Consider the following 114894-nt stretch of genomic DNA (forward strand, 5'->3'; position numbering starts at 1 on the left):
CACGGATGAACAGTACAAGTAGTAGTCGTAACTCGGACCCCCGCATAATCCGTTACCCTCGAGCATGCAGCACAGCAGCTCCCCGTTGAGCAGGGCCACCACGGTCCACGTGAAGGCAGCCGCGATGAGCACAGAGGCGCCTCTCAGGTTGAACTCCTTCTCATCCACGCTAGAGCTGCGGCTGATCCTTCGGAGGAGCTTTCCGCTCCACAGGGAGAAGAGCAGCGGAGGCCCCGCGATGGAGATGCCGCTGAAGACGGCCGAGTAGTAGCAGGGACACTGAGTCGTGACCGTGAAGATAAACTGCAGGGACATTACGCCCACGACTGTGCCAGCCATCACTGCGGGCAGAGTGGCCCAGCTGTTCATCTTGCGTGTGAAGGAGGAGGTGTCCATGATGCTAGGACGGCGGTGGAGGTGATTGTGGATGATGTTGTGGTGGGGATGATGATGAACCGTTTCTGCCTGATGCTGGTGGTGTTGCTGGTGGTGGTGATGGTGGTGGTGATGGTGGTGTTGGTGTTGGTGGTGGTGATGGTGGTGTTGGTGGTGATGGTGGTGGTGGTGATTAACTGTTTCTGCTTGCTGCTAGAGGTGTTGATGCTGAGAATGATCGTGGTTTCGTTCTGCAAAAAAAACAAGTGACGATAGAAAGGATTAGGGATGCAAGGGTGTAGGTGGTGGTGGTGGTAATAGCAGAGCTGGTGGATGTGGTATGTATGGGTGTAGGTGGTGGTAAGAGCTGGTGGATGTGGTATGTATGGGTGTAGGTGGTGGTGGTGGTAAGAGCTGGTGGATGTGGTATGTATGGGTGTAGGTGGTGGTGGTAATAGCAGAGCTGGTGGATGTGGTATGTATGGGTGTAGGTGGTGGTAAGAGCTGGTGGGTGTGGTATGTATGGGTGTAGGTGGTGGTGGTGGTGGTAAGAGCTGGTGGATGTGGTATGTATGGGTGTAGGTGGTGGTGGTGGTAAGAGCTGGTGGGTGTGGTATGTATGGGTGTTGGTGGTGCTGGTGGTTGTCGTAGAGATGATGGATGTGATATGTATGGGTGTTGGTGGTGGTTGTAGTAGAGATGATGGATGTGATATGTATGGGTGTTGGTGGTGGTGGTGGTGGTTGTAGTAGAGATGATGGATGTGATATGTATGGGTGTTGGTGGTGGTTGTAGTAGAGATGATGGATGTGATATGTATGGGTGGTGGTGGTTGTAGTAGAGATGATGGATGTGATTTGTATGGGTGTTGGTGGTGGTGGTTGTGGTAGAGATAATGGATGTGATATGTATGGGTGTTGGTGGTTGTAGTAGAGATGATGGATGTGATATGTATGGGTGTTGGTGGTGGTTGTAGTAGAGATGATGGATGTGATATGTATGGGTGTTGGTGGTGGTAGTTGTAGTAGAGATGATGGATGTGATATGTATGGGTGTTGGTGGTGGTGGTTGTAGTAGAGATGATGGATGTGATATGTATGGGTGTTGGTGGTGCTGGTGGTTGTCGTAGAGATGATGGATGTGATATGTATGGGTGTTGGTGGTGGTTGTCGTAGAGATGATGGATGTGATATGTATGGGTGTTGGTGGTGGTGGTTGTAGTAGAGATGATGGATGTGATATGTATGGGTGTTGGTGGTGGTAGTTGTAGTAGAGATGATGGATGTGATATGTATGGGTGTTGGTGGTGCTGGTGGTTGTCGTAGAGATGATGGATGTGATATGTATGGTTGTTGGTGGTGGTGGTTGTAGTAGAGATGATGGATGTGATATGTATGGGTGTTGGTGGTGCTGGTGGTTGTCGTAGAGATGATGGATGTGATATGTATGGGTGTTGGTGGTGGTGGTTGTAATAGAGATGATGGATGTGATATATATGGGTGTTGGTGTTGGTGGTGGTTGTAGTAGTTATGATGGATGTGATATGTATGGGTGTTGGTGGTGGTAGTTGTAGTAGAGATGATGGAATCGCTATGAGTGGTGGAGGCTGCAGACCTGTCCCGTAGAGCACGGATCTCGCGTGGAGCTTCGCTCTTATATCATGATCCCATCTCGCACATTTCCTCGTCCCGAACCAACACCGGGGGGGAGTGGGGGGGGGGGCTGGTGACAGCAGCGAGGGGAGAGGAGGGAGGGAAGGGTCGATAGTCCCCGAGACGTTTGCACGAGGTGGTGACTTTTACGCCCCAATTTCACCCACGAGGGATCACAAAGTGTCCCCAACAACCTTTAAAATTGGTGAGTGAAAGGCGTTAAAACGTTTTACAGGTGGCGTGGGGGCGCACGAGATGGTTAGCACGTCTCGCGGGCACGTGATGATGGTGGTGACGGTGGCACGATAGTGGTGATGATGGCACGATAGTGATGATGATGGCACGATGGTGGTGATGATGGTGGTGATGATGGCACGATAGTGGTGATGATGGTGGTGATGATGGCACGATGGTGGTGATGATGTCACTATAGTGGAGATGATGGCACGATGGTGATGATGATGGCACGATGGTGATGATGATGGCACGATGGTGATGATGATGGCACGTTGGTGATGATGATGGCACGTTGGTGATGATGATGGCACGATAGTGGTGATGATGTCACGATAGTGGTGATGATGGTGGTGATGATGGCACGATAGTGGTGATGATGATGGCACGATAGTGGTGATGATGTCACGATAGTGGTGATGATGGTGGTGATGATGGCACGATAGTGGTGATGATGATGTCACGATAGTGATGATGATGTCACGATAGTGGTGATGATGTCACGATAGTGGTGATGATGGCACGATAGTGGTGATGATGTCACGATGGTGGTGGTGATGTCACGATAGTGGTGGTGATGGCACGATAGTGGTGATGATGGCACGATGGTGGTGATGATGGTGGTGATGATGGCACGATAGTGATGATGATGACACGATGGTGGTGGTGATGTCACGATAGTGGTGATGATGTCACGATGGTGGTGGTGATGTCACGATAGTGGTGGTGATGGCACGATGGTGATGATGATGGCACGATAGTGGTGATTATGTCACGATAGTGGTGATGATGTCACGATAGTGGTGATGATGTCACGTTGGTGGTGGTGATGTCACGATAGTGGTGATGATGTCACGTTGGTGGTGGTGATGGCACGATAGTGATGATGATGTCACGATGGTGGTGGTGATGTCACGATAGTGGTGGTGATGTCACGATAGTGGTGGTGATGTCACGATAGTGATGATGATGTTACGATGGTGGTGATGATGTCACGATAGTGGTGATGTCACGATGGTGGTGGTGATGTCACGATAGTGATGATGATGTCACGATGGTGGTGATGATGGCACGATAGTGGTGATGATGTCACGATGGTGGTGGTGATGTCACGATAGTGATGATGATGTCACGATGGTGGTGATGATGTCACGATGGTGGTGATGATGGCACCATAGTGGTGATGATGGCACGATGGTGATGATGATGGCACGATGGTGGTGATGATGTCACGATGATGGTGGTGAGGTGGAGGAATATGACAGTGATGATGATTGTTGGAGGGCCATGATGACGGCAGTGTATGAGTGCAGTATTATGGAAATTGTCTTTACGAATGTGATTATTATCGTAGCCACTTCCTGTAAGAAGCCGAAGACGGGCTCGGTTACAGCCCCGACTGCAACCTTGATGGCGCTGTGCCATTGACGGGAGAGCGGACTGGGGGCCGCTGGGCAGGTGACGAGTTAATTTCCGTTCGTCACAAATAATAACAAACCCCATCCGTTAATTCTAGATTTGAAGTTTTCGTGACTGCAATGATCCATACTCTTTGGTTCTCTCGGTAAAGTCACGTGGGTAAAAAAGAAAGTTGATCAAATCACGACGTTTCGGAGGCAACACAAGCTTCCATCATCAGGTGTAACTATTATTTTTTTACATGTTATATTTCGGCTTGGGTCTAATTGTCCACTGCCAACTGACGTTGGCTGTAAATCACCACGGGTCCCCTTACGTTGTGGCAAGCTTCGGGGCCACTTCCTGGAGACGTGGCGTTCTTCCATTGCTAGTACGGTATATTTAATTAAAGCGTGTTTTTTATTAAGTTTTTAAAAAATATTAATTATTGTTTTTGCTGCTGTCGCTATTGTAAACTTTAAATCACATTTGTTGGGAAAACTGTTACGTTGTTTATATAGCATAGTACGTTTTATAGGGGCTTAGTATAGATTTATACTTACAATTTCGATCTGTATTGCATGATTGTTATTAGGATCAAACATCGAAATTTCTTTTTTTGCACTTTTTGTACGCAGCATGGACGGGTGGTGCTTTTTCTGTAGTATTCTATTGTTTACGTATGTGATGTTTAGATTTGTGTACAATGAATTTTAGGTGTATCTTGTAATTTTGTATGTTTGTTGCGTTTGCACCCAAATCAAGAGCCGAATGGCTCACAGGGTAAATCCTAATAAATGAAACTGAAAAACTGAAACTGAAGACAACTGGCGAGACGGGGCCATCATCCGTGGAACAAACGAAAAATAAACTTAATTTATCGGACGCCACGTGCTCTGCCTGCTTACAGCAGACGGCATCCGGAGGATTTAGTGCTCGAGACAGCTCAGCTGTCCATCCGAAAGTCACAAAAAAACAAATTGAACTCAATGCCCAGCGATCTTGCAACAATAACATTTAATGCTTCAAGTGTTTAAACTCTTTAAGAAAAGGAAACGCGTTTGGAACCGATTCATGACATTTCAGCTCAAGAGAGGTTTCACCGTTTTAAACACTGCCACTGAGTTTCCAAATGCCACGGCGATCCAACAGACCCCTGAGTAACCCACCGCTCTCAACAACTCCCATCTCCTTGTGCTTCGTCAACCTGCCGTGTTTGTGCTCATAACGCGAACTCGTTACAGACAACACGCGCCACGGTGGCTAGATGTTTAACTCCATCGCCTGGTATGCAGGAGGTCCGTGGGTTCGATCCAGACCCGGATGCCTGTTGCTGTATATCTGTAGTTTGCGTGTCTCTCTCTCTCATCATCATCACGGTGGCTAGATGTTGACTACCTCGCCTGGTATACAGGAGGTCGTGGGTTCGTTCCAGACCCTGACGCCTGCTGCTGTATATGTGGAGTTTGCGGTGTGTCTCTCCACGTGGTCGCGTGGATTTTCCCTCCGGATCCCCCGAATTTTCCCTCCGCATGTTACAAACAACGGCGTTTAGAGTCTTTTCGCTCCTAGAGATGTCCACGTGATGATAAGCCACTTCATCCGAGCGATTATTCGTGGCCGGTTCGCTTCTGAAGAAGAGAGCTGCACGCAGCTCAGGGGGGGGGGCTAACCTGGTAAAATAAAATAAGTTTATTTTTAGTTTATAACTTAAAAAACCGCTCGGCGCGTTGGTCAATAACACGGCGGCCTTAAAATATACACTCTGGGCATTGGACCTTCCTTATTACATTTTTTTTACGAGGCACCAGTGACCGTGATATATTGGTCCTTTTAAGAGCGCATGGTCTCATGCACTCGGCCATGGCAGCATCGCCAAAGAAATTCGGTTTAATTTGCAACGAGGGTGAAAATTTGAAAACGAACAAAAAAAATTAAAGTGTGGAACGATCCGACTTGTCCATTATTCATGGGGGTCCGCTTGGCTCTGTCAAGGGTACAACTTGAACGTTGCGGTTTGAGACAGCGCTTTGAAGAGATGTTACGTCTATCTCGCCTGTCACGCAAGGGTTCCCCGTGGGTTCGAACCCGAACCCCCGACGATGTCTGTTGTATATTTGGAGTGTGCGTCTTCTTCCCCCTGTTCTGCAGAGTGCCAGCGAGAGAGTGTTGAGTGTTAATGTGTGTGTGAGTGTTAGTCTGTGTGAGTGAGACTGTTAGTCTGTGTGCGTGCATGTGTGCGATTGAGTTAGTGAGTGTTAGTCCACGTGAGAGTGTGAGTGCGTGTTCTCCTCCTGTTCTGCAGTCCAGAGTGTTTGTGTGTGTGAGAGTGTTAATCGGTGTAAGTGAGTGTTAGTCTCTGTGAGTGTTAGTCTGTGTGTGTGTGTGGAGCGGTAGTGTAGCGGTTAGCGCGCTGCGCTATGAACCCAACCACCCAGGTTCGATTCCCGCTCACGGCCAACACCAGCGACGATTATTTTAACCGGTCCTGGGCCTCCCCTAGGTCGACTCAGCCTCAAATGAATACCTGGTGCGGTGTGCAGTAAACATCGCCACTGGGGAGACAAAGGCGGTCGGGCGTGGTGCTGGCCACCCACCCCCTCGTGTGCCGTTCCGGCCTTCATAGGTGCTGCTCGCTAACAGCACTTGCCCCTACAGTCTGTTAAGGCTATACGGGGGATCTTTGTCTTTTTTGTGTGTGAGTGAGTGGAGCGTGCGTGTTCTCCCCGTGGTGGGCGAGTGGCTCGTTCTCCGGGTTCCTCCGGATTTTTCCCCTCCACATTTAGAAACGACACGCGTTCATTTTATTTGGCTGCTACTATGAATTCCCACGTGTGACGATGACGATGATGATATCAGCCACTCCGATGATGAGCTATCATTACTTGTGGCCAGGTCGCCTCTGAACAAGAGCCAATGCTAAAATACTAAATAGTTTAGTTTCTAAGTGGCTGCAGGGGCAACATGGTCTCATTGCAGACAGCGTATCTATGGGATTTGTTTTTGCCAGTACCAAAATGATGAAAAATAAGAATAGGCGTTACCCTTTCTGTCAATAAAACAGCTGTTAAGATGGAGGAAACATGCGTGGAGTCGTGTGTGTGTGTGTGGAGTCATGTGTGTGTGCATGGAGTCGTGTGTGTGTGTGTGCGTGGAGTCGTGTGTGTGTGGAGTCATATGTGTGTGTGTGCATGGAGTCGTGTGTGTGTGTGTGCGTGTGTGGAGTCGTGTGTGTGTGCGTGGAGTCGTGTGTGTGTGTGTGTGGAGTCGTGTGTGTGTGGAGTCGTGTGTGCGTGCGTGCGTGCGTGGAGTCATGTGTGTGTGTGTGTGCGTGGAGTCGTGTGTGTGTGTGTGGAGTCGTGTGTGCGTGCGTGCGTGGAGTCGCGTGTGTGCGCGTGGAGTCGTGTGTGTGTGTGTGCGTGGAGTCGTGTGTGTGTGTGTGTGCGTGGAGTCGTGTGTGTGTGTGTGTGTGGAGTCGTGTGTGTGTGTGTGCGTGGAGTCGTGTGTGCGTGCGTGGAGTCGCGTGTGTGTGTGTGTGCGTGGAGTCGTGTGTGTGTGTGCGTGCGTGGAGTCGTGTGAGTGTGCGTGGAGTCGTGTGTGTGTGTGTGTGCGTGTGTGGAGTGGACCCCCCTAATGGAACATCTTCGCCGGTTAGAAACATTTAGGCTGACCTGCCTACGATCCATCCTGGGTTTAACCAGACTGGATTGTGTGAGGAGCTCACAAATCCTTGAAAGATCTGGGCAGGGTCCCATCGGTGAGCTCCTCCGGCAGGCAAGGCTGCGATGGCTGGGTCATGTAGCCCGCATGCCCAGCCACCGCATGCCGAAACAGCTTTTGTTTGGCCGGATTGAGGGGGCTAAGCGGGCGCGGCACGGGCTAGAGAAGAGATGGAGTGATGTGGTACAGGAGGACGTGGAGCTGAGTGGACTTGCCGATGACTGGTACCAGCGGTGTCAAGATCGGCCTCTGTGGAGGAGGCTCGTGAAGGATGCTACTGGGCAGTTGGAGGCAGTCGCCCTCCAACAACAACGGAGGGCGGAGGAGCGACGCTCACAACAGCGAGCGGAGCGCCGGGTGGCTAAAGCACAGCAGGTTGGCACAGTAGGGGGCACAGGTGGTGCATCAGCCAGTCATCTCAGTCAGTCGACCCGTGGCACCTGGGTCTGCCCCGTGACCTCCTGCCAGCGGGCGTTCGACACTTCACGTGGCCTCAGGGTGCACATAGCCTGGCACAAGCGTCGTGGTGACGTCACCGCCACTTAGTGGCGAATGGCGGTTGTTGTTGTTGTTGTTGTGTGGAGTCGTGTGTGCGTGCGTGCGTGAAGTCATGTGTGTGTGCGTGGAGTCGTGTGTGTGTGCGTGGAGTCGTGTGTGTGTGTGGAGTCGTGTGTGTGTGTGCGTGGAGTTGTGTGTGTGTGCGTGAAGTCGTGTGAGTGTGTGTGTGCGTGGAGTCGTGTGTGTGTTTGTGTGCCTGTGTGGAGTCATGTGTGTGTGCGTGCGTGGAGTCGTGTGTGTGTGCGTGGAGTCGTGTGTGTGTGTGCGTGGAGTCGTGTGTGTGTGTGTGCGTGGAGTCGTGTGTGTGTGTGGAGTCGTGTGTGTGTGTGTGTGCGTGGAGTCGTGTGTGTGTGCGTGGAGTTGTGTGTGTGTGCGTGGAGTCGTGTGTGTGTGTGTGGAGTCGTGTGTGTGTGTGTGTGCGTGGAGTCGTGTGTGTGGAGTCGTGTGTGTGTGTGCGTGGAGTCGTGTGTGTGTGTGTGTGCGTGGAGTCGTGTGTGTGTGGAGTCGTGTGTGCATGGAGTCGTGTGTGTGTGGAGTCGTGTGTGTGTGTGCGTGTGTGCGTGCGTGCGCGATCCGTTGCTAACGGCGTGTGAGCACGCGTCCCACACCGAGGCTCACGGGTTGGCTCTGAAAACGAGCGAGCACAAGAGGCGGGTGTAGGCAGAGCAGACAAGTGAGGTAGACAGCGCAGGTGAGACGGCACCAAACGGCAACGAGGAACTGGAGACAGCAAGGTGCGGGTTCATTGCAGACGGTGCAACAGACGAGGCGGGGGAGTACAGGAAGGCTGCACACCACAGCACCACAAGAGAGACGGCCAGCCCCGACGAACTTAAATTACATTCTTACGCCCAATACAAACGGGGATGGCGCCCGCAATGGGCGGGATCGGGGTTCGGGTAACCGGTTCAGGCCGTCCCTGCCGGCGTGCGGGGAACGGCCACGGCTCCCTTGCTCCCCCCCCCCCCCCCCCCCGGGGGGGGGGTCAGCGGCTTCCCCGACGGAGAGAGAGAGCGCGGAGAGGCACGGGCCTCCAGGCACGTGGGCCTCGTGTCCCCGGCCGCCTCCTCCTCCTCCTCCGTTCAATCGCGGCGGTGGCCACCTCCAGCCCCCAGTGGCGGGGGAGCCAGGAGCCGTGGGGGAAGGGGGGGGGGGCGCCCCCCTCCCCCCACCGCCCTCAGCTCAAGGAGCACACAGTGCTGGGCCTCAGCTGGCGCTGAGACCTCTGCACCCGCCGGCGGTTGGCCTCCAGGTAAACGTCGCGGACGAACTTGCCGGCCGACAGGGGGATACTGCAGGAGAGAGGGGGGGGGGCAGGGGAGAGAGAGGGGGGGGGCAGGGGAGAGAGGGGGGGCAGGGGAGAGAGGGGGGGCAGAGGGGTTCGGGGGGGGGTGGGGGTGGTTGCTGGAGTCGGCACGGAGACGAGACCCAAAAGGCGCACACGCACACACACACACGCAAAGATCCCCCGTGTAGCCTTAACAGACTGTAGGGGCAAGTGCTGTTAGCGAGCACCTATGAAGGCCGGAACGGCACACGAGGGGTTGGGTGGCCAGCACCACGCCCGGCCGCCTTTGTCTCCCCAGTGGCGATGTTTACTACACACCACACCAGGTGTTCATTTGAGGCTGAGTCTACCTAGGGGAGGCCCAGGACCGGTTCGGATAATCGTCACCGGTGTTGGCCGTGAGCGGTAATCCAACTCGGGTCGCCGGGTTCGTAGCGCAGCGTAGCGCTAACCGCTGCACTCCCGCTCCCCACACACAAAGACAAAACACAAAAGACCCATCATACAAAGCCTTTGCCAGGCTGTTGGGGCAAGCGCTGTTAGCGAGCAGCACCTATGAAGGCCCGGCACGGCAAAACGAGGGGGGATGGGTGGCCAGCGCCACGCCCGGCCGCCTTTGTCTCCCCAGTGGCGATGTTTACTGCACACCGCACCGGGTACTCCGATGAGTACGGTTGCCTGCGTACGATGCGAAATAATTTCAACACGCGCAAACCAATACCAATACGCGCCACTCGTCACTGAGCGACGGTAGGACGTCACCGCGGTGTCTGTGCCAGGCCAGGCGCACATCAAGTGTCAAACGCGCACACAAACACACGCGCACAAACACACGCGCACACAAACACACGCGCACACAGACGAGCACGGACTCACTTGTCTCGGCCGGGCCTCAGCTTGACGCTGTAGAGTGCGAAGACGGGACGGTGGTCGGACGTGCGGATGGAGCGGCAGGAGGTGTAGAGTAGAGAGTTCACCTCGCCCGGCACGCGCGCCCGGCACAGCACGCGGTCCTGCACCGCCAAGCCCAGCCGCACGCACCGCACGGAGACCCCACGGACCAGCCGGACTCACCGTGACTCACTGCCTGAACCACCCAGAACCACGGTGACTCCCTGCCTAAACCACCCAGACTTACCATGACTCACTGCCTGAACCACCCAGACCCACCGTGACTCACAGCCTGAACCACCCAGACCCACCGTGACTCTGCCTGAACCACCCAGACCCACCGTGACTCTGCCTGAACCACCCAGACTCACCGTGACTCACAGCCTGAACCACCCAGACCCACTGTGACTCACAACCTGAACCACCCAGACTCACAGTGACTCACTGCCTGAACCACCCAGACCCACCGTGACGCATAGCCTGAACCACCCAGACTCACCGTGACTCACTGCCTGAACCACCCAGACCCACCGTAACTCACAACCTGAACCACCCAGACCCACGGTGACTCACAACCTGAACCACCCAGACCCACCGTGACTCATAGCCTGAACCACCCAGACCCACGGTGACTCACAGCCTGAACCACCCAGACCCACCGTAACTCACAACCTGAACCATCCAGACCCACGGTGACTCACAACCTGAACCACCCAGACTCACAGTGACTCACTGCCTGAACCACCCAGACCCACCGTGACTCACAACCTGAACCACCCAGACTAACTGTAACTCACAGCCTGAACCACCCAGACTCACCGTGACTCATTGCCTGAACCACCCAGACCCACCGTGACTCACAGCCTGAACCACCCAGACCCACCGTGACTCACAGCCTGAACCACCCAGACCCACCGTGACTCACAGCCTGAACCACCCAGACCCACGGTGACTCACAGCCTGAACCACCCAGACCCACCGTAACTCACAACCTGAACCACCCTGACCCACTATGACTCACAACCTGAACCACCCAGACCTACCGTGACTCACAACCTGAACCACCCAGACTCACAGTGAGTCACAACCTGAACTACCCAGACCCACCGTGACTCACCGCCTGAACCACCCAGACCCACCGTGACTCACAGCCTGAACCACCCAACACACAGTGACTCACAGCCTGAACCACCCAGACCCACCGTGACTCACAACCTGAACCACCCAGACCCACAGTGACTCACAGCCTGAACCACCCAGACCCACCGTGACTCACAGCCTGAACCACCCAACACACCGTGACTCACAGCCTGAACCACCCAGACCCACCGTGACTCACAGCCTGAACCACCCAGACCCACCGTGACTCACAGCCTGAACCACCCAGACCCACCGTGACTCACAGCCTGAACCACCCAGACCCAGCGTGACTCACAACCTGAACCACCCAGACCCACGGTGACTCACAGCCTGAACCACCCAGACCCACCGTGACTCACGGCCTGAACCACCCAGACCCACGGTGACTCACGGCCTGAACCACCCAGACCCACCGTGACTCATGGCCTGAACCACCCAGACCCACCGTGACTCACAACCTGAACCACCCAGACCCACCGTGACTCACAACCTGAACCACCCAGACCCACGGTGACTCACAACCTGAACCACCCAGACTCACAGTGACTCACAACCTGAACCACCCAGACCCACTGTGACTCACGGCCTGAACCACCCAGACCCACGGTGACTCACAACCTGAACCACCCAGACCCACGGTGACTCAGAACCTGAACCACCCAGACCCACAGTGACTCACAGCCTGAACCACCCAGACCCACCGTGACTGTGCCTGAACCACCCAGACCCACCGTGACTCATGGCCTGAACCACCCAGACCCACCGTGACTCACAACCTGAACCACCCAGACCCACCGTGACTCATAGCCTGAACCACCCAGACCCACGATGACTCACAACCTGAACCACCCAGACCCACGATGACTCACAACCTGAACCACCCAGACCCACCGTGACTCACAACCTGAACCACCCAGACCCACGGTGACTCATAGCCTGAACCACCCAGACCCACGATGACTCATAGCCTGAACCACCCAGACCCATGGTGACTCATAGCCTGAACCACCCAGACCCACGATGACTCATAGCCTGAACCACCCAGACCCACCGTGACTCACCGCCTGAACCACCCAAACCCACGGTGACTCACAGCCTGAACCACCCAGACCCACGGTGACTCATAGCCTGAACCACCCAGACCCACCGTGACTCACAACCTGAACCACCCAGACCCACAGTTTCTCACAACCTGAACCACCCAGACCCATGGTGACTCACAACCTGAACCACCCAGACCCACCGTGACTCACAACCTGAACCACCCAGACCCACGGTGACTCACAACCTGAACCACCCAGACCCACGGTGACTCACAACCTGAACCACCCAGACTCACAGTGACTCACAACCTGAACCACCCAGACCCACCGTGACTCACGGCCTGAACCACCCAGACCCACGGTGACTCACAACCTGAACCACCCAGACCCACGGTGACTCAGAACCTGAACCACCCAGACCCACAGTGACTCACAGCCTGAACCACCCAGACCCACCGTGACTGTGCCTGAACCACCCAGACCCACCGTGACTCATGGCCTGAACCACCCAGACCCACCGTGACTCACAACCTGAACCACCCAGACCCACGGTGACTTATAGCCTGAACCACCCAGACCCTTGATGACTCATAGCCTGAACCACCCAGACCCACCGTGACTCACCGCCTGAACCACCCAGACCCACGGTGACTCACAGCCTGAACCACCTAGACCCACGGTGACTCACAGCCTGAACCACCCAGACCCACCGTGACTCACAACCTGAACCACCCAGACCCACAGTGACTCACAACCTGAACCACCTAGACCCATGGTGACTCACAACCTGAACCACCCAGACCCACCGTGACTCATAGCCTGAACCACCCAGACCCACCGTGACTCACAACCTGAACCACCCAGACCCACCGTGACTCACGACCTGAACCACCCAGACCCACGGTGACTCACAACTTGAACCACCCAGACCCACAGTGACTCACGACCTGAACCACCCAGACCCACCGTGACTCACTTGCCTGAACCACCCAGACCCACGGTGACTCACAACCTGAACCACCCAGACCCACCGTGACTCACAGCCTGAACCACCCAGACCCACGGTGACTCACAACCTGAACCACCCAGACCCACCGTGACTCACCGCCTGAACCACCCAGACCCACGGTGACTCACCGCCTGAACCACCCAGACCCACGTGATTCGAGGTGGGCGTGGCACTGACCGTGTAGGAGGGCACGCGCTTCTTGGTGGAGCTGTCGAAGGTGTCGGCTCCCACGTCGTACTTGTAGGTGGGCGGGAACAGGATGAGCGCCTCGCTGAAGCCCCGGAACACGGAGCCTGGGGGGTGAAGGCCGCGGTCGTGGGGAGGGCGGGGGGGGAGGAGGGGGGAGAGAGAGAGGGCGGGGGGGGGAGAGAGAGGGGGGGGGAGGAAGGGGGAGAGAGGGGGGGGGCATGAGAGGAAGTCAGCTGGGACAGAGACCACTTGGCTCTCCCGGGGTGGCGGCGGTGGTGGTGGTGGTGGTGGTGACAGCGGTGGTGATGTGGTGGCGATGCTGGTGGTGGTGGTGCCAGTATGGGGGCGGTGATGGGGGTGGCGGTTGTGGCGGCTATAGCTGTGGTGGTGACGGTGGTGGGTGTTGACAGTGGTGGTGGTGTTAATCGCGATGGTGGTGGTATCTGTGGTGATGGTGGTGGCGGTGGTGGCAGTGGTGGCTGTGTCAGCGGTGGTGGCTGTGGTGGCGGTGGCGGCTGTGGTGGCGGCGGTGGAGGTGGCTGTGGTTGCTGTGGTGGTGGCTGTGGTTGCTGTGTCGGCTGTGGTTGCTGTATCGGCTGTGGTGGCGGTGGTGGCGGTGGTGGCTGTGGTTGCTGTGTCGGCGGTGGTGGCGGTGGTGGCGGCGGTGGCTGTGGTTGCTGTGGTGGTGGCTGTGGTTGCTGTCTCGGCTGTGTCGGCGGTGGTGGCGGTGGTGGCGGTGGTGGCCGTGGTGACGGTGGTGACGGTGTTGGCGGTTGTTGCTGTGGTTGCTGTGTCGGCGTGTGGCTCACGCACCGTCGCGCAGCTTGGGCGTCAGCTGGTCGTGTGCGAGCAGCCGGTCGAGGTCACCGTGGGAGCCGCTCTGCGCCAGCGCTTCGGCCTCGGCACGCTCCAGGTCCAGGCGGAAGTTGAGATCCCCGCACCAGAAGACGACGTCAAAGCGGCTCGTGACGTCCGCTGCAGCGAGCGACATCGTCGTCAAGACAAAGATCCCCCGCGTAGCCTCAACAGACTGTCGGGGCAAGTGCTGTTAGCGAGCAGCACCTGTGAAGGCCGCCGCGGCACACGAGGGGGTGGGTGGCCGGCACCACGCCCGCCCGCCTTTGTCTCCCCAGTGGCGATGTTTACTACACACCGCACCGGGTACTCATTTGAGGCCGAGTCGACCTAGGGGAGGCCCAGGACCGGTTCAGATAATCGTCACCGGTGTTGGCCGTGAGTGGGAATCGAACCCGGGTCGCTGGGTTTGCAGCACAGCGCGCTAACCGCTGCACCACCGCTCCCCCACGTAAACAGACACACACAGGCACTGCGGCCGTCTGGAACGCTCTTCCTTCCGATATTAGGAAGCCACTGGAGCTACGCAGATTTTTGTAATCTCGATTGAAAACTCATGTCTTTAGAACTGCTTTTTGTGTTTTAATCTGTTGTCCTTCCACCTGTAGCTGTGTGCTGTGTGCTGTAGCTGTGTGCTGTAGGGGTGTGCTGTAGGGGTGTGCTGTAGCTGTGTGCTGTAGCTGTGTGCTGTAGGGGTGTGCTGTAGCTGTGTGATATAGGGATGTGCTGTAGCTGTGTGCTGTAGCTGTGTGCTGTGTGCTGTAGCTGTGTGCTGTAGCTGTGTGCTGTAGGGGTGTGCTGTAGGGGTGTGCTGAAGGGGTGTGCTGTAGGGGTGTGCTGTAGCTGTGTGCTGTAGCTGTGTGCTGTAGGGGTGTGCTATAGGGGTGTGCTGTAGCTGTGCGCTGTAGCTGTGCACTTTAGCTGTGTGCTGTAGGGGTGTGCTGTAGGGGTGTGCTGTAGCTGTGTGCTGTAGCTGTGTGCTGTAGGGGTGTGCTGTAGCTGTGTGCTGTGTGCTGTAGCTGTGTGCTGTAGGGGTGTGCTGTAGCTGTGTGCTGTAGCTGTGTGCTGTAGGGGTGTGCTGTGTGCTGTAGCTGTGTGCTGTAGCTGTGTGGTGTAGGGGTGTGCTGTAGCTGTGTGCTGTATGGGTGTGCTGTGTGCTGTAGCTGTGCGCTGTAGCTGTGTGCTGTAGGGGTGTGCTGTAGGGGTGTGCTGTAGCTGTGTGCTGTAGCTGTGTGCTGTAGGGCTGTGCTGTAGGGGTGTGCTGTAGCTGTGTGCTGTAGCTGTGTGCTGTAGGGGTGTGCTGTAGCTGTGTGCTGTAGCTGTGTGCTGTAGGGGTGTGCTGTGTGCTGTAGGGGTGTGCTGTAGCTGTGTGCTGTAGCTGTGTGGTGTAGGGGTGCGGTGTAGCTGTGTGCTGTAGGGGTGTGCTGTAGGGGTGTGCTGTGTGCTGTAGCTGTGTGCTGTAGCTGTGTGCTGTAGCTGTGTGGTGTAGGGGTGCACTGTGGCTGTGTGCTGTAGGGGTGCGCTGTAGCTGTGTGGTGTAGGGGTGTGCTGTAAGGGTGTGCTGTAGGGGTGCGCTGTAGCTGTGTGCTGTAGCTGTGTGCTGTAGCTGTGTGCTGTAGCTGTGTGCTGTAGGGGTGTGCTGTAGCTGTGTGCTGTAGCTGTGTGCTGAAGCTGTGTGCTGTAGGGGTGTGCTGTGGCTGTGTGCTGTGTGCTGTAGCTGTGTGCTGTAGGGGTGTGCTGTAGCTGTGTGCTGTAGGGGTGTGCTGTAGCTGTGTGCTGTAGCTGTGTGCTGTAGGGGTGTGCTGTAGGGGTGCGCTGTAGCTGTGTGCTGAGCTGTGTGCTGTAGGGGTGTGCTGTAGCTGTGTGCTGTGTGCTGCAGCTGTGTGCTGTAGCTGTGTGCTGTAGGGGTGTACTGTAGCTGTGTGCTGTGTGCTGCAGCTGTGTGCTGTAGCTGTGTGCTGTAGGGGTGTGCTGTAGCTGTGTGCTGTAGCTGTGTGCTGTAGGGGTGTGCTGTAGCTGTGCGCTGTAGCTGTGCACTGTAGCTGTGCGCTATAGCTGTGTGCTGTAGGGGTGTACTGTAGCTGTGTGCTGTGTGCTGTAGCTGTGTGCTGTAGCTGTGTGCTGTAGGGGTGTGCTGTAGCTGTGTGCTGTAGCTGTGTGCTGTAGCTGTGTGGTGTAGGGGTGTGCTGTAGCTGTGCGCTGTAGCTGTGCGCTGTAGGGGTGTACTGTAGCTGTGTGCTGTAGCTGTGTGCTGTAGCTGTGTGCTGTAGGGGTGTGCTGTAGCTGTGTGCTGTGGCTGTGTGCTGTGGCTGTGCGCTGTAGCTGTGCTGTGCTGTAGCTGTGTGCTGTATGGGTGTGCTGCAGCTGTGTGCTGTAGCTGTGTGCTGTAGCTGTGTGCTGTAGCTGTGTGCTGTAGGGGTGTGCTGTAGGGGTGTGCCGTAGATGTGTGCTGTAGCTGTGCGCTGTAGCTGTGTGCTGTAGTTGTGTGCTTTAGGGGTGTGCTGTAGCTGTGCGCTGTAGGGGTGTGCTGTAGCTGTGCGCTGTAGCTGTGCGCTGTAGCTGTGTACTGTAGGGGTGTGCTGTAGGGATGTGCTGTAGCTGTGTGGTGTAGGGGTGTGCTGTAGCTGTGTGCTGTAGCAGTGTGCTGTAGCTGTGTGCTGTAGCTGTGTGCTGTAGGGGTGTGGTGTAGCTGTGTGCTGTAGCTGTCCGCTGTAGGGGTGTGCTGTAGCTGTGGGCTGTAGGGGTGTGCTGTAGGGGTGTGCTGTAGCTGTGTGCTGTAGCTGTGTGCTGTAGCTGTGTGGTGTAGCTGTGTGCTGTAGGGGTGTGCTGTAGGGGTGTGCTGTAGCTGTGTGGTGTAGCTGTGTACTGTAGGGGTGTGCTGTATGGGTGTGCTGTAGGGGTGTGCTGTAGCTGTGTGGTGTAGGGGTGTGCTGTAGCTGTGCGCTGTAGCAGTGTGCTGTAGCTGTGTGCTGTAGCTGTCCGCTGTAGGGGTGTGCTGTAGCTGTGTGGTGTAGCTGTGTGCTGTAGCTGTGTGCTGTAGCTGTGTGGTGTAGCTGTCCGCTGTAGGTGTGTGCTGTAGCTGTGTGGTGTAGCTGTGTGGTGTATCTGTACCGCTGTCCTGCTGGTAGGCGTTGGTGAGAGGGACGACGCGAGGGAGGGTAAGCGACTCGATGATCTTGTTGTAGTCGAGGATTCGCTCCATCACCTTGCTATCTCCAGCTGCCACCACCACCACAACCACCACCACAACCACCACCATCAACCACAATCAACACAACCACAATCTTGTTGTAGTCGAGGATTCGCTCCATCACCTTGCTATCTCCAGCTGCCACCACCACCACAACCACCACCACCACAACCACCACCATCAACCACAATCAACACAACCACAACCACAATCTTGTTGTAGTCGAGGATTCGCTCCATCACCTTGCTATCTCCAGCTGCCACCACCACCACAACCACCACCACCACAACCACCACCATCAACCACCATCAACACAACCACAATCTTGTTGTAGTCGAGGATTCGCTCCATCACCTTGCTATCTCCAGCTGCCACCACCACAACCACCACCACAACCACCACCATCAACCACAATCAACACAACCACAACCACAATCTTGTTGTAGTCGAGGATTCGCTCCATCACCTTGCTATCTCCAGCTGCCACCACCACCACAACCACCACCACAACCACCACCATCAACCACAATCAACACAACCACAATCTTGTTGTAGTCGAGGATTCGCTCCATCGCCTTGCTATCTCCAGCTGCCACCACCACCACAACCACCACCACCACAACCACCACCATCAACCACAATCAACACAACCACAATCTTGTTGTAGTCGAGGATTCGCTCCATCACCTTGCTATCTCCAGCTGCCACCACCACCACAACCACCACCACCACAACCACCACCATCAACCACCATCAACACAACCACAATCTTGTTGTAGTCGAGGATTCGCTCCATCACCTTGCTATCTCCAGCTGCCACCACCACAACCACCACCACAACCACCACCATCAACCACAATCAACACAACCACAACCACAATCTTGTTGTAGTCGAGGATTCGCTCCATCACCTTGCTATCTCCAGCTGCCACCACCACCACAACCACCACCACAACCACCACCATCAACCACAATCAACACAACCACAACCACAATCTTGTTGTAGTCGAGGATTCGCTCCATCACCTTGCTATCCTCCAGCTGCCACCACCACCACAACTACCACCACAACCACCACCATCAACCACAATCAACACAACCACAATCTTGTTGTAGTCGAGGATTCGCTCCATCACCTTGCTATCTCCAGCTGCCACCACCACCACAACCACCACCACAACCACCATCAACCACAATCAACACAACCACAACCACAATCTTGTTGTAGTCGAGGATTCGCTCCATCACCTTGCTATCTCCAGCTGCCACCACCACCACAACCACCACCACCACAACCACCATCAACCACAATCAACACAACCACAACCACAATCTTGTTGTAGTCGAGGATTCGCTCCATCACCTTGCTATCTCCAGCTGCCACCACCACCACAACCACCACCACCATCACCACAACCACCATCAACCACAATCAACACAACCACAACCACAATCTTGTTGTAGTCGAGGATTCGCTCCATCACCTTGCTATCTCCAGCTGCCACCACCACCACAACCACCACCACCACAACCACCATCAACCACAATCAACACAACCACAACCACAATCTTGTTGTAGTAGAGGATTCGCTCCATCACCTTGTTATCTCCAGCTGCCACCACCACCACAACCACCACCACCACAACCACCACCATCAACCACAATCAACACCACCACAAACACCACTATCAACCACAACCACCAGTGTCAACCACAATCAACACAACCAAAACCACAATCTTGTTGTAGTAGAGGATTCGCTCCATCACCTTGCTATCTCCAGCTGTCACCACCACCACAACCACCACCACCACCACCACCACAACCACCACCATCAACCACAATCAACACAACCACCACCACAACCACGACCATCAACCACAATCAACACCACCACAAACACCACTATCAACCACAACCACCACTGTCAACCACAATCAACACAACCACAACCTTGTTGTAGTCGAGGATTCGCTCCATCACCTTGCTATCTCCAGCTGCCACCACCACCATCAACCACAGTCAACACAACCACCACCACAACCACCACCATCAACCACAATCAACACCACCACAACCACCACCATCAACCACAATCAACACCACCACAAACACCACTATCAACCACAACCACCACTGTAAACCACAATCAACACCACCACCATCAACCACAACCAACACCATCAAGTACCACCACCATCAACTACCAACACGACCACCATCAACTACCACCACCATCAAATACCACCACAACCATCACAACGACCATCAATTACCACAACCAACATAACAACAACCACCACCACCACCACCACAATCACTACCATCAACAACCACCACTACCATCAACAACCACCACCACCACCATCAACCACCACTACCATCAACAATCAGCACAACCAATACAACCACCACAACAGGTGAGGGGGCAGCAGCAGCAGCAGCAGTGTCTCACAGGTGAGGGCAGCAGCAGCAGCAGTGTCTCACAGGTGAGGGCAGCAGTAGCAGCAGCAGTGTCTCACAGGTGAGGGGGCAGCAGCAGCAGTGTCTCACAGGTGAGGGCAGCAGTAGCAGCGGCAGCAGCAGTGTCTCACAGGTGAGGGCAGCAGTAGCAGCAGTGTCTCACAGGTGAGGGCAGCAGTAACAGCAGCAGTGTCTCACAGGTGAGGGCAGCAGTAGAAGCAGCAGTGTTTCACAGGTGAGGGCAGCAGCAGTAGCAGCAGTGTCTCACAGGTGAGGGCAGCAGTAGAAACAGTGTCTCACAGGTGAGGGCAGCAGTAGCAGCAGCAGTGTCTCACAGGTGAGGGCAGCAGCAGCAGCAGTGTCTCACAGGTGAGGGCAGCAGTAGCAGCAGCAGTGTCTCACAGGTGAGGGCAGCAGTAGAAGCAGCAGTGTCTCACAGGTGAGGGCAGCAGCAGTAGCAGCAGTGTCTCACAGGTGAGGGCAGCAGTAGAAGCAGTGTCTCACAGGTGAGGGCAGCAGCAGCAGTGTCTCACAGGTGAGGGCAGCAGCAGCAGCAGTGTCTCACAGGTGAGGGCAGCAGTAGCAGCAGTGGCAGTGTCTCACAGGTGAGGGCAGCAGTAGAAGCAGTGTCTCACAGGTGAGGGCAGCAGCAGCAGCAGTGTCTCACAGGTGAGGGCAGCAGTAGCAGCAGCAGTGTCTCACAGGTGAGGGGGCAGCAGTAGCAGTGTCTCACAGGTGAGGGCAGCAGTAGCAGTGTCTCACAGGTGAGGGCAGCAGTAGCAGTGTCTCACAGGTGAGGGCAGCAGTAGCAGCAGTGGCAGCAGTGTCTCACAGGTGAGGGCAGCAGCAGCAGCAGTGTCTCACAGGTGAGGGCAGCAGTAACAGCAGCAGCAGCAGTGTCTCACAGGTGAGGGCAGCAGCAGCAGCAGTGTCTCACAGGTGAGAGGGCAGTAGCAGCAGCAGCAGTGTCTCACAGGTGAGGGCAGCAGCAGCAGCAGTGTTTCACAGGTGAGGGCAGCAGCAGCAGCAGTGTCTCACAGGTGAGGGCAGCAGCAGCAGCAGCAGTGTCTCACAGGTGAGGGCAGCAGTAGCAGCAGTGTCTCACAGGTGAGGGCAGCAGCAACAGCAGTGTCTCACAGGTGAGGGCAGCAGCAACAGCGGCGGTGTCTCAGGTGAGGGGGCAGCAGCAGCGGCAGTGTCTCACAGGTGAGGGCAGCAGCAGCAGCAGCAGTGTCTCACAGGTGAGAGGGCAGCAGCATCAACAGCGGCGGTGTCTCACAGGTGAGGTGCGAGGTGACGAAGAGGAAGGAGGTGCCGAAGAACGTGAAGGCGACGGCGACGGCCCCCTTGGTCTTGATCTGAGAGACGGCTCGCGTCGTCACCGTGGCGTGCTCCACCTCTACAAAGGCAAAGGTCCCCCGTGTAGCCTCGACACGCCGCCGGGGCAAGTGCCGTCGGCGAGGGGCGGCGGGCGGCCTACGGAGGCCGGCAACGTGGCACGCGGCGATTTGTCTCCCCGCCGGGGGCTGGACGATTAATCGATTTCAAGTCGAAGTGGCGATTTGTCTCCCCGCCGGGGGCTGGACGATTAATCGATTTCAAGTCGAAGTCGCGATTTGTCTCCCCGCTAGGGGGCTGGACGATTAATCGATTTCAAGTCGAAGTCGCGATTTGTCTCCCCGCCGGGGGCTGAACGATTAATCGATTTCAAGTCGAAGTCGCGATTTGAAACAATGCGATGAGCGAATCGCAAACGCCGCAATTCTTTCGCGATTTGAAAAGCCCTATTACTTTTCGTATTGGAATTGTTTCATAAATTTTTATTATTTTTATTATAACTTCATTGAACTTAACAATTGTTCTCCGTTTGATTGTTCTGTTTCAATAAAAAAACCCATTTTTTATAAATGCACGTTGGAAGCAGTTAATATCTTTTAAGTTCTCATCCTTGCACTAGAACGTAAAGAGCAGTTCATATTGTGATGGTATCACGTGGTAATGCTCCATCACGTGTTTTTAAATCTATTACACAGTGAACATTGAACTGAAGCTTGACTTAAAAAAATTCATATTCTTGTTTCTTTCGGTAAAGTCACGTTTCACACCTGATGATGACTGCAACACAAGCAGTAATCATCAGGTGTGAAAACCAACGGCAAAAACATTTGAAAGAAGACTGCTTGTGTTGCAGTCGAAACGTCGTGAGAATGTTATTGTTTTATGTATGTTTTATTATTTTATTGTTTCCCTTCTACGTGGTGACTTTACCGAAAGAACCAAGAATATGAATCACTGCAGTCACGAAAGCCTTAAATCAAAATTTAAAAAATAATAATCGCAATATCTGTCAGAAAAATCGCTGGCGACGTTTTTTTGTTGTTGTTGTTGTTTACGCACGAGCACCGGGTACTCGTTTGAGGCCGAGTCGACCTAGGGGAGGCCCAGGTTCAGATAATCGTGAGCGGTGTCGGTAGGCCGTGAGCCGGGAATTCGAAGTGAGGTCGCCGGGTTCGTAGCGCTGCGCGCGGGTATAAGCAGGCACGCACCGCACACACGATACTATCAGCTAATTTAATGTCACCAGGTAAGGTCCACTTGGGCTGCGTAGTTCTGTTTCAGAAGCAACCTGCCCGCAAATGGTCGCTCAACGAAGGCGGCTCGTCACCACCACGTGGAAATTCCTAGCAGCAGCCAGAGCCTCTCAACGCGTGGCGATGTCGATTCCAAGTGTGGAGGAGAAAACCCGGAGGGATCGGAGGAAAATCCACGGGACCAAGGGGAGAGAGAGAGAGAGAGAGGGGGAGACACCGCAAACTCCACAACACACAGCAGCAGGCGTCAGGGTCGGGATCGAACCCACGCACTCCTGCGTACCAGGCGAGGGAGTTAACATCTCCTGGCCCGACACGCGCGCATGCGCGAACACGCAAACAAAACACACACAAGCGCACGCGCGCGTGAACACACACGCGCGCGTGAACACACACGCGCACGTGAACACACACGCGCACGTGAACACACACGCGCACGCGCGCGTGAACACACACGTGCGCGCGGCGGTCACCTGAGCAGAACCAGATGAGGTCTCGACGCAGCAGCACGGCGAGGTGCAGCACGCCGTGCACGGCCGAGTAGAGCAGCACGTGGGACGGGCCCAGCGTCTCCTGCAGGCGCACCTCCCACTCGCGCCTGCCGCCCGCACACACACAGGCACACACACAGGCACACACACAGGCGCACACACAGGCACACACACAGGCACACACACAGGCACACACACAGGCACACACACAGGCACACACACAGGCACACACAGGCACACACAGGCACGCGCGCACACACACACGCACACACACAGACACACACACAGTCACACACACAGACACACACACAGGCACACACGCACACACAGGAACACACACAGGCACACGCACAGGCACACGCACAGGCACACACACAGGCACACACGCACACACAGGCACACAAACAAGCACACACACAGGCACACGCGCACACACAGGCACACACACAGGCACACGCGCACACACAGACACACGCGCACACACAGGCACACACACACAGACACGTGCACACACACAGGCACACGCGCACACACAGACACACGCGCACACACAGGCACACACAGGCACACGCGCACACACAGGCACACACACAGGCACACGCGCACACACAGGCACACACACAGGCACACGCGCACACACCGGCACACGCGCACACAGACACACTCACAAGCACACGCACACACACAGGCACACGCGCACACAGACACACTCACAAGCACACGCACACACACAGGCACACGCGCACACAGACACACACACAAGCACACGCACACACACAGGCACACGCGCACACGCACACACACACAGGCACATGCGCACACACAGGCACACGCACACACAGGCACACGCACACACACAGGCACACGCGCACACACACACACACAACCACAGGCACACACACACACGCGCACACACAGACACACACAATGCGGGCAAAAGATAATAACGTTTTATCTATTTGTTTGTGTTTCTCCCTTGCGATGGGACTTTGTAGGATGAACGTTGAGAGTTGTAAGGGGCACCGGGTATGTAATAAGGTAGGGGCACTGATAAGGGGTTGACAGGTATGGGAACCCCAACGCTCCGTTGACTTGTAGACGACTCGGGGGATGGGAAAGGGTTGAGTAAGTTCATTCATCTTAGTCCTGGTTCTTTCGGTAAAGTCACGTAGAAGGAAAACAATAAAATAATAAAGATATTTTTATTCTTTTATAATAAAAATATTTATTATTATTTTATTTTATAATAAAAATATGTTCATTATTTTATTTTATAATAAAGATATTTTTATTATTTTATTTTATAATAAAAAATATATTTTTATTATTTTATTGTTTCCCTTCTACGTGGTAACTTTACCGAAAGAACCAAAAATATGAATCCCTGCAGTCACGAACGATTTACTTCATTCATCTTCTTTGGATCTCTCGGCAAAAGTCACGTAGATGGTTCAAAGATGACGACGATCGATTGTGTCGTGATCGAAACGTCATCGTTTTTTTGTTGTTATTTTTTTTCATGAACCGTCCACGTGACTTTACCGGCTTTACCGAAAGACCCAAAGGGAATATGAATTCCTGCAGTCACGAAAGCTTCAAGCCAGGATTTAAGCTGATTCACTTCACTTGCCCAAATCCCGGCCGTGACACTTACAGCCTGGTAAGGCAATGTACGGGGCGACAGCCCGAGCGTGGTTACTAACGGAGGCTCGCGATGAAAACGAGCGCGGGAGAGGTCCTTCGACGTGAAATTCCGGACGCGCTCCCCGGCGACAGGGGCGACACCCGCGCTTGCCAGCTCGTGGAAGTACCGTCTCCCGCGGTCCACGATCCCCGGAGCAAAGTTGTCATGCAGCTCGAGCGCTTGTGCCGGGCTAGGTGCGCTTTGACGGGCGGCGGCGGTGGGGGGTGTGGAGGTGTGGAAGGGAAGAGGAGGAGGGGGGGGTACGCACCGGTCCGGAGCGGCCTCCTGCACGCCCACCACGTACGCGTCCTGCAGGAACGGCGCCTCGGCGGGCAGCAGGAAGTCGTCGAGGCTTGCGGGCAGCGAGCGTCGGCCCTGCATGTTCCAGGTGCCCACGAAGACGCGCAGCCGCCGCTGCGGCACGTGGCGCTCCAGCTCGTCGGCGCCCAGCAGCGAGCCGCCCGCCAGCAGGGAGCCGTCCAGGAAGCTCCTGCGGGGGGACACGGACGCGCGCAGCCGACCGCCGTTACCGTCGGCACCGTCGGCACCGCCTGCCGCCGTTACCGTCGGCACCGCCGCCGTTACCATCAACCCCACCGCCGTTACCATCGGCACCGCCGTCGCCGTTACCGTCAACACCACAATTGCCATCAACCCCACCGCCATTACCATCAACCCCACAATTGCCATCAACCCCATCGCCATTACCATTAACACCACAATTGCCATCAACCCCACCGCCGTTACCATCAACCCCATCGCCGTTACCATCAACACCGCACTTGCCATCAACCCCACCGCCGTTACCATCAACCCCACCACAATTGCCATCAACCCCATCGCCGTTACCATCAACACCGTAATTGCCATAAACCCGACCGCCGTTACCATCAACACTACAATTACCATCAACACTACCACAATTACCATCAACCCCACCTTCAACATTATCTACACCACCACCACCACAGACAACCGACATTCACCACTAATCGGCGGTGACATCACCACGGCACTTGTGCCAGGCTACGTGCACTTTGAGGCCACGTGAAGTGTTGAAGTCTCGCTGTTAGATCACGTGGCAGACCCAAGTTCCATGGGTTGACTGACTGAGATGATTGGCAGATGCACCAGCCAACTCGCTGCGTTTTAGCCACCCGGTGCTCCGCTCAATGTTGTGAGCATCGCTCCTCTGCCCTCTGTTGTTGTTGGAGGGCGACTGCCTCCAACTGCCCAGTAGCGTCCTTCATGAGCCTCCTCCACAGAGGCCGATCTTGACACCGCTGGTACCAGTCAACGGCAAGTCCACTCAGCTCCACATCCTCCCGTCTCTTCTCTAGCCCGTGCAGCGCACGTTTAGCCCTCTCTATCTGGCCAAACAAAAGCTACTTGGGCATGCAATGGGTTGGCATGCTGGCTACATGACCCAGCTCCTCACACAATCCAGTCGGGTTAATCCCAGGACGGGTCATAGGCAGGGCAGCCTATACGTTGCAGATGTTCCATTAGAGGGCTCCATGTTTTGCAAGCATACAGAAGGGAGGGCAATTACTGTGGCCAAGAAGACCCGAAGATTCCTGTGGAGAAATTGGCCAGGTAGCTTCCACACAGCATTACGCAGCTGATTTTTTTTTTTAAAATGCCGTTTGATTCAGATCGAGACCTCTGCTGCCAAAGCGGAGCTGGTCATAATTCCTCATTCACTCTCTCCACAACTGCCCCATCCATCACTCATGGGGAGTTGAGGGAGGGGGGTGGAATATTTGACGACATAAATAATCTAGATTGAAAACTCAGGCACTTTGTTTTCTGCGGGGCTACCGGTAAGGCCCCATCTCTTAGTCGCACGCTCCAGCTTCAGCAGTGAAGTTTCCAACTCCTCCTCTGAGTGAGCAGCAATCACCAGATCATCAGCGTCCATAACACGGTTGACCAATAGGGAGACATCGCTTGACCACACCCGGGCATCGATCGGCCTCCCGTTGTATCTGTAGCAGATGGAAAGTCCTCCGGTACAGCCATGGAAAGCTTCTCGAGCCTGGGTTGCTGGGTTCGTAGCGCAGCGTGCAATCTGCTGCGCTACTGCTCACCAAAGTAAAAATGTAAAGACAAAGATCCCCCGTATATCCTTTAAAGGTCTGGTGGGGAAAGTGCCATTAGCGAAGAGCAGCACCTATGAAGGCCGGCACGGCTACACGAGAAGGTGGGTGGTCAGAAGCACGCCCGACCGCCTTTGTCTCCCTAGTAGTGATGTTTAGACACCGCACCACGTACTCATTTGAGGCTGAGTCGACCTACGGGAGGCCCAGGACTGGATCAGATAATCATCACTGGTGTTGGCTGTGAGCAGGAATCGAACTTGGGTCACTGGGTTTGAAGTACAGCGTGCTAACCGCTACACTACCGCTCACCACAAACACTAATACACATTAGACAAAAACAAATATCCCCATATAAGCTGTAAAGACTGTTGGGGCAAGTGCTGTTAGCGAGCACCTATGAAGGCCGGCACGGCACACGAGGGGGTGGGTGGCCAGCACCACGCCCGACCGCCTTTGTCTTCCCAGTGACGATGTTTACACACCGCACCAGGTACTCATTTGAGGCTGAGTCGACCTAGGGGACGCCCGGGACCCGTACAGAAAATCGTCACCGGTGTTGGCCGTGAGCGGGAATCAAACCCGGGTCGCCGGTTTCATAGCGAAGCGCGCTAACCACTACACTATCGCTCCCCCATACACAAACACACTCACAGACACATAGAAAAACAGACACTCACAGCCAGATAGACCCAATGACAGACACACAGGCAGACAGAGACACTGACACACTCGCAGACACACAGACAGACACACAGGCATACAGAAACACTGACACACTCGCAGACACACAGACACACTTACAGACACACAGGCGTACAGAGACACTGACACACTCGCAGACACACAGACACACAGACACACTGACAGACACACAGGCATACAGAGACACTGACACACTCGCAGACACACAGACACACTGACAGACACACAGGCATAAAGAGTCACTGACACACTCGCAGACACACAGACACACTGACAGACACACAGGCAGACAGAGACACTGACACACTCGCAGACACACTGACAGACACACAGGCATACAGAGACACTGACACACTCGCAGACACACAGACACACTGACAGACACACAGGCATACAGAGACACTGACACACTCGCAGACACACTGACAGACACACAGGCATACAAAGACACTGACACACTCGCAGACACACAGACACACTGACAGACACACAGGCATACAGAGACACTGACACACTCGCAGACACACAGAAACACTGACAGACACACAGGCATACAGAGACACTGACACGCTAGCAGACACACAGACACACTGACAGACACACAGGCGTACAGAGACACTGACACACTCGCAGACACACAGACACACTGACAGACACACAGGCATACAAAGACACTGACACACTCGCAGACACACAGACACACTGACAGACACACAGGCGTACAGAGACACTGACACACTCGCAGACACACAGACACACTGACAGACACACAGGCAGACAGAGACACTGACACACTCGCAGACACACAGACACACTGACAGAAACACAGAGACACAGACACACTCACAGACACACAGACACACTGACAGACACACAGGCATACAAAGACACTGACACACTCGCAGACACACAGACACACTGACAGACACACAGGCATACAAAGACACTGACACACACACAGACACACTGACAGAAACACAGAGACACTGACACACTCACAGACACACTGACAGACACACAGGCATACAAAGACACTGACACACTCGCAGACACAGACACACTGACAGACACACAGGCATACAGAGACACTGATACACTCAGACAGACAGACACACTGACAGACAAACAGGCATACAGAGACACTGACACACTCGCAGACACACAGACACACAGACACACTGACAGACACACAGGCATACAGAGTCACTGAAACACTCGCAGACACACAGACACACTGACACACAGGCATACAGAGACACTGACACACTCGCAGACACAGACACACTGACAGACACACAGGCATACAAAGACACTGACACACACACAGACACACAGACACACAGGCATACAAAGACACTGACACACACACAGACACACTGACAGAAACACAGAGACACTGACACACTCACAGACACACTGACAGACACACAGGCATACAAAGACACTGACACACACACACAGACACACAGGCATACAAAGACACTGACACACACACAGACACACTTACAGAAACACAGAGACACTGACACACTCACAGACACACTGACAGACACACAGGCATACAAAGACACTGACACACACACAGACACACAGACACACAGGCATACAAAGACACTGACACACACACAGACACACTGACAGAAACACAGAGACACTGACACACTCATAGACACACTGACAGACACACAGGCATACAAAGACACTGACACACACACAGACACACAGACACACAGGCATACAAAGACACACACACAGACACACTGACAGAAACACAGAGACACTGACACACTCACAGACACACAGGCATACAAAGACACTGACACACTCGCAGACACACAGACACACTGACAGACACACAGGCATACAAAGACACAGACACACTGACAGACACACGGACACACAGACACACTGACCAACACACTCACAGGTTGACAGCCACACTCACACACACACTCATCGACTCACAGACACACGCGCACAGAAAGGAGACGCAACGGCATTCACCGACACAACTGAGAGACACGCACACACACTGATTGACGCATAAACACACCGACAATCTCACAGGCGTGTGGACACACTGATGGACACACTGCTCGACACAGACAAGCCGACACTCGGAAGGCTCTGTAGTTACATGGTGTCTCCGGTCGAAGCGGCTGCTGAGTCGGAGTGGCTGGCGGTCGCTATGGCAGAGACGCCAAATCACCCCTGTCTCCCTCCCCCTCTTTCTCCCTCCCTCCCTCTGTCCCTCACTCCTCCTTCCTCCCTCCTTCTCCTCCTCCCTCCCTCCATCCTACCTCTCTCTTTTTTTGTTTACGATCAGAGGAAACAAGAAGACGCTCGGTGTAGTCGGCGCTTAGCTTCGCTCATCATTTCGTTTTTTTTTAATGCTTTGCTTTATGTAACCCCCCCCTCCCCCCCACTTTTTAAATGAAATTTTATCATTTTATTGTTTCCCTTCAACGCTGACTTTACCGAAAAAAACAAGAATATGAATCACTGCAGTCACGAAAGCTTTAAATAAAAATGTCACAAAAGCTTTCGCGCTCTGCTCTCCTTAACCCCTTCCCTCTCTCTCTCCTCCCTCTCCTTAAACCCACTCCCTCACCGCAGCGCAGATCGCAACAACTCACTCGCTCGCCACGCAGGACAGCTGCCCCCCAACTGCCCAGTAGCGTCCATCACGAGCCTCCTCCTCCTCCTCCGCCTCCTCCACAGAGGCCCATCGTGAAACCGCCGGCCATCGGCAAGTCCACTCAGCTCCACATCCTCCTGTAACCGCATCAGCTCCACGTCTCCTCCAGCCCCCACCGTGCCCATTCACCCCCCTCTATCCGGTCAAGCGGTGGCTGGGCACGCGGGGCTACGTGACCCAGTCACTTGCCCGGGAGGAGCTCAACGATGGGGATTGCGAGCAGATCTCTTAAGGACCTGTGAGCTCCTCGCACGATTCAGTCCAATTTACCGCAGGATGGATCGTAGGCAGGCCGGCCGGCCACTCACTGCAGGCCGCCGCAGTGGCTATGAGATGTTAACTACCTCGCCTGGTATACAGGAGGTCGTGGGATCAATCCCGACCCTGACGCCTGCCGTATATTTGGAGTTTGCGTGTCTCTCTCTCATCATCATCACGGTGGCTAGGAGATGTTAAATACCTCGCCTGGTATACAGGAGGTCGTGGTTTCGATCCCGACCCTGCCGACGCCTGCCGCTGTATAGTTGGAGTTTGCGTGTCTCTCTCTCTCATCATCATCATGGTGGCTAGGAAATGTTAAATACCTCGCCTGGTATACAGGAGGTCGTGGGTTCGATCCCGACCCTGCCGCTGTATATTTGGAGTTTGCAGTGTCTCTCTCCCCGTGGTGGCGGGGTATTTTTCTCCGGGTGCCCCGTTTTTTTTCCGTCCACATTTGCGCTTAAGAGTATTTGGCTACTGCTGTAAATGTCCACGTGATCAGCCACTTTCGCTATCATTTGTGTCAGCCAGGGTCGCTTGCGAAAAAGAGCTACACCGCTCGGTGGGGCCTCACCTGGTTAAAGAAATTGAACCAAAAATTCGTTTGATGGTCACCTCACTTCTCTCTCTCTCTCTCTCCCAGATTCTTTCCTCGCAACCGCTCCACCGTGGAATCGCCTCCCATGGTTATCACCATCGGTCGTCTCTTCTTCCCCCTCCCCGCCCCCCCCCCCCCCCGAAGCTCTCACGAGAATAACCTCGCTCAAATTCCAGACGCGTGTTACGACCGCACTCGGATCCGTTACAGCAGGGGTCCCCAACGATACCGGTCCGCAAGCCTGTTAGGAACCGGGCCGCAACAGCAGGAGCTGAGCTGCGAGTCCGCGCGTGGCCCGGCCCCATCGTTTTATTATTAACCACATACGTCCGCGCCTCTTTCCAGCAATGCGCACTCAGTCTCAGTCGCGGTGTTGGTATGAAGCCCACAAGCTGACGACCCTAGTTAGCCACAACGAGTAACAACACAAAACGTCGCTGGAGAGCTTCTGCGAAAAGGGGGGGGGGGAAAGACCCAATGTGAGGAAGAGGGCGAGGCGAGCGAAATGTCGTTAGGGGGAAACAAAGTTCTGAGGAGGGGTGGCAGCACCTCGTCATCACGAAAAGATCCACTTCCACCCCCGCCCCCCTCTCTCCCCAAACGTCGTCATCATCGTCGTCACTTGTCAACGTCGCGCGGACTTCACTACGGTGCCACTGTCAAAGGTAATCCGAAGTAATTTTTTGGTTCACGATTAATCTATGAAGGTTGTTTTTTTTTGTCCGCGCAAGGTACTGTGCTGTGGATATTTCTCAAGTTCACTGAAGGCATGGGATGCGGAGTTGGGCGTCGAGGGGAGTGTTAACCGAGGCCACAGAACCTGACACCATATTTTCCGCTATCCTTTAGTCTTGCCAACCACGGTTCTTCCAACCACGCGGTTTTCAGGAACCTAACCCCCTGTTTTCCACGATCCCTTAATCTTGCCAACCACGGTTCTTCCAACCACGCGGTTTTCAGGAACCTAACCCCCTGTTTTCCACGATCCCTTAATCTTGCCAATCACGGTTCTTCCAACCACGGGGTTTTCAGGAACCTAACCCCCTGTTTTCCACGATCCTTTAGTCTTGCCAACCACGGTTCTTCCAACCACGCGGTTTTCAGGAACCTAACCCCCTGTTTTCCACGATCCTTTAATCTTGCCAACCACGGTTCTTCCAACCACGCGGTTTTCAGGAACCTAACCCCCTATTTCCCCCCGCGGTTGCCGAGAGATTTCTGTACTACACGACCTCTCTCTCCCTTCTCAACCCAACCTGTATATCTCCCCCATCTCTCTCCTAACTCTCCATAATCCCTCTCATCTCCATCTCTCCCCCACTCTCCCTAATCTCTCTCCCTCCTCCCTCTCCAATCCCCCCCCCCCCCCATCGATGCTCTCCTCCTCGATCCCCTTACATCACCACCCCCCACCCTCAGATCCCCTTACGGCCCACGCAGGCCAGTAACCCGACCCTTGGCACAGTAGGGGGCACAGGTGGTGCATCAGCCAGTCATCTCTGTCAGTCGACCCGGGGCACCTGGGTCTGCCCCGCGACCTCCTGCCAGCGGGCGTTCGACACTTCACGTGGCCTCAAGGTGCACATGGCCTGGCACAAGCGTCGTGGTGACGTCACCGCCACTTAGTGGCGAATGGCGGTTGTTGTTGTTGTTGAACTTCTTTCACACGGTACATATCCAACTGCGCTAATCGGAGGTGTGGGGGAAGGATAATACAAAAAAAATCCGCAGACTACCTGCTGGATCTCCTCTCTGTTTCAAAGAACAAATTTGACCTCAGGTCTTCGCTCATTTACCAGCTTCACATTCCCTATTGCCGTACAAAAACTGGAGGAAGGGCCTTTGCTATTGATGACCCCAGGGTCTGGAATGCTATAGCCAATAAACTGCAACTGGAATCACTACCTATGAGATCTTCACTCAAAACTGCTCTAGAGGAGTTGTACACCCCTAGCTGCCACTGCTATTCAGTGGCCTAAAATAAAATGTTTTCCTTCGGATGACCGCTGCAAAATATTATCTGTATTTTGATTATAGTGTGCTGATCTTAAAGGTGCATTGAAAAATGTGATACTCCGACTGATGCTCCTGTTGTTGTGGAGTGACTCATGCAGCCAGCTATGGCTACAGGGTTTATTTATGTAGTTTATTGTTACAAATTCTGTTACAGTCCCTATGATCACTGTTACATTGCATTTATGGCTTTATTTTGGTGATTTCGAAAACTTTGGTTTGGCCATGTTTGTTTGTTGTAGTACGGAGTTAGACTGATGGCCTTAATCTAAGTTGTCTTGTGGTTGTTGTTGTTTGACTTGCATCCCACTGGGATTTTTGCACGGTGCTTTTTCAGGAATATTTTGCTGTTTTCCCTGGATTTTTCTGTTTGCACGGTCACGTAGTCACTTTAAGATGTTTTTCTTGTTCGTGTTTTTGTTTTTTGTTTGTTGCGGTTGCACCCGATTCAAGAGCCGAATGGCTCACAAAAGGGCTATACCAAAATAAATGAAACTGAAACTGACAGCAAACTAAAATACAAAAAAGCAGTTTCAATGAAATTAGTTGGTCAATCGAGATGATTATTTAAAAGTGCACAGCTACACTGGCGTCCCAATGTCGGAAGGAAGAACGTTCCAGACGGCCGCAGAAGGGTATCCGAAAGTGAGCGATGGGCAGCCAAACGCCACTACAGCCTTCGCTCAGCATTAACACACTACAGCCTTCACTCAGCATTAACACACTACAGTCTTCACTCAGCATTAACACACTACAGCCTTCGCTCAGCATTAACACACTACAGTCTTCACTCAGCATTAACACACTACAGTCTTCACTCAGCATTAACACACTACAGCCTTCGCTCAGCATTAACACACTACAGTCTTCACTCAGCATTAACACACTACAGTCTTCACTCAGCATTAACACACTACAGTCTTCACTCAGCATTAACACACTACAGTCTTCACTCAGCATTAACACACTACAGTCTTCACTCAGCATTAACACACTACAGTCTTTACTCAGCATTAACACACTACGGCCTTCACTCAGCATTAACACACTACAGCCTTCACTCAGCATTAACACACTACAGTCTTCACTCAACATTAATACACTACAGTCTTCACTCAGCATTAACACACTACAGCCTTCACTCAGCATTAACACACTACAGTCTTCACTCAGCATTAACACACTACAGCCTTCACTCAGCATTAACACACTACAGTCTTCACTCAGCATTAACACACTACAGTCTTCACTCAGCATTAACACACTACAGTCTTCACTCAGCATTAACACACTACAGTCTTCACTCAGCATTAACACACTACAGCCTTCACTCAGCATTAACACACTACAGCCTTCACTCAGCATTAACACACTACAGCCTTCACTCAGCATTAACACACTACAGCCTTCACTCAGCATTAACACACTACAGTCTTCACTCAGCATTAACACAATACAGCCTTCACTCAGCATTAACACACTACAGCCTTCACACAGCATTAACACACGACAGACTTCACTGAGCATTAACACACTACAGCCTTCACTGAGCATTAACACACTACAGCCTTCACTCAGCATTAACACACTACAGCCTTCACTCAGCATTAACACACTGCAGTCTTCACTCAACATTAACACACTACAGTCTTCACTCAACATTAACACACTACAGTCTTCACTCAACATTAACACACTACAGTCTTCACTCAACATTGACACACTACAGTCTTCACTCAGCATTAACACACTACAGTCTTCACTCAACATTAACACACTACAGTCTTTACTCAGCATTAACACACTACAGTCTTCACTCAGCATTAACACAGTACTGTCTTCACTAAGCATTAACACACTACAGTCTTCACTCAACATTAACACACTACAGTCTTCACTCAGCATTAACACACTACAGCCTTCACTCAGCATTAACACACTACAGTCTTCACTCAACATTAACACACTACAGTCTTCACTCAGCATTAACACACTACAGCCTTCACTCAGCATTAACACACTACAGTCTTCACTCAGCATTAACACACTACAGCCTTCACTCAGCATTAACACACTACAGTCTTCACTCAGCATTAACACACTACAGCCTTCACTCAGCATTAACACACTACAGCCATCACTCAGCATTAACACACTACGGTCTTCACTCAGCATTAACACACTACAGTCTTCACTCAGCATTAACACACTACAGACTTCACTCAACATTAACACACTACAGTCTTCACTCAGCATTAACACACTACAGTCTTCACTCAGCATTAACACACTACAGTCTTCACTCAGCATTAACACACTACAGTCTTCACTCAGCATTAATACACTACAGCCTTCACTCAGCATTAACACACTACAGCCTTCACTCAGCATTAACACACTACAGTTTTCACTCAGCATTAACACACTACAGCCTTCACTCAGCATTAACACACAACAGCCTTCACTCAGCATTAACACACTACAGCCTTCACTCAGCATTAACAAACTACAGTCTTCACTCAGCATTAACACACTACAGCCTTCACTCAGCATTAACACACTACAGTCTTCACTCAGCATTAACACACTACAGTCTTCACTCAGCATTAACACACTACAGCCTTCACTCAGCATTAACACACTACAGTCTTCACTCAGCATTAACACACTACAGTCTTCACTCAGCATTAACACACTACAGTCTTCACTCAGCATTAACACACTACAGCCTTCACTCAGCATTAACACACTACAGTCTTCACTCAGCATTAACACACTACAGCCTTCACTCAGCATTAACACACTACAGCCATCACTCAGCATTAACACACTACGGTCTTCACTCAGCATTAACACACTACAGTCTTCACTCAGCATTAACACACTACAGACTTCACTCAACATTAACACACTACAGTCTTCACTCAGCATTAACACACTACAGTCTTCACTCAGCATTAACACACTACAGTCTTCACTCAGCATTAACACACTACAGTCTTCACTCAGCATTAATACACTACAGCCTTCACTCAGCATTAACACACTACAGCCTTCACTCAGCATTAACACACTACAGTTTTCACTCAGCATTAACACACTACAGCCTTCACTCAGCATTAACACACAACAGCCTTCACTCAGCATTAACACACTACAGCCTTCACTCAGCATTAACAAACTACAGTCTTCACTCAGCATTAACACACTACAGTCTTCACTCAGCATTAACACACTACAGCCTTCGCTCAGCATTAACACACTACAGTCTTCACTCAGCATTAACACACTACGGCCTTCACTCACCATTAACACACTACGGCCTTCACTCACCATTAACACACCACAGTTCAGATACACCCTCCATCCTACACACGCAATGAGGCTGTGTTGACCCAACCCTGACCCCGATCACAAACTGCACCGACTCTGTGCCCCGAGGACGACCTTCACCTCGCGACCCCAGTTTCCGACGCTGACCTCTGCCGACGACCCCCCGACATCGTGACCTGAGTGTACAGCTCAAGCCGTGGGTGAGCCGCACCTGACGCTCACCCACGACTTGACGCTCACCCACGACTTGCCGCTCACCCACGACCTGACGCTCACCCACACCTGCCGCTCACCCACGACTTGCCGCTCACCCACGACCTGACGCTCACCCACACCTGCCGCTCACCCACGACTTGCCGCTCACCCACGACCTGCCGCTCACCCACACCTGCTGCGTGCCCGCTGCGTGGGGATGGGTGGCAGCGCGCCGGGCGCCGCCGGGCTGCAAGGGAGAGAGGCGGGCGCTGCCCAGGCCCGGCTGCCACGCAGCTGAACCAGCAGCCGCGAGTCGGAGGCGGCGCCGGCCCAGCGCGACACCGGGGGGGGGCCCGGCCCACGGGGGCCCGGCGGAGAGGATAGCGGCGGCGGCGCCGTCGGCGGCGGCGTCGGCGTCGGCGGCGGCGGCGTCGCGGCGAGCGGCGGGAGCGACCGCGACTCGAGCTCGCGCCCCGCGCCGGCGCCGGGCGACTCCGGTTCGGCGTGGCAGCCCAGGCTCAGCTGGGAGCTGTGCCGACCGAGCCGGAAAACGCCGTCCACCCCGGGCCCCGAGGCCAGGCACGACCCCGAGCCTCGGCGCGGCAGGCCGCGGAGGCGCGACGGCGCCGCCGCCGGCGCCGCCGCCCTCGTGCGGCCGAGCGCGAGGCCCGGGACGGCCGGCGAGGAGCGCACGGCCTCACCGGGGCGTGCGCCCGCGTCGTCCGCGGACGCGCAAACGCCGCCGTTGCTCGGGGTGGTGTTGCTGGTGGTGATGGCGGTGACGGTGGCCGCGGCGGAGGCGCCCGCGGAGGCCGCTGCGGCTCGCAGCTCGGCCATGGCGCGCAGCTTGCTCGCCACGCCGCGGGTCTTGCGCCTCCAGCCCCGGTTGCCGGCGTCCCCGGAATCGGGGGTGGCCCTTGCCGGCTTCGGCTCGAGCGGAGGCCGTGGGCAAAATCTCATCAGCGGGCGTGCCTGCTGCTGCTGGTACTGCAGCTGCTGCTGTGTCTGCTGCTGCGTCTGCTGTTCCTGCTGTTGGTGCTGCTGTTGTTCCTGTTGTATCTGCTGGTGCTGCTGCTGTTCCGGTTGTTTCTGCCGCTCCTGCTGATCTTGCTGTTGATGTTGTTGCTCATCCTCCTCCTCCTCCTGCTGCTGCTGCTGCCTCTGCAGCTGTTGCTGCCGCTGCACCGTTGCTGGCCCCGGCCTGCACGCGGAGCCACGTGAAGGGAGGCCATCACCACCCACGTCACCTCCCCTCACCGCTTCTCCGCTCCGCGCCGGGTCCTGCATCTCGGCCGTATCCTCCTCCCCCTCCTCGCTCACCGCGCCCTCCGGCGGGGCCGCCGGCATCTCCCCGCACGCCGCGCCAGCGGCGTCCGTATCCCCGCCGCCGACGGCGCCGCCGCGGCGCGACCGTGCCGGGCGCTCGCCGGGGGGAAGCGTCCACGCCACCGCGTCGGCACGGCCGCCGCCGTTACCGAGGGGGGCGGGGTCCTTGGCCGTGGCGTGCCGCGGCTCGCATTCCATCGCGGTGCCGCCCGCTCGCAGCGGCAGGCCCCGGCTCCGGTTACGGGAAACAACGCCGGGCGGTGGCCGGTGGCCGGCGACGGCGGCGGCGGCGGAGACGTCACCGGTCGGGCCGGGCCGTCGTGGCACGCGTGGGGGACACCGGGAGCGGCGGGCGCCACCGATCTACGAGCGCCGTCGTCCGTGCCCGTGCAGGGAGGCACGGCGGCGATGAGGCGAGAAGCGGCACGCCTCGTCGGGGCTCATCGTCACGGAGCGCGGAGCCCCAGAGGGAACGGGGGGTCGTTGAACCTGTGGAGGAGTGTGGGGAGAGCAGGAGGAGCGGGGAGAGGAGGAGGAGCGGGGGAGAGGAGGAGGAGCGGGGGGAGAGCAGGAGGAGCGGGGAGAGGAGGAGGAGTGGGGAGAGGAGGAGTGGGGAAAGGAGGAGGAGTGGGGAGAGGAGGAGTGGATTGAGGAGGAGTGGGGAGAGCAGGAGGAGTGAGGAGAGGAGGAGTGGAGAGAGGAGGAGGAGTGGAGAGAGGAGGAGGAGTGGAGAGAGGAGGAGTGGGGAAAGGAGGAGTGGAGAGAGGAGGAGTGGGGAAAGAAGGAGTGGGGAGAGGAGGAGTGAGGAGAGGAGGAGGGTGCCCCACCAGCCTCTAGACGGGTCTGTGTGTGTGTTAGTCTATCCGAGTCGATGTGCAGGCGTGTGTGGTGTGTCTATGATTGTGGGGAGCGGTAGTGCAGTGGTTCGCGCACCGCGCTACGAACCCACAGACCCGAGTTCGATTCCTGCTCTCACGGCCAACACCAGTGGCAACGATCTGAAGTGGTCCTGGGTCTCCCCGAGGTCGACTCAGCCTGAAATGAGCACCTGGGGCGGTGTGTCAACATCGCCACTGGGGGAGACAAAGGCGGTCGGGCGTGGTGCTGGCCTCCCACCCCCTCGTGTACCGTTCTGGCCTTCGCAGCTGCTACTCGCTAACAGCACTTGCCACAACAGTCTGTTGAGGCTGTACGGGGGATCTTTGTCTTTGTGTGTAGGTACGTACGTGTGTGTGTGTGTGTGACGTACACGCAAGAACCCCCGCCGCCGTCTTGTGTAGTCAGCAAGAGCCCGTGCGCTGTAATAGGTGTCTCCACGTTTCACCTGAAAGCCAGAACCGGATTTGATTACAGGCACAGGCAAAGGACCACCGCGTAGCCTCCGCAGCGCGCTGGGGCAAGTGCTGTTGGCGGGCATCGATGGAAAACTGGCACGAGGCGTCGGTGTTCACAGCGGCAACACGCTCGGCCGTCTTTGTCTCCCCCGGTGTTTATGTTTTTTTAAAAGCTCGGTCGACCCAGCAGAGGTGCCCGGGAACGATGTTGGCGACGAGAGAATCGGGCAAAACGTGGTCACTTGCGTCGTCACGCTCGCCGCAGCTCCCCATGCTCCCCCTGAACGTGCACGCGTGTGTGTCACACCGGTGACGATTGTCTGAACCGGTCACGGGCCTCACCTAGGTCGACTCAGCTTCGAATGAGTAGCTGGCGCGGTGGGTCAACATCGCCGCTGGGGAGACAAAGGCGGCCGGGCGTGGTGCTGGCCACCCACCCCCCTCGTGTGCCGTTCCGGCCCTCATAGGTGCTGCTCGCTAACAGCACTTGCCCCGACAGTCTGTTAAGGTTACACGGGGGATCACTGCATCTTTGCGCATCACCCACACAACGTGGCGGTGACGTCACCACAGCGGTTGTGCCAGGCTAGGTGCACTGCAGGGACATCACGTGAAGTGCGGAAAACTCGCTGCAGGCAGGAGGTCACGGGACAGACCCCAGGTGTTGTGGGTTAACCGAGGTGGCCGGCAGCCGCACCACACACAAAGATCCCCCGTATAGCCTCGAGCAGACTGTTGGGGGCAAGTGCTGTTAGCAAAGCAACACAGGCACACGAGGGGGGTGTGGCCAGCACCGTGCCCGGCCGCCTTTGTATCCCCAGTGGTGATGTTTACGCACCGCACCAGGTACTTATTTTTTTGGCTGAGTCGACCTAGGGTAGGGTAATGCCCAGTACCGGTGCAGATAAACATCATTGGTGATGGTGGCTGTTAGCGGGTTCGTGACGCGCCACCGCTCCCCAAGAACGTGTGCCCCCCCTCTATTCACGTTCCCCCCCCTGTGCCCCCCACTATTCACGTTCCCCCCCCTGTGCCCCCTACTATTCACGTTCCCCCCGTGCCCCCCACTATTCACGTTCCCCCCCCTGTGCCCCCCACTATTCACGTTCCCCCCCCTGTGTCCCCCTCTATTCACGCTCCACCCCCCCACCCACCTGTGTGCCCCCCACTATTCACGTTCCCGGGCCCCTCTATTCACGTTCCCCCCCCCGTGTGCCCCCCCCACTATTCACGTTCCCGGGCCCCTCTATTCGCTCACCTCCGTTTCGCGCTCCGTGCCCGCTCCCGACCAAACCCGCGCGCCGGTTTCGCTGCGCGACATGACGTCATCGCGCGACTTGACGTCATCGCGCGGTGCGAGCGATGGCGTCAGCACGCAACCCGCGGAGAGCCCCGTCAAAGACGTCACCACGCACGGAGCCCACCAGCCGACGCGCACGCGATGACGTCAGCACGCACCCAGCGCCCTCAAAGCGGCCGCGCGTCCCCCCCACCCCATCCACCCCCTACCCAAGGTGGCCGCCGCGCGTTCGACGTCGCGGCCGGGAGTCACGTGGGGCGCCCCCTCCTCCCTTCCCCCCGACTCGGCGTCGTTACCCGGGCAGCCCGCATAGAGGCGTCCTCCCTCCTCCCTCTTCCTGACGACGCCGAAGCGGCCGCCGCTCTCCCGCCAACGTTGGCGCGCCTCGAGCGCCGCCGTCGCCGCCAGGGGCTCAGGGCCCCCCCCCCTCCCGCCGCCCCCAGCCTCACCCCGGCAGCGGCAGCAGCAGCGGCGGCAGCAGCGTGCCGGGCTGCGGTGTCGACAACGCGAGGTGCGGCAGAGTCCGGTGGGTGCCGTCTCCTCGTCTCCTTGCCCGGTGGAATAATCATAAGCGGTTTGTTTAGTCTCTGTGTGTGTGTGTGTGTGTCCCTGTCTCCGTGTCCCTGTCTCCGTGTCTCTGTCTCCGCGTGTCCCTGTCTCCGCGTGTCCCTGTCTCCGCGTCCCCCTGTCTCCGCGTGCCCCTGTCTCCGCGTGCCCCTGTCTCCGCGTGCCCCTGTCTCCGCGTGTCTCTGTCTCCGCGTGTCCCTGTCTCCGCGTGTCTCTGTCTCCGCGTGTCTCTGTCTCCGCGTGTCTCTGTCTCCGCGTGTCTCTGTCTCCGTGTCTCTGTCTCCGTGTGTCCCTGTCTCCGCGTGTCTCTGTCTCCGTGTCTCTGTCTCCGTGTGTCCCTGTCTCCGCGTGTCCCTGTCTCCGTGTCTCTGTCTCCGTGTCTCTGTCTCCGTGTCTCTGTCTCCCTGTCTCTGTCTCCCTGTCTCTGTCTCCGTGTCCCTGTCTCCGCGTGTCCCTGTCTCCGCGTGTCCCTGTCTCCGCGTGTCCCTGTCTCCGCGTGTCCCTATCTCCGTGTCTCTGTCTCCGCGTGCCCCTGTCTCCGCGTGCCCCTGTGTCTCTGTCTTCCTGTCTCTGCGTCTCTGTCTCTGTGTCTCTCTGCGTCTATCTGTCTCTGTGTCTGTCTCCCTGTCTCTGCGTCTCTCTCTCTGTGTCTCTCTGTCTTTGCGTCTCTGTCTCCCTGCCTCTGAATCTCTCTCTCTCTCTGTCTCACTGTCTCTGTCGCCCTGTCTCTTTCTCCTTGTCTCTGTCTCCCTGCCTCTGCGTCTCTCTGTCTCCCCGGTAGCTGTATCTCCCCGTCTACGCCGACTCACTGTCTCCCTGTCTACGCCGGCTCGCTGTCTCCCTGCCTCTGTCTCACTGTCCCTCTGTCTCTCGGTCTCCCTGTCTCTGTCTCTCTGTCTCCCCGGTATCTGTATCTCCCCGCCTACACCGACTCGCTGACTCTCTGTCTCCCTGTCTCTCTGTCTCCCCGTCTACGCCGACTCGCTGTCTCTCTGTCTCCCTGTCTCCCTGTCTCTCTGTCTCTCTGTCTCCCTGTCTCTCTGTCTCACTGTCCCTCTGTCTCTCGGTCTCCCTGTCTCTGTCTCTCTGTCTCCCCGGTATCTGTATCTTCCCGCCTACACCCACTCGCTGTCTCTCTGTCTCCCTGTCTCTCTGTCTCCCTGTCTCTCTGTCTCACTGTCTCACTGTCTCTCTGTCTCACTGTCTCTCTGTCTCACTGTCCCTCTGTCTCACTGTCCCTCTGCCTCTCGGTCTCCCTGTCTCTGTCTCTCTGTCTCCCCGGTATCTGTATCTCCCCGCCTACACCGACTCGCTGACTCTCTGTCTCCGTGTCTCTCTGTCTCCCTGTCTCCCTGTCTCTCTGTCTCCCTGTCTCTCCCCGTCTACGCCGACTCGCCGTCTCTATGCGAGTGTCTTCCATGGCCACACACCAGCCGAGTTCAGCGGCCCCTGGGTCATCTCGTAGGCAGCAGAGCGAAGTGGAAGAATGCCTGCAGCCTGCCCCTTGAACAGGGAGGCGACAGCACGGACGACAGCAGAGAGAGAGAGAGGGGTTGGGGGAAGGGAGTTTCAGACATTGGGGGCAGCAGAGGAGAATGAGCGACCTCCCGCTGAGAGAAAGTTTGTTGACGGTTGGAGCCGATGCAAAGTCACGTGGAGTGGCAGCGTCAACGCGTGCACGTCGCCAACACGGGAAGCCTTGGCTGCTGGAGCAGAGTGGGGTGAGAGGGGAGAGGTAGGAGAGTGCGTGGAGTAGAGTGAGATGAGAGGGGAGAGGTAGGGGAGTGTGTGGAGGGGAGTAGAGTGAGGTGAGAGGTAGGGGAGTGTGTGGAGGGGAGTGGGGTGAGAGGGGAGAGGTAGGAGAGTGCGTGGAGGGGAGTAGAGGGAGAGGTAGGGGAGTGTGTGGAGGGGAGTGAGGTGAGAGGGGAGAGGTAGGGGAGTGTGTGGAGGGGAGTGAGGTGAGAGGGGAGAGGTAGGGGAGTGTGTGGAGGGGAGTGAGGTGAGAGGGGAGAGGTAGGGGAGTGTGTGGAGGGGAGTAGAGTGAGAGGGGAGAGGTAGGAGAGTGTGGAGGGGAGTGGGGTGAGAGGGGAGAGGTAGGAGAGTGTGGAGGGGAGTGGGGTGAGAGGGGAGAGGTAGGAGAGTGTGTGGAGTAGAGTGAGATGAGAGGGGAGAGGTAGGGGAGTGTGGAGGGGAGTAGAGTGAGAGGGGAGAGGTAGGGGAGTGTGGAGGGGAGTGGGGTGAGAGGGGAGAGGTAGGGGAGTGTGGGGAGTAGAGTGAGATGAGAGGGGAGAGGTAGGGGAGTGTGGGGAGGGGAGTGAGATGAGAGGGGAGAGGTAGGGGACTGTGTGGAGGGGAGTAGAGTGAGAGGGGAGAGGTAGGAGAGTGTGTGGAGGGGAGTGGGGTGAGAGGGGAGAGGTAGGGGAGTGCGTGGAGGGGAGTAGAGTGAGGGGAGAGGCAGGCAGGGGTGAACGATGTAGGCCAAGCTGCGTGCGATCTGAGATCAGACGGAGCCAGCGGAGGGATCGGGGCAGCGTGGGTCCGGTACGCGGGCGTCGGTGGCATTTTGATTCGTCTTGGAGTTTGGAGATGAGGGACGTTGGGAGGCCGCGTGACCTGTTGAGCCGTGTCTCTGTCGTGTCTTCCAGCGGAGGCCATGGGAGACGTTTTGGACCGAAGCCGCGCGGCTTCGGTGAGTGGGGCGACCCGCACTGAAACGCACCAAACTAAACTAAACTCTTTTTTTTATTGTACCAGGTAAGTGCCCCAACTGAGCTACGTAGCTCTTTTTCAGACGCCACCCGGCCACCAATGAGAACGGCCCAACAAATCGGCTTATCACGTGGACATTTATAGCAGCAGCAGCAGCAGCCATACAATCCGAACGCACGTTGGTTCTAAATGTGGAGGGCAAAAAACCGGAGGGCAAAAAACCAGAAGGCCCGGGGAAAAATCCACGCGACCGCGGGGAGAGAGACACCGCAAACGCCAAACATAATGCAGGTGTCGGGGTCGGGATCGTACCCAGGTCCACCTGTACACCAGGCGAGGTACTTAACATCTCCTAGCCACCGTGATGATGATGATGATGATGAGAGAGAAGGAGACACGCAAACTCCAAATATACAGCAGGTGTCAGGGTCGGGATCGAACCCAGGGCCACCTGTATACCAGGGGAGGTAGTCAACATCTCCTAGCCACCGTGGCGCCCCTTGCACTGTTCCATGTGATGCTCACCAATCCGCAATACTCACCAATCATCACCTAAACCGCACCGGCCCTCGCTAGTCCCCGGCGGTCCTCAGCAATACTCGCTGATCCTCACCAATCCTCACCCTATCCTCACCAATCCTCACCGATTTTCAGCGATCCGCACTCGTTCTCAATGAAGTCGAACGCAACTAAGGCCATGTCAGTGATGGGTGGGGGCTGATGGGGAGCTGGCGGAGGCTGGTAGGGGGCTGGTGGGTGCCTGGTGGGGGTTGGTGGGGGCCTGGTGGGGGTTGGTGGGTGCCTGGTGGGGGCTGGTGGGGGCTGGTGGGGGCCTGGTGGGGGTTGGTGGGTGCCTGGTGGGGGTTGGTGGGGGCCTGGTGGGGGTTGGTGGGTGCCTGGTGGGGGCTGGTGGGGGCTGGTGGGGGCCTGGTGGGGGTTGGTGGGTGCCTGGTGGGGGTTGGTGGGTGCCTGGTGGGGGCTGGTGGGGGTTGGTGGGGGCCTGGTGGGGGTTGGTGGGGGTTGGTGGGGGCCTGGTGGGGGTTGGTGGGGGTTGGTGGGGGCCTGGTGGGGGTTGGTGGGGGCCTGGTGGGGGTTGGTGGGTGCCTGGTGGGTGCCTGTTGGGTGCCTGGTGGGGTTGGTGGGGGCCTGGTGGGGTTGGTGGGTGCCTGGTGGGGGTTGGTGGGTGCCTGGTGGGGGTTGGTGGGTGCCTGGTGGGTGCCTGGTGGGGGTTGGTGGGTGCCTGGTGGGGGCTGGTGGGTGCCTGGTGGGGGTTGGTGGGGGTTGGTGGGTGCCTGGTGTGGGTTGGTGAGTGCCTGGTGGGTGCCTGGTGGGGGCCTGTAGTGGGCCTGGTGTGGGCCTGGTGGAGGTTGGTGGGTGCCTGGTGGGGGCCTGGTGGGGGTTGGTGGGTGCCTGGTGGGGGCCTGGTGGGGGTTGGTGGGGGTTGGTGGGGGCCTGGTGGGGGTTGGTGGGGGCTGGTGGGTGCCTGGTGGGTGCCTGGTGGGGGTTGGTGGGGGTTGGTGGGGGCCTGGTGGGGGTTGGTGGGGGCTGGTGGGTGCCTGGTGGGGGTTGGTGGGGGTTGGTGGGTGCCTGGTGGGGGCTGGCGGGGGCTGGTGGGTGCCTGGTGGGGGTTGGTGAGTGCCTGGTGGGTGCCTGGTGTGGGCCTGGTGGGTGCCTGGTGGGTGCCTGGTGGGGGCCTGGTGTGGGTCTGGTGGGGGCCTGGTGTGTGCCTGGTGGGGGCCTGGTGTGGGTCTGGTGGGGGCCTGGTGTGGGCCTGGTGTGGGCCTGGTGGGTGCCTGGTGGGTGCCTGGTGGGTGCCTGGTGGGGGCCTGGTGTGGGCCTGGTGTGGGCCTGGTGTGGGCCTGGTTGGTGCCTGGTGGGGGCCTGGTGTGGGCCTCGTGTGGGCCTGGTGTGGGCCTGGTGAGTGCCTGGTGTGGGCCTGGTGTGGGCCTGGTGGGTGCCTGGTGTGGGCCTGGTGGGTGCCTCGTGGGGTGCCTGGTGGGTGCCTGGTGGGTGCCTGGTGGGTGCCTGGTGGGGGCCTGGTGTGGGTCTGGTGGGGGCCTGGTGTGGGCCTGGTGTGGGCCTGGTGGGGGCCTGGTGGGTGCCTGGTGTGGGCCTGGTGTGGGCCTGGTGTGGGCCTGGTGGGTGCCTGGTGGGTGCCTGGTGGGGGCCTGGTGGGTGCCTGGTGTGGGCCTGGTGTGGGCCTGGTGTGGGTCTGGTGTGGGCCTGGTGGGGGACTGTACGGTGACGCCGCCCGCGCTGCTGCGTCGGTGCTGCAGCTGCGGCAGGTGGAGAACCGCGTGGCGGCGCTCAGCACGAGTTCGGCCATCATGAGCCCCGTGGCCCGGCGCAAGGGATCACCGCTCGTCACGTCAACCTCCCGCAAGACGGCGCGGCGCGGTGAGCTCGCACGCCAAAACCTCGGCCACGACACGGCCAGCTCCACCATCGCCGCCACCAGCACCAGCAGCACCACCAGCACCACGACCACCACCACCACCACGACCAGCACCACGACCAGCACCACGACCAGCACCAGCACCACCAGCACCACCAGCACCACGACCACGACCACGACCACCACCACCACGACCAGCAGCACCACCAGCACCACCAGCACCACCACGACCAGCACCACCACGACCAGCACCACCACGACCAGCACGACCAGCACCACCACGACCAGCACCACCACGACCATCACCACCAGCACCACCACGACCAGCACGACCAGCACCACCACGACCAGCACGACCAGCACCACCACGACCAGCACCACCAAGACCATCACCACCACCACTACTACCAGCACGACCACTACCAGCACCACGACCACCACCACTACTACCAGCACTACCAGCATCACCACTACCACCAGCACCACCACCACTACTCCCAGCACCACTGACCACCACCACTACTACCAGCACCACTACCACAATCACCACCACAATCACCACCAACCGCCGTTGTTTCCACTTAGAGCGCCGTGACGGTGTGAGGCCGGCAGGGGCGGTGGGGGTGCGGGGTCCCCGTGGACCTCTGCGTGAGAACGTGGGGGGCGCCCCCCCGAACGCGACGCGGCTCACGGAGCAACCGCCACCCGCAAGGCAAGTGGCAGTGGGCACCGGGCAGTGAGCACCGGGCAGTGAGCACCGGGCAGTGAGCACCGGGCAGTGTGACGCTCTCCCTCCTCATTCTCTGTGTGACGCTCTTCCATCCTCTCTCTCTCTCTGTGTGAGGCTCTCCCCACTCTGTCTCTCTGTGTGATGCTCTCCCCACTCTCTGTGACGCTCTCCCCACTCTCTCTGTGTGTGACGCTCTCCCCACTCTCTCTCTGTGTGACGCTCTCCCCACTCTCTCTCTGTGTGACGCTCTCCCCACTCTCTGTGACGCTCTCCCCACTCTCTCTCTGTGTGACGCTCTCCCCACTCTCTCTCTGTGTGAGGCTCTTCCCACTCTCTCTCTCTCTCTCTGTGTGACGCTCTCCCCACTCTCTCTCTGTGTGACGCTCTCCCCACTCTCTGTGACGCTCTCCCCACTCTCTCTCTGTGTGACGCTCTCCCCACTCTCTCTCTGTGTGACGCTCTCCCCACTCTCTCTGTGATGCTTTCCCCACTCTCTCTGTGTCGCTCTCCCCGCTCGCTGTCTCTCTGTGTGACGCTCTCCCCACTCTCTCTCTCTCTCTGTGTGACGCTCTCCCCGCTCCGTCTCTCTCAGCGCTGGAAGTGGCTCCTTCTCCTCCATGCCATGGCCGTCTCCCTCTGCTGGAGGCGCCCCTCCCTCCACTCCCCCTCCTCCACCGGGAGATGACGAGGTGGGGGACGCGTCAGCGGCACCACGGTGGAGCCCGCACCGCGCCCTCCCGGGATCTGCGTTCGCCGCCAGCGGCAACGCCGATACCGGCGCCGGCATCGAGCGGCCGTGGGGAGCACTCTCCCTCACCGGTGAGTCTCGTGAGCGAGTCCCGGTGAGTCCCAGTGAGTTCCGGTGAGTCCCGGTGAGCCCGGCTCGGTTACGCCCTCCGCGAGGCACGGGGCAGTGCCAGATTCACCGACTCAAATTGATTCCCACGCTCACTCATACTCACTCACACGCACTCACTAATACTCACTCACACGCACTCACTAATGCTTACTCACACGCACTCACTAATACTCACTCACTCATACTCACTCACACGCACTCACTCATATGCACTCACTCACACGCACTCACTCACTCATACTCACTCACACACACACTCATACTCACACGCAGTCAGTCACTCACTCATACTCACTCACTCACTCACACACACTCACTCACTCATATTCACTCACTCACTCATACTCACTCACACGCACTCACTAATACTCACTCACTCATACTCACTCATACTCACTCACACGCACTCACTAATACTCACTCACTCATACTCACTCATACTCACTCATACTCACTCATACTCACTCACACGCACTCACTCATACTCACACGCACTCACTCACTCATACACACACACACTCACTCATATTCACTCACTCACTCATACTCACTCACTCACACGCACTCACTCATACTCACTCAAACACTCACTCACTCATACTCACTCACTCATACTCACTCACTCACACTCACTCACTCACTAAAACTCACTCACTAAAACTCACTCATACTCACTCACACGCACTCAGTCACACGCACTCGCTCACTCACTCACATGCACTCACTAACTCACACGCACTCACTCATACTCACTCACTCACTCACACATACTCACTCACTCATACTCACTCATACTCACTCACTCATACTCACTCACTCATACTCACTCACTCACACGCACTCACTCATACTCACTCACACGCACTCACTAATACTCACTCACACGCACTCACTAATACTTACTCACACGCACTCACTAATACTCACTCACTCACTCATACTCACTCACACGCACTCACTCACTCACACGCACTCACTCACTCATACTCACACACACACACTCACTCACTCATACTCACTCACACACACACTCATACTCACACGCAGTCACTCACTCATACTCACTCACTCACACACTCACTCACTCATTCACTCACTCACTCATACTCACTCACACGCACTCACTAATACTCACTCACTCATACTCACTCACTCATACTCACTCACACGCACTCACTAATACTCACTCACTCATACTCACTCATACTCACTCACACGCACTCACTCACTCATACTCACTCACACACACTCACTCACTCATACTCACTCACACACACATTCACTCATATTCACTCACTCACTCATACTCACTCACTCACACGCACTCACTCATACTCACTCAAACACTCACTCATACTCACTCATACTCACTCACTCATTCACTCACTCACTCATACTCACTCACACACACACTCATACTCACACGCAGTCACTCACTCATACTCACTCACTCACACACTCACTCACTCATTCACTCACTCACTCATACTCACTCACACGCACTCACTAATACTCACTCACTCATACTCACTCACTCATACTCACTCACACGCACTCACTAATACTCACTCACTCATACTCACTCATACTCACTCATACTCACTCATACTCACTCATACTCACTCACACGCACTCACTCACTCATACTCACACACACATTCACTCATATTCACTCACTCACTCACTCATACTCACTCACTCACACGCACTCACTCATACTCACTCAAACACTCACTCATACTCACTCACTCATACTCACTCACTCATACTCACTCACTCACTAAAACTCACTCATACTCACTCACACGCACTCAGTCACACGCACTCGCTCACTCACTCACATGCACTCACTAACTCACACGCACTCACTCATACTCACTCATACTCACTCACTCATACTCACTCACTCACACGCACTCACTCGCACTCACTCACATGCACTCACTCGCACGCACTCACTAACTCACACGCACTCACTCATACTCACTCATACTTACTCCCACGCACTCACTCACTCATAGTCACTCATACGCACTCACTCATATTAGCTTACTCACTCATACTCACAATCATACTCACTCACTCATACTCACTCACTCATGCTCACTCACTCATACTCACTCATACTCACTCACACGCACTCGCTCACTCATAGTCACTCATACTCACTCACTAATACGCACTCACTCATATTAGCTCACTCACTCATACTCACTCACAATCACACTCACTCACTCGTACTCGCTCACTCTCACTCACTCACTCATACTCACTCACATTCACTCACTCATTCTCACTCACACTCACTCGTACTCGCTCACTCACTCATACTCACTCACATTCACACTCACACTCACTCACTCACTCATACTTACTCACACTCACTCACTCATTCTCACTCACACTCACTCGTACTCGCTCACTCACTCAAACTCACTCACATTCACACTCACTCATTCAGCGGTGGCGCGCTAACCGCCGCACCACCGCTCCCCACACACGCACACACGACCTCAAAGACAAAGATCCCCCCGTGTAGCCTTAACGTTCACGGGAACTCGCCGCGAAGTCCCCGAAACGCCAAGCGGCCAGCAACAAACGGCACCGTTGTCGCCGGTCGTGAGAGACACCAGCGAACGTGTCGAGTCTCAAGAACCGTGCGAGGTCGCCGGCGTCGCGTCGCGCGGGCGCAAGGCGCTGGCGCGTTCCCGCAGGCCGCGCGAGGCCGCGCGAGGCCGCGCGAGGCCGCGCGAGGCCGCGCGAGGCCGCGCGAGGCCGCGCGAGGCCGCGCGAGGCCGCGCGAGGCCGCGCGAGGCCGCGCGAGGCCGCGCGAGGCCGCGCGAGGCCGCGCGAGGCCGCGCGAGGCCGCGCGAGGCCGCGCGAGGCCGCGCGAGGCCGCGCGAGGCCGCGCGAGGCCGCGCGAGGCCGCGCGAGGCCGCGCGAGGCCGCGCGAGGCCGCGCGAGGCCGCGCGAGGCCGCGCGAGGCCGCGCGAGGCCGCGCGAGGCCGCGCGAGGCCGCGCGAGGCCGCGCGAGGCCGCGCGAGGCCGCGCTCGTTCCACGCAAAGTGCTCGCCACGATGAACCGCGGCAACACCTCGCTGACCTCGTCAAGGAGCTATCAGCCATCGTCATCATCACCATCACGCGTGAACTCCGCTCATCCTCGCAGAAGCGGCAGCGGCTTTTGGCTCGGCCATCGAACAAAGGCGGTGGTCACCGCTGCATCGCGCGGCGCTTTCGGATGCGTTCCTGCGGCCGTCTGGAACGCTCTTCCCTTCCGATATTAGGAAAGCCACTGGGAGCTCCGCAACTTTTAAATAAGCATCATCATCATCATCTAGATTGAGAAACTAATTTCTTTAGAACTTATTTTCGTGTTTTAGTTTGTTATCCTTCCCCGCACCTCCGATTCTACATACGGTGGTGTGGAAGAAGTTAAGCATACATGCATTATTCACACACCTGTACACAACTATGCACACACCTACACCTGTATACATACAAAGATCTCCCGTGTAGCCTTAAAATACGAATGCACGTACAAGCACACGCACTGCTGCAGCTGTCTGGAACGCTCTTCCTTCCGATATTAGGAAGCCACTGGACCTACGCACTTTTAAATCATCATCGAGATCGAACATTAATTTCCTTAGAACTGCTTTTAGTGTTTAGTTTGTTGTCCTTCCCCCGCACCTCCGATTGGCGTGGTTGGCTACGTACGGTGGTGCGAAAGAAGTTGAACTAACATACGGTACGTCCGTACGTGCCTGCACGCAAGCGAGCGAGGTCACCGCAGGCCTCGTCGCCCCTACCTCCGACGTGGAGGGGATCGGGGGGGAGGCGTGGGGGGCGAGGGAGGAGGCGTGGGGGGCCCGTGGAGCTCTGTCCGTAGACCACGGGCGGCTCTTCCACTCCGCGCCGCCGCAAAGGATTGTGGGAGGCTGGGACAGGGCGGCCGTGTCCTCCACGGCGTTTGAGGCGGCCCCTGACCCCGGCCTCTCCCTGTCGACCATAGAGAGCCAAGGTTCGCATACACCATCGTCACCATCGCCACTACCGCCGCCATCACCGTCAACATCACCACCACCGTCATCACCATCACAATCACCATCATCATCATCACCACCGCTACCACCGTCATCACTGCCAGCCCCATCATAATCACTGCCGTCGCCACCACCATTATCATCACTTCCATTACCTTCATCGCCACCATCATCACCACCACTATCATTTTCATCTTCAGCTGTGGAATAAATAGACAAGTGGCAATGATTACAGCGATGATGTCTGTGATGGTGATGATGATGATGATTTCTGTGATAATGATGATGATGATGACTGTAATGACGCTGATGACGAAGATGATGACGATGATGGTGACATCAGTGATGGCGATGATGTCTGTGATAGTCTGTGATGGCGATAATGACGATAAGGAGGACGACGATGATGGTGATGTCTGTGATGGTGGTGATGATGGTGTCTGTGATGATGATCATGATGATGATGACTGTAATGACGATAAGGACGACGATGATGACATCTGTGACGGCGATGGCGACATCTGTGACGATGACATCCGTGACGGGCGGTGACGATGGCGACCGTCGCGATGACGACGCCGATGCCACCGTGGACGGTGCCGCCGACAGGCCCCGGCGAGGCGTCCCTGCGCGTGCCGGCCGGGGCCCCGTCCCGGCGTCCCCGCGCCCCCCGCGACGACGAGAAGCTGCGGCGCCTGAGGGAGGTGGTTAGCCGGCAGCGCGCCGAGCGGGGCGGGGGGGCGGCGGCGGCGGCGGCGGCCGGCGGCGCCGACGAGCCCCACCGGGGCGAGGAGCGGGCCGCCATCCCCGTCTTCTCCGAACCCCGCCTCCTCGCCGCCAAAGTTCGCAAAGTGGCCAGCGCTCCCCCGGCGCCCGTCTACCGAGGCGAGTGCGCGGTGTTCACGTGCGTGCCGGTGCGGGCGCGCGTCTCGCGTGTCGGAGCGCACCGACACGCGTGGCACAGGCGCCGATACTTTTGTGGTGAATGGCGGTTGTTGTTGTTGTTGTTGTTCGTGTTGGGGGGAGCGGTGGTGTAACGGTTAGCGCGCCGCGTTACAATTCCCGCTCACGGCCAACCCCGGTGAGGATTATCTGAACTTGTTCTGGGCCTCCCCTATGTCGACTCGGCCTCAGATCAGTACCTGGTGCGGTGTGTAAACATCGCCAACCCGGGGAGGAAAAGGCGGCCGGGCGTGGTTGCTGGCCTCCCACCCCCTCGTGTGCCGTGCCGTGCCGGGCCTTCACAGGTGCTCGCTAACAGCACTTGCCCCAACAGCCTGTTACAGGCTACACGGGGGGATCTCTGTTGTCGCTGTGCGGTTGTGTGGCAGGTTTTAACCAGGCGGAGTGCAGTGTGCGTGCGCCGGACGGGAGCGTCTACCGAGAGCACGAGTTCCGGGCGCTGGCGCGGGACCCCACGCAGCGGCACCGCTTCTCGCTGCTGCTTCCCTCCGGTGAGGCCCCCCGCTCTCCACCGCGCCGGCAGCAGACGCGTGATGCCAATCGGAGACATTCGCGGCGACGCTTTCGTGACGGAGGTGCGGCACAAGAGGGGCCGGCTCCCCCCTTGCGCACGTGTTTTTAATCACGGCCAAGGCAACACGCTGCTGCAGCAGCAGCAGCAGCTGCAGCATTAGTAAGCACGCGAGGACAACTCGGTTTCATGTGGTGCCATTCACAACAGCAAGGCATTAACGCGGTTAAACTTAGGAGGGATGCACAAGAGAAAATAAACGCGTCATCAGACGAGCCCCAAGAACGGAGCGTCCCCGACGGACCCGGGGCGAGGCCTTCCACAGGCGAGGCGGCCGACTACCGGACGCTCTCTCGCCCACCGGTACGCTCAAGGCGCCCGGATTTGGTGGGTCGAAGTTGCCGGACAGAGGCACGCGGTCTCGGCAGATCACCCAGATAGGATGGAGCGTTAACCTCCCCCACCCCACCCTTTCAGGGGCCTTGAAAGTCTCATACAAGAACTCGATCGTATATTTTAGCGGAAGCTAACGCGGCGAAACGAAGAATCGGTGTGACGTGCTCGCATTTCCTCACTCCGCACAAAACCCCGTTAACCAGGGCGGTCCGGCCGGCCTGTCGCGATCCTCGATCCGCTGCGGCGGGTGGAACGCGCCGCGCCGCGCGGCGCGCGCCAGGCCGCCCGTGACCGTGCGGCGCCGCTAGCCGCTAGCCGCTAGCCGCTAGCCGCCCGTGACCGTGCGGCGCTATCGTGCGCTGTCGCTGCGGTGGTTCCCAGGGGGCGAGGGGAAGGCGCCGGCGCGGAGCCCGGAGCGTGCCGGGGCGGCCCCCTCACGACGGAAGCCGGTGAGGAAGGTGCAGGCGGCGCGGGGAGGGTCCGGCGCGGGCGCGGCCGGCGCTCGGCAGGCCGGCGGCGCTCCTCCGCCCGCGGCTCGCGGTAAAGGTGAGGCCCCGCGGGGGGGGACCGCTCGCGTTTTTGTTCAAGGGCTCGTTGTGTGGTTTTTTTTTTTATTACAAACCATTTTTACTTGACCAGGTAAGGCTCCAGCTGAGCTGCTCCGTAGCTCTTTGTCAGAAGCGACCTGGCTATCACAGTTGACAGCAGCTCAACGAAGTGGCTTGCCGTCATCGTCATCACGTGGGCGTTTCTAGCAGCAGCCAAATACTCTAAACGCGTGACGTTGATTCTTAATGTGGAGGGGAAAACCGGAAGACCCGGAGAAAAATCCACGTGACGACGGGGCGAGAGAGAGAGAGAGAGAGAGACACGCAAACTCCAAATATACAGCAGCAGGCGTCGGGGTCGGGATCGAACCCACGACCTCCTGTATACCGGGCGAGGTAGTTAACATCTCACCACGGCTTCCTGGTGGGCTCACATTGAGCGTCTAGTGGCTGGGCGGAGACGGAATCCCAAATGCACGCAACGTACACTTGTACACACAGAGCAGTCCTCGCACACGTGTTTCTGTTAGCTGCCCCGGTGAGCGAGAGCTGTGATGTCACCCGGTGAGTGAAGGCCGGGTGGGGTGAGGGCTATAAGCTCACGGGGCGAGTGAAAGCTGGGAGCTCACCGGGTGAGTGAGGGTTGGGTGTACACACAGAGCAGTCCTCACACATGTGCTTCTGTTCGCCCACAGGGAGCGATGGATCGTGCGATTGAGGAGCGATCGTGTTTGTGAGCGTGCGATTGGGGAGCGATTAATCGTGCGATCGGGGAGCGATTAATCGAGCGATCGGGGAGCGATTAATCGAGCGATCGGGGAGCGATTAATCGAGCGATCGGGGAGCGATTAATCGAGCGATCGTGTTTGCGAGCGATCGTGCTTACTGTTGTGCGAGCGATCGTGATTGCGAGCGATCGTGCTTACTGTTGTGCGAGCGATCGTGATTGCGGGCGACTGTGCGAGTGAGCAAGCTGAGCGTGGCTCCGCGATGGTGATGGATGAGTAGGGGCGAGGTGTGGTGACCTCTATGGGATTAGTGGCACCTCCTGCCCTCCGCACGCTCCATCGATTGGCACCCCGGGTTTTAATTTCACTTAAACATGCGCGCGTGTGTGCATGCGTGTGTGCATGCATGTGCGTGCGTGCGTGTGTGTGTGTGTGTGTGTGGTTAGCACACCGCGCTACGAACCAGGCGACCCGTGATAATCTGAACCGGTCCTGGGCCCTACCCTAGGTTAACTCGGCCTCAAATGAGTACCTGGTGCGGTGTGTAGTAAACATCGCCACCCGGGAGACAAAGGCGGCCGGGCGTGGTGCTGGCCACCCACCCCCTCGTGTGCTGCGCCGGCCTTCATAGATGACTCGCCAACAGCACTTGCCCCAAGAATCAGTTAAGGCACAACGGGGATATTTGTGTGTGCGTGTGGTTGACTGCGCTACGAACCCGGCGACCCGAGTTCAATTCCCGCTCACGGCCAACATCCGTGACAATTATATGAACTGGTCCCGGGCCTCCCCTAGGTCGACTCTGCCTCAAATGACTACCTGGTGCATTGTGCGGGCCTTTATAGGTGCTCACTAATAGTACTTGCCCCAGCAGTTTGTTCCAGGCTATATGGGGGATCTTTGTCTTCATATGTATCATTCTTATTATGCAAACCACTTGCTGTGCTGCCACCATCTGGCTACGCTGTAGCCTAGCTGCTTTGGGAGTTCACAAATCTCCGCGTGATCCACAAACCCTGACCTCTACAAAGCATCTGCCACGATGAACAAAACATCCACACGCCACATTCCAAGCAGGTTAGAGCCTGGCTCACACCTGCATGGGTCACCTCACCAGCAGTGCTTGCATACATAAGTGGTGGGTGAGTTGAGTGAGAGGGTAGGTGGGTGAGGAGGGGGTGGGTGGGTGAGGGGGTGGGTGGGTGAGTGGGTAGATGGGTTGGTGGGTGAGCGGGGTGGGTGAGTGGGTAGGTGAGTGGATGGTGGATTAGTGAGTGGGTGGGTGAGTGGGGGGGTGGGGCAGGGTTTCCACTTGTCTACAAGTTTCAACATTCCACACTCTCCCCTCTCACTCCCCGCTCTCCCCTCGCTCCACAATTTCCCCTCTCCTCCACGCTCCACCCCCGCTCCGCCCTCGCTCTCCACTCTGCTCTCACCCTGCCCTCTCTCTCCGCGGACCGACAGGAATCCAATTCATCGCTCCGTGTCTGATGGATGGAGCGGCCCGGTGGGGTGCGTGCCCCACGTCCCCCACCACCCTCCCCCCAACTCACCTGCCCCCCCCCCCGACACCCACGCTGCCCCCACCCCCCCCTCCCCCCTCGTGCGTATAGCGAGGGTTGGCGCTCCGCTTGACGGACGAGCGGCGCGACCGCACGCGACGCCCCGCGATTAACTCGACCGCCAACGCCGGGTCGTTGTCGTGGGGGGGGGCCGGGGGCGGCGCGTGGGGGGCGGGGGGGGCGAGGGGGGGGGGGGCATCGCTCGCGGCGAGTTCCGCGCGCGCGCGACCGTCGGTCGGGGTCGAACCCACGAGCCCGCGACCTCCTGCGCGCCAGGCGAGGCCGTCAGCGTCTCGGCACCGCCGCGCGACGCTGGCGCCGGACCTCGGTGAAAATGTCGGCGTCGCCCGGCTGCCCCGCGTCGAGCCAACCGGGCCCCCGACCGCCCCGCGTCGAGCCAACTGGCCCCGCGTCGAGCCAACTGGCCCCGACCGCGCCGCGTCGAGCCAACCGGGCCCCCGGCCGCCCCGCGTCGAGCCAACCGGGCCCCCGGCCGCCCCGGGTTGTGGCCAGGGTGGCAGCGCCGCGTAACGGTGCCCCAGTGAAGAGTTCCCAATCCCCCGTCGCCCAGTGAGCGATGCTGTGTGGGACGTCTCCGTGGAATGAGCTTACCGCTCGCATATTGGGATTTACATCGGATGCACAGATTGCAGAAAGTAGTTCCTGCTCCTTCCATGTTGAGGACTTGGTCCATGCCAGGCTGTTTCGTCGAAAGCACCACCGCACTGCAGGTCACAGCAACTCGCTGACTCACACACTCGCTCGCACGCACGCTCACTCACTCGCAAACTCACTCGCGCACTCGCACACACACACACTCGCACATTCAGTCACGCTTTCACTCGCACACCCAAATCGCTCACCCAGTCACTAACCCAACCGCTTACCCAGTTATCCACCGACTCGCCACACAGCAGGTCACCTCACTTCTCTCTCTGCTTCTTCCCTCGCAACCGCTCCACTCTGGAATTCCCATCACCACCACCACCACCATCGTCACCACCCTCATCGCCTTTTCCCCCCAACTCTGTTGACCATAACGTCGCTCAATTCAAGACGCCTGTTACACTCTTACCTGTTGCAACTTCGAAACTGGTGCCGTTCGTCGCAGGCCGCTTGGCGTTTGTGCCTTTGGGCCCTGCGCCCCTCGGCGGCCGTGTTCACAACAGCGGGAGAGTCGTGAGCGTCTTCCCCCCCTGCTGCGTTTTCTCCTCCAAAGTTTACCGCCCGGTTATTTCATCTACGATCGCGAACGGGGATCCTGTCCAGACGTCCCGGTCGAGCAGCGCCCTCGGGGGGTGGGGGGGTGATGGAGGGAGGGAGGAAGGGTGGGCAGGGGCGGCCGAGCTTCGTCGACGCTGCGACGATGGCGCCGCGACGCTGCGACGGTGGTCAGCGCCGCGAGCGGGGAGGTGACGTTGCTTGTCGTGCGCCTGCCAGGGTCGCGCATCATCACCACGTCGTCGTGGCGCGACGGAGTGAGGCTGGTGCGGGCCCTGCTGGGCCCCGCGACCCACGACCCCAGCCGCGGGGAGAAGGACCCCCCCACAGACGGTACGTGTGTGTGTGTGTGCGTAGTGGGGAGCATATTTACATATTTAATTCGTGGTTTAGTGGTAATTTATTGAAGGTGGAGGGGTTACCAGCCCCTCGCACCCGTCCAGAGGCCCCCGTTTAGCCACTGTGGTGGTCACAGACGCCATGAGGGGAGGAGCCAATCGTTATTGGCCCTCCCCCCACAGCACTGTCCACAACAGAGTTGCCCGTCCGGCACCGCGAGGAGGTAGGGGGTTGTTTTGCCCGACACTTCACGTGGCCTCAAGGTGCACATGGCCTGGCACAAGCGTCGTGGTGACGTCACCGCCACTTAGTGGCGAATGGCGGTTGTTGTTGTTGGAGTGGGGGGCAGTGGTGTAGCGGTTAGCGCGCTGCGCTACGAACCCGGCGGACCGAGTTTTATTCCCGCTCACGGCCAACACCAATGACAATTTTCTGAACCAGTCGTGGGCCTCCCCTAGGTCGACTCAGGCTCAAATGAGCACTTGGTGCGATGTGTAAACATCGCCACTGGGGAGACAAAGGCGGCCTGGCGTGGTGTTGGCCACCCACCCCCTCGTGTGCCGTGCAGGCCTTCATAGGTTGCTCGCTAACGGCACTTGCCCAAACAGTCTGTTCAGGCTATACAGGGGAGATATTTGTCTTTACGTGTGTGAGTGTGTTGAACTTGTTACCACCGTAGGTAGCCAACCGCGCTAATCGGAGGTACGGAGGGGGAAGGACAACAAACTAAACACAAAAAGCATTTTTAGAGGAACGAGTTTATCAATCTAGACGATGATTTAAAAGTGCACAGCTCCAGTGACTTCCTAATATCGGTAGGAAGAGCGTTCCAGACGGCCGCAGAAGCGCATCTGAAAGCGCGCGATGCGGTGACCGCCATCTTTGTTCGATGGTTAGCCAAAACCTGCTGCACATACACAGCAAAGACACAGATCCCCCATATAGCCTTAAACAGATTGTTGGGGCAAATGCTGTTAGCAAGCAGCGCCTATGAAGGCCACGCACGGCAAACACAAACGCGGTGAGGGACGCACGCCAAAGGCCCCTCCCGGAGAAGCCCTCTCTAGGCCCAGCCGTCCCAGGAAGCCTCGGCCTTCGCCTCCTCCTTCTCGTTACCCCAGGGCGTCCCGGCCGGACGTCCCAGCCACACGGGGGGCGGCCCTCGCCGCTGCGGGGAGCCGGAGGGGCCCGGAGATCGGCGAGTCACGACGGGGAACGGGAACGCGGCGACGCGGGGGAGGGAGACGTTGCGGAGGAGCCGCTCACAGTCAGCGACCTGCGGGTCGATGAGGGTGAGCCTCAACTACTCGGCCTACCTGCTCGCTCGCCCGCTCAAGCACCCGCTCGCTCGATCGCCCAACTGTCACACGCTCACTCGCTCGTCCCATCGCTCGTCCGCTGGCTCACCCGCTCTCTCGCCCTCTCTCTCGCATCTCCCGACGGCGCGTAGAAGTCGGCGTGTCCCCGTCCTCGCGCCCTTCGCCCCCTCGGTCGGTGCCCGGGGTCAGAGGTCGGCCGCGAGCCGACGACGGAGAGGAGGAGGCCGAAGTGCAGCACAGGACCTCCCCGAAGAGGAAGGCCGAGGGAGGCGAGGGCCACGGGGAAGGGGGCAGCGGGGAGCGTCGTCCCCCCGGCAAGAGGGGCCGTCCCGGCGTCTCGGCGTCATCGGTACCGCCCGCGCTCCCCCCCACCCCCCCCCCCCCCGGGATTTCCCACGCCCCCCCATCGCCCCCGACGAGATTCTAACAAGGCAACGACGTCAAACAGCAATCGCCGTTGCGGAGACGTCACCGCGATGTTTGCTTCAAGGTCGAAAACCGTCAAGAGTCGGGTTCGAACCCACGACCTCTTGCGTACCAGGCGAGACAGTTGACATCTCGCAACGGCGGCGAGATCGTTCTAGGCCACGGCTCCGTTGCGACTCCGCGTGCGCGCGCTGTACATTAATCACGCGTTTATCTCGCAGCGCTCCAGGAGCAGAGACGCCCGCGTGCCGGGACCCCGGGGTTCGGCGCCGGCGGCACCGGCGGCACCGGCGCCCGCAGCGACGCGGACGTCGCTGCGACCGACGTCACGGCAGCAGCAGCAGCAGCGCCAGCAGCAGCAACAGCAGCGCCAGCAGCAGCAGCAGCAGAGCGCGGCGCCGGCACAGCGGGAGAAGCGGCGGCACTACGACGCGGAGGAGGTGCGGTGCTACATGGCGCGGCGCGTCGCCGAGCAGCGGCGGGCGGCGGCGCGCGACCGGGCCGCCCGGCGCGCCGCCTCCGAGCTGAGGAGCCGGCGCCTGCGGGAGCTCTACGTGGCCCAGCGCCAGGCGGCGGCCGCTGCCGCCGCCACCGCCGCCGCTACTGGCGGCGGCGGTGGCGGCGGCACCAACAAGAAGAGCGACGCCAGCAGCGGTCGGAGGGCACCTGGTGGCAAGGTGAGGTGCACGGGCAAGAGGGAGGTCTACTGCGTGTGTGCTGTGTGTACGCTGTGTGTGTGTGTGCTGTGTGTACACTGTATGTGTGTGTACACTGTATGTGTGTGTACACTGTGCGTGTGTGTGCTGTGTGTACACTGTGCGTGTGTGTGCTGTGTGTACACTGTGTGTGTGTGTGCTGTGTGTACACTGTGTGTGTGTGCTGTGTGTACACTGTGTGTGTGTGCTGTGTGTACACTGTGTGTGTGTGCTGTGTGTACACTGTGTGTGTGTGTGCTGTGTGTACACTGTATGTGTGTGTGTGCTGTGTGTACGCTGTGTGTCGCGTACTGTGTTTGTGTTTGCTGTGTGGGCACTGCGTGTGTGGTGTGTGTACGCTGTGTGTACACTGTGCGTGTGCTGTGTGTACACTGTGCGTGTGTGCTGTGTGTACACTGTGTGTGTGTGCTGTGTGTATGCTGTGTGTACACTGTATGTACACTGTGTGTTTGCTGTGTGTACGCTGTGTGTACAGTGTGTGTGTGTGCTGTGTGTACATTGTGTGTGTGTGCTGTGTGTACACTGTGCGTGTGTGTGCTGTGTGTACACTGTGCGTGTGTGTGCTGTGTGTACACTGTGCGTGTGTGTGCTGTGTGTACACTGCGTGTGTGTGCTGTGTGTACACTGTGCGTGTGTGTGCTGTGTGTACACTGTGCGTGTGTGTGCTGTGTGTACACTGTGCGTGTGTGTGCTGTGTGTACACTGTGCGTGTGTGTGCTGTGTGTACACTGTGCGTGTGTGTGCTGTGTGTACACTGTGCGTGTGTGTGCTGTGTGTACACTGCGTGTGTGTGCTGTGTGTACACTGTGCGTGTGTGTGCTGTGTGTACACTGTGCGTGTGTGTGCTGTGTGTACACTGTGCGTGTGTGTGCTGTGTGTACACTGTGCGTGTGTGTGCTGTGTGTACACTGCGTACACTGTGCGTGTGTGTGCTGTGTGTACACTGTGCGTGTGTGTGCTGTGTGTGCACTGCGTGTGTGCTGTGTGTACACTGCGTGTGTGCTGTGTGTACACTGTGTGTGCTGTGTGTACACTGTGTGTGTGTACGCTGTGTGTGTGTACGCTGTATGTGTGTGCTGTGTGTACACTGTGTGTGTGTGCTGTGTGTACACTGTGCGTGTGTGTGCTGTGTGTACACTGTGCGTGTGTGTGCTGTGTGTACACTGTGCGTGTGTGTGCTGTGTGTACAATGTGCGTGTGCTGTGTGTACACTGTGTGTGTGTGCTGTGTGTACACTGTGTGTGCGTGTGTGCTGTGTGTACACTGTGTGTGTGTGTGTGCGTGCTGTGTGTACACTGTGTGTGTGCGTGCTGTGTGTACACTGTGTGTGTGCGTGCTGTGTGTACACTATGTGTGTGTGTGTGCTGTGTGTACACTGTGTGTGTGTGTGTGCTGTGTGTACACTGTGTGTGTGTGTGCTGTGTGTACACTGTGTGTGTGTGTGCTGTGTGTACACTGTGTGCTGTGTGTGCTGTGTGCTGTGTGTACACTATGTGTGTGTGCTGTGTGTGTGAGCAGGACAAAGTGGACCTGGCGAGCACCTTCACGGCGGCGCCCCTCGACCAAGCGGCACGCGACGACTTCCTGGTGACGGCACTTCCTGTTTCGCTGTCCAGAAATTCCCGGCAGGCGCTCCGTCACAGAGCTCCGTGACGGCGCTCCGTGACGGCGCTCCATCACAGAGCTCCGTGATGGCGCTCCATCACAGAGCTCCGTGACGGCGCTCCATCACAGAGCTCCGTGACGGCACTCCGTGACGGCGCTCCATCACAGAGCTCCGTGACGGCGCTCCGTGACGGCGCTCCATCACAGAGCTCCGTGACGGAGCTCCGTGACGGCGCACCGAGGTGGTTAACATCTCGTCACCGTGATGTTTTCGTATCTCCCAGAGCGGCAGTTTGAAACCATGGGGAGAGGACTCGATTGGTCGGCGGGCGCTGTCGTGCGATCAAATCGCCGATCGCGCAGATATCGGCCGACTGCCGTGCCAACCAATGGGATTAGCCGATCCACGGATCGCTTGCCAACGTATCGACGCGGCGGCAATTAACCCCGGCCGATGAATCGTTGCTCTCGGCGTGGGTGTCGGGTCGACTGTGAGCAGAATCGATGCGATCGGCACCTCGATTTGGGTTCCACAAGGCCGTTTAATGGGCAGACACAAGCCCCCACGGGCAGACACAAGCCCCCACGGGCAATGGCCACGCCCACTTTATTCCATCTAGGGGCTGGTGGCCGATGGGTAATTTTGTCGGGTGTCCGACTGTGTTGCATTACAGCGCTGTGGTGAGAACCGCCGAGATGTTAACTACCTCGCCTGGTGAGAACCACACAGCGCTGTGGTGAGAACCGCCGAGATGTTAACTACCTCGCCTGGTGAGAACCACACAGCGCTGTGGTGAGAACCGCTGAGATGTTAACTACCTCGCCTGGTGAGAACCACAGCGCTGTGGTGAGAACCGCCGAGATGTTAACTACCTCGCCTGGTGAGACCCACACAGCGCTGTGGTGAGAACCGCCGAGATGTTAACTACCTCGCCTGGTGAGAACCACAGCGCTGTGGTGAGAACCGCCGAGATGTTAACTACCTCGCCTGGTGAGAACCACACAGCGCTGTGGTGAGAACCGCCGAGATGTTAACTACCTCGCCTGGTGAGAACCACACAGCGCTGTGGTGAGAACCGCCGAGATGTTAACTACCTCGCCTGGTGAGAACCACACAGCGCTGTGGTGAGAACCGCTGAGATGTTAACTACCTCGCCTGGTGAGAACCACACAGCGCTGTGGTGAGAACCGCCGAGATGTTAACTACCTCGCCTGGTGAGAACCACAGCGCTGTGGTGAGAACCGCCGAGATGTTAACTACCTCGCCTGGTGAGAACCACAGCGCTGTGGTGAGAACCACAGCGCTGTGGTGAGAACCGCCGAGATGTTAACTACCTCGCCTGGTGAGAACCACAGCGGTTCTCACCACAGCGCTGTGGTGAGAACCGTTGGTCTACAGGGGAAGCGCTCTCTGCCCTTTGACGACCAGGCCGGCGCAGCCACTGCTGCTGCTACCGCTGCTGATGCTGTCACTGCTGCTGTTGTTACTGCTGCCGCTGCCGCTGCTGCTGCTGTTGCTACAGCTGCTGTTGCTACAGCTGCTGTTGCTACAGCTGCTGTTGCTACAGCTGCTGTTGCTACAGCTGCTGTTGCTACAGCTGCTGTTGCTGCAGCTGCTGCGCCTGCCGCTGCTTCCACCGCTGCCCACGCTCTGCGCTTCAGTGTCTTTGCCGTGTTGCCGCTGGCAGAGGCGGCTGCTGCCCGAGATCTCGGAGGAGAGGCCGAGAAGGAAGCAGCAGGAAGGGGGCTCGCGTCCTCCCGTGACCTCCAGCAGCCGGGAGGACGACGACGACGACGACGACGAGGACGACGAGGAGGAGGAGGAGGATGATGATGAGGAGGAGGATGAGGAACAGGGGGAGGGAGACTCTGCTGGCGACGCCACGAGCCCGCTGGCCGGGTGAGTTGCGCAAGAGCTCGGGCACGCGGCCGCCACACGGCCACGCACGCGGAGACAAATGGCCGCCGTTCGCCACTTGAGTCACGGTGACGTCATAACGACGATCGCGCCAGGCTAGGTGCACCTCGAGGACGCGTGAAGGGCCAAAGGATTACTGCTGGCAAGTGGGTCATGGGACAGACCCAGGTGCCGTGGGTTGGCTGACCAGGTGGTGCAGATGTACCAACTGGTGGTTCCAACTGTGCCAACTCGCTGTGTTTTACGCGCCCCGGCGCCCCGCTCGTTGTTGTGAGCGTCGCTGCTCTGCCCTCCGCTGTTGTTGGAGGGCGACTGCCTCCCAACTGGCCAGTCGTGCCGTCCTTCACGAACCTCCTCGGCAAGTCCACTCAGGTCCACATCCTCTTATGCCGCATCAGCCCATCTCTTCTCTAGCCTGTGCCACACCCGTGTGTGTATGTATGTTTAACAACTCCGACACTGCGAGAAGCCAGTGCCGGATTAAGCTAGTGCAGGGCCTGTAGCATATGTTATAAAGTGGCCCTTGAAAAGTAAATTGTATTCTTTTCATTTACTATACAGCCAGATAATACGACAAATCGCTGAGCTTAAACACCCAGTCGTTCATAAAAGTTGAAGGCGGTATAGTACTATAGTAATAGCGCACGTGCAGAATCGCCGAACCAGAATTGATAGCTTGAAAGCATTTAGCGCGGGGCCCTTGAAAGCGCGGGGCCCGTAGTTTATGTAGCTACTTGTGCTACTAGGATAATCCGGCACTGCCCGCAGCATGCCTTCACGTCAACTTTCACCATCAAAGGCGCCCCGAGCCCTCCCCGATCCTCTGCTCCTCTCTCTTTCCCGCTCCTTCCTCTCCCGTTTCCTCTCCATCCAATCACTTTCTCTCCTCCCGTCCCTCGTCACACCTCTTCTCATCTCCCATTTGCTGCGCACGCCCTCCGACCTCTCACCTTGCACGTCCGGCGTCATTCGGCACCCTCCGCCAACGGCGAGCGAGCTTATTCGTAGGCGCGCTCCTTCAGCCAATGGCGAGCCACGTTGTTCGTCGGCTCCGCCGTCCACGTGTTGCTCACGCATTTGTCTGACCGCCTCTCCGTGTGTGCACGTAAGTCCTCGACGTACGTACGTTGAAGTTCTTTCGCACCGTACGTAGCCAACCGTGCTAATCGGAGATGCGGGGGAAGGGACAACAAACTAAACACAAAAAGCAGTTCTGGGAGAAAATCTTGCTTTCAATCTTGATTATTTCAAAGTGCATAGCACTCCAGTGGCTTCCTAACATGGGAAGGAAGAGCGTTCCAGACGGCCCGCAGAAGCGCATTGAGAAAAGTGCGCGATGCGGTGATCAGCCAGCCAAAAGTTAGTGCGAGTGCTGGTACAGACACACACACACACACACACCGACGCACCAAAAGAGAAAGAAACACACACGACACGGCCCGTCCTGGAGAATCCTTCTCTAGGCCCTGCCGCCCCACGAAGCATCGGGCTTCGCGTTCCAGACGGCCGCAGAAGCGCATCCTGAAAGCGCCGCGCGACGTGACCGTTTAGCCGCCTCTACCCGCGCGGTCGGTCACACGCGGTGCACGCCCACGGTTTACCGACCGCGTGCGGGGCGCATGCCCACCAGGTCCGGCGGAGACCGGCTGGCGGTGGTGGGGACGCCGGGGAAGGAGTCCGGAGCCCCGGGCGCCGGCACGGCGATGGCGGCGGCGGCGTCGTCGTCCCCGGCGATCATCGGCGGGCAGCTGGCGCGGATCGCCGCCATTCGCGGTGAGGCCCCCGGCTCGCCCGCGGTGTTAGCCACGCAAGAGGACCACGTGGGCGGCACGACTGAGAGTGGGTAGCTGGATGTGTGTACAGTGTGGTGAACTCTCGCACAGTACGTAGCCAACCGCGCTAATCGGAGGTGCGGTGTTGAGTCTATGGGCAGTGTTGAGTCTATGGTGCAGTGTTGAGTCTATGGGCAGTGTTGAGTCTATGGGCAGTGTTGAGTCTATGGGCAGTGTTGAGTCTATGGGTAGTGCTGAGTCTATGGGCGGTGTTGAGTCTATGGGCAGTATTTTTCGATTTAAAGCTTTCGTGACTGCAAGGATTCATCTTCTTTGGTTCTTTCGGTAAAGTCACGTAGAATTAGAATAAAATAATAAATTGATAAAATAAAATAACACAATAATATTCTCACGACGTTTCGGCCACAACACAAGCGGCCTTCATCAGGTGAAGGGGACGAGACTGTCCTCCAGACAGCGCTGTCCTCCAGACAGTCTCGTCCCCTTCACCTGATGAAGGCCGCTTGTGTTGTGGCCGAAACGTCGTGAGAATATTATTGTTATTTTATTTTATCAATTTATTATTTTATTCTCATTCTATGGGTAGTGTTGAGTCTATGGGTAGTATTGAGTCTATGCGCAGTGTTGAGTCTGTAGGTAGTGTTGAGTCTATGGGCAGTATTGAGTCTATGGGCAGTGTTGAGTCTATGGTGCAGTACTCTTTGGTTCTATTGGGTAAAGTCACGTAGGTGAAAATAAAATAACAAAAAATCACGACGTTTCGGCCACAACACAAGCGGCCTTCATCAGGTGAAGGGACGAGACTGTCTGGAGGACAGCGCTGGAGTGAGAAAAGCCACGCTCAGATCGCGACCTTTAAGCTGTGTGAGAAGAAAACAAAGCGCCTTGACAAAGGAATTAGCATAGAGTTTAGCATTGAAATGACTCATTGAAATAGCTAAGTTAAAGTATACACATCCGCAGAGGCACCCCTTGACAAAGGAATTAGCATAGAATTTAGCATTGAAATAGCTGTGTGATTAGCTTGTAACTGGTCACAGAAATAGCTATGTTAAAGTCAGAGCATATACATTCACCGATGCACCTAGTACAAATCAAACAGGAGAATTTAGCGAAACACAACCACGCTCAGACCGCGGAAGCAAACAAGGTGTTCTGACAAATAAATTAGCATAGTTTAAAGTTCCGCGGTCTGAGCGTGGTTGTGTTTCGCTAAATTCTCCTGTTTGATTTGTACTAGGTGCCTCGGTGAATGTATATGCTCTGACTTTAACATAGCTATTTCTGTGACCAGTTACAAGCTAATCACTCAGCTATTTCAATGCTAAATTCTATGCTAATTCCTTTGTCAAGGGGTGCCTCTGCGGATGTGTATACTTTAACTTAGCTATTTCAATGAGCCATTTCAATGCTAAATTATATGCTAATTCCTTTGTCAAGGCGCTTTGTTTCTTCTCACACAGCTTAAAGGTCGTGATCTAAGCGTGGCTTTTCTCACTCCAGCGCTGTCCTCCAGACAGTCTCGTCCCTTCACCTGATGAAGGCCGCTTGTGTTGTGGCCAAAACGTCGTGATTTTTTGTTATTTTATTTTCACCTACATAACTTTACCCAATAGAACCAAAGAGTATGGATCCTAGCAGTCACGAAAGCTTTAAATTTAGAATCTATGGTGCAGTGTTGAGTCTATGGGCAGTGTTGAGTCTATGGTGCAGTGTTGAGTCTATGGGTAGTGTTGTCTATGGGCAGTGTTGAGTCTATGGGTAGTGTTGAGTCTATGGGCAGTGTTGAGTCTATGGGCGGTGTTGAGTCTATGGGCGGTGTTGAGTCTATGGGCGGTGTTGAGTCTATGGGCAGTGTTGAGTCTGTGGGCAGTGTTGAGTCTATGGGTGGTGTTGAGTCTATGGTTAGTGTTAGACTATGGGCAGTGTTAGACTATGGGCAGTGTTAGACTATGGGCAGTGTTAGACTATGGGCAGTATGTATGTACAATATGTTGAGCTCCTCTCGCTCCGTACGTAGCCAACCGAGTGGGGGGGGGGGGGGGGCGGGGGCGAGGACAACCAATTAAACGCAAAAGGAGTTCTAGAGAGACAAGTGTTTCCATGTAGATGATTTAAAAGTGCACAGTTCCAGTGGCCTAATATCACGTGTCGCCACGACCTGGCTCCACTGGGCTCGCGCGGTGAATCAACAGGCACTAATAGCCTGTTGCAGGCTAAACTAAACTATCAGCTAACATTTTACCAAGCAAGGCCCACTGAGCTATGAATCCCTTTTTCATAAGCGACCTGGCTATCACGAATGACGGCTCGACTTGCTGGCTTACCACCGCGTGCAAATGTATTGCGGACGAATGCGGAGGGGGGGGGGTAACAAAAAACCCTACACGGAGCGACCTCTGTCTCCGCCCGTGCGACCTCGCACCCCCGTAGCCGCCGCCGCGGCGCTGTCGCTGCGTGTGGAGGAGGAGACGCGCCGTCTCGCCGGCGTCGGCCTCCTGTCGCCCGCCGCCACGGCCGCCCTCGCCCGCTCCGTCCCCGCCGAGCCGGAGGGCCCCGGTCGCGGCCTGGGCCTGGAGGACCTGCGCACGGACTTTACTGACGGCGCCCGGCGGGGGCCCGCCGCGCCCGGCGACCGTTTCGGCGCCCGCGTGCGGGAGATGCTGGGCGAGGACCGCCGAGAGGGCGCGGCGGCGCCGGCGTTCGGCACGGGCGGCCTCCCGCCGGACGGCTACGCGGTGTTCGTGGGGGACCTGCCGGGGTCCGCGGTTGGCCCCGTCGGAACCTCGGCCGCCGCGCCGGCGCTCCCGGCGAGTTACGAGGAACGCGAGGCGGCCATCGCGCGCCGCCTCGCCGGCCGCTCGCCGGGGCCCGCCCCGCTGCGGCACGCGGTCTCCCGGTCCGCTGCATCGCAGCGGCCCGACCCGTCGCGCCCCGCCGGATCGTCGGCCCGCGCGCCGCGCGGCGACGACGGCGACGACGGCGACGACGGCGGCGGCGGCGGGGAGCGGTCGTCGATTCCGAGCGACAGCCCGGGCTCGCTGAGCGAGGGGCCCCTGCTGAGCGAGGGGGAGCCGTCTGACGACGAGCGGCCGGAGCGGCCGACGGCCCGGCACAGGTCGCCGGAGCGGCCGACGGCCCGGCACAGGTCGCCAGAGCGGCCGACGGCCCGGCACAGGTCGCCGGAGCGGCCGACGGCCCGGCACAGGTCGCCGTCCCCGCCGGACCGGCGGGGGCGGCTCGACGGATCCGGGGCCGCCCCGCGGCCGCCCTGGCAGCCCCCGTCGCCGGCGTCGCGGCTCGCCAAGGTCGACTTCTGCGCGACGTCCCGGGCGGAGGCGGCGGCGCCGGCCTGGGAGGAGTTGGCGAGGGGCAGTCCCAACAGCGCCATCGCCATCTACGTGCGACGGCACGGAGTGCCCGCAGGCCTGGGCCCGTCGGCCAGCGCGGCGCCAGTCGTAGAGACCGGTAAGGAAGGGGGGTGGCGGGGGGGGGGCCCGTGGCAGGAAGGGGGCGTCAGCGCCATTGGGGATACAAAGGCGGCCGGGTGTGGTGCTGGCCAGACCACCCCCTCGTATGCCATGCCTGCCTGATTAGGTGCTGCTTGCTAAGGGCACTTGCCCTTACAATCTGTTAAAGGCTGGACGGGAGATCTTTGTCTTGTTACTGCATGGCTTGGCGAGGCCTTGATCCAGCAGTTGATCGATCGATGATGACAATGATGATGTATGTTGAACTTGTCTCATACCGTACGTAGCCAATCGTGCTAATCGGTGGCTTCCTAACATCGCATTCCAGACGGCCGCAGAAGCGCATCTAAAAGCGCGCGATGAGGCTTAAAGGTCGCGATCTGAGCGTGGCTTTTTCACTCCAGCGCTGTCCTCCAGACAGTCTCGTCCCTTCACCTGATGAAGGCCGCTTGTGTTGTGGCCGAAACGTCGTGAGAATATTATTGTGTTATTTTATTTTATCAATATATTTTTTTTATTCTCATTCTACGTGGTGACTTTACCGAAAGAACCAAAGAAGGCCAGCCAAAAACCCGCTGTTTGCGAGGGTGAGCGGAGTTTGCGTGATGATGGTTTACGCTTTCTTGACGAGATCGGGTCGAGGGTGTTGCGGTCCGTTGGTGGCGAGCACTTCGTGCGCGTGATGGGTGCGTGTTCGTTCGGCAACCAGAAGCCGGATGAGGGCGGGTTTACCGGGGCTCGCGGTCGTGCGATGGGAGGAAGTGCGGTGTGGTCACTGCTGCTCACCGGCCCTGTGGCCCACCCCCCTGGAATATTCAGGACGCGGCGGTGGCCGCGACGACGTGGAGGAGGAGGAGGAGCAGGAGGAGGAGGAGGAGCAGGAGGAGGAGCAGGAGGAGGAGCAGGAGGAGGAGCAGGAGGAGGAGCAGGAGGAGAGCCGCGGAGCGGAGTCGCCCGGGCAGCGCTCCGTGGACACGTACGACGACGACAGCTTCGCCTCGTCCTCCAGCACGGCGTGCACAAGCTTCGGGGCGGCACCGGCGGTGTCGGCGCCGCCGTCGGCCCCTCGGTGAGCCGGCAAGGCGGGTGGCGGTGGCGACCGTTGTTGCGCGGACGACGGGGCCCCCGAGGCCCGGTGCCCGAGCGCGGTGTGGGGGGAAAGGGAGAGGAAGGAGAGGGAATTGAGGTGGTGGGAGAATGTATGGTCGTGTTCTCATAGAAAGGCGGTGGTTGGTAGCGGTTGCGTTCCTGAAGAACACTGCTTCGTGGATAAAATCGCGTTACAATGAATAACGTATAACGTCGGGGTGAAGCGCAGTCTGCGGTAACGCGTGAGATGCGTAGCACGCAGGCCGAGCAAAGAGCGAGGTGCGCGCGTGGGTAGCACCCAGAAGCATCCAGCAGCATCCCCAATGCCTTGCGCGACGACGACGCTCCTCCGAGGCGGCCGTATTACGACCGCTTATTCCTCCCCGCGCGACGTAGTTCCTGTTGGCTCGATCGCGCCGCACCCAGTTCACACCGTGAAAACTTGCGCGCCTTGGGCGAAGGGGCCTTCGCGACGGACACGGAGCGGCGCCGAGTTGACTTGTCGTCAATGTGGAACCTGTGGGGGGCAGTGGCTACCCGTCGTGCCTCTCCGTGGGACGGTGTGCTGGGGGTCTATCCCACCGCCTCACCCCCCCCCAAAGCGGCCCACGCTGGGTTCAGCGGGTACGGCGAGGATGGTGAGCGTAATGATGGCGCTGAGCACGACCTCTCTCGAGTGCGCGTTCTCATTCACGCGTGTCTTAAACACTCGCTGAATATATACTTTAAAAAAATATATATATTTTTTCCAGCTAGGGACCCACTGAGCTATATAGATCGTTTTCAGAAGCGACCTGGCTATCACGAATGATAGCTGAGCGGAAGTGGCTTATTATCATCGTGTGGAAATTTCTAGCAGCAGCCAAATGCTCTAAACGCGTGACGTTGATTTTAAACGTGGAGAGAGAAAAACTGTGGAGGACCTGGAGAAAAATCCACACGACTCCGGGTGAGAGCTAACGAGAGAGAGACACGCAAACTCCAAATATACAGCAGCAGCAGCAGGTGTCAGGGTCAGGATGGAACCCACGACCTCCTGTGTACCAGGCGAGGTAGTTAACATCTCCGAGCCACCGTGATGATGATGAGAGAGAGAGAGACACGCAAACTCCAAATATACAGCAGCAGGCGTCAGGGTCAGGATAGAACCCACGACCTCCCGCGTACCAGGCGAGGGAGATAACACCTCCCAGCTTGGACGAATTTTGGCACCGGTTCTGGCTCGGCGCCGTGACCCTGACCCTCGCCCTCCCAGGTCTCCGGACGGTGCCGATCGGCGAGGAATCGCCGGCGGCGCAAGGGAGCGGACGGTGCCCCCCGCGGAGGGCCCCCCGCCGCCGCCGCCGGCGAACTCCGCCGGCGAGAAGGACGACGACGCCGGCGGCGGCGGCCTGGCGTCGCCCCCCGAGCCTGCGCTCCCCTCATCAGCCCGGGGCCCGGGAGGGCGGGACTCTCCTCGCGCGTGGACGGACGGGGTCGGAGGTCGCCGACGGAAGACCTCCACGATTTCGCCTGACCTGGAGGAGGAAGAGGCGGAGGAGGTTGCGAGCGGGACGCGGGACGCGCGTCCGGCCCCCTCCGACCCCTCCGCCCCCTCACCACCGCGCGAGGAAAGGGGGCGGCTCGGGTGGGAGGGCGGCGGCGGCGGCGGCGGCGGCGGCGGGCAGGAGGAGGAGGAGCCGTGGGGCCCGGCGCGGAGCTCCCCCTGGGGGCTGTCGCAGCGGCTGGCGGCCGAGCTGCAGCTGCTGCAGGCGGTGGAGGAGTCGGCGCAGCAGTTGGGGGCGGTGGAGCGCGCCCGCGGGGTGGCGCTGGCGCAGCAGGAGACCGTGTCGCTGGCGCAGGTCCTCAAGGTGTGACCCCTGACCCCTGCGGCGCGCGCGACGGTTGCTTGTCCGAACCGCGATTCTGTTTGTTGTCCCGCGTCGCGGTTTTGTGACGTGGTTAAGGGGTCAGACGACCTGTGCGCAGCGCAGAACACAATCCCCGACATTTTCTCACCCCAGGGCTATAGGGGCACCAACGTGACGAGATGTTCACTACCTCGCCCGGCATGCAGGAGGTCGTGGGTTGGTGCCGGGACGTCGATTGCACGTCGCACGCCGACGCGGAATCGTGCGGTTATCCTCCAAAAACACGACGAACCGAACGCTTGAGTCGAATCGCGACCGCAACCTCGACAACTTCGTAGAATCCACTTTGGAATTCCGCCCTTCCCCTCCCCCCCTCCCTCCCCATCGTCATCGTCTCTTTTCCCCAAATCCTTGTAATAATAACTGTCACCCATTATGAGACCTCCTTTGCCAGTAACAAGATATAGGAATAGGTTTTACCCTTTTAACTGGCACAAAAACTGACACCTTTATTCAAGGCATCATGTTTGCAATAACCACAACACAATGCAAACAAAAAAGTCTAGGCTCTTGAATAAAGGTGTCAGTTTTTGTGCCAGTTAAAAGGGTAAAACCTATTCCTATAACTGTCACCCATTTACGACTTTGATGGTGCTGTTTGTTTTATTTCGATTTAAAGCTTTCGTGACTGCAATGATTCATCTTCTTTGGTTATTTCGGTAAAGTCACCAGGTAGAATGAGAATAAAATATTAAACTGATAAAATAAAATAACGCAATAAAATTCTCACGACGTTTCGGCCACAACACAAGCGGCCTTCATCAGGTGAAGGGACGAGACTGTCTGGAGGACAGCGCTGGAGCGAACAAAGCCACGCTCAGATCGCGTTTGGCGTTTTAAGCCCGTGGACCAGAGGCCCAGGGTTGACGCTGCACCGACTGCACTATTGGCCGGTTCCTCCCATGCGCCCCCCCCCGTACCCCCCCTTCTCCCCCCCGTGTACCCCCCTCCCTTACCCCCCATGCCCCCACCCCCACTCGTGCCCCCTCCCCTAAATTCCCCCATACCCCCCCCTCCCCCCCAGGTACGGCAGCAGCAGCACGAGCAGGAGTTGGCGCTGCTGAGGCTGCGTGCCGAGCGCGAGGCGATGGAGGCGCAGAGACAGCTGGAGGAGACGCGGGCCCAGCACGTGCTGGTACGCCGGTGACAGCGGCGCTGATGGTGCCAGTGCTAGCGGTGCCGATAGTCGCACCCAGGGTCGCGCCAGTGGTGGCGCCGTGCGTGTAGGTGCTCGCTAACAGCACTTGCCCCCAACAGCCCGTTAAGGCTACACGGGGGATCTTTGTCTTTGTGTGTAGGTGCTCGCTAACAGCACTTGCCCCCAACAGCCCGTTAAGGCTACACGGGGGATCTTTGTCTTTGTGTGTAGGTGCTGCTTACTAACAGCACTTGCCCCAACAGCCTGTTAAGGCTACACGGGGGATCTTTGTCTTTGTGTGTAGGTGCTCGCTAACAGCACTTGCCCCCAACAGCCTGTTAAGGCTACACGGGGGATCTTTGTCTTTGTGTGTAGGTGCTCGCTAACAGCACTTGCCCCCAACAGCCCGTTAAGGCTACACGGGGGATCTTTGTCTTTGTGTGTAGGTGCTCGCTAACAGCACTTGCCCCAACAGCCCGTTAAGGCTACACGGGGGATCTTTGTCTTTGTGTGTAGGTGCTCGCTAACAGCACTTGCCCCAAACAGCCTGTTAAGGCTACACGGGGGATCTTTGTCTTTGTGTGTAGGTGCTCGCTAACAGCACTTGCCCCAACAGCCTGTTAAGGCTACACGGGGGATCTTTGTCTTTGTGTGTAGGTGCTCGCTAACAGCACTTGCCCCAACAGCCCGTTAAGGCTACACGGGGGATCTTTGTCTTTGTGTGTAGGTGCTCGCTAACAGCACTTGCCCCAACAATCTGTTAAGGCTATACGGGGGATCTTTGTGTGTAGGTGCTCGCTAACAGCACTTGCCCCAACAGCCCGTTAAGGCTACACGGGGGATCTTTGTCTTTGTGCGGTGAGTGCAGCAGGTGGCGGAGTTGGCGAGGTCCTTTCCCCCGAGGGCCGCGACCCCAACAGCGACGCGTGGCTCCCCGGACGGCCTCAGGAGGGGGCGGCAGCGTGGGTGAGCGGGGGTGGGGGGGGGCAGGGGCAGGAGGTGGGGGGGGGGGGGCAGGGGGGTGGGTTCTGACCCGTGTCCCGAAGCCCCCCTTTTTGCACGAAGCCCCCCACCTTTTGCAAGGAATCGCGTGTGCGGTAACCACATATGTTCGCCGCGAGTACGCGGACGTGAATACTTGCACAAGGTTCCTGTCTCGGTGTCTTGGCATCTTTTAACACCTCCTGTTTTATTGCCAGAAAGGACGTCGAGCCTACTCCTTTATTTTGATACTGGCAAGGGAGGTCCCGCGATCAGCCGCCGTCGGGTGACGACTTTTATTTGATTCTATCTGTGATGACGGACGTTTTATTGTTGCGCCCGAAACGCCGTGATTTAATTTAATTTTTCTGTTTCTCCGCACGTTGGTGACTTTCACCGAAAGAACCAAAGAGCACTACGGATCGCTGCAGTCACGAAAGCTTCAAATCTATATATCGGTCGTATCCGGTGTTCGAGGGTTCCATTCGGCTTCGCCGGTGAATGCTTTGGGTTGCTTTCGCGTGCGCGGCGCGAGACGACGCGCCGGGCGGGGGACCGGGTCTGGCGGCCGGCACCCTCGGCCGCAGCTGCAAATCGGGGAAGCCACCGCCGCCGTCGCTCGAGCGCGGGAGCGACGGCGTTGACGCCGTCGCTCCGTTCCAGGGCCGCCGACGCTTCGAGCTCCGCCGACGCGGCCGCCCCCCGCGGCCGCTCCCCCGGCTCCGACCGATCGCGATCCCGGCGCGCCGACCGATCGGGGAGCTCGGTGGAGGAGGACGCGACCGCGGCGGCGGCGGCCGACGAGGACGAGGAGGAGGAGGGGCGGAGCAGCGCGAGCGTGGCCGAGGATCTCCCCGGCGGCAGGAGGCCGGAGAAGTCGCCGACGGCTTCTTCCAGAGGTGGGCGACCGCGACGGAGCGACCGCCGCGTAACGTTAAGACCCTGCGGCAGGGTGGCGGCAGGGCTGGTGCTTGGCCGCCCACGCCTCCCGGCAAGACGGGGCCTGGGTTCGATCCCTGACGTTTGGAATCGACATCGCGCGCTTGGAGCATTTGGCCGCTCGTGCGTTTCCACGCGATGATGGTGAAAAGCCACTTCTGTGAGCTATGCTTCGTGGTGGCCTCTGAAAAAGAGTCATCATAGCTCAGTGGCACTTGACCTGGTAAAAATAAAAAAATACAAAATTTAGTTTATTGGCAAAATTGCCCACCGCCCCCCCCCCCCCCCCCCGAAAGTTAATGAAGAGCACCGGTTTAGGATCCTTTGCCGAACATTTGAACGTTTGGAAGCGGAGCGACGGGACAAAATAATCTTGTGGATAATGTCGGCCGCGAAAGGCCCAGGCGTTGAACGGGGAGCGCTCCTTGCGAGCGCCTCTCCGGCGCGCCCTGACGCCCCGTGTCGCGATTTCCCGCGCAGCGCGCTCGGAGAGCAGCGCCGCCTCCGGCCTGCCCAGCGAGTCGTGGACTGACGACGAGGTGGAGGAGGAGGAGGTGGCCGAGGAGGAGGCCCAGCAAGGGCGGCACGGCCCGAGGGGCACGGCCCGCGGGGCGGGAAGCGAGCACGGCGGCACCGCCACGTCCGACGAGGGCACGGAGGCCGTGGGGTCGGAGCCCTCCAAGGTGGATGGCGCCTGTCTCTCTGTCTGTGTCTGTCTCTCTGTGTCTCTGTGTATGTGTCTGTTTGTCTCTGTGTCTGTCTCTCTGTGTCTCTGTGTATGTGTCTGTTTGTCTCTGTGTCTCTCTCTGTGTCTGTCTCTCTCTCTCTCTGTGTCTGTGTGTTCTGTCTGTGTCTGTCTCTCGGTCTGTGTCTGTCTGTGTGTTCTGTCTGTGTCTGTGTGTTCTGTCTGTCTCTCGGTCTGTGTCTGTCTTTGTCTGTGCCTGTCTGTGTCTGTCTCTCTGTGTCTGTCTTTGTCTGTGTGTTCTGTCTGTGTATGTCTCTCTGTCTCTCTGTGTCTGTCTTTGTCTGTGTCTGTCTGTGTCTGTCTCTCTGTCTCTCTGTGTCTCTGTGTATGTGTCTGTTTGTCTCTGTGTCTCTCTCTCTCTGTGTGTCTGTCTCTCTCTCTCTCTGTGTCTGTCTGTGTGTTCTGTCTGTCTCTCTGTCTGTGTCTGTCTGTGTGTTCTGTCTGTGTGTTCTGTCTGTCTCTCTGTCTGTGTCTGTCTGTGTGTTCTGTCTGTGTGTTCTGTCTGTCTCTCTGTCTGTGTCTGTGTCTGTCTGTGTCTCTGTGTATGTGTCTGTTTGTCTCAGAACACACAGACAGACAGAGAGAGAGAGACACAGTCTGTCTGTCTCTCTCTGTGTCTGTCTGTGTCTGTCTGTCTCTCTCTGTGTCTGTCTGTCTGTCTGTGTCTGTCTCTCTGTGTCTCTGTGTATGTGTCTGTTTGACTCTGTGTCTCTCTGTGTCTGTCTCTCTCTCTGTGTCTGCCTGTGTGTTCTGTCTGTCTCTTTGTCTGTGTCTGTCTGTGTGTTCTGTCTGTCTTTGTCTGTGTCTGTCTGTGTCTGTCTCTCTGTGTCTCTGTGTATGTGTCTGTTTGTCTCTGTGTCTCTCTCTGTCTGTGTCTGTCTGTGTCTGTCTGTGTGTTCTGTCTGTGTGTGTGTCTGTCTGTGTCTGTCTCTCTCTCTGTCTCTCTGTCTGTGTGTGCTGTCTGTCTCTCTGTGTCTGTCTCTCTGTCTGTCTGTCTGTATGTCTGTCTGTCTGTGTCTGTCTCTTTGTGTGTCTATGTCTATGTATCTGTCTGTCTCTCCGTGTTTTTGTCTCTCTGTGTCTGTCTCTCTGTGTCTCTGTCTGTGTGTCTCTCTGTATCTGTCTTTGTCTCTCTTTGCGTCTGTCTGTGTGTCTTTCTCTGTATGTGTGTCTGTCTGTGTGTCTCACTGCTGTCTCCCTTGTCTCTCGCTCTCTCTCTCTCTCTGCCTACGTCTCACTTGCATCCCTCCCCGTATCCGTCCGTCTCTGTACCTGTCAAGCAGCGTCTCTCTGTGTCTCCATAAGTCTCCGTTCCTTCACTTCCTTGTATCTCTCTCTGGCTGTCTCCCTTGACTGTATTATTCTGTCCCTTTCTCTCGGTTCTCGCTGTGCCTGCTCCGTGTCTCGTCCCCCCGTCTGTCTGCTGATGAGACTACTCGCTGTCGACAGGGGATCCGTTACCTCCCTTGCGCTGAATCAATGCTGCTGCAATGATGCACTTGTAAAGGAGTTCCAGCCGGCGTGGTCCTGAAACTCTTTAACTCCCACGAAGTCACAGAACTTAGGGCAGGGGTGGGGATCGTCCGGCCCGCTGGCCGTACGAGGCACCGCGAAATAATTTGGGTCTCTGGCCCTGCCAAGGCAACTGCAGGCGGGACTCGAAATTCAATAAATCTAGTTAGAGCAAACCTGGAAAAGTAGTTGCGAGTAGCAACATCGTCAATACCGGTTCGATCCCGACCCTTGACGCCTGCTGCTGTATATTTGGAGTTTGCGGTGTCTCTCTCTCAGTCATCACGGTAGCTAGGAGATGTTAACTACCTCGCCTGGTAAATGGGAGATACGTTGGTTCGATCCCGACCCTTGACGTCTGCTGGAAATTTGGAGTTTGAGTGTGTCTCTCTCTCTCATGATCATCACGGTAGGCCTAGGAGATGTTAACTACCTCGCCTCGTATACGGGAGGTCGTGGGTTCGATCCCGACCCTTGACGCCCGCATAGCGACTCTCCCCCGGGTGGTGCGCGAGTTTGACCGTGCCACCTATGGCTGTCGTTACAGCTGGCCTCGTTCCACTCGAACGCGCGTCCGGCTGTGCCGGGCGGCGGAGGGTTCCACAACACGCAGATTTTGGGCCGGGTCACTAATTAGTTGGTGGCCTAACCACCGAACACCCGGCCAAGACTTGACGGCATTGGCTCGGACAACCCCACGACGTGTCGTTGAGCGGGCCCCTGTCGTTGCTTGTCGTCGTTTGTTGACGCTTGGTTGTGGTTTTGTTGTTGACATTTGATTCGTTGTCGTCGTCGCAGAGGGGCGCCGACTGGTCCGGCGGCGGAGGATTGTCGCTCGCTGCCCTGGGGCAGCTGCTGGCGGAGGAGGAGGAGGAGGAACGCGCCCAGCACCAGCTGGCACTGCTGCGGCTGCGCGACCACGCGCTGAGGCAGAACGCTCGTGCCGAGCTCGCCTGGATCCAGCACCAGCGGGAGTGCGCAGTTCACTCGCTCGCTCGCTCTCGCACGCTCGCTCTCTCACGCTCGATCACTCTCTCTCTCTCGCACGCTCACCCACACTCACTGTCACTCACACTCTCTCGCTCACTCGCACTCGCTCACAATCTCACTCGCATGCTCTCACTCACACTCGCTCCCACTCACAATCTCGCTCGCTCGCTCTCACACGCTCGCTCACACTCGCTCTCATTCGCTCGTTCACACTCACTCACAATCTCGCTCTCTCTCGCTCACTCACACTCGCTCTCACTCACAATCTCGCTCGCTCGCTCGCTCTCACTCGCTCTCACTCGCTCACACTCGCTCTCACTCGCTCTCACTCACACTCTCGCTCACACTCTCACTCGCTCGTTCACACTCACTCACAATCTCGCTCTCTCTCGCTCACTCACACTCTCACTCGCTCGCTCACACTCGCTCACAATCTCACTCGCTTGCCCACTCACTCACTCACCCACTCACTCACTCACCCACTCACTCATTCACTCACCCACTCACTCACTCGCTCGCTCTCACACGGTCACTCACACTCACAATCTCACTCGCTCGCTCACGCTCGCTCACAATCTCACTCACACTCTCACTCGCTCACTCGCTCTCACTCACAACCTCGCTCTCACTCACAACCTCGCTCGCTCTCACACGCTCACTCGCTCGGCACCGCGGTAATCGTCGTCATTCGCAGGCGGCTGACGCAAGCGCCCGGCGCCGGCGGTGGCGCCTCGGACGGGGCCGGCCCGGGCCCCGTCCCCGGCGAGGGCCGCACGGAGGAGGAGAGGACGGCGGCGGCGATGGCGGCGCTGCGCAAGCGCGAGCGGAGCGTGCGGGCGCGCGCGCAGGCCGAGCACGCGGAGGTGCGTCGCCTGCGCGAGGCGGCACGCTCGGCGGGGCGCGAGCGGCAGCTGTTGCTGCGCCAGCGGGAGGAGATGGAGCGCCTGCGGCTGCACACGGAGCGGCTCCACGGGAAGCTGCGCGGGGCGCGCGGCGCTCAGCGCCAGGTGCTGCCCTCATCCGCTCCGCCCGCGCGACCGCCGCTAAACCCACCGCTCCGCCGTCACCTCTAATCCCCACCGCTCCGTCACTGTGACCTATAACCCCACCGCGCCACCACTGTGACCTATAACCCCACCGCTCCACCTCTGTGACCTATAACCCCACCGCTCCGCCACTGTGACCTATAACCCCACCGCGCCACCACTGTGACCTATAACCCCACCGCTCCACCTCTGTGACCTATAACCCCACCGCTCCACCACTGTGACCTATAACCCCACCGCTCCGCCACTGTCACCTCTAACCCCACCGCTCCGCCCGCGCGACCGCCGCTAACCCCACCGCTCCGCCGTGACCTATAACCCCACCGCTCCACCGTCACCTCTAACCCCACCGCTCCACCACTGTGACCTATAGCCCCACCGCTCCACTGTCACCTCTAACCCCACCGCTCCACCGTGACCTATAACCCCACCGCTCCGCCGTGACCTATAACCCCACCGCTCCACCGTCACCTCTAACCCCACCGCTCCACCACTGTGACCTATAACCCCACCGCTCCACCGTCACCTCTAACCCCACTGCTCCACCACTGTGACCTCTAACCCCACCGCTCCACCACTGTGACCTATAACCCCACCACTCTGCCATGACCTCTAACCCCACTGCTCTACCGTCACCTCTAACCCCACCACTCCACCACTCTGACCTATAACCCCACCGCTCCACCGTGACCTCTAACCCCACCGCTCCACCACAGTGACCTATAACCCCACCACCCCACCACTCTACTACCGCGACTGCTAACCCCACTGCCCCACCACCGACCCCACCTGCGAGTGCGGAGCGCGGCGAACCCACCCCTGACCGCCGCGCGTGACGATCGTCTGAACCGGTCGGTGGCCTCCCCTAGGTCGACTCGGCCTCAAACGAGTACCCGTTACGGCGGCGTAAACATCGCCAGGAGGGGAGACAGGACCGGCTGGTCGGGTGGCCGGGTGGTGGTGGTACCGGCCACCCAACCCCGCTATTGCGTCCCGCGCCAGCCTTCATTGAGAGCACCGCCGCTCACTAACAGCACTTCAACAAACAAAAAAACTATTTTTGTGTTGCCAGGTGAGGTCCACTGAGCTGCGTGGCTCATTTTCAGAAGCGACCGATCAGGAACGACAGCTCAACGAAGTGGCTTGCCGTCGCGTGGACGTTTCTAGCAGCCAAATGCTCTCAAAGCGTGACGTTGATTATCAATAATAATAATAATTGACACGTATTCGTGAGGCGCCTTCCACCAGTGTCTCAAGTCACGGTGTGGAGGGAATAAACCGGAGGACCCGGAGAAAAATCCAAATATACAGGCATCGTCAGTGTCGGGATCGAACCCACGACTTCTTGTATACCAGGCGAGGTATTTCGCGGGGTATACAACAGCAGTAGCAGCTGTGCCCCCGCTAAGTGGCGCTGGCATCACCACGGCACTTGTGCCAGGCTCGGTGCACTTTGAGATCGTCACGTGAAGTGCCGAAGGCTCGCTGCTGGAAGGGGGTCACGGGACAGACCCCTGGTGTCATCGGTCGACTGACTGAGACGACTGACCGATGCACCACCTCGGCTCCCCCTGCTGTGCCATCTTGCTGTGTTTTAGCTCCCCAGCGCTCCGCGCGTTGTTGTGAGCCTCCGCCCTCCGCGGTTGTTGGAAGGCCGACTGCCTCCAACCGCCCAGCAGCGTCCTTCCCGAGCCTCCTGCACAGAGGCCGACCTTGACACCGCCGCTGGTGCCGGTCATTGGCTAGTGCCACTCGGCTCCACGTCCTCCCGTACCGCACCGTTCCACCTCTTCGTCACGTGAAGTGCCGAAGGCTCGCTGCCCTCGCCCGCGCGCCAGGCGAGGTAGTTAACATCTCCTAAGCGCCACGCTGTGGTGGCGGTGGCGGCGGTGGCGGTGGATCTTTGTGTTGCGCGCGGCGCTCAGGACGCGCTGTGGCCCAGCGAGGGCGACTCCCCGCTGCCTTCCCCCGTGGTGTCCGGCGGAGAGGGCCCCGCTCTGCGCGAGCTGCGCCAGCGCCTGCACGGACGGTTCCTCACCCAGCGCGAGCGCTCGCTGCACCGCGGGCCGGGCGCCGACGCCGCCGCCGCCGGCGTCGTCGGCGGGGTGGCGGCCGGCGACGGCGGCGCCGGCGCCGGGGGTCGGCAGCCCGGCCAGGGAGGGGGGGGAGGTCGCGACGGAGCCTCGCCCGGTGAGCATCGTCGCCGGGTCTCGTCGCGAACGCTCGGTCGCCGCGAATTCATTCGCTCGCCGTCGCTGCTCATTCGCTTGCTCGTTCACTCACCCATTCACTCACCCACTCGCTCATTTCGCTCACTCATTCACTCGTTCGCCCACTCGTTCGCCCACTCGTTCGCTCACTCGTTCGCTCACTCGTTCACTCACCCATTCACTTGCCGACTCACTCATTTCACTCACTCACCCACTCGTTCACTCACCCATTCACTCACCCATTCACTTACAGACTCACTCATTTCACTCACTCATTCACTCACTCGCCCACTCGTTCGCTAACTCATTCACTCACCCATTCACTTACCCACTCACTCATTTCACTCGCTCATTCACTCAATCACCCACTCGTTCACTCACTCGTTCACTCACCCATTCAATTACCGACTCACTCATTTCACTCACTCATTCACTCACTCACCCACTCACCCACATGTTCACTCACTCGTTCACTCGTTCACCCACTCACCCATTCACTCATCGATTCACTCACCCGCTCATTCACTCATCCACTCATTCACCCACCCACTCACCCACCCATGCACTCACGCCCGCACTCACCAGACTGCTCCACTCTGGAAATTTCCCTCCCATCCTCTGTTCCCCAAATCTCGCTCGATCCCAGACACGTGTTGCACTCCTAACCCATCACAGCCCGAGCGCTGCTTTGACGGCCTAACCTGGTCAAATGAGTTAGCTGGTAGTTTGTTGCCGGCCGCTTGCGCCTCCTCCGTCGACAAAATTTCGTGCCGCATCGCAGATCCGGGGCGCGCGTCCCGGCCGCTGAGCGAGAGCTCCGTGCCGGAGGACGTCGCGAGCTCGGCAACCACGGCGGAGGATGAGGATGAGGAGGAGTCGGGGTCGCTAACGGAGGACCCGCTCTCCGAGTCGCCCAGCAGCCCCGGGCGGACGCGGCGGGTTAACCGCGCGGAGCCCTCTGCGGAGTCGTGGCGCCGGTCCGACTCGCTCTCCGGTGAGTGGGCGTGTCGTCGCGGTGTAGGGGTAGTGGTAGGGGAAGTGGTAGTGGTAGGGGTAGTGGTAGGGGTAGGGGTAGTGGTAGTGGTAGGGGTAGTGGTAGTGGTAGGGGAAGTGGTAGTGGTAGGGGTAGTGGTAGGGGTAGTGGTAGTGGTAGGGGTAGTGGTAGGGGTAGTGGTAGGGGTAGTAGTAGGGGTAGTGATAGTGGTACGGGTAAGGGTAGGGGTAAGGGTAGGCCTGGTAGTAGCTGGGGGGCGGGGTTAAGGAGTAGCAGCAGTAGCAGGGATGATGGGCTAGGGTAGCAGGGATATGTGAAGGGAGGAACGTGAGCCGGTTGCAGTGAAGGTGACGGACGCGTGACGGGGGTGTCCTGGCTCCGCCGCCTTTACCACGCTCGGGGGTAACGATCGGGAGCCGGGGTATTTACGGGGGAGAAGTGCGGTTTGACTTATAACAGCCGTGCCATGCCACGGTGGCTAGGAGATGTTAACTACCTCGCCGGGTATGCAGGAGGTTGTGGGTTAGATCCCGACCCTGACGCCTGCTGCTGCTGTATATTTGGAGTTTGCGTGTCTCTCTCCCTCTCTCCCCGTGGTCTCGTGGATTTTTCTCTCGGGGTCCTCCGCTTTTTTTTCCCCCGCCGCATTTAGAATCAACTCCGCGCGTTCAGAGTATTTGTCTGCTATACATTTCCACGTGACGATGAGAAGCCGCTTTCGTTGGGCTGTCATTGGCGGCCCAGCTTCGCGTCCGCAGAAGCGCTCCGTAGCGGCTCGGCGGGCACTCGCCCGGTGGAAGAGAGAAAAGAAAAGAGAAAATAGTCTCGGTCGGGCGTCGGTTTTCCGTCGCTCCCGTGCCGCGTGCCGACGCAGAGCCGCCGGCGGACCACAGCGACGTGGAGGGCCGCATCGGCGCCCTGCGCGAGGAGCTGCGCCAGCGCCGCCTCGTGGCCGAGCGCCTGCGCTCCGAGCTGCGCCGACGCCGCCGGGACCGCCTGCACGCGCAGGAGCACAGCCTGCGCACGCAGCTCGAGGTGAGGCGCTCCCGCGCGGGAAGCAACGGTGGCGGTGGCGGTGGCGGTGGCGGCGGCTGTTACGAACCTTTTTTACTTTTTTTACTTTTTTACTTTTACTTTACCAGGGTATTAATGGTAATAATTTACGCTTACGAAAGCGGGTTGCACCCAGAGGTCGCAAGGCGCTGCACGAGTAAGTAAATGACTCGCGCAGTTGTAAAAGCTGGCTCGTGATTTAACCACGGATACAAATACCCACAACTCCCCCCCCCCCTCCTCCCCCCCCTACACACACACACACTGCTAAAACACATCACGAAATTAACACGGAGGAAAAGGCCTGAAAGAGCAATAGCAAACCGGTGGACTCGACAGATCGAATGTTGGATGGGGAGTGAATTCAACAATTGGGGGGGGGGGGGGCGCACGGGAAAAGGCCCCCCAGTTTCACCCATTGAACAGAGGTGCGACCTCGGCACACACAACAATAGTTAGCCCCACACTCGGACGACCGAAGAAATCGCATTGGGTGGTGGCGGAGGTCACGGTAGGGCCCCCACGACTGAGCTTTCTGGCTCTTTTTCAGAAGCATCGTGGCCGCATTTGATGTGCCCGACGGAGTCGGCTCGTCATCGTTGTGGAAATGTATCGCGGCAAAATCTGGATAATCTAAACGCGTGACGTCGATTCTAAATTCTAAATGTGGTGGGAAAAAACCGGAGGCCCCAGAGGATAAAAAATCCACGAGACCACGGGGAGAGAGAGACGCCGCAAACCCCAAATAACCACGACCTCCTGCATAACATCACACCAATTTATAGCAGCCAAATGCTCATAAACCTTCTTTCGCACCGTACGTAGCCAACTGTGCTCATCAGAGGTGCGAGGGGAAGGACAACAAACTAAACACACAAAGCAGTTCTCAGGAAATGAGTTTGTCAATCTGGACGATGATGATTTACAAGTTCATGGCTCTCAGTGGCTTCCTAATATCGGAAGGGAAGAGCGTTCCAGACGGCCGCAGAAGCGCATCTGAAAGCGTCGCGCGATGCGGTGACCGTCTTTGTTCGACGGCCAGCCAAAATCCGCCGCTTGCGATGATGGGCGGAGTTCGCGTGATGATGGTTTACGCTTTCTTGACGAGATCGGGCCGGATGGCCAGCCAAAGCCGCCGCTGCTGCCGCTGCTGCTGCTGCTGCTGCTGTGAGGATGACCGGAGGCTAGACGGTGGACCTTTGTCTTTGTGCGCGCTTCAGGCGTACGACGAGTTCATCCGCCGCACGCAGACGGAGCTGAGCGCCGAGCCGGAGGGGCCGCTCGGGGTGAAGCCCCAGATCAAGACCCCCACGTCATCGCCCTCCGAGCGGACTCGCCGGGACTCGGCGGGTCACAGGTCGGAGTCCGAGGGCTCCGAGCGGACTCGCCGCGACTCCGTGGGTCACAGGTCGGAGTCCGAGGGCTCCGAGCGGACTCGCCGCGACTCCGTGGGTCACAGGTCGGAGTCCGAGGGCTCCGAGCGGACTCGCCGCGACTCGGCGGGTCACAGGTCGGAGTCCGAGGGCTCCGAGCGTCAGGAAGCGCCGCTTCCGGCTCGCGCCCCCGCCATCACTCCCCCGCGCGGAGACGCAGAGGCCCTGCCACCGCCGTCGCTGTCGTCTTCGCCGTCCTTGCGACGACACTCGGAGGAGGTGCCGGAGGAGGTGCCGGAGGAGGTGCCGGAGGAGGTGCCGGAGGAGGTGCCGGAGGAGGTGCCGGAGGAGGTGCCGGAGGAGGTGGCGGAGGAGGCAGAGGACAGCAGCTTCGCTAGGAGAGGCGAGGGGCCGGATGGGGCGGCGCGGCCGCTCACTCCTCGCAGTCCCTCGCCCCGCTCCTACGACGACGACGACTTTGAGGAGGTGGAGGAGTCTCCCCGGCAGAGCGACTCCTCGTCGTCGCGGCGAGAGCACGCCGAGGATGCCGGCAGCATCGTCGAAGAGGTGGAAGGGGAGGTGGAGGACGAGGATGAGGTCGCCTCCCTCTCGGGGAGCGACGGCTCGGCGCGGTGCCCGGCGACCGCGGTCTCTCCGACGCCGTGGGAATCTCCGCGCCCCACCGAGAGCGCCGCGTCCCAGCCGGGGGAGGACGGGGCCGGGGGGCGGCAGAGGACCCCGGCGGGCGGTGAGGAGGAGGCGAAGGAGGAGGAGGACGAGGAGGAGGGAGGCGAGGAGCCACGGGCGGGCGAGCGCGTGGCGGTGAGCGGCGTGTACACCGGCACGCTGCGCTTCCACGGCGCCACGGCGTTCGCGCCGGGCCGCTGGGCCGGGGTGGAGCTGGACGAGGCGGAGGGCACGGGCGACGGCTCGTGCCGCGGCGTGCGCTACTTCCGCTGCCCCGACGGCCACGGCGTCTTCGCCCCGGCCGACCGCGTCCGGCGGCTCCGCGCCGGCGACGTCCGAGACGAACCGCCGCGGGAGGGGGGCGCGCGCGGGGACGGCGAGGGCTCGTCCTCGCCGACTCCGCCGCCGGCGGCAGCCGCCGTCGCCGGGCCGGACGAGCGGCGGCGGGTCGGCGGCGAGGCGGAGTCGGCGGAGTCGGCGGAGTCGGCGGAGGCGGCGGAGGCGGCGGAGGCGGCGGAGGCGGCGGAGGCGGCGGAGGCGGAGGAGGCGGAGGAGGCGGAGGAGGCGGAGGAGGCGGAGGAGGCGGAGGAGGAGGCGGCGCCGTCGAATCGGGAGACTCCCGCCGCCGCCGCCGCCGAGGAGAGGGAGGCCCGCAGGGGCGAGGAAACCGGCGCCTGCGGCAGGGCGGACGGCGCACGGCGGGGGAGGGAGGAGCGCGAGCCGCGGGCCGAGGCCGTCGCCGGAGACATCTGGGGGGAGATGGTGGGGGCCACCGTCGCCGAGTGCTGGCGCCTCAGGGCGGCCCGCGAGCGCCGCCTGCGCCCGCCCGACGCCCGGGACGCTGGCGAGCGCCCGCCGGGCGAGCGCAGGCAGGGGGGAGACGAGGAGGGGGGAGACGAGGTGGGGGGAGACGAGGTGGGGGGCGACGAGGGGGGGTGGACGTCGTCCGACTCGGAGGGCAGCTTGGAGGCGCTGGCGCGGGAGCCGGAGGGGCCGGTGGAGCGGTGCCGCCGGGCGCCGGGACCACGTGCCGGCGGCCACGACGGTGGCACCGTCATCGAGATGGTGGAGCGGCCGGTGAGGAGCGGGGTGGGAGGGAACACTCACCACGGCGCTCACCGAGCCAGACACTCACCACGGTGCTCACCCAGCCAGACACTCACCACGGTGCTCACCCAGCCAGACACTCACCACGGCGCTCACCGAGACAGACACTCACCACGGCGCTCACCGAGCCAGACACTCACCACGGTGCTCACTGAGCCAGACACTCACCACAGTGCTCACTGAGCCAGACACTCACCACGGCGCTCACCGAGCCAGACACTCACCACGGCGCTCACCAGCCAGACACTCACCACGGCGCTCACCGAGCCAGACACTCACCACGGTGCTCACCGAGACAGACACTCACCATGGCGCTCACTGAGCCAGACACTCACCACGGCGCTCACCGAGCCAGACACTCACCACGGTGCTCACTGAGACAGACACTCACCACGGCGCTCACTGAGCCAGACACTCACCACGGTGCTCACCGAGCCAGACACTCACCACGGCGCTCACCGAGCCAGACGCTCACCACGGTGCTCACCGAGCCAGACACTCACCACGGCGCTCACCGAGCCAGACGCTCACCACGGTGCTCACCGAGCCAGACACTCACCACGGCGCTCACCCAGCCAGACACTCACCACGGTGCTCACCGAGCCAGACACTCACCACGGCGCTCACCCAGCCAGACACTCACCACGGTGCTCACCGAGACAGACACTCACCACAGTGCTCACTGAGACAGACACTCACCACGGTGCTCACCGAGCCAGACACTCACCACGGCGCTCACCGAGCCAGACACTCACCACGGCGCTCACCGAGCCAGACACTCACCACGGCGCTCACCGAGCCAGACACTCACCACGGTGCTCACCGAGCCAGACACTCACCACGGTGCTCACCGAGCCAGACGCTCACCACGGTGCTCACCGAGCCAGACACTCACCACGGTGCTCACTGAGCCAGACACTCACCACGGTGCTCACTGAGCCAGACACTCACCACGGTGCTCACTGAGCCAGACACTCACCACGGCGCTCACTGAGACAGACACTCACCACGGTGCTCACCGAGCCAGACACTCACCACGGCGCTCACTGAGATAGACACTCACCACGGCGCTCACCGAGCCAGACACTCACCACGGCGCTCACCGAGCCAGACACTCACCACGGAGCTCACCCAGCCAGACACTCACCACGGTGCTCACCGAGCCAGACACTCACCACGGTGCTCACCGAGCCAGACACTCACCACGGCGCTCACCGAGCCAGACACTCACCACGGTGCTCACCGAGCCAGACACTCACCACGGCGCTCACCGAGCCAGACACTCACCACGGTGCTCACTGAGACAGACACTCACCACGGCGCTCACCGAGCCAGACACTCACCACGGCGCTCACCGAGCCAGACACTCACCACGGTGCTCACTGAGCCAGACACTCACCACGGCGCTCACTGAGACAGACACTCACCACGGCGCTCACCGAGCCAGACGCTCACCACGGCGCTCACCGAGCCAGACACTCACCACGGTGCTCACCGAGCCAGACACTCACCACGGTGCTCACCGAGCCAGACGCTCACCACGGTGCTCACTGAGCCAGACACTCACCACGGTGCTCACTGAGCCAGACACTCACCACGGTGCTCACTGAGCCAGACACTCACCACGGTGCTCACCGAGCCAGACGCTCACCACGGTGCTCACCGAGCCAGACACTCACCACGGTGCTCACTGAGCCAGACACTCACCACGGTGCTCACTGAGCCAGACACTCACCACGGTGCTCACTGAGCCAGATACTCACCACGGCACTCACTGAGACAGACACTCACCACGGTGCTCACCGAGCCAGACACTCACCACGGCGCTCACTGAGACAGACACTCACCACGGCGCTCACCGAGCCAGACACTCACCACGGCGCTCACCGAGCCAGACACTCACCACGGCGCTCACCGAGCCAGACACTCACCACGGAGCTCACCCAGCCAGACACTCACCACGGTGCTCACCGAGCCAGACACTCACCACGGTGCTCACCGAGCCAGACACTCACCACGGCGCTCACCGAGCCAGACACTCACCACGGAGCTCACCCAGCCAGACACTCACCACGGTGCTCACCGAGCCAGACACTCACCACGGTGCTCACCGAGCCAGACACTCACCACGGCGCTCACCGAGCCAGACACTCACCACGGTGCTCACTGAGACAGACACTCACCACGGTGCTCACCGAGCCAGACACTCACCACGGTGCTCACCGAGCCAGACACTCACCACGGCGCTCACCGAGCCAGACACTCACCACGGCGCTCACCGAGCCAGACGCTCACCACGGCGCTCACCGAGCCAGACACTCACCACGGTGCTCACCGAGCCAGACACTCACCACGGCGCTCACCGAGCCAGACACTCACCACGGTGCTCACCGAGCCAGACGCTCACCACGGTGCTCACTGAGCCAGACACTCACCACGGTGCTCACTGAGCCAGACACTCACCACGGCGCTCACTGAGACAGACACTCACCACGGTGCTCACCGAGCCAGACACTCACCACGGCGCTCACTGAGACAGACACTCACCATGGCGCTCACCGAGCCAGACACTCACCACGGTGCTCACCGCGACAGACACTCACCACGGTGCTCACCGAGCCAGACACTCACCACGGCGCTCACCGAGCCAGACACTCACCACGGTGCTCACCGAGCCAGACGCTCACCACGGTGCTCACTGAGCCAGACACTCACCACGGTGCTCACTGAGCCAGACACTCACCACGGCGCTCACTGAGACAGACACTCACCACGGTGCTCACCGAGCCAGACACTCACCACGGCGCTCACTGAGACAGACACTCACCACGGCGCTCACTGAGACAGACACTCACCACGGTGCTCACCCAGCCAGACACTCACCACGGTGCTCACCCAGCCAGACACTCACCACAGCGCTCACTGAGACAGACACTCACCACGGCGCTCACTGAGACAGACACTCACCACGGTGCTCACCGAGCCAGACACTCACCACGGTGCTCACCGCGACAGACACTCACCACGGTGCTCACCGAGCCAGACACTCACCACGGCGCTCACCGAGCCAGACACTCACCACGGCGCTCACCGAGCCAGACACTCACCACGGAGCTCACCGAGCCAGACACTCACCACGGCGCTCACCGAGCCAGACACTCACCACGGTGCTCACCGAGCCAGACACTCACCACGGCGCTCACCGAGCCAGACACTCACCACGGAGCTCACCCAGCCAGACACTCACCACGGTGCTCACCGAGCCAGACACTCACCACGGTGCTCACCGAGCCAGACACTCACCACGGCGCTCACCGAGCCAGACACTCACCACGGTGCTCACCGCGACAGACACTCACCACGGTGCTCACCGAGCCAGACACTCACCACGGCGCTCACCGAGCCAGACACTCACCACGGTGCTCACCGAGCCAGACACTCACCACGGCGCTCACCGAGCCAGACACTCACCACGGAGCTCACCCAGCCAGACACTCACCACGGTGCTCACCGAGCCAGACACTCACCACGGTGCTCACCGAGCCAGACACTCACCACGGCGCTCACCGAGCCAGACACTCACCACGGTGCTCACTGAGACAGACACTCACCACGGTGCTCACCGAGCCAGACACTCACCACGGTGCTCACCGAGCCAGACACTCACCACGGCGCTCACTGAGACAGACACTCACCACGGTGCTCACCGAGCCAGACACTCACCACGGCGCTCACTGAGACAGACACTCACCACGGCGCTCACTGAGACAGACACTCACCACGGTGCTCACCGCGACAGACACTCACCACGGTGCTCACCGAGCCAGACACTCACCACGGCGCTCACCGAGCCAGACACTCACCACGGTGCTCACCGAGCCAGACGCTCACCACGGTGCTCACTGAGCCAGACACTCACCACGGTGCTCACTGAGCCAGACACTCACCACGGCGCTCACTGAGACAGACACTCACCACGGTGCTCACCGAGCCAGACACTCACCACGGCGCTCACTGAGACAGACACTCACCATGGCGCTCACCCAGCCAGACACTCACCACGGCGCTCACCGAGCCAGACACTCACCACGGTGCTCACCGAGCCAGACACTCACCACCGCGCTCACCGAGCCAGACACTCACCACGGTGCTCACCCAGCCAGACACTCACCACGGCGCTCACCGAGCCAGACACTCACCACGGCGCTCACCGAGCCAGACACTCACCACGGCGCTCACCGAGCCAGACACTCACCACGGTGCTCACCGAGCCAGACGCTCACCACGGTGCTCACCGAGCCAGACGCTCACCACAGTGCTCACTGAGCCAGACACTCACCACGGCGCTCACTGAGCCAGACACTCACCACGGTGCTCACTGAGCCAGACACTCACCACGGTGCTCACTGAGCCAGACACTCACCACGGTGCTCACTGAGCCAGACACTCACCACGGCGCTCACTGAGACACACTCACCACGGCGCTCACTGAGACACACTCACCATGGTGCTCACCGAGCCAGACACTCACCACGGTGCTCACCGAGCCAGACACTCACCACGGTGCTCACCGAGCCAGACACTCACCACGGTGCTCACCGAGCCAGACACTCACCACGGTGCTCACCGAGCCAGACGCTCACCACGGCGCTCACCCAGCCAGACGCTCACCACGGCGCTCACCGAGCCAGACGCTCACCACGGCGCTCGCGCGGCGCCGATAGTCGCACCGGCTGTCCCGCCCGTGGTGAACACCGCGAGTGCGTGTTGGTGCTCGCTAACCACACTTTCCCCAGCCACCTGCTCAGGGCCTCGCACGGCGGGGGGATCTTTGCGTGCGCGCGTTTCACGTCCCCGCGGTTTGCTGCGTGCGCCCCGGCGTGGCCAGGCCAGCCCCGTGTTCGGCGCGAGCCGCGCCGACGAGCCGGCGAGCGGACGGGCCCCGCGCGAGGCGTCCCCTTCCCGGCACCAGCCCGGCAGAGACGCCGGCGCCTGGCTCGCCGGGACCGGCCGCGACCGCCACGACGACGAGACGGGCGACGGCGAAGACGAGGGCGGGCGCGGGGAGGACGAGTCTCCCGCCGGCAAGCACCGGCAGCACCGGCGGCAACAGCGGCAGCTGCGGCAGGAGGGCGAGCAGCAGCAGCAGCAGCAGCAGCGCAGCGTTGTGCCTCACAATCTTACCGACGTGCAGAAGTTGGTGCACGCCGCGGTGCAGGCACTGTGGACGCCGGGCGGCGCCACCGGCACCGGCACCGGCACGGCGAGTACCGGCGCCGCCGGGACCGTCACCACGGGCACCGGCGCCGGGGAGGAGTGCGGCGGACTGAAGAGTGAATCTGACATCGAGGTGGCAAGCAAGGCAGCGTACACGCGGGTAACACACACACCACACACACACACGCGCGCGCGAGTATGGGTAACACACACACGCACACACATGTTCTAACACCACACAACAACAGCCCACATTCGCGGTGACGTCGCTCGCAGTGCTTGTGCCAGGCTAGGTACGCCTTGAGGCCGTTCTGTTGAAGTGCGGAAGGCTCGCTGTTGGCAGGAGGTCACGGGACAGACCCAGGTTCCATGGGTTGACTGAGATGACTGGCAGTTGCACCATTTTAGCCACCCGGCGCTCCGCTCGTTGTTGTGAGCGTCGCTCCTCCGCCCTCCGTTGTTGCTGGAGGGCGACTGCCTCCAACTGCCCAGTAGCGTCCTTCACGAGCCTCCTACACAGAGGACGATCTTGACACCGCTGGTACCGGTCATCGGCAAGTCCACTCAGCTCCGCATCCTCCTCTACCACATCAGCTCCATCTCTTCTCCAGCCCGCGCAGCGCCCATTTAGCCCCCTCAATGCGGGCTACATGCCCCAAGCCAACGCAGCCTCGCCTGCCAGAGGTTCTCCACCGATGGAGCAATATGCCAGCGAGCTTTCACACACGTGGGCTTTTCGCGACCATTATCATCCACAACACAGGTGTTTTTGGGTTGGATCGCGACCAAACCCAATAACACCTGTGTCGTGGAGCTTTCACGCAGCGTTACACATCCCGTTAGAAGACGACGCTGCTTGATTAATTACAAAGTGAAACCGCTGCTGTCAATCGGGAGATCAGATTTGCGACTGCCTATAGATGGTAACCGCTGTGGTGCTGAAAGTTTCCATCTCCGCATCAACCCGCGACCACCACTCATCCTTGATTGGGGGTGGAGGAGCGGAGCTCCGTGCGAGCGGGGGTGGAGGAGCGGAGCTCCGTGCGAGCTGGGGTGGAGGAGCGGAGCTCCGTGCGAGCTGGGGTGGAGGAGCGGAGCTCCGTGCGAGCGGGGGTGGAGGAGCGGAGCTCCGTGCGAGCGGGGGTGGAGGAGCGGAGCTCCGTGCGAGCGGGGGTGGAGGAGCGGAGCTCCGTGCGAGCGAGGGTGGAGGAGCGGAGCTCCGTGCGAGTGTGGGTAAGGGAGCGGAGCTCCGTGCGAGCTGGAGTGGAGGAGCGGAGCTCCGTGCGAGCTGGGGTGGAGGAGCGGAGCTCCGTGCGAGCGGGGGTGGAGGAGCGGAGCTCCGTGCGAGCGGGGGTGGAGGAGCGGAGCTCCGTGCGAGCGGGGGTGGAGCTGAGCGAGTGTCTGCACCCTGCTCAGGCCGTGGAGGACCTCGTGAGCGAGGTCTACAACGAGCTCATGGGAGGGGACTCGAACTCGGCCCTCGAGCCGTGGGCCCGGGGGAGCGCGGTGAGACGCACCAGGAAGTCCCACAGCCTCAACGACGTTACGGTGATCACTCACTCGCTCACACAGACTCGCTCGCTCGCACAGACTCACTCACTCGCTCACACAGACTCACTCACTCACACAGACTCACTCACACAGACTCGCTCACACAGACTCATTCACTCACACAGACTCACTGACACAGATTCACTCACTCACTCGCTCGCACAAACTCACTCACTCACACAGACTCACTCACTCATCCAGACTCACTCACACAGACTCGCTCACACAGACTCACTCACTCACACAGACTCACTCACACAGACTCACTCACTCGCTCGCACAGACTCACTCACACAGACTCGCTCACACAGACTCACTCACTCACTCACACAGACTCACTCACTCGCTCACACAGACTCACTCACTCACACTCACTCACTCGCTCACACAGACTCACTCGCTCACACAGACTCTTTCGCTCACACAGACTCACTCACTCGCTCCCACAGACTCACTCACACAGACTCACTCACTCGCTCACACAGACTCGCTCACTCACACAGACTCACTCGCTCACACAGACTCACTCACTCACACAGACTCACTCACTCACACAGACTCACTCGCTCACACAGACTCACTCACTCGCTCACACAGACTCACTCACTCACTCACACTCACTCACTCGCTCACACAGACTCATTCGCTCACACAGACTCACTCGCTCACACAGACTCACTCGCTCACACAGACTCACTCGCTCACACAGACTCACTCGCTCACACAGACTCACTCACTCGCTCACACAGACTCACTCGCTCACACAGACTCACTTGCTCACACAGACTCACTCACTCACACAGACTCACTCACTCGCACAGACTCACTCACTCGCACAGACTCACTCGCACACACAGACTCGCACACACAGACTCACTCACTCGCTCACACAGACTCACTCACACAGACTCACTCACACAGACTCACTCACTCACACAGACTCACTCACACACACAGACTCACTCACACAGACTCACTCACTCACTCACACAGACTCACTCGCTCACACAGACTCACTCACTCGCACAGACTCACTCACTCGCACAGACTCACTCACTCGCACAGACTCACTCACTGACACAGACTCACTCACTTGCACAGAGTCACTCACACAGACTCACTCACTCGCTCCCACAGACTCACTCACTCGCACAGACTCACTCACTGACACAGACTCACTCCCTCGCACAGACTCACTCGCTCACACAGACTCACTCACTCGCTCCCACAGACTCACTCACTCGCACAGACTCACTCGCACAGACTCACTCACACACACAGACTCACTCACACATACAGACTCACTCACACATACAGACTCACTCACTCGCACAGACTCACTCACTCACACAGACTCACTCACTCGCACAGACTCACTCACACACACAGACTCACTCACACATACAGACTCGCTCACACACACAGACTCACTCACACAGACTCGCTCACTCACACAGACTCACTCGCACACACAGACTCACTCACTCACACAGACTCACTCACACAGACTCGCTCACTCACACAGACTCACTCACTCACACAGACTCACTCGCTCACACAGACTCACACACAGACTTACTCACACACAGACTCACTCACACACACACAGACTCACTCACTTACAGGGACTCACTCACTCGCACAAACTCACTCACTCACTCACACATACTCACTCACTCACTGGCACAGACTCACTCACTCACTCGCACAGACTCACTCACTCACTCGCACAGACTCACTTGCACACACAGACTCACTCACTCGCACAGACTCACTCACTCGCTCACACAGACTCACTCACTCACACAGACTCACTCACCCTCACAGACTCACTCACTCGTTCACACAGACTCACTCACTCACACAAACTGACTCACTCGCACAGACTCACTCACTCAGACAGACTCACTCACTCACTCGCACAGACTCACTCACTCAAACAGACTCACTCACTCACACAGACTCACTCACTCGCACAGACTCACTCACTCACTCACACACACACAGACTCACTCACTCGCACAGACTCACTCACTCGCACAGACTCACTCACTCACTCGCACAGACTCACTCACTCACACAGACTCACTCACTCGCACACACTCACTCACTCGCACAGACTCACTCGCACACACAGACTCACTCGCACACACAGACTCACTCGCACGCACAGACTCACTCACTCGCACAGACTCACTCGCTCGCACAGACTCACTCGCTCACACAGACTCACTCGCTCGCACAGACTCACTCACTCGCACAGACTCACTCGCACAGACTCACTCGCACATATTGACTCACTCGCACAGACTCACTCGCTCGCACAGACTCACTCGCTCACACAGACTCACTCGCAAAGACTCACTCACACATATTGACTCACTCGCACAGACTCGCTCACACAGACTCACTCACTCGCTCACACAGACTCACTCACTCGCTCACACAGACTCACTCGCTCACACAGACTCACTCACACACAAACAAAGACTCACTCACTCACTCGCTCACACAGACTCACTCACTCACACAGACTCACTCACACAGACTCACTCACACAGACTCACTCACTCGCTCACACAGACTCACTCACACAGACTCACTCACGCACACAGACTCACTCACACACACAGACTCACTCACTCGCACAGACTCACTCACTCGCACAGACTCACTCACTCGCACAGACTCACTCACTGACACAGACTCACTCACTCGCACAGAGTCACTCACACAGACTCACTCACTCGCTCACACAGACTCACTCACTCTCTCACACAGACTCACTCACTCGCTCCCACAGACTCACTCACTCGCACAGACTCACTCACTGACACAGACTCACTCACTCGCACAGACTCACTCGCTCACACAGACTCACTCACTTGCTCCCACAGACTCACTCACTTGCACAGACTCACTCACACAGACTCACTCACTCGCACTGACTCACTCACACACACAAACTCACTCACACACACAGACTCACTCACACACACAGACTCACTCACACACACAGACTCACTCACTCACACAGACTCACTCACACAGACTCACTCACTCGCACAGACTCACTCACACAGACTCACTCACTCACTCATACAGACTCACTCACACAGACTCACTCACTCGCACAGACTCACTCACACAGACTCACTCACTCACACAGACTCACTCACTTGCACAGACTCACTCACTCGCACAGACTCACTCACACAGACTCACTCACTCACACAGACTCACTCACACAGACTCACTCACTCACTCATACAGACTCACTCACACAGACTCGCACAGACTCACTCACTCGCACAGACTCACTCACTGTGTGTGGGTGTGTGCGGAACCTGGCGACCCGAGTTCGACTCAACACCCGTACCGATTATCTGAACTGGTCCTTAGCCTCTTCTAGGTCGACTCAGCCTCAAATGAGTACCTGGCGCGATGTGTAGTAAACATCGCCACTGGGGAGACAAAGGCGGCCGGGCGTGGTGCTGACCACCCACCTCCTCGTGTGCCGTGCCAGCTTTCATAGGTGCTCGCTAACAGCACTTGCCCCAACAGTCCGTCAAGGCTACACGGGGGATCTTTGTCTTTGTGTGTAGGTGCTCGCTAACAGCACTTGCCCCAACAGTCCGTCAAGGCTACACGGGGGATCTTTGTCTTTGTGTGTAGGTGCTCGCTCACAGCACTTGCCCCAACAGTCCGTCAAGGCTACACGGGGGATCTTTGTCTTTGTGTGTAGGTGCTCGCTCACAGCACTTGCCCCAGCAGTCCGTCAAGGCTACACGGGGGATCTTTGTCTTTGTGTGTAGGTGCTCGCTCACAGCACTTGCCCCAGCAGTCCGTCAAGGCTACACGGGGGATCTTTGTCTTTGCTTGTAGGTGCTCACTAACAGCACTTGCCCCAGCAGTCCGTCAAGGCTACACGGGGGATCTTTGTCTTTGTGTGTAGGTACTCGCTAACAGCACTTGCCCCAACAGTCCGTCAAGGCTACACGGGGGATCTTTGTGTATAGGTGCTCGCTAACAGCACTTGCCCCAACAGTCTGCTAAGGCTACACGGGAGATCTTTGTCTTTGTGTGTAGGTGCTCGCTAACAGCACTTGCCCAAGCAGTCCGTCAAGGCTACACGGGGGATCTTTGTCTTTGCTTGTAGGTGCTCGCTAACAGCACTTACCCCAGCAGTCCGTCAAGGCTACACTGGGGATCTTTGTCTTTGTGTGTAGGTGCTCGCTAACAGCACTTGCCCCAACAGTCCGTCAAGGCTACACGGGGGATCTTTGTCTTTGCGTGTAGGTGCTCGCTCACAGCACTTGCCCCAGCAGTCCGTCAAGGCTACACGGGGGATCTTTGTCTTTGTGTGTAGGTGCTCGCTCACAGCACTTGCCCCAGCAGTCCGTCAAGGCTACACGGGGGATCTTTGTCTTTGCTTGTAGGTGCTCGCTAACAGCACTTGCCCCAGCAGTCCGTCAAGGCTACACGGGGGATCTTTGTCTTTGCTTGTAGGTGCTCGCTAACAGCACTTGCCCCAGCAGTCCGTCAAGGCTACACGGGGGATCTTTGTCTTTGCTTGTAGGTGCTCGCTAACAGCACTTGCCCCAGCAGTCCGTCAAGGCTACACGGGGGATCTTTGTCTTTGTGTGCACAGGAGCTGGTGCAGCAGGAGGTGGTGCGGTTGTTGGGGCTGGACCCCAGGGGGGGGGAGGGTCGGGGGTGCACCGACGCCCCCCTCCGCGTGCCCCGGCTCCGGCGGCGCCATCGCGACCGCGTCGACCTCATCCTGGTGAGGCGGGCGCCGTGTGTGTGTGTGCGTGTGTGTGTGCGTGTGTGTACGCGAGTGTGTGTGTGTGTGCGTGTGTGTGTGTGTGCGTTCGCGAGTGTGTGCGTGTGTGCGCACGCGAGTGTGTGTGTGCGTGTGTGTGTGCGTGTGCGTACGCGAGTGTGTGTACGCGAGGGTGTGCGTGTGCGAGTGTGCGTGTGTGTACGCGAGTGCGTGTGTGTGTACGCGAGTGCGTACGCGTGTGCAAGTGTGTGTGTGTGCGTACGTGTGTGTGTGTGTGCGTGTGTGCGTACGCGAGTGCGTGTGTGTGTGTGCGTACGCGAGTGCGTGTGCATGTGAGCGTACGTGTGTGTGTGTGTGTGTGCGAGTGTGCGCGCGCGTACGCGAGTGTGCGCGCGAGTGTGCGTGTGCATACGCGAGTATACGTGGCCTAAGTGCTGGCCACCCACCCATTGGTGCTCACTAACAGCACTTGAGAGACACCGCAAACTCCAAATATACAGAAGCAGGCGTCAGGGTCGGGATCGAACCCACGACCTCCTGCGCACCAGGCGAGGTAGTCAACATCTCACCACTAACAATGAGCATAACCCTGCTTCACCGCCGCGTGATGTCCACTCCTCGCTCTCGTAGAGAGAGAGAGAGAGAGGACGACTCAGAGATTTAGAGAGAGACTCCGAGAGAGAGAGAGAGGACGACTCAGAGATTTAGAGAGAGACTCCGAGAGAGAGAGAGGACGACTCAGAGATTTAGAGAGAGACTCCGAGAGAGAGAGAGGACGACTCAGAGATTTAGAGAGAGACTCCGAGAGAGAGAGAGGACGACTCAGAGATTTAGAGAGAGACTCCGAGAGAGAGAGAGAGGACGACTCAGAGATTTAGAGAGAGACTCCGAGAGAGAGAGAGGACGACTCAGAGATTTAGAGAGAGACTCCGAGAGAGAGAGAGGACGACTCAGAGATTTAGAGAGAGACTCCGAGAGAGAGAGAGGACGACTCAGAGATTTAGAGAGAGACTCCGAGAGAGAGAGAGAGGACGACTCAGAGATTTAGAGAGAGACTCCGAGAGAGAGAGAGGACGACTCAGAGATTTAGAGAGAGACTCCGAGAGAGAGAGAGGCCGACTCTGAGAGAGAGAGAAAGAGGGCGACTCAGAGGCGCCAGGAGGAGGCGCCACAGATGACGAGCAGCAGGCCGGCAGCAGGCCGGCAGCAGGGCCGGCAGCAGGGCCGGCAGCAGGCAAGGCCCACGTGAGACCGCGGCGAGGCCCACGTGAGACCGAGGCGATGACGTCGCGGGTGTGGGCCGTCGCGGTGCAGACGGCCGAGCTGCAGCAGGAGGAGCGCGGCTGGGTGGACTACCGCGCCGAGGAGCGGCGCGTCAAGCTGCAGCTGGCGGACGTGGTGCTCGACGCGCTGCTCGCCGACACCGCGGCGGTCCTCGGCAAGCTCGCGGCACGCCGGCGCCCGCACGCCGCGGCCGACGGAGCCTCGGCGCCGTGAGCGGTACCGCGGTCGTGGACAACCCCACCCCACCCCGCTCCCACTCCCACCGCCTCCCCCGTCGACAAAGGTCCCCCCCCGGTATGTAGCCTTGACAGACTGTTGGGGCAAGTGCTGTTGGTAGCGAGCAGCACCTGTGAAGGGCGGAACGGGTCGGCACGCGCTGGGGGTGGCTGGGCAGCACCACGCCCGGCCGCCTTTGTCTCCCCGGCGGCGATGTTTACTACGCGCAGCGCCGGGTACACATTGGAGGCCGAGTTGACCTAGGGGGTGAGCCCTGGACTGGTGAGCCCATCCTTTCGGTCCACTTAGCCCTAAAATAATGACTATACCACGCTGCAGTTTGTAAACACCATGGATAGGGAGATCGATATGGTTTAGATATTTGTTAGACGCGTCATTCGCCAATTGCAATTCTCTATAGCTTACAGAGGGATCTGCACAGCTGTCAACCCCTTATCAATGCCTTGTCACAAGTCAGACCTTATTGGTCACCCCGTGTGCCTTCTAAATCTCAGCGTTCATCCCACAAAAGTCCCATCACAAGGGAGAAACACTCATAAGTAGACAAAAATGTTTTTTGCCCGTATTGTAACGGCTGTACGCCGTGTGGACCTGTACAAGAAGACGGGTAAACCGGATTGGTTGACAGGTATGGATCTGTGCACGCACGCGTGTGTATGTGTGTGTGTGTGTACATATGATGGTGTATATTAAGTGGGGAGTGGTAGTGTAATGGTTAGCGCTACAAACCCGGCGACCCGAGTTCGATTCCCGCTTACGGCCAACACCGGTGACAATTATCTGAACCGGTCCTGGGCCTCCCCTAGGCCGACCCAGCCTTAGATGAGTACCTGGCGCGGTATGTAGTAGACATCGCCACTAGGGAGACAAAGGCGGCCGTGCGTGGTGCTGGAAACCTACCCCCCCCCCCCCCCCGTGTGCCGTTCCGGCCTTCGTAGGTGCTCGCTAACAGCACTTGCCCCTACAAGTCTGCTAAGGCTCTAAGGGGGGATGTTTGTTTTTGTGCATTAAGAAGCTTTTCGTACGCATTCTCGAAATTTTACACAATGTCTTTAATTAAAAAAAAATTACCCCCGAGAATTTGTGTCGTTGTTGGTGAGGTCTCTCCGTTTCGTGCGCGAATATCCCGCCGCCCGGTTCGCGGGAAACGACATTCGGAGAGGGCCGAGAGGAGGCCCCTGGTGGTAGCCCGGGGGACTTTTGGTCCACGTGGCAGCCTCAAACGTGGCATGCCAACCATCGTAGCAAAAATTTGCAAAGTGCCGGCGGTCTAAAACAAAAGGTGACATTTCTACAATGGGGGGCCGTCCATAAATGACGTCACGCGATTTTGGACTGTTTTTTACCCCTTCCCCCTCGTCACACGGTGTCACGAAAAGTAAGACCCCCCCCCCTCCCTCAAATATGGCGTCACAAAGCTCAGCCCCCTCCCCCCCCCAAAAAAAAAATGCTTATTTAATGTGGCGCTGCACTTTGATGTCGTAGGAGAAAACATTTATGAAAAAGTCTATTTAATTACGTAGAACGTGTTGTCTGCATTTATTTAAAGTTGCGCATTTCGATGTGACGTCACGTTTCTCACCCCCCCCCCCCTCGTCACACATCGTCACAAATGTCTGACCCCCCCCCCAGGTGCGTGACGTCATTTATGGACGGTCCCAAACCCTAAAAAAAAACCTTGGTTCAGACACACCAAAACCAGCCTCCTAGTTCGTCTAGAAGCCACCGCTATTGCGACCTACAGAGCAAGTGTCCACCATTTAGAAAAATAATGAACATCTCTTGAGGCCTAGCTAAGTTATTCTGCTTGTGGATAGGCCGGGGAGTTCAAACAACACCGGCTCCAGCTGCCAAGATGGACATTTAGACGGTGTACCAGGCTGGGGCCAGCATTAAATAGGAGCGTGTGAGAGTGTGTGTACTGTATGTCTGAGTGAGTGTGTGGCTGTGTGAGTGTGTGGCTGAGTGAGTGTGTGGCTGAGTGAGTGTGTGGCTGAGTGTGTGTGTGGCTCTGGACGGGTGCGAGGGGCTGGTAACCCCTCCACCTTCAATAAATTACCACTAAACCACGAATTAAATATGTGAAACATTTAGGCTGGCCTGCCTACGATCCATCCTGGGTTTAACCAGGCTGGATTGTGTCAGGAGCTCACAAATTCTTGAAAGATCTGGGCAAGGTCCTATCGGTGAGCTCCTCCGGCAGGCAAGGCTGCGTTGGCTGGGTCATGTAGCCCGCATGCCCAGCCACCGCATGCCGAAACAGCTTTTGTTCGGCCGGATCGAGGGGGCTAGACGGGCGCGGCACGGGCTAGAGAAGAGATGGAGTGATGTAGTACCGGAGGACGCGGAGCTGAGTGGACTTGCCGATGACTGGTACCAGCGGTGTCAAGATCGGCCTCTGTGGAGGAGGCTCGTGAAGGACGCTACTGGGCAGGTGGAGGCAGTCGCCCTCCAACAACAACGGAGGGTGGAGGAGCGACGCTCACAACAACGAGCGGAGCGCCGGGTGGCTAAAGCACAGCAGTTTGGCACAGTAGGGGGCACAGGTGGTGCACCAGCCAGTGATCTCAGTCAGTCGACCCGTGGCACCTGGGTCTGCCCCGTGACCTCCTGCCTGCGGACGTTCGACACTTCACGTGGCCTCAAGGTGCACATGGCCTGGCACAAGCGTCGTGGTGACGTCACCGCCACTTAGTGGCGAATGGCGGTTGTTGTAGTATGGCTGAGTGTGTTTATGGCTGAGTGTGTGTATGGCTGAGTGTGTGTGTGGCTGAGTGTGTGTGTGGCTGAGTGTGTGTGTGGCTGAGTGAGTGTATGCCTGAGTGTGTGTGTGGCTGTGTGTGTATGGCTGAGTGAGTGTATGGCTGTGAGAGTGTATGGCTGAGTGTGTGTATGGCTACGATGAGTCAGATGCCTTCTATGACCTGTCACAGGTGCTGGCTAAAGTGGCCCCTCAGGATAGAGTCATCATGTTGGGTGACTTCAATGCCCGAGTTGGTCATGATACTGGCACCTGGTCTGGAGTGATTGGAGGGCATGGGCCAAATCAGCTCAATAACAACGGTAGGAGGCTGCTAGATTTTTGTGCAGCCCATGGGCTTGTAATTACCAACACGCTGTTCCGGCATCGGCGCATCCACACAACATCATGGATGCATGCCGGGTCCAAGCAAGAACATCTGCTAGACTACATAGTGACGGACCAGCGGATGCGAGCCCATGTCCTTGACACCAGGACCTACCGTGGAGCTGATCTGCCCTCTGACCATCGACTAGTCATCTGTAAGATGCGCCTGCCATTCTTCCACTCTGGTGGTGGGTGTACACCCAGGACCCCATTCCGACCTAAAGTGGCTTGGTCTCAGTTATCTGATGAAAGTTGCAAGCGAGAATTTCATCATCGCTTGCGGCTGGGATTGGCATCGTCCCCGACTCCTCCTGATGTCGAGGGTAAATGGGCGAGGTTTAGGACTGTGACTCATGCAGCTGCAATGGCTGCTTTGGGTACGCGGTCCAGACCTCCCCAGAGACCCTGGCTGACAGAGGAGTTGTTCAGGATCGTTGAGAAAAAGCGACAGGCCCACTGCCATCGGCTACAGAATCCCACGTCAGAGAATGAGGAGGCTTACCGCAGCCTTCGCTCGGAGGTTCGGAGAGCCGTGAGGCGCTGCAAGGATGGGTGGTGGTCGCGGGTTGCTGAGGAGATGGAGTCTGCCTCAGTGGCCCGTGATCACAAATCTCTATTTAACTCCATCAAAAAAGTAACCTGCAGCGCCACACCTATTACCATCATTAGGGGAAAAAACGGTGATCCAATCTCCGACCCCCAGGAACAGGTTTGCAGATTTGCTGAGCATTTCTGTGAGGTCCTGGGGGAGGGAAAATCCCTCAGCCAGGAAAACATCGTGGCACAAAGTGAGGATGACCCTGCTGAGGCTGCGGTGCCTCAAATATTGGAAGAAGTCACCCCCTGTGAGTGGCTGGCTGAGGTGCCATCTGTTGAGGAAGTACTGAAGGCGATCCGGAGTATGAGACCAGGAAAGGCAGCCGGCAGAGATGATCTCCCAAGCGAATTGCTGAGGGAGGGTGGCGTTTGTGCACAGACTGCCCTATATGACATCATAACAACAGTCTGGACCACTGGACGGGTTCCGCAGGATTGGAAGGATGCCCTGGTGGTCCCCCTTTTTTAAGAAGGGGGTCCGCACAGACTGTAACAACTACAGGGGCATCTCACTCCTCAGTGTGCCGGGAAAGGTCCTGGCAAGGATTATTCAGCATCGCCTTGCCAGGAGAGGCTTGCAGAGCCCCAATGCGGTTTCAGGAAAGGGCGGTCCTGCACAGATGCCATATTTTCTGTCCGTCTGCTACAGCAGAGGTGTAGGGAATTCCAACAAGACCTACATCTCTGCTTTATTGACCTGGTCAAGGCCTATGATACCATCAGTAGGCCTGGGCTCTGGGTCGTTCTTCGTGCTTTTGGAGTACCTGACCCTCTGCTCACGATCATTAAGGACCTTCATGATGGTGAGCGGGCCCGGGTAAAACTACGTGGCCGGGAGTCAGAGCCATTCCCTGTACACCTTGGGGTGCGACAGGGATGTCCTCTGGCTCCCACATTATTTAACATCTATTTTGACCACGTAGTTTGTGAAGCCTTCAATAGCTGTACCGGGGGAATCTCCATATGGTACAGATATAATGGGAGGCTGATTGATGCCCGGGTGCGGTCAAGGGATGGCTCCCTATTGCTCAACCACGTTATGTATTCTGATGATTTGGTAATAGCTGCTCAGTCAGAGGAGGAGTTGGAGACGCTGCTGCTGAGACTGGAGTGTGCCACTAAGAGGTGGGGCCTTACCATCAGCCCCACCAAAACTAAGCACCTGCCTGGGTATTTTGTACCATCGGACACTCCACCCCCACAACTCCCGATCGGTGATGGGGCAGTTGTGGAGAGAGTGGAGAGTTTCCCATACCTGGGCAGTGTGCTTATGACTGGCTCCAGTTTAACAGCAGAGGTCTCACTCCGAATCAGTCGAGCGGCAATATCTTTTCATCGGTTGCGTAACGCTGTGTGGAAGCTACCTGGTCTGTCGCTCCGCACTAAGCTTCAGGTCTTCTCGGCCACGGTCATTCCCTCCCTTCTCTACGCTTGCGAAACGTGGACCCCCCTAATGGAACATCTTCGCCGGTTAGAAACATTTAGGCTGGCCTGCCTACGATCCATCCTTGGTTTAACCAGACTGGATTGTGTGAGGAGCTCACAAATCATTGAAAGATCTGGGCAGGGTCCCATCGGTGAGCTCCTCCGGCAGGCAAGGCTGCGATGGCTGGGTCATGTAGCCCGCATGCCCAGCCACCGCATGCCGAAACAGCTTTTGTTTGGCCGGATTGAGGGGGCTAAGCGGGCGCGGCACAGGCTGGAGAAGAGATGGAGTGATGTGGTACAGGAGGACGTGGAGCTGAGTGGACTTGCCGATGACTGGTACCAGCGGTGTCAAGATCGGCCTCTGTGGAGGAGGCTCGTGAAGGATGCTACTGGGCAGTTGGAGGCAGTCGCCCTCCAACAACAACGGAGGGCGGAGGAGCGACGCTCACAACAGCGAGCGGAGCGCCGGGTGGCTAAAGCACAGCAGGTTGGCACAGTAAGGGGCACAGGTGGTCCATCAGCCAGTGATCTCAGTCAGTCGACCCGTGGCACCTGGGTCTGCCCCGTGACCTCCTGCCAGCGGGCGTTCGACACTTCACGTGGCCTCAGGGTGCACATAGCCTGGCACAAGCGTCGTGGTGACGTCACCGCCACTTAGTGGCGAATGGCGGTTGTTGTTGTTGTTGTGTGGTTGTGTGTGTGTATGGCTGTGTGTGTGTATGGCTGTGTGTGTGTATGGCTGAGTGTGTGTATGGCTGTGTGAGTGTATGGCTGTGTGAGTGTATAGCTGAGTGTGTGTATGGCTGTGATAGTGTATGGCTGAGTGTGTGTATGGCTGTGTGTGTGTATGGCTGTGTGTGTGTCTGGCTGTGTGAGTGTATGGCTGAGTGTGTGTATGGCTGTGTGAGTGTATGGCTGTGTGTGTGTGTATGGCTGAGTGAGTGTATGGCTGTGTGTGTGTATGGCTGAGTGTGTGTATGGCTGAGTGTGTGTATGGCTGAATGAGTGTATGGCTGAATGAGTGTATGGCTGTGAGAGTGTATGGCTGAGTGTATGGCTGTGTGAGTGTGTGTGTATGGCTGAGTGTGTGTGTGTATGGCTGTGTGGCTGTGTGTGTATGGCTGTGTGGCTGTGTGTGTGTATGGCTGAGTGTGTGTATGGCTGAGTGTGTGTATGGCTGAGTGAGTGTATGGCTGAGTGTATGGCTGTGTGTGTGTATGGCTGAGTGAGTGTATGGCTGAGTGTGTGTATGGCTGAGTGTGTGTATGGCTGTGTGTGTGTATGGCTGAGTGTGTGTATGGCTGTGTGTGTATGGCTGTGAGTGTATGGCTGTGAGAGTGTATGGCTGTGTGTGTATGGCTGAGTGAGTGTTTGGTTGAGTGAGTGTGTGGCTGAGTGAGTGTATGGCTGTGTGTGTGTATGGCTGTGTGGCTGTGTGTGTGTATGGCTGTGTGTGTGTATGGCTGAGTGTGTGTATGGTTGTGTGTGTGTATGGCTGAATGTGTGTATGGCTGAGTGTGTGTATGGCTGAGTGTGTGTATGGTTGAGGAGTGTGTATGGCTGTGTGTGTGTGTATGGTTGAGTGTGTGTGTATGGCTGTGTGTGTGTATGGCTGAGTGTGTGTATGGTTGTGTGTGTGTATGGCTGAGTGTGTGTATGGCTGTGTGTGTGTATGGCTGTGTGTGTGTGTATGGCTGTGTGTGTGTGTGTATGGTTGTGTGTGTATGGCTGAGTGTGTGTGTGTATGGCTGAGTGTATGTATGGCTGAGTGTGTGTATGGCTGTGTGTGTGTATGGCTGTGTGTGTGTATGGTTGTGTGTGTGTGTGTATGGTTGTGTATGGCTGAGTGTGTGTATGGCTGAGTGTGTGTATGGCTGAGTGTGTGTATGGCTGAGTGTGTGTATGGCTGTGTGTATGTATGGCTGTGTGTGTGTATGGTTGTGTGTGTGTATGGCTTTGTGTGTGTGTATGGCTGTGTGTGTGTGTGGCTGAGTGTGTGTGTGGCTGAGTGTGTGTGTGGCTGAGTGTGTGTATGGCTGAGTGTGTGTATGGCTGTGTGTGTGTATGGCTCTGTGTGTGTGTGTGGCTCTGTGTGTGTGTGTGGCTGTGTGTGTGTGTGTATGGCTGCGTGTGTGTATGGCTGTGTGTGTGTATGGCTGTGTGAGTGTGTGTATGGCTGAGTGTGTGTATGGCTGTGTGTGTGCATGGCTGTGTGTGTGCGTGGCTGTGTGTGTATGGCTGTGTGTGTGTATGGCTGAGTGTGTGTATGTCTGTGTGTATGGCTGAGTGTGTGTATGGCTGTGTGTGTGTATGACTGAGTGAGTGTATGACTGAGTGAGTGTATGGCTGAGTGAGTGTATGGCTGTGTGTGTGTATGGTTGAGGGTGTATGTATGGCTGTGTGTATGTATGTCTGAGTGTGTGTATGGCTGAGTGTGTGTATGTCTGAGTGTGTGTATGTCTGAGTGTGTGTATGGCTGAGTGTGTGTATGGCTGAGTGTGTGTATGGCTGAGTGTGTGTATGGCTGAGTGTGTGTATGGCTCTGTGTGTGTGTATGTGTGTGTGTGGCTGTGTGGCTGTATGGCTGTGTGGCTGTGTATGGCTGTGTGGCTGAGTGTGTGTATGGCTGAGTGTGTGTATGGATGAGTGTGTGTATGGATGAGTGTGTGTATGGCTGAGTGTGTGTGTGTCTGTGTGTGTGTGTCTGTGTGTATGTATGTCTGTGAGAGTGGCTGAGGTGGTACCGGCCGAACCGCCCCCACGCATTGTGTCTCGGCGTGGCGCGTCTGCCTCCATTGTGAGCGCGGCATCAGCTACCCCCCCCCAGCCCCTCCCCTCCTCGTCCCCCTCCGGCCCCCACCCTCTCGCCCAGCCCGCGACATCTGCCCCCCTGCCCTCCACGCCTCCTCCCCTCCCCCGCGCTGTCACTCTCAATGGCCCCGTTATCAGTATCCCCTCCCGCCGACCACAGCCATGTCCCACCTTGTCCTGCTCTGCCCCGCGTAGCCCTGCCCTGTACTGCCCTGTGTAGCCCTACCCCGTGTTGCACTGCCCCGTGTAGCCCTGCCCTGTGTAGCTCTGCCCTGTGTAGCCCTGCTCTGTGTAACCCTGCCCTGTACTGCCCTGTGTAGCCCTGCCCCGTGTAGCCCTGCCCTGTGTAGCCCTGCCCTGTACTGCCCTGTGTAGCCCTGCCCTGTGTAGCCCTGCCCTGTGTAGCCCTGCCCTGCCCTGTGTAACCCTGCCCTGTACTGCCCCGTGTACCCCTGCCCCGTATAACCCTGTCCTGTGTAGCCCTGCCCCGTGTAACCCTGCCCTGTGTAGCCCTGCCCTGTGTAACCCTGCCCCGTGTAGCCCTGCCCCGTATAACCCTGCCCTGTGTAGCCCTGCCCTGTGTAGCCCTGCCCTGCCCTGTGTAACCCTGCCCCGTGTAGCCCTGCCCCGTGTAGCCCTGCCCTGTGTAGCCCTGCCCTGTGTAGCCCTGCCCTGCCCTGCCCTGTGTAACCCTGCCCTGTGTAGCCCTGCCCTGTGTAACCCTGCCCTGTACTGCCCCGTGTACCCCTGCCCCGTATAACCCTGTCCTGTGTAGCCCTGCCCCGTGTAACCCTGCCCTGTGTAGCCCTGCCCTGTGTAACCCTGCCCCGTGTAACCCTGCCCCGTGTAGCCCTGCCCTGTGTAGCCCTGCCCTGTGTAGCCCTGCCCTGCCCTGTGTAACCCTGCCCCGTGTAGCCCTGCCCCGTGTAGCCCTGCCCTGTGTAGCCCTGCCCTGTGTAGCCCTGCCCTGCCCTGTGTAGCCCTGCCCTGTGTAGCCCTGCCCTGTGTAGCCCTGCCCCGTGTAGCCCTGCCCCGTGTAGCCCTGCCCCGTGTAGCCCTGCCCCGTGTAGCCCTGCCCCGTGTAGCCCTGCCCTGTGTAACCCTGTCCTGTGTAACCCTGCCCTGTGTAGCCCTGCCCTGCCCTGTGTAGCCCTGCCCCGTGTAGCCCTGCCCTGCCCTGTGCTGTCCTGCCCCGTGTAGCCCTGCCCTGTACTGCCCTGTGTAGCCCTGCCCTGTGTAACCCTGCCCTGTGTAACCCTGCCCCGTGTAGCCCTGCCCTGTGTAGCCCTGCCCCGTGTAGCCCTGCCCCGTGTAGCCCTGCCCCGTGTAACCCTGCCCCGTGTAGCCCTGCCCCGTGTAGCCCTGCCCTGTGTAACCCTGTCCTGTGTAACCCTGCCCTGTGTAGCCCTGCCCTGCCCTGTGTAGCCCTGCCCTGCCCTGTGTAACCCTGCCCTGTGTAGCCCTGCCCTGTGTAGCCCTGCCCTGTGTAGCCCTGCCCCGTGTAGCCCTGCCCCGTGTAGCCCTGCCCCGTGTAGCCCTGCCCCGTGTAGCCCTGCCCTGTGTAACCCTGTCCTGTGTAACCCTGCCCTGTGTAGCCCTGCCCTGCCCTGTGTAGCCCTGCCCTGTGTAGCCCTGCCCTGTACTGCCCTGTGTAGCCCTGCCCTGTGTAGCCCTGCCCTTCATCGAGACGGCCCCGGGGACCCTGCAGACCGACTCGGCATGCGAGCTGTCCGTGGTGCTGAACCCGCAGACTTTTAAACTCAGCTGTGTCACACGCCACGCTCTCTGTAAAGTGTCCCTGTGTGGGTCGCGATTCGCGCGCTGTGCTCCCAACCCAGCGACCCGAGTTCGATTCCCGTTCACGGCCAACAACACCGGTGACGATTGTCCGACCCGGTCCTGAGCCTCCCCTAGGTCGACTCGGCCTCAAATGAGTACCTGGTGCTGTGTGGATAACATATCACCATTAGGTAGACAAAGGCGGCCCTGAGTGGTGTAGTTCACCCACCCCCTCGTGGGCCGTGCCAGCCTTCATAGGTGATCGTTAACATCACTTGCACCAACAGTTTGTTGAGGGCTATACGGGGGATCTGTGTCTTATTATATTTACTTTGTGTGTTTGTAAATATTTATTTTTATGGAACGCAGTTACCGAAATCGCCCAGCGGCCAGATGAAAAGGTGCCGAAAACGCCAAGCGGCCAGAAGCAATGAGCACTATGAGAGTTGTAATAGATGAGAGTGCAACGCGTTTCTGGCGTTGAGCGAGGTTATTGTTGTTCATGTGAGAGCCTGGAGAAGAAAGAGTCGGTGATGATGGTGGTGGTGGTAATGATGATGGTGTTGATGATGATGGTGTTGGTGGTGATGATGATGATGGTGTTGGTGATAATGGTGGTGGTAATGATGATGGTGGTGATGATGATGGTGTTGGTGATGATGGTGGTGGTGGTGATGGTAATGATGGTGATGATGATGATGGTGTTGGTGGTGGTGATGATGATGATGGTGTTGGTGGTGATGATAATGATCGTGGTGGTGATGATGATGATCAGCGGCTTCGTTGAGCTGTTATCAGTTGTGAGAGCTATTGACTTATTTGTCAATAGCTCAGTGGACTTGACCTGGTAAGACTTTTTTAATGTTTAGTATTATATTCTTGGTTCTTTCGGTAAAGTCAACTAGAAGGGAAACAATAAAATAATAAAAAATATAAACAATAAAATTTTCACGACGTTTTGACTGCAACACAAGCAATCATCATCAGGTGTGAAAACCACAGCAAGACATTTTGAAAAAAGTGGCGATTATTTTTAACGTTAGCACCACGGACAGCGATTTGACAGTTTGTTCAGATGGACGAGTCCATCTATGTTCGGAAAAGAGGAGGGGGGAGACGAAAATAATGGATGCGGTCTGAAAGCCACCTTAAGCGTGATCAATCACTTAAGACCCGAAATGGTTTATCAAATCCTTCCAATGATTGCTAAGCCAGAATCCATCTTATCAGTTGAAATTGTCTCTGTGTTTGTATATGTGGATAGCCTCATGAACGAACCTCTCATGGTAGCCAGATGGTTTGCAAAGAACGTCTGTCTTGGAGAAGTCAATGTCATGTGAGCCCACTGAATTATAACAGTGATCTGCCACGGCCGAGGTGTTTGTCCTACCGTGTTGTAGGTCTGCTTTGTGTTCACGAATGCGGTCCGAGACATGTCGTTTGGTTTCTCCAATGCAACTACTACCACAGAGGCAACTTAGTTTGTAGACGCCAGGGCACTGTATGTCCGGAATCACATATTTTACAGACGGAACCAGATCACGGATTTTATGTAATGTGTTGAATCGGACCTGGATCTTGTTTATTCAAGATTTTGGAGATCTTTTTTGTGATCCCCGCAATGTAGGGTAAAGTGATGGTTTTGAATGGCTCCTCAAGAGGATTCTTCTTCATGGTTGGAGTGATAGCTTCGCGGATTGTGTAGTCGGAGTAACCATTAGCCTTAAGAGCTTGGTGTACGTGCTTGAGTTCACTGGCTATGTGTTCCTGGTCGGATATGCATTGGGCTCTATGGTGCAGAGTCTTGATGAGGGAATTCTTCTGGGATGGATGGTGGTGGGAATCCGGTTTCAGGTAAGCATCCGTATGAGTAGCTTTCCTGTAGGCAGAGTGGCTCATTGAATCATCAGGTCTCTTTATTTTTTTTTATGTTTTCAAGTTATTTTTTTCCATTTTCTCTACTTTCCACTCCTATCATGTGTTTTTTGTTGTTGTATTGGTTGTTGTTGTCACGTTCTGACCCAGTGCCCCTTTCCGGACATCTGTACAACAACAACAATAACAATCTTTACAGCTCCATCGGATTCCTTCTCCGCTTTACATCAATCAAATCTGGCTGTCGCCTGATGAAGCTGGTTGTAATTACTGGCGAAACGTCGTACTCCGGATTGTAAATGTTGTGGCTTTGCTCCTTCAACACACAACCGGTGTGCCGTACTAGTACAGTATACACGACAGTATACATTACACTATACACTACAATATACACTACACTATACACTACACTATACATTACACTATACACTACACTATACACTACACTATACACTACACTATACATTACACCATACATTACACTATACACTACACTATACACTACACTATACACTGCACTATACATTACACTACAATATACACTACACTAGTATACACTACACTGTACACTACTATACACTACACTACTATACACTACACTACTATACTATACACTACACTATACACTACTATACACTACTATACTATACACTACACTATACACTACTATAGACTACAATATACACTACACTATACACTAGTGCTGTACTAGTGACGAATTGGCCACGTTCTGTTTACGGGACACAACCCTTACTAGTTGGCTGTCCAAAATCGAGGTTTTTGGGTTCGATCGCGCCAGTAAAAATGTGTCAAAAACCCTCCACCACCCGACACGGCCAATCGGTAAGGGATTTGCCACGTAAACAAAACGCCGAATGGTTTCTGCTTCAGCCCACCGGCGTGTTGAAGGGTGAATCCACAACATTTACAATCTTGAGTGCCCGTCAATTACATCCAGCAGAAAAGTTGGCTATATGTCGGGCGGTGGCAGGTTCAACGACACATTCATAACCTGGCGCGATCTCACCCAGGGAAAAAAAAAAAAACCTTTATCTATGATGGACGACATTCAGAATTCTGACCGCATTCTCAGCGTGCGCGGATAACGTTCTCAATCGGCCGCCCGTCCACCTCTCCCCTCTAAGCCCCCCTTGGATGTGAAGGCGTTTAATCAGAGGCTGCGGATGAAAGCTGCCTCCCGATTGACCCGTCCGCCCGCATCCCCCACATCCCCCCTCCCCGCTTCACCCCCCCCTCCTCCTCTCCCACCGGGATCCCTGCGAGAGGCGCGACGCCTCGGGGCCTCAATTTGTCCTGCTCGAGGCGGGCGAGTCGATACGGGGCGAGGCGGCCGTGCTCGAGAGGGCCATGGGGAAAGCTTATTGACGCCTCCCTCGACTCTCCTCCACGGCCCCCACAGGCTCCGCACAGCTCCACGCAGCTCCACGCAGCTCCGCACAGCTCCCCCAGATCCACACAGCTCCACACAGCTCCCCCAGATCCACACAGCTCCACACAGCCACCCCAGATCCACACAGCTCCACACAGCTCTACACAGCTCCACACAGCTCCCCCAGATCCACACAGCCACCCCAGATCCACACAGCTCCCCAGATCCACACAGCTCTACACAGCCACCCAGATCCACACAGCCACCCCAGATCCACACAGCTCCCCAGATCCACACAGCTCTACACAGCCACCCCAGATCCACACAGCTCCCCCAGCTCCCCCAGCTCCACACAGCTCCACACAGCTCCCCCAGATCCACACAGCTCCACACAGCCACCCCAGATCCACACAGCTCCCCAGATCCACACAGCTCCACACAGCTCTACACAGCTCCACACAGCTCCCCCAGATCCACACAGCCACCCCAGATCCACACAGCTCCTCAGATCCACACAGCTCCACACAGCTCTACACAGCTCCACACAGCTCCCCCAGATCCACACAGCTCCCCAGATCCACACAGCTCTACACAGCCACCCAGATCCACACAGCCACCCCAGATCCACACAGCTCCCCAGATCCACACAGCTCTACACAGCCACCCCAGATCCACACAGCTCCCCCAGCTCCCCCAGCTCCACACAGCTCCCCCAGCTCCACACAGCTCCCCCAGATCCACACAGCTCCACACAGCCACCCCAGATCCACACAGATCCACACAGCTCCACACAGCCCCACACAGCCCCACACAGCTCCACACAGCCCCACACAGCTCCACACAGCCCCACACAGCTCCACACAGCTCCACACAGCTCCACACAGCCCCACACAGCCCCACACAGCTCCACACAGCTCCACACAGCTCCACACAGCCCCACACAGCTCCACACAGCTCCACACAGCCCCACACAGCTCCACACAGCTCCACACAGCTCCACACAGCCCCACACAGATCCACGCAGCTCTCCACGGGTTCGCCTCCCTCTCCTTGCTCCCCCGGCTCCTCTCTCGCCGCTTCCCTGCGAGGGGGGCGGGGCGGGGGCTGGGGGCGGGGCGGGGGCCGGGTGGACTGGGGGGCGGGGCGGGGGCTGGGTGGACTGGGGGGCGGGGCGGGGGCTGGGTGGACTGCGGGGCGGGGCGGGGGCTGGGTGGACTGGGGGGCGGGGGCTGGGTGGACTGGGGGGCGGGGGCTGGGTGGACTGGGGGGCGGGGGCTGGGTGGACTGGGGGGCGGGGCTGGGTGGACTGGGGGGCGGGGCGGGGGCTGGGTGGACTGGGGGGCGGGGGCTGGGTGGACTGGGGGGCGGGGCTGGGTGGACTGGGGGGCGGAGCGGGGGCTGGGTGGACTGGGGGGCGGGGCTGGGTGGACTTGGGGGCGGGGCTCTCTCTACTCAGCTCGCCTCGGGCCTTCTCCGGGGCCTTCCTCGGGCCATCCCTGGGGTCCCCGCCCCCCATTATCCCCGCCCCCCATTATCCCCGCCCCCCATTATCCCCGCCGACCCCACCCCTCAGATCGTTACCC

The 114894-nt window shown here is 58.0% G+C and overlaps 2 protein-coding genes across 2 annotated transcripts; one reads left to right on the top strand and one right to left on the bottom strand.

Annotated features, from left to right (window-relative positions):
* Nucleotides 1–4659: 4659 nt before the first annotated feature.
* Nucleotides 4660–40670, bottom strand: INPP5E (inositol polyphosphate-5-phosphatase E). Its single transcript, XM_076053193.1, has 11 exons — nucleotides 40593–40670; nucleotides 39250–39324; nucleotides 36868–38489; nucleotides 25041–25262; nucleotides 23071–23195; nucleotides 21286–21405; nucleotides 17464–17571; nucleotides 14311–14472; nucleotides 13486–13601; nucleotides 10102–10238; nucleotides 4660–9229 (listed from the first exon to the last, which is right to left on the bottom strand). Exons 3-11 carry the CDS (start codon nucleotides 38196–38198, stop codon nucleotides 9115–9117), a joined length of 2436 nt encoding a protein of 811 aa, XP_075909308.1. The 5' UTR covers nucleotides 38199–38489; nucleotides 39250–39324; nucleotides 40593–40670; the 3' UTR covers nucleotides 4660–9114.
* Nucleotides 40671–40759: 89 nt separating this feature from the next.
* Nucleotides 40760–101384, top strand: LOC116955353 (uncharacterized). The gene is made up of 33 exons (XM_076052943.1): nucleotides 40760–41160; nucleotides 43847–43890; nucleotides 46187–46307; nucleotides 46891–47017; nucleotides 47628–47854; nucleotides 51673–51918; nucleotides 52550–52825; nucleotides 53272–53394; nucleotides 54192–54356; nucleotides 58089–58202; nucleotides 59330–59500; nucleotides 59659–59876; nucleotides 60175–60630; nucleotides 62188–62256; nucleotides 63963–64174; nucleotides 65823–65965; nucleotides 68419–69453; nucleotides 70275–70524; nucleotides 71800–72394; nucleotides 73479–73589; nucleotides 74461–74558; nucleotides 75237–75472; nucleotides 75993–76195; nucleotides 78568–78743; nucleotides 79454–79766; nucleotides 81731–81995; nucleotides 82797–83009; nucleotides 83884–84044; nucleotides 85283–87199; nucleotides 92118–92606; nucleotides 93863–93994; nucleotides 98649–98783; nucleotides 100098–101384. The coding sequence occupies exons 1-33, from the start codon at nucleotides 40776–40778 to the stop codon at nucleotides 100278–100280; spliced, it is 9609 nt and encodes a 3202-aa protein (XP_075909058.1). The 5' UTR covers nucleotides 40760–40775; the 3' UTR covers nucleotides 100281–101384.
* The last annotated feature ends 13510 nt before the right edge of the window (nucleotides 101385–114894 follow it).

The sequence above is a fragment of the Petromyzon marinus genome, chromosome 59, assembly GCF_048934315.1.
Source record: "Petromyzon marinus isolate PM22_M1 ecotype Great Lakes invasive population chromosome 59, UKy_Petmar_22M1.pri1.0, whole genome shotgun sequence".
NCBI lineage: Eukaryota > Metazoa > Chordata > Hyperoartia > Petromyzontiformes > Petromyzontidae > Petromyzon > Petromyzon marinus.

What these genes read in the sequence shown, in the direction of transcription:
- INPP5E (XM_076053193.1), bottom strand. Translation starts at nt 38,198, where the DNA reads ATGGAATGCGAGCCGCGGCACGCCACGGCCAAGGACCCCGCCCCCCTC. An exon ending in ACGCAGCGGGCACGCAGCAG is followed by an intron (nt 25,263 to 36,867) that starts GTGTGGGTGAGC and finishes GTCCCCCCGCAG; the next exon opens with GAGCTTCCTGGACGGCTCCC. An exon ending in CGTCACCTCGCACCTCACCT is followed by an intron (nt 17,572 to 21,285) that starts GTGAGACACCGC and finishes TGGTGGTGGCAG; the next exon opens with CTGGAGATAGCAAGGTGATG.
- LOC116955353 (XM_076052943.1), top strand. Translation starts at nt 40,776, where the DNA reads ATGACGTCAGCACGCACCCAGCGCCCTCAAAGCGGCCGCGCGTCCCCC. An exon ending in GGAGGGCACCTGGTGGCAAG is followed by an intron (nt 60,631 to 62,187) that starts GTGAGGTGCACG and finishes GTGTGTGAGCAG; the next exon opens with GACAAAGTGGACCTGGCGAG. An exon ending in CGCGGGCCCAGCACGTGCTG is followed by an intron (nt 73,590 to 74,460) that starts GTACGCCGGTGA and finishes CGGTGAGTGCAG; the next exon opens with CAGGTGGCGGAGTTGGCGAG.